Source organism: Phoca vitulina, unplaced genomic scaffold, assembly GCF_004348235.1.
Source record: "Phoca vitulina isolate PV1807 unplaced genomic scaffold, GSC_HSeal_1.0 scaffold173, whole genome shotgun sequence".
Taxonomy (NCBI): domain Eukaryota; kingdom Metazoa; phylum Chordata; class Mammalia; order Carnivora; family Phocidae; genus Phoca; species Phoca vitulina.
The window spans coordinates 1-107,242 of record NW_022589876.1 but is presented as its reverse complement, the minus strand read 5'-3'; the positions used below and the strand labels follow the sequence as shown (position 1 = coordinate 107,242).

General features: G+C 47.1%; 4 protein-coding genes and 1 non-coding gene across 8 annotated transcripts; 2 read left to right on the top strand and 3 right to left on the bottom strand.

Annotated features, from left to right (window-relative positions):
* The first annotated feature begins 878 nt into the window (after window positions 1-878).
* Window positions 879-5,843, top strand: LOC116629004 (40S ribosomal protein S4, X isoform). Of its 2 annotated transcripts, none has more exons than XM_032399295.1 (6): window positions 879-985; window positions 1,472-1,652; window positions 2,051-2,148; window positions 3,657-3,828; window positions 4,547-4,704; window positions 5,680-5,843. In XM_032399295.1, exons 1-6 carry the CDS (start codon window positions 959-961, stop codon window positions 5,779-5,781), a joined length of 738 nt encoding a protein of 245 aa, XP_032255186.1. In that variant the 5' UTR covers window positions 879-958; the 3' UTR covers window positions 5,782-5,843. The 2 variants fall into 2 exon arrangements, with proteins under 2 accessions (XP_032255186.1, XP_032255187.1); XM_032399296.1 differs by having other exon boundaries at window positions 908-985; window positions 1,537-1,652.
* Window positions 5,844-30,649: 24,806 nt separating this feature from the next.
* Window positions 30,650-50,846, top strand: LOC116629006 (DNA excision repair protein ERCC-6-like). The gene is made up of 2 exons (XM_032399298.1): window positions 30,650-30,735; window positions 46,254-50,846. Exons 1-2 carry the CDS (start codon window positions 30,668-30,670, stop codon window positions 49,924-49,926), a joined length of 3,741 nt encoding a protein of 1,246 aa, XP_032255189.1. The 5' UTR covers window positions 30,650-30,667; the 3' UTR covers window positions 49,927-50,846.
* Window positions 50,847-53,710: 2,864 nt separating this feature from the next.
* TRNAR-CCU lies at window positions 53,711-53,783 on the bottom strand. Its single transcript has one exon. It is a non-coding gene; the product is annotated as a tRNA-Arg (tRNA).
* Window positions 53,784-53,937: 154 nt separating this feature from the next.
* On the bottom strand, window positions 53,938-63,554 carry LOC116629008 (peptidyl-prolyl cis-trans isomerase NIMA-interacting 4). The gene is made up of 4 exons (XM_032399299.1): window positions 63,379-63,554; window positions 60,746-60,819; window positions 54,909-55,028; window positions 53,938-54,115 (listed from the first exon to the last, which is right to left on the bottom strand). The coding sequence occupies exons 1-4, from the start codon at window positions 63,419-63,421 to the stop codon at window positions 53,957-53,959; spliced, it is 396 nt and encodes a 131-aa protein (XP_032255190.1). The 5' UTR covers window positions 63,422-63,554; the 3' UTR covers window positions 53,938-53,956.
* A 25,743-nt stretch (window positions 63,555-89,297) lies between these two features.
* LOC116629005 (NHS-like protein 2) lies at window positions 89,298-106,443 on the bottom strand. 3 transcript variants are annotated; one of them, XR_004298690.1, is made up of 5 exons: window positions 105,384-106,443; window positions 101,835-104,162; window positions 100,026-100,158; window positions 97,919-99,199; window positions 89,298-90,309 (listed from the first exon to the last, which is right to left on the bottom strand). XR_004298690.1 is itself a non-coding variant. In XM_032399297.1 (4 exons), the coding sequence occupies exons 1-4, from the start codon at window positions 105,544-105,546 to the stop codon at window positions 98,875-98,877; spliced, it is 2,949 nt and encodes a 982-aa protein (XP_032255188.1). In that variant the 5' UTR covers window positions 105,547-106,443; the 3' UTR covers window positions 90,869-98,874. The 3 variants fall into 3 exon arrangements, 1 of the variants encoding a protein (XP_032255188.1); XR_004298689.1 differs by lacking the exon at window positions 89,298-90,309 and adding an exon at window positions 90,869-93,488; XM_032399297.1 differs by lacking the exon at window positions 89,298-90,309 and having other exon boundaries at window positions 90,869-99,199.
* Window positions 106,444-107,242: the final 799 nt, after the last annotated feature.

Sequence of the window (107,242 nt, the reverse complement as noted above, 5' to 3'; positions counted from 1 at the left end):
TCCAGGGCGAGGGCGAACGGCGGCCCCGGAGCAAGGGAGGGGGGGGGGAATCGGTGCTGCAGGCGGGAAGGCCTCGGTCTCTGGCCCGGCCACGCCCGGCCACGCGTCCCATGACCCGAAGGGGAACGGCTTCCTCCGGCCGGAGCGGCGGGCGGGCAGACGATGGGCCCCGGGGCGCGTGCGTGCCGTGTACGCTGGGCCAAGAAGCGTTCCCTTCGTCGCTGTCTTTTTTTTTTTTTTTTGATTTTGCATTTTGTTTGTTTGTTTGTTGGCACGGCCCGACTTGTAGTGTGGCCGGTAAGCATGTGTAGACAGCGTTAAAATGCTTCCGCATTTTAAAGTGAAAGCGGCTCTCAGCGTGTGGCTTTAGAGTACGAGGGAACAGCGCCTGGCACGTGGTTTTGCTGTGAGGGCAGGTGAATCTCGCAGCAGACACTTTGTAACGAGGTGGTGAAGTTGGGAGAAACTTTTCTATGTAACTGATTAACCAGTAGCCGCACAGATTGGGCTCTTGCCCGTTTCTGGTGCTGGCTCGTCCCGGTGCCCCAAGATCCAACCCCCGGCCATTTCGGCAGACTAGTTTCTTAGGGAAAAACCGCCTCGAGAAGCGGACACGCTTTTAAGCGGTAACTTTTTGAAAATACTTCGAACAGTCCTCGAAGACGGTAATTAGTGATCTCTGTCCAGTGGAGGGGGGTGGTTGTAGTCGTCGGAGCATATAGTATTTGTTAGATAACTGTATGCGTTTGTCACCGCCCCACACTTTTTAACGCTGTACACGTTTTGCTGGAGAGGAAACGGAGAGTCCGTTCTTTGAAGAAGTTGATAGAATTCCTAAGCTGTTCTTGAAACAACTTGTAACCGGTTTAACAGCAACGAAATCTAAAACCCTGAAATTCTCCTTCAGGCTCGTGGTCCCAAGAAGCATCTGAAGCGTGTAGCAGCTCCAAAGCATTGGATGCTGGATAAACTGACTGGTGTGTTTGTAAGTATCCTATTGTGAGCATACGTTATAAGTTGTAAGTACCTTACGGGACACGTTCAGGCGACCTATTTTATACTCGTTTATGTACCAGACATGCCTGATTGCTGTATCCATAAGTTACTTGGGCACAGGGCTATGGGAAGAGGGTTCTTGTCTTCCTCTGCTTTTGAAGGCCTTGTGCTACCTAGCTGCACCCCACCTCGCTCTTAACAGCTCTGTCTCGTTTATTCCACATACCGTATGGTACACTTAGATGGACTCCGAACTGAAATTTTCCTAACGCGCCTGGACCTCTGAAAGGGGAAAATGCTATAAAGCTTTCTGGTCTGGAATAGTTTTACAAGTTTTGACCACCTCTTGTTTACCCAGATTCGGGGGCTGATGGACAGTCTGGTGTCTAGTTAACGGATCTCAGGACGCAGGAAGTGGGCTTGCGTGAATTCCAACATTAGTTCAAGCTATTTTTTGTTTTAATCATCTTAACAGGCCCCTCGCCCATCTACTGGTCCCCATAAGCTGAGGGAATGTCTCCCTCTCATCATTTTCCTAAGGAACAGACTTAAGTATGCCCTAACAGGAGATGAAGTAAAGAAAATCTGTATGCAGCGTTTTATTAAGATTGATGGCAAGGTCCGAACTGATATAACCTACCCTGCTGGTTTTATGGGTAAGTGGTTAGTGGTGGGCATTCAGTGCTGGCTCCTTTGGGTTTTGTCTTCCTCTCCAAAATGGTGGTCCTATTGAATATTGGTGGGTTTTTTAATCAGTCGCAGAAGTAAAGCATGACCGTCCCCTTCAGTTTCTTTACTAACCTAGTATAGGGCTATAAATAATATGAATCATTTCTCAAAACCGAATTTCAATTCACTTTAAGTTTTACATGTCATAAAAACAGGGTTTTGAAACATTAAAAGATTAGCTAGCTGTCATAAGTCTTAGGAGCTCCTGTTGGTATTTGAAACGGGAAGCATAGGGTATTTTTTTTTTTCCCCCTGGTGGCGTGGTTGTTACTCAGCATGGGGTAGTGGGGCTGTATAGTGACCCTAGTTACTGTTTTGATGTCAGATGTCATCAGCATCGACAAGACCGGGGAGAATTTCCGTCTGATCTATGACACAAAGGGTCGCTTTGCGGTTCATCGGATTACACCTGAGGAGGCCAAGGTGAGTGTTCAAACAGGCTGGGTCTTCATTAGGGAAGTTACTTCGTTCTGAGAACCTGGAGTGAGTGGGCTGATGCATTGGAGCGAAGTCGGTAGGTTAAGATTAGTTAACAGTCTTATACCTGGAAATAGCCAGGTAACGGTTTGGTGGGGTTCTACTGTGTGTGCGATTTTATGTCATGTTATTAAAAGTCCTACTAATAGGGGCGTCTGGGTGGTTCAGTAGGTTAAGCGTCTGCCTTCGGCTCAGGTCATGATCCCCGGGGTCCTGGGATAAGGGCCGTGTCGGCGGGGAGTCTGCTTTTCCCTCCCTCCCTCCCCCCCTCCCTCTCTCTCTCTCTCTCTCTCTCTCTCTCTCTCTCTCTCACACACACACACACCCAAATAAATAAATAAATCTTAAAAAAAAAAAAAAAAAGTCCTAATAGTGGCATCACAGTTCGTTGCTGGATATCTAATAATTGATCCCCATTTGAAGTTAACACCTTGTTTTATGGCAGAAAAAAATTCTAGTTTAACAGTGGCTTGCAGGTTGTCTTTTAGAGGCAAGGAGAGTGGTTTCTAGGAACATTTATTAGTGCCTGAAGTATGGGTCCTTTAAGTATAAGGGACCAGTAAACCAGTACTAGTCCAATCTGATTGGCCCTTTGCCATGTCTCCATTTGTGGCTCTAGCTTTACTCTGGGGGAAGGGAAAGGTGTTAATGGAGGAGACTGGTCATCCTTGGGGCCTTTGTTTGAGATAGTTCCAAAAAAAAAAAAAAGATTACAGACATTGATTATTTAATCCAGTTTGTTGTAGTGGTTTTACACAAAAGTTTAAGGCCCCTTGAATTATTGGCTATAAATGAAGGTTAATTCAATTGGGTGATTCAGCTCCTAATTTCCTTAGCTGCCTTGTTATCAGCAGGCCGGAGGGCATGTCCAATGGCATCAAGGTGATTTGATTTACTTCGGGGAGGTCAGGGAGTGAAAGTCCAAGGTTGAAATGCTTTGTGTGAAATGTTTGTTGATTGGGGAACTGGTAATGCAATTGCAATTTGTGGGACAAAACTCAGTTGTGTGGTAGGAGCCGCTAAGAGGCACTTGGTAGGGGGCTGACGCGGGTAGGTTGGACGAATTCGGCGGACTTGTGAGGCTGAAACAGCCTCGGGAAAGAAGGGTGATCAGTCCACTTACTGATGGAGTCCCCTGTTGTGGGATTTGGAGGTTGTAAAGCCTTCAATCCCTTGGACTTGAACGTGGGGGGTGGGGGTGTGGTACCAGGAAAACCCCTAACAGGAAGACTACCCTGGAGAGGAACAGCATAAGAGAAATTGATGGAGGGTGGGAAGTAAAGTCAGGACGCCGTTCGGTAGTTTGGGAAACGAGCAGTTCCTATGTAGAGCTGTTGCCTTTAGCTAAGTGCGTTTTTAACGCAGTGACTTGTGGTTCCGAAGTTAACGGTTTCATACATTCTGGAGCGGGGTGCATGTGAGCTAAACTAAACGTGGCTAACTTGTGTTTCCAGTATAAGTTGTGCAAAGTGAGAAAGATATTTGTGGGGACAAAAGGAATCCCTCATCTGGTGACTCATGATGCTCGCACCATCCGCTACCCTGATCCCCTCATCAAGGTGAATGACACCATTCAGATTGATTTGGAGACTGGAAAGATTACTGATTTCATCAAGTTTGATACTGGTAAGCAGTCTCAGTGCTGCCTGGGCGTTCGCTTTGTTTCTGGGCACTTTCTTTAAAGTCCGAGCTGTTCTTTGCTTCTCTCTCTCTCTCTCTCTCTCTCTCTCTCTCTCTCTCCCTCTCGAATGTAATCAAGCATTAGGACTTGTACTGGGCCTGGGTACAGAGTTTGGTTTTGTCTTGAGCCCTCTTAAGTGATTCTGATGTGCACCTAATTAGCAACCAGAGCTAGAGGTCTTTTGATGTAGTAAGGGATCGGGAAGGGGGCAACTCAAGTGACATTTGAAGAAATGGGCAGGGAATGTGTAAAACTTACGTTGTGTCATTTCGGCATGGCTTTGTGAGGGTAGTAAGGAAGGGTTAGAGATGGGGATGTATTCTGAACGGGGGCTGGGAGGAGTGGCTTTGCGGAGGTGTGAGGGGTTGAACAGGTTTCTCTTGGGTGGAGGGTAGAAACAAACACCCAGGTGTAGTACAGTATGTTCATTTCCAGAGGCCCAAATGCTCAGAATATTCTGGGTGGGTCTTTAGGTGTGAGGGGGAGGGGTGGGGCAAATCCTAAGAGAGCCCTCAGCGTCCTTGCTTGGCTAACCTATCCATAGCAGTAAATTCAAATGGGAAAAATGACTGATCCGGTTTAGGCCTATGTCTTGTCATTCATCACGTCGGGTTGTGAGTTGCCATGGTGCCTGGCTCTGAGCAGATTGTTTCTTCTCCCTAGGTAATCTGTGTATGGTGACTGGGGGTGCCAACCTGGGAAGAATTGGTGTGATCACCAACAGAGAGAGACACCCTGGCTCGTTTGATGTGGTTCACGTGAAAGATGCCAATGGCAACAGCTTTGCCACCCGACTCTCCAACATTTTTGTTATTGGCAAAGTAAGTCTGGGTGTGCCTTCCCTAATCCAGGGAAACCCATGGGCGCAGGTACTGCTGGGAGCACGGCGTCCAGCTGGCTCTTCTGATCATAGTGTAAAGCCTCTTCTGAGATAGGGCTCACACACAGCGGGGCCAGGGCAAACCTGGGCTCCTGCAGTATCACAGAATCCCCAGGAGGGACCTGATCACCTTGCTTGGTGAAAAGTGCCAGTAATGGGGCGCCTGGGTGGCTCAGTTGGTTCAGCGACTGCCTTCGGCTCAGCTCATGATCCTGGAGTCCGGGATCGAGCCCCGCATCGGGCTCCCTGCTCGGCGGGGCGTCTGCTTCTCCCTCTGACCCTCCCCCCTCTCATGTGTGCTCTCTCATTCTCTCTCAAATAAATAAATAAAATCTTTTTTAAAAAAAAGAAAGAAAAGTGCCAGTAATGCAGTGAACATGCCTCATTTGGACTTAGGTTCTTCGATTTGCACCTGTGGGGTTGGGGGCGGGGCTAGTAGTCAGCCTTGGACGCTGCTTCCATAATTGCAGGTCATTAACTACGAAGGGTGTTACAGTTTGCATCTAATGTATGGGCAGCACGTTTAATAGGGTGACCCCGGCGGCCCAAGCAGTAAATATTTCTGCTAAACTGGCATCTAAATGTCTTAAGACTGGCTGGCTGTTGCTAAACGCGCTCAGGCCTCTTGTTTCTTTTTTTTTTTTTAAGATTTTATTTATTTATTTGAGAGAGAGCACATGGGGGGAGGGTCAGAGGGAGAAGCAGACCCCCTGCTGAGCAGGGAGCCCGATGCGGGACTCGATCCAGGGACTCCAGGATCATGAGCTGAGCCGAAGGCAGTCGCTTAACCAACTGAGCCACCCGGGTGCTCCAGGCCTCTTGTTTCTTTAAGGGAGATTATAGATGCTGCGTGTGCCAAGCTGCCAATGGGAGTTAGCTTGTGGTGGGTTGTAATGCTGCTCGTTTTCTCCCGCAGGGCAACAAACCGTGGATTTCTCTTCCCCGTGGAAAGGGTATCCGACTCACCATTGCTGAAGAGAGAGACAAGAGACTGGCAGCCAAACAGAGCAGCGGGTAAAATGGTCCCTGGGTGACGTGATTGGAAGACTTTGTACTTAATTAAAGGTCCTACGGCGCTATAAATTGTCTCTTTGGTGTTTGTTGTGGCCTGCGTTGGGGTTTTGTGTTCATTTACAGTTGCCTACTCTTTGACTTAGACCGTGAAAAGGAGGCCGACCCCTCGGGCAGGCTTAGGCGCTCTGTGATGTAGGGCTTCCTGTGTCTTTTTTTAGACTGGACTCTGGGTGGTGGGAGGGAGAACACACCAGACTTGACAAAGGAGGAGCAGCAGCTAACCCAGGAGCGGAGAGAGCCGGGCGGCCCAGAGTTTTGGCCAAGAACTCCTCTGTCCTATTGACTCTTCTTCACTTAAAGAGCAAAAATCCAGTGCCCTCCTTCCTCCGGTCTTCATTGCACTGGCTCATCTGTTTTTCCCATTCTTGCCCAGCTTGATCTCACCCAGAGTGGAAATCTCCGGCTGTGGACATGGTCATAAATGTCTGGGCTCTTGATAGTACAAAGCTGCGCACTTCCTCGGACTTAACTGTCTCCAGCTGCCACCGCCATGCGCACCTCCATTCCTCGGGGGACTGCAGAACAAAACTCTTGTAGAAAGGCAACTTGTTCCTGCTTCCTGGAGTGTGTAGGTTCATGTCAGGCTTGCCCACCAATCTTTTTTAAGATTAAATTTTAGGGAGGGGTGAGGGGCAGAGGGAGAGAAAGAATCACCAGCAGACCCTGCTGAGCATGGAGCCCAGTACCTGGCTCAATCTCATGACCCTGGGATCATGACACGCCAAAACCAAAGAGTCAGTTGCTCCACCAACTGAACCATCCAGGTGCCCCTTGCCCACCGATCTTAAGATTTATTTTATTAGAGGTGGGACAGGAGGAAGAATTCTCAAGCAGAGGCCCTGCTGAGCGCAGAGCCTGCCCTGGGGCTCTGTCCCAGGACCCTGAGATCATGAACCTGAGCCAAAATCAAGAGGCTTAACCAATTGAGCCACCCAGGTGCCCTGCCCACCAGTCTTCATGACTGTTTCACTTGCTACAAGGGTCAGCTCTCTTGTTCCTGTTCTCCTATAAGACATGTCTTCTCAAAACAAAAACCACCTTTAGCTCCTATAGCAGGGCTGATCAACCTTTATGCTATTGGTCCAGGTAACCTGTGGGTGGCTGTCCTGTGTATTGTGGGATGTTAGACTGCATCCCTGGCCTCTGACCACTACATGTGAGAGCGTGCCTTCCCGTTCTGCCCAGTTGTGATCCCAAAATGACTCCAGACGTAGCCAGATCCCTCTTGGGGAGCAAAATTGCCTTGTGTTAAGAACCAGTATCCTACAGGGGCGCATGGGTGGCTCAGTCATTAGACGTCTGCCTTCGGCTCAGGTCATGATCCCAGGGGCCAGGCTCCCTGCTCAGCGGGAAGCCTGCTTCTCCCTCTCCCACTCCCCTTGCTTGTGTTCCCTCTCACTGTGTCTCTATCAAATAAATAAAAAATTAAAAAAAAAAAAACCACTATCCTACAGATCCTTCTGTGTCTCACCACTTTTATTTAACATCCTGTTGCAGAGACCATTCAAGCTTACTAAATGATCCCACCATGACAAGTTTGGGGGTCAAAAACCGTTTTGGACATCTTTATCTGAGGCATGATGAGCCCGGGGAAGGTCACTTTGCATGTTTAACTGGGCACAGGGGATGGTCCTCCCTGGTGCCCAGGTCTGTGGTCCGACAGAGAAGGAGGCCTGCTGAACATGTGGCTTGCAGTGTCGTACCCCCCACCCCAACTCCCCGCCTTCGGGGGCTGGATCCTGGGCCTGGAGTCGGGAGCCACAGAGCGCTGATCTTGTCAATGGAGCAAGGCGCGAACTAAGCACTCAGCTAAAAGAGGGTTGGCCTAGGAGCCTCCCAAGTCAATTTGGCCCCACAAGGCTTCTCTGCCTTTCATACTGCAGACTCCAAAGCCCCACTGGCTGGGGCTTGAGAGCAGTAGAACCTGGGGCCTCCGGACCTCAGCTTAAGCAGGAGAAAGGGAATTTCTGCAAGGACAGGGTCCAACTAAAGCACGTCGGACAGGGATGTGAAAGTGGGCTTGCCAGACATGTTGCTTCATCGTGGTTCTCTTATCAAGAGTGGAGCTCAGCCAGATAGGCCGTTCTGATGAGCCAGGCCAGAAGTAATCTTAAGGTGCCCTTGAAAAATAGGCCAGTGCGACAGCAAAAGGCCCACGGGCAGGAGTCCCTAAATACTGGTGGATTCTCTCGCCGCGCCCCCCTCCTCGCTCAGCAGATGATGGAAATGACTCGAATTTTAGCTAAGGAACCAAAGCAAATGGGAATGGGAGGCCTCCCAGTTGGTTCTTTCCACACGTTAAGTGGTTTCCTAGCTGCCTCATCGGCCAGCCGTCCTGCACAACGGGGGACTTGGGGTGTTTGGTGGCAGTCTCCTTACATCACCAGGAATTTTTAAACGCTTTTTTTTTATGCTTCTACATACAAGTTCTTTTTTTTTTTTGCAGGTTTTTAATTCCAGTTAACATGAGTTACGAGAGTTATATTAGTTTCAGGTTATACAATATAGTGATTCAACAATTCCACACACCACATCTTTATCCATTCATCAATCGACGAACACTTGGGCTGCTTCCGTGTCTTGGCCATTGTAAATAATCCTGCTATAAGCCTAGGGCTGCATGTATCCCTTTGAATTAGTGTTTTTGTATTTTTTGGGTAAAGACCCAATAGTTCGATTGCTAGATTGTAGGGTAGTTCTATTTTTTTTAAAGATTTTATTTATTTATTTGACAGAGAGAGAGGGAACACAAGCAGGGGGAGTGGGAGAGGGAGAAGCAGACTCCCGGCTGAGCAGGGAGCCCGGTGCGGGGCTCGATCCCAGGACCCTGGGACCATGACCTGAGCTGAAGGCAGACATGCAACTGACCGAGCCACCCAGGTGCCCCAGGGTAGTTCTATTTTTAATTTTTTGAGGAACCTCCTTACTGTTTTCCAGAGTGGCTGCACCAGCTTGCATTCCCACCCACAGTGCACGAGGCTTCCTTTTTCATCACAGCCTCACCAACACCTGTTGTTTCCTGTGTTGTTGATTTTAGCCATTCTGACAGGTGTGAGGTGATAGCTCACTGTAGTTTTGATTTCTATTTCCGTGATGGTGAGCGATGGTGAGTGATGATGAACATCTTTTCATGTATCTATTGGCCATCTGGATGTCTTTGTGGAGAAATGTCTGTTCGTGTCTTCTGCCCATTTTTTAATCGGATTATTTGTTTTTTGGGTGTTGAGTTGTGTAAGTTCTTTATCCAAAATACTAGCCCTTTATTGGATATGTCATTTGCAAATATCTCCCTTTCCGTAGGTTGTCTTTTAGTTTCGCTGATTGTTTTCTTCACTGTGCTTAAGTAAACAACATTTTAAATGCATTTTGTTTTTTATTTGTTAAACTAACACAGGAATTTTTTTAGTAGCAACTAGCCCTAACGTGAGGAAGATTTCCATCCTCACAACAAGGTCGTATGGGTGTCGCCAAAGCAGCCTGCGTATCATCAGACTGAGCTACAGGCTTCCAAATAAAATGGCTGGTGTCTCTGTAGGGCTTTCTAAGACTTCCAGTTTGACTCATAAAATCTTAGAGCTGGAGGGAACCTTAGAGATCATTTCAACAGGGAGGCAGACAAATGGTTATTGAGATGAAACTGACTGAAGCAAACAGACCTTTACTGGGTTTGGCTTACTTCCCTTGTGCCTTCAGTGGGCTGGGCCTCATGTTCCAGTCAGAGAGCCCAATGCGGGGCTCGATCCCAGGACCCCGGGATCCTGACCTGAGCCAAAGGCAGACGCTTAACTGACTGAGCCACCCAGGCGCCCCAAAAGTCATCTTGATTTTTTGATATCCAAATCCCGTGTTCTTGCTGCTAAACCAGACGTTACAGAAAGAATGATATCCTCCCCAGTGCCTCCTGACCCACGCCAATCAATTCTATCCATAGTCTTCCCCATCTCAGCTTATGGCAAACTGTCTTATCAATTACTCAAGCCAAACACTTTGGACATGTCCTTAATTCATCTTTTCTCACATGCCACATGTAATTTTATTAGAAAATCCCGTTGGTTCTACCTTCAAAATATATCCAGAATCCGTACTTGGTGATATTTAGAAACTATTATTTTTTTAAAGATTTTATTTATTGGGGCGCCTGGGTGGCTCAGTCGTTAAGAGTCTGCCTTCGGCTCGGGTCATGATCCCAGGGTCCTGGGATCGAGCCCCGCATCGGGCTCCCTGCTCGGCGGGAAGCCTGCTTCTCCCTCTCCCACTCCCCCTGCTTGTGTTCCCTCTCTCGCTGTCTCTCTCTCTCTGTCAAATAAATAAATAAAATCTTTAAAAAAAAAAAGATTTTATTTATTTGACAGAGAGAGAGAGAGCGAGAGCAGGAACACAAGCAGGGGGAGGAGTGTTTGCCAATTTCAAGCTACCACTGTGATGTCACTGAACAGGGAGCTGGGGGGGGGAGATGCACAGTAGCACACGACTATATAGCATTTCCGCCACATATATACGACAGGCATAAATAAGCTCGCGGGCATAGAGATAATAGTAAAATGTAAAATAATTAGGAAGTAATGAGCGTTTAGTATTTATTACCTTTGCATTTAATATAATTTGCTTACTTCGAAGTTTATATAATAACATTTAAAAAGAGTTTTAATATTTATATTTTTTACATTTCTTTTTTTTAAGATTTTATTTATTTGACAGAGAGAGACACAGCGAGAGAGGGAACATGAGCAGGGGGAGTGGGAGAGGGAGAAGCAGGCCTCCCGCCGAGCAGGGAGCCCGACGCGGGGCTCGATCCCAGGACCTGGGATAGAGTACTTCTTGTACTATACTCACTCTTCCTCTTCTTCTTGAGATGACATGAGATGATAAAATGCCTGCGTGATGAGATGAAGTGAGGGGATTGACGTAAGCACCGTGACGTAGCGTTAAGCTCCTCTTGCCCTTCTGATGCTATGTCAGAAAGAGGACCATCTGCTTCTGGACCATGGTTGACCTTGGGTCACTGAAACCGCGGAAAGCAAAACTGCAGAGAGACTTACAAATACCGTATGATAGAGGCTCTCAAAAGGGAGCACGAGGTGCCCTGGGGGCCCATGGAAGAGCCATCTACAGTGGTTGGGGGGGCGCCGACTTCCTCTCCTTCCACCCAAGTCTCTCCACCACACACTGCAGCCCAGTTCCTAGAGCCCAGCTTGAATTCTGTCACTTCCTCTTCAAAACCTCTTGTTCGGGGCGCCTGGTTGGCTCAGTCGTTAAGCGTCTGCCTTCAGCTCAGGTCATGGTCCCAGGGTCCTGGGATCGAGCCCTGCATTGGGCTCCCTGCTCGGCGGGAAGCCTGCTTCTCCCTCTGCCCCTCCCCCTGCTTGTGCACGTGCTCTCTCTCAAATAAGCAATAAATAAAATCTTTTTTTAAAATTCAAAAAAAAAAAAAAAAAGCACTGCCTATACAATCAGGTCCAAATTCCCCGGGGGATCTTTGCAAGCCGTCCCCATTGTGGTCTTAAGCTGTTTTCTTGATAGAACAACACAGTATCTCCCAAATCCCAGGTCTCCAATCACCACCTCTTTCTTGGACCATCAGACCCTCATAGTCACCTGCCCGCTGGACATCTCCTCTTGGATGGTCCCCAAACCTCTCAAACTTAGCTTGTTTTTAGAACTCATCCTTTTTTTCTCCCTCCCACCCCCACAGTGCTTCTGTTTCTGTAGTCCCCGATTTTCTCGTAGGCCTTCAAATTTACATTGTTCCCATCTCTCTTCATATTCTTTGTTTTTTTCCTTAAGATTTATCTATTTACTTATTTATTTATTTACTTGGCACGAGCAGTGGGAGGGGCAGAGGGAGAGGGAGAGAGAGAATCTCAAGCGGACACTGCGTTGACCACGGAGCCCGACGTGGGGCTCCATGTCACGACTCTGACATCATGACCTGAGCTGACAAGAGTCGGACACCTAACCGACTGAGCCACCCAGGTGCCCCTCTCTTCATATCCTTTTGACCCTTTTTTCTTCCAGGAACTTTTTCCACTCTCAGCCATCCTTCAGGTCTCAGCTGAGAAGCTGCTTCCTCTGGGACACTTCTGGGAAGGTCAGGGGCCCTCAATACTCCGTTTCTCTGTTCTTCCCATCCTAAAATCTACCACAGTGTATTAAAATGGCCTATTTAGGGGCACCAGGCTGGCTCAGTTGGTGGAGCACGGGACTCTTGATCTCAGGATCGTGAGGTCAAGTCCCACATTGGGAATAGAGCTTACTTTAAAAAATGTGTCTATTTAATTGTCTGTCTCCCTCAAGAGCCTGTGAGGTCCATAAGGCTAATCTTGCTCCCCACCGTAATCCCCACTATCTAGCCCAGTTACTGGCATGTTGTGGGTGCTGAACAAATGAATGAATGAATGAATGGAGGAAGAGGTATATCCTGCAGTTCCCCAACAAACCCTCTCCTCCATCTGTCTTATTTCCTCACTGTTTCCCCAAGTACGCCTTGTACATTTTCACTTCCAAAAAAAAAAAAGAAGGAAGCCAAAGTTTTTGCTTGTGCTTAAGGGGACAAGGTCAGAAAATGTCACCTTCTGAAATTAGAACTAATAGAATCAACATTGAATAGATGAAAGCCGCCATCTGCAAAATAATCCACTTTAAGGGTTGGTTTGTAAGAGTGGTACTGATGAGACAAGGGTGCTTCTCGGGTCTCTCTGGTGACCAGCATGTTGCCACAGGCTGGAGGTCTGCCAAATATAAAGAAAGTGATAATGTCAATCAGTTGTAACCTGATTGTTAAAGATAATGCTGTATAAGCAGGAGGGCCCTTGTGTACATGGGATCTTGAAAAGACTTGAGCCAAAGAGCAACATATTTTCTGTGTGTGATCATCATGCAGCGCTACATGGGGTCTTTTACAGTTTACAAAGCACCTCCGTGGGTCACCTCAGTGAATCTCCGTGATGACCCCACCAGGTGGACCCTAGTCATCATTTTACAGATGACTAAAATGAAGTTCATTTCATTTGACCTTCATTTTTGAGGTGAGTCAACTTGCCCTTAACCTCCCCCCCACCCCCCCCCACACATTAATACACACACCTTCACTAGGCCCACAGAGCATGAGATGGTTATGAACCCAAGGAGAGAAATACCCCTAGGGCAGAGACAGAAAGTTCTTGCAGTGACCAGTTGGTTAAACCACCCGCTTTGGTTCATTCTGATTCTGTGCTCTCAGTTAGCAGCTTTTAGCTTTGAAGAGTTTTGGCTCAGGGCCTTGAGCCCCCTGAAGGGAGTGAGGGGGCCTCATGGGGGAGGATTGCAGCCAGGCTGGTCTCTTGTTCATTCAGCAAACATTTATTGGACGACTACTATATGCTCAAGAGTGCTAAGAGCATGAGATATAGTGGTGAATAAGACACAGAGCTCCTCACCAAGCTGATGGCCTAATTACAGGAGTGTGACAAACAAGTAAATACAGTAGTCCCACCCTATCTTTTTTTTTAGATTTTTATTTATTTGTCAGAGAGAGGGAGCACAAGCAGGGGGGAGCGGCAGACAGAGGGAGAGGGAGAAGCAGGATCCCCGCTGAACAGGGAGCCCGACATGGGGCTCGATTCCAGGACCCTGGGATCATGACCTGAGCTGAAGGCAGAAGCTTAACGACTGAGCCACCCAGGCGCCCCTATTCTCTCCTTATCTGCCGGGGATATGTTCCGAGACCCCCAGTGGATACCTGAAACCTAAGATAATACTGAGCCCTATATATACGATGTTTTCTCCTACATGCACCTATGATAACGTTTAATTCATAAAGAGACACAGGACAGCAGCTCTTTCTGCCCACGGGTCCTGTCCCCGTGCTTTAATAAAACCACCATTTTGCACCAAAATAAATAAATAAATAATAAATAAATAAATAAATAAAAATAAAGGGACACAGTAAGAGATTAACAACAATGAATAAATAGAACAATTATGACAAAATTCTGTGATAAATGTTATGTGAATGCGGTCTCTGTCTCCCGAAATATCTTCTTGTACTATACTCACTCTTCCTCTTCTTGAGATGATGTGAGATGATAAAATGCCTGCATGATGAGATGAAGTGAGGGGAATGACGTAAGCACTGTGACGTAGCATTAAGCTCCTCTTGCCCTTCTGATGCTATGTCAGAAAGAGGACCATCTGCTTCTGGACCATGGTTGACCTTGGGTCACTGAAACCGCGGAAAGCAAAACTGCAGAGAGACTTACAAATACGGTATGATAGAAGCTCTAAAAAGGGAGCACAGGGTGCCCTGGGGGCCCATGGAAGAGCCATCTACAGTGGTTGGGGGGGGGGTCTGAGCAGGTTGCCCAGAGAAATCAATGCCTGAACTGATACTGGAAGGGACTTAGCAATACAAAAAGAGGTTGGAGCAATGAGGATTGGGAGAGAAAAACTTAACAAGGAGACAGAGTGAGAAAACTGGGGCGGGGGGTGGGGGGAGTGTGTGACAACGAAAGGCAAGGGAAGAGAGGTGGGGGGGTCGTGAGAAGTGTGGCTGGAGAGATAATCATAAAGGCCAAATTAATATAATCATAATGTATAGTACAATTTAACAAGATCCATGATGTCATGAATCATGATTATTAATCATTAGTTGATTAAATCAATAATAATGTATATGGCTGGTACCGATGACTTTATACTTCTCTGATCTAACTAACAGTGAGTGATTAAAGCGCCTCGGTGTGGGGCACAGAGCTCAGCAGCCTCACCTACCATCCTACCGTGTAGGAACTGTTCTGTCCTACTGCGCAGGTGAGAGACTTGCGGGTCAGAGAGGTGAAGAGTGGACCAAAAGTCACACTGGCTGTTATGTGGCTGGTTTGGCATCAGGACTGAAGTTTAATACAAACTCCAGGGCCCATCCTGGAAAATGGCTTGCTTAATAGCACAGGGCTTCCTCAGAGCTGTATAGGAATTTTGACTTAATCCTAAGAGAAATAAAGAAATCAGAGGGCTTTGGGCAAGGAGGAAACACCCAGATTTTGTTTTAAAGAACTCGCCCTCGGGGGCACCTGGGTGGCTCAGTCGGTGAAGCGTCTGCCTTCGGCTCAGGTCATGATCTCAGGGTCCTGGGATCAATCCCCACATGGGGTTCCCCGCTCAGTGGGGAGTCTGCTTCTCCCTCTCCCTCTGCCCCTCCCCCTGCTAGTGCACGCTCGCGTTCTCTGTCTCAAATAAACAGATAAAATAAAAAAAAAAAAACCTCACCCTGGCTGTGGGGTGAAGGATGGATTGGAAGGGGGAGAATAGAGACAGGGAGGGCAGGGGGAAGGCTTTTGCCTTTTACTTCATCTCTCTGATGGTTGTGGCTTGGACTAGGGAGGAAGCGGTGGGGATGGAGAGAAGGGAGAAGATTCACGAGATAGGTAGGAGGTAACATTGACAGGCCCTGGTGCCTGATGGGATACGGGGAGTGAAGGCAAAGAAAACTTGAGGATGACTCCCGGGGTTCTGGCTTAAGCAGATGGATAAATGGTGGAGCCATTTCTCGAGAAGAAGAGAAAGGAACACGGAAGGAGGAAGAGGTTCTGAGGAAGAAGACACCCACTGAGTTCACACTGCAGGTGGAGCGCTAGGTCCCGAGAGACACTAAGCTGGAGAGATGGTTCTAGAGTTCAGAGAAGGGATCTGGACCAAGCGTCAGGATAAAGAAGGCGATTCCAGTTGTGGAGGGATGAGGTCTCCCGGGTGTGCAGGGTGAGAAAGGCAAGGGCAGATGGGCACCACCGTTTGCGGGAGGACGAGTGAAAAGGCTCCGTAAGGCACCGCAGAGGGTCTGATTGCTCTTCTGGGAGGAGAAAGCTGGTAAGCCTGAGACGGAGTTGGGACTTCAACTCTATGAATGGAAGGGACCTTTGGAAGGTATTGAGTTCAATCCTCTCACCTAGAGATGCCTCCCCAAAGAGGGGTACTGGGCAGCCCCATTGCCAATTTGGGCATCCATGTAATTTTCAGTGAGGATGAGGGCTTGGGGCTGCCTCTCTACCCAGGGCAGGGGCTCCTGAGAGCCAATACCACCCCCTCAGCCGATCCCCGTGCCCCTCACAGGGTTCGATCCAAGTTTGGAGAGACAGGTACAGCGTCGTGATTAAGCATAGGGCCTTTGCAGCAAGACTGCCTGTGTTCAAGACCTCTGCCAGCATTCGCCCGCTGTTTGACAGTGGGCAAATCAATTCACTGCCCTGGTTCTTACCTCTCCCATCTGCAAAAGGGGGTAATAATTATCCCAACCTCACAGGGTTTGTTTTGAGGATAAAATGAACTAGAACGTTCCCTGGCAGGTAGTAAACTCTATTGAATGTTAGCTGCTCTTGGCCAAGAAGAATGTGTCTGACCTATTACAGTTTCCAAATCCATATCCTCCGGGGCCCAATTGCTCAATAAACATGCTTAGGGCATTCAAAAGGCGGGAACAACAACACAAGTGGGGAGAGAATATGACAGTTGATATTTCAAAGGTCGCCATCAAAGTAGTCATCACCGGAAAAATCAGAGCTTGGTTGGACTTTCTTCCCCTTTTTACAGTTTGGTACAATTTTTACACTGAATCACCTAATGATAATTGGTAGCGTTAAGTGTGGAGTCGGGGGCGGGGGTCAATCGACTCTTTTCAGTACTTAAAGCCTCTGAGTCACCGTCTCAGATAATTCCATTAGAGCCTTTCATCAAGCCTGCAAAGGAGGTATCATTTATATCCTTCTTTGTGGAGGTGGAAAATAAGGCTCAGAGAGATCAAGAACAGACATGGAACTGGATGGGAACCCAGGCAGTTGCTGTCGGAGACTCCCGTTAAGAGGAGGGATTGGATGTCTCATGGTTCTGGGGGGGAGTTCTTTGGCATGGGCCTATTTGTCCCATGTAAGAGGAATTCGTGCTTTTGTGCAAGAAGTAAGTCCGTAAGGGGGCCCTAGTGGAGTGATTCAGGCCAGAAGGCAAAGAGAGCTCTTGAGGCCTTTTGGAAAACCCCCTCCTTGGGGGCCATATGTTCACAATCAGTGAGTATACGGCCAGAGTTGGGGGGGGGGTGCTGTCTTGGCTGGTGGCCAAGCCAGATGTTTGTTGTGTGACTCCTCAGAGCACGGAGCTCAGTCAACCCCTCGCCGTGCTGGGAATTTGTATGCCATAGTTAGGGCCAGCTTAGTCCCGTAACCGAGAAGGTTTCAAAGGTCCTCTGGGCCAAGGGTGGCCCAAGGCAGAACCAAGGAGGCGGGACGTTAGCCTCCCATCCCTTCACACCTCACTGTTAGGGCCCCCTTCTTTGCACGCGACTTTCTTTTCCTTAAACTCTCTCCATGCTGGAGTGCTCCCTGTCGTCCTGCAGCCTTTCCCACCCCAGGACTTCCACTAAGGCCTGCCTGGCCATTGGCTTCATTCCCCATGCCCCCAGCTTGTTGTGAAGAATGAGCTCCTTTGTCCCTCTATTTTTTAAAGTAAACTCTACCCGCAGCGTGGGGCTCGAACTCACGGTCCCGAGATCAAGTCAGAAGCTGTACCTACTGAGTCATCCAGGCGCCCCACCCCCTTCCCACCTAACAAAACCCCACTCCTTTACAATCCCTAATCTTGGCTCTGCTTCGAAGCTTCTCCAACTTCCTCAGAAAGGGAGGGACAAGGGGGCAAGTGCTCAGGGAGCACCTACTCTGAGCCAGTTGTGGAACCTGGGGTTTTATATCCCTCTCCTCATTAAATCTTCACAACAGCCCTGTAAGTTTCTGCAGGCGAGGGAACCTGGGTTCAGAGATGGCAAACAACTCGCCCAAGGCCACACAGCTGATAAGGGCAGGAGTGTAGCTCAGTCTAACTCTCTTTTTTTTTTAAGATTTTATTTATTAACAGAGAGAGAGACAGCGAGAGAGGGAACACAAGCAGGGGGAGTGGCAGGCTGAGGGAGAAGCAGGCTTCCTGCCGAGCAGGGAGCCCGATGTGGGACTCCATCCCAGGACCCTGGGATCATGACCTGAGCCGAAGGCAGACACTTAACGACTGAGCCACCCAGGCGCCCCTCAGTCTAACTCTTGAGTCCCTAGGCACTTGAACTCTCTCCAGTTCATACCACAGTGCCTGTCCCAAGACATGTTCCCTCTTGATCACCTCTGACTCCTCGCTTTTCACCCCACTGCATGTCCAGTCTGTCAGCAAATCCCATTCCTTGGCTCTACCTTCAAAATATAACCAGAATCCACTATTGCTCACCATCTCCCCAGGTGCCACCCTGGTCTAAGCTCCCATCATCTTTCACCTGGATTGCCTTAATACTAAGAGCCCCCAGCAGTGCTCCTGCCTCACCCCTGCCCCTCACCACCCTTCCCACACACGGTCTCTTCATTACTCAGAAGCCAGAGGGATCCTATGGAAACACATGTGCAAATCCTGTGTCTCCACCTCAAAACCCGGCAATGGCTCTCGTTTCGCTGGTACTATCCATCCTTACGTTGACCCACATGGCCCGCGTGTTCTGTCTCTGCCTCTTTCCTGGCGCTCTCTCCCTTGCTAACTCTGCTCCGGCTAGGCTGGACTCACTGCTGTTCCTCCAACACACCAGACATGCTCTTGCCTCAGTGCCTTTGTACCCACTGTTTCTTCTGCCTGGAATATTCTTGGAAATCGGCATGGCTTGCTGCCTCATTTCTTTCTCTCTCTCTTTTTTTGTTTGTTATTGTTTAAAGATTGTATTTATTTATTTGAGAGAGAGCACAAGCAGGGGGAGGGGCAGAGGGAGAGGGAGAAGCAGGCTCCCCACTGAGCAGGGAGCCCGACGCGGGGCTCGATCCCAGGCCCCTGAGATCAGGACCTGAGCCGAAGGCAGCCGCTCAACCCACTGAGCCACCCAGGTGCCCCTGCCTCACTTCTTTCAGGTCTTCATTCAAATGATACCTTCTCGGTGAGACTTTCTCCATCACCCCGTTTAAATTGGCAGCCCCCACCCCACCAACACTTCCTATTCCTATTCTCCTGTATTATTTTTCTCCCTTGCTGGCCCTTGTCATCAACTACAGCCACGGCTCTCACTCGGCTGTGATGGTTCATTTTATGTGTCAACCTGACTGGGCCACGGGGGTGGGGGGGCAGATATTTGGTTAACCATTATGTCTGGGTGTGGCTGCTGCGGTTTTTTTGCATGAGATTAACATTTGAATCTGAAGACGGAGAAAAGCAGATTGCCCTCCCCAATGTGGGTGGGCTTCCCCCCAGTCCATTGAAGGCCTGAATCCAGTACACGATTGAGTAAGCAAGAATTCTTTCGGCCTGACTGTCTTGGAGCTGGGACGGCATTCTCCTCCTGCCTTCGGACTCGGACTGAAACTTCCACCATTGGCTCTCCTGGGTCTCAGGCCTCTGGCCGTGGGCTGGAACTCTATATACCACTGGTTCCCCTGGGTCTCCAGCTCACCCACTGCATTATCTCGGACTACCCAGCCTCCAAAACTGCATGAAGTAATTCCTTATGGGAAATTTCTTTACGTATATATACACATCCTATCCGTTCTGTTTCTCTAGAGAACCCAGACAAATACACCAACTAACAGTATACTTTTATCATGTATTTTCAAAATATTTTATTTATTTATTTGACAGAGAGAGGGAGAGCACAAGCAGGGGGAACAGGAGAGGGAGAAGCAGACTCCCCGCCGAGCCCGGAGCCCAATCCCAGGACCCTGGGATAATGAGCAGACGCTCAAGCATCTGAGCCACCCAGGCGCCCCTACTTTTATCATATTTTTTTAAAAGTTGTTGTCTCTTTCCAGTCCCACGTAAACTTCATGAGGGCAGGAACTTTTGTCTGTTTTGTTCACTGCTGTAGCCTCAGCAAGATGCCTGGCATAGAGTAAGCACTTCATAAATATATATGTTCAATGGATGAAGGCCCTTATAATTGTACCCTGTTCGTGTATCTCGCTGCCTTTTTTTTTTTTTTTTCTTGGTCTCCCAGGAGTCTGTGAGCCACTCCACCACAAGAACTGGCCTTCGCATGCCCAATGCCAGGCTAAATGCCCACCACCAGAGTGCCCAATACCTACTGAATGCAATGCCCTGATAGGATCCATCCAGAAGACCGTTCAAGTTTCCAGATCCCCCCAGAACAGAGCCCTTTCTCAGTGCCGAATTCAGGAAGACCACCTCTCTTCTCCCCCTAGACCCCTCCCTCAAACCCCAGCCTTGGCAAGGCAGCCGCCGCCTGCCTGGTGCGCCCCCCCCCGACCCCGCCGCCTCCCTCCCTCGCTCGCCTCTTGCCTCCCTTCCCCCTCCAAGCCCCCCCTCGCCCGCCTGGGTACAGGCGATTCTCTGGGGGTGGTAATTATTGCGAGTAAATGGGAAGTTGTTTTGCACAGGGCTGTGTCTCATGCAGGTCGATTTGTATGCTTCCTGGGCACTTGTGACACTTCAGAGCAGCCATAGCAACGGCCCCGGCGCCGCCGGGCTCACTGACTGCAGGAGATGAGGCGGGGCAGATGAGGCGGGTGGCGGGCACGGCCCTCTCGGAGCCTCGGTTTCCCCGTTGGTCCCGGGGCCAGAGGAACCCGCCCCGAGGCCGTCGTGGGGGCGGGGGCGGGGGCGGGGCGGCGGAAAGGAGATCGCGGCCCGAACGGTTCGTACGACGACCCTTCGTGGGCGTGGCATTGTCTTCTTCCCCGCTCGTCCCCCGCCTTTGTTGCCGCTCCCCGCTCCTGCCCGCCTTGCCCCCGCCCTGACTCAGTGCCTGCCAGATTCCCCCGCCGCAGGAGCGGGGTCCCTGCTGGCCCGCCTTTATTCGGTGCAAAAATCACTGGCCCCGGAACACCTTTTAGCGACGAGGCCCACAGAGACGCCGCCAGCTCATCCCGTGGGGACCGAGCCGCTGATTAAATTGTATTCACTCTGCCTCTCGGTCATTCGGATGGGCTGGGACGAGGCCAGCTGGAATTAGTGACAAATTTGAAGCAGAGAATATTGACAAAAGAAGGCCGTTTTATTGCTTGCAATGACACACGATAATTCAAAGGAGGCTCCCCGGTGTTTCCAAGGAGAGCTTTGGTTAGACTTTGTTGCTAATTATTTGGATAGATGCCGACCCCAGGTACTTAAAATCAGTTTTGTTCCCTTCTTGGTGCTGAAAAACAGCCCCTCCTTCTCCGATGGCCTCCTCCCTCTTTAAATCTGAGACCAGGAGGAGGCTTTGAAAACAAGAAAGCCCTACTGAACGGTTCATTCCTTCCGAATATTTTTAAAGCACCTACTGGGCCTCAGAACTAAATGTGGGTATTGGAGATGGAGACATGGAGCTAATGTTCTGGAGGACGAAGAGACCATATGGAAGTAAACAGAGAAGGGAGATACTTCTCAATACTGGGAAGGGCTCTAAAGGATGAGGGAGGTGGGGTAGCTACTTTAGAGAGACCTTGGTATTCAGGAGAGGTCTCACAGGAGAGAAAGCTGAGATCTGGATGCTAAGATGGAGCCAGCCGCGCTAAGATTTTAGGGGAAAGTGTTCCCGGCAGAGGGAAGAGCACATGCAAAGCCCCTGTGGTGGAAATGGCCTTGGTTGTTTGAAGAAGAGAAAGAAAGCCCCCGTGGTTGAGCTGAAATGAACAAACAGGATGAGATTTGGACCCCTCGGGGCACTAGGGGCTTGCAGGCCCCGTAAGGAGTTTGGATGGTATTTTCAGTGCATTGTGAACTCATGAAAGGTCCTAAGCAAAGGAGTGATGTGATCTGGTTTCTATTTTTAAAAAAGATTATTGGCTGCAGTTTGAACAATGGATTAGATTACCCTAATAAGAAAAATGGACTGGGAGACAAGAATGGGAATAGGGAGGCCAATTAGGAAGTGACTGGTAAATGCCAGGTGGCTTAGGCTTGGGTGCTTGCAGTTGCGTGGGGAAAAGTGGAGAGATTCAGGATGTATTTTGGAGATAGAGCGTGAAGGGCTTGGCGATGGGTTGGGTGAGGGACAGAGAAGAGACAACGTTCCCAGTTTCTAGGTTTCGGACTTGAGCAACTGGGTGGATGGTGGTGCAATTTATAGGGATGGGATAGACTGGAGGAGCTCAGGTTTGAGGGTGGGTTGGGAACCCATACTTCTGGGTGTTTTCAGTATGGGATGTCAGGGAGGCCTTGCTACAGGAGTCTGGGGCTCAAGTGAGAGGTCTGGACCTAAGAGAGACATTCGGGAGTCCTTGATATTCAGGAAAGAGTTCTCGGGATTCTTGGTGACTTGTTCAAAGCTAACCCTATGCTAGAACAGATAACCGCCTCCCTCTCTACCTCCAAAATGATACCCTTGTTCTCCACTTGACCTGTCTCAGTGAAGACCTACTCTAAGGGGAAATGCAAAATAAAACTATGAGGTATGACTTTTTAATAAGCAGAAGGGCGAAGATCAAAAGGTTGGAAAACAGGAGTTAGCAAAGGTGTGGGGAAACAGGCATCCTCATACATTGCTGATGGGAATATAATTTCGCCCATCCCTATTAGCAATTTCTATCCAAATGAGAAAGACACATACACTTTGACCCCAACAATTCCACCTTTAGGAGATCATCCTACAGATATGCTCACACATATTCACAGGAATGCGTGTATCAGGACTATTTGTAATAGCCGCAGAATGGAAAAATATCCACCAAAAGGGGACTGGTCAAATAAATTAAAGTACACTCTTAGAATATATGTGGCTATTAAAACTAAGGAAGCTCTTGAATTTTTTTTAATTTTTTGAATTGAGATGAAGTTCACAGAATAGTACATTCACCATTTTAACCATTTTAAAGTGTGAAATTCAGTGTTTTTATGAATTGATATGAAACATCTTCTGAGACATATTGGCAAGTACCCACGCCCGCTCACCTGTTCACACCTGCCTACCTCTGCTGGTGATCCTAGGACGGACTCTTTCCGATGGGCACCTTTGAAACGTCTCCATGACACAGGAGGCCGAGAGAGTCTGTTGCTGGGGAAAGGTGGTGGTAATATTAATCGATGCTTCTCCGACCAGCTGCACATTAGTGTCACTTGGGGAGATTTAAAGAAGGTCCTTGCCCAGGCCCCACCTCTAGGGATTTTGATTTAATTAGTCAGAGGCGGGGCCTGGACATGGTATTTTAAAATTAAGGCAAAATGTACACACAGTAAAATGCATAGGTCTTAAGTGTACAGTTCAATGAATTGTGATAATTGTGGGCAGTGTGTATCCACCGCCCCAAGAGAAACATAGACCATTTCCACCGTCCCAGTCAATGCCCCCACCCCTGCCAGAGGAACCCACCATTTTTATTTCTACCACAGATTCATTTTGATTGTTCTCCCAACTTCATCTAAGTGGAATCGAGCAGTATGTGACATTTTGAGATCGGCTTCTTTCACGTAGCGTAACGCCTTTGAGATTCATCCAAATTGTTGCACTGATCAGTAGTAGTCCCTTCCATTGCTGAATGGTGTGCCCTTGTGTGGATGCACCAGCGTGTTTAGCCATTCACACATCCAGGGACATTTGGGTTGTCCCAGTCTTTCCGCAGGCACATGCACTCATTTCTCTTGGGGTGGAATGGCTGGATTTATGTTGAACTTGCTCGAAACTGTCAGTTTTCCAAAATTCTTGTACCAATTTGCACTCCCACCAGCAAAATATGAGAGGTACGGTTGTCCCACATCCTTGCTAACACTTTGTATTGTCTGTCTTTTTTTTCCTTTTTAAAGATTGTATTTATTTGACAGAGAGAGCGAGCACAAGCAGGGGGAGAGACAGAGGGAGAAGCAGACTCCCTGCTGAGCAGGGAGCCCGATGCGGGGCTCCATCCCACGATCCCGGGATCATGACCTGAGCCGAAGGCAGACGCTTAACTGGCTGAGCCACCGGGGCGCCCAGAGGGTCCCTATTTTTATGAGTCCCTAAATATGCCCTCTGGCAACTATGCCTGATGCTTGTGGTTCTTCAATCCTGTGAACATACATGGCCGTGGGGATTTGGGGACTGAGGGGTGCCTTGTCAGGCTTCCTCCAGTGGATCTGTCTGGCTTCTTGGATTGGTTCATTTATCTGAACTGAACCCTTACCCTCTGATGTGAGACTTAAGTCTTTCATTGCCTCCACCCTAAAATTTCCCATGTATGAAACTTGACCTTATTGCCTGACCCATTCCTACCACCTGGATAGGGTGTACGTTAAAGGGTTAAAGACATGTTTTCTCCTGGATGGAGCAAGCTATGTCCTAGGCATAGAAGGAGTGTGACTTTCTGTATCCCCTCCCAGCCATTGTCCTCAGGCTGCCTACCTGCTCACTGAAAGGGAGAATCATTTTCTAGTAGCCTTGGCAACCATTTACCAAGGGTCTGGGACTTGATGCCTGGCCCTGGTCTCTTTGAATCTGCTTCGTACTTGCTCTGTGACTTTGTGTAAAGCAGTTAACCCTTCTGAGCCTTGGTTCCTGTGACTGGTAAAGGAGAACAGTCATTTCTTGCTCGTGGTGGGCCTGGCACAAGTAGGTGTTCACAAAGCCATGAGTTCCCTCGAAAGGGGCGCTGGGAAGGCTTGGCTCTGGGAGCAGTGCAGCTGGGCTGTGAGAGGCGCTCTCTGCTTGGGGACTTGCCATGCCCTCACTGTGCCCTGGTGTTGTGTATCTGCCCCTTGCCTCCACACACAGTCTAGAGGGCCTAGACTGGTCAAGATCCCTCCTGCTGTGTCGTCCTCATCCTGCTCTTCTTGGCTAATTTGAACAGAGCATCCAACGAGGGCCCCTCGGCTCTTTAAGCTCAGAGCAGATGGCTGGGGAGCCAATTCTCTGGGACATACAGTTCCTGACTCAGATCTAGGCAGGGGGCCAAGGCCTTCGAAGGGCTGTAGAAAAATGTAACCCTCCATCCTCCCCTCCCGCTTGTAGATTTTATTGCCTGTCTTCTGTAGTGCCAAGGAGGAAGGGCAAAGGACCACGAAGGTTAAGATTAGGTGCCCCCAGGGGTCCCTTCTTGGGCTGACACCAGGGAGAAGCCTTGACTTTAGCTTTTAGGATAGGTGCCCATGCCGTGTAGGGAGCGTTTCTCAGCTGCTGCAGGAAGAAGTTGCGGGAGCTGAGGAGGAACTCATGGGAGCTTCCAGAAATGCTCTTCATGTGGGGAACAAGTGGGCACGGGGCATCTGGAGAATCCACCAACACTAGGCACTGGCTGGAGCCCATTCATTTCACAGCCAGTCATGGGTGGCTTTCTCCCAGCACGAGATTTGGGAAGAGACTAGAAAGGGAGTATCCCATTCCTGGGTGTAACTCAGATTGCTCTGTGCTATTTCTGAGTCCTTCCCGAGGTGGGTTTAAGAGGGAGTCAGGCACAGTGCTGGCCAGAAGTGTGGCTGGGATGGGCAGGTTTGGACCTCCCCACCTCCTTGGATGTATCACTCCTACCCACGGCCTCATTATAGCTCTCCAACATGGTGTCTATTGCTCTCCTTTGAGACTAGGAAATTGACAAATTCATCCATCCATCCATTCATCATCCATCCAAAAGTATTTACTTATTGGCTACTATATGTAGGTACTGGGCTAAGCTCTGTGAAGCTATAAAGTGAAAAAGACAGATCTGTCCTTCACAGAGCTCACACGATCATGGGCAGCCAGAGGTAACCAGGCAGCCACATTCCATGGACTACAACCAATGATGAATGAAGGCAGGGTGTATCACATTGTGTCCCAGAGGATAACTGTTGGGAAGGATTATGGAAGGTGCCTGGAAGAAGGGAGACTTGAGCTGAGAGCCAAGGAGTGAATAGGAGATAGTGAGACAAAAAGGAAGGGAAGAAAGTCCAGGCAGAGGAAACAGCACGCGAGGCAAGATTTAAGGGGAAGTGGTTCAGTTTGGGAAGAGTGGGGTGTGTGAGTGTGTGTGTGTGTGTGTGTGTGTGTGTATAGGGGCCATGGAGAAGTGAGTCATAAGGCAGGAGAAGCAGTCAGGGGCCAGATCAGGAAGGCCTTGAATGCCATGTTGAGGAGGCAGGACTTGATTTGGAGGGCAAGGAGGAGGCTTCAGAGGGTTTAGACAGGGCCATGACATGATCAGATCAGTGTCTTTGGAAGATCACTCTGGTTTCTGGGTGCAGAAACAGTGGGGAGCGAGCACAAGTAAAAGCAGGAAGAAAGTCAGGAAGCTTTTGCAGTGAGCCAGGTGAGAGATGACCCTGGCATAGACCAGAATGGTGGCAGGGTTGATGAAGGGAAGTGTTTGGGTTTGGGATATATTTTGGAGGTAGAGCCAACAGGACATATTAGTGAATTGGAAAGATGCCCCCCAGTTTCTGACTTGAACGACTGGGGGGGTTGGCAGTGCTGTTCACAGAAATGAGGGATGCTGAGGGAACAGGTCTCGGGGAGGGTGGGAGATGAGTTCAGTGCCATGTTGAGTTTGAGCTTCCGGGAAGAGACGTTCCTGTAGCCAGCTGGCCATCTAGGTCTGAGACTCAGGAGAAAGGATGAGGCTAGCGACAGAATTGTGAGGTTTGGGGAGTGGATGAGGTAGTCCAAGGGGAGCGTAGAAGGCCCTGGTTCGTGCAGCAGCACTTTCCTCTCAAATGATTCCCTACCCTTTGGTGCCTGCCTGCTTCAGCTCAAACCCAGGTTTAGAAGGCACTTACCAAAGACTGCACTTTAATGCAAAGATTCTGCGGATAATCCTAACTCTTGGCTCCCTCTTTCCCCTCGGTTCCTGTCATTTCCACAGCATGCTGGACTGGTTTGACCAGCTTCCATTAAGAATTTCTCCAGCCCAGGGGCCAGGCCAGCCGCCATTCTTAGGAAGCTCGGTTTCCGGCTCCCCCTGCTGGCGGAGCTGGAGATGACACACAGCTGGGCCACTGAGCCAGAGAGCACCCTCCCCTCACCTCAAAAGAGGGGACGAAGACCTCAGCCCCAGTACTCTTCTCCAACCCTCCCCCCCCCCCCGACTCCCACCCACTTTAGATCCCTTGCTAGAAATAGCAGGAGACAAGCCCAATTAGGGATCTGGGAATCACAAATTAAATTCTTCCTGTTTCCAAATTACTTTCTTCTTTTTTCTGCCCCAAACTCACTCTTGGTCTCCTTGCCCATGAAGATTTCATTTGGTTATTTATACCTATCTCCAAAAACACTCTCTTCCATTTTCAGTCCCCGTGAGCAGTATTTTGCTGACACCCAGTTTACCTCCCTCCTCCTCATATGCAGGAAAGCCATGATCTGTGCTGGAAAGAGAACTGGGCTGGGGGTCAGGGAACCTAGGTTGAGTCCTGTTTCTGCCACTGATTCAGGGTGTGACCTTGGACCAGTCACTTCCTTCTTTCCCAGGGGCAGTTCCCTCACCTGTGACATTGGACTGGACTCCAAAAAAACCCTTCCAACTCTAGTGTTCTAGGCTTTGCTCCCACCACCCCTAGCCTTTTCAGTTCTTCATGTGCATCAAACTCTCTCCTGCTCCAGGACCTTTGGTTGTGCTCTTCCCTCTGCCTGAAATGCTCTTCCCTTCCCTTTTTTCATTCCATCAACTCCTCCTTATCCTTCAGCTCTCAGCTCACGTTACTTCAGCAGAAAAACCTTCCCAGCCCCTTCAGACTGGGTCAGGTACCTCATCATATGCTCTCAGAATTCCCTGGAGCTCTCCTTCTGTGCCCTCATCATGGTTTGTAATTTTCCACATGCTTGCATAATTATTATTTCAAGGCCCACCCTCCAAATCCCCATCAAACTTCAAACTCTTTGATAGCAAGAACCTGTCTGTTTTGCTCACCACTGTATCCCAGCACCCAGATGCTTGCCCAGCCATCTTGTAAAGGCTCAATACGTATCTATTAAATAGATGAATAAGTACATGGATGAATGAACCCTTATCTTCACCTATCAGCTGCTTTCTACATCTAACTAGCATCATGTTTAAGAGCAAAGTGTCAAGGGGTGCCTGGGTGGCTCAGTCGGTTGGGCGTCTGACTCTGGGTTTTGGCTCAGGTCATGATCTCAGGGTCCTGAGATCGAGCCCAGTGTCGGGGCTCCGCACTGTGGGAGGAGTCTGCTTGTCCCTCTCCCTCTGTTCCTCCTCCTCTGCCCCTTCTCCTGCACTCTTGAGCACTCTCTCTCTCTCAAATAAATAAATAAATAAATAAATAAAATCTTTAAAAAAAAGGCGCAAAAAGTCAAAAGCCAGAGTGCCTGGGTTTGGAACCCAACTTTACCACCCACAAGCTGTGTACACTTGTATAAGTTATTCTATCTTACTGTGCCTCAGTTTCCTTGTCTATAAAGGGCAGATAATAATAGCATACACTACCGAACAAGGTTGTTGCAAGGCTGAAAAGACTTAGTATATGTAAACTGAGTAGAACAAGGCTTGGCACTGAAGTGCTATATTAGTAATAGCTATTGTTCTGATTCTGCCTCATCCATCTCTCCGTTTACCCATTCTGAACTCTCCCACAAGGCCTCATTATCTTATTTCCGGTCTTTGAGTGCGGGTGACTCAGTGTTATTTGCAGATTAGATAGCAAAGTTTTTTTTTTTAATTTTTATTATGGAAAATTTCAAACAGGCAGAGTAGAGAGAAGAGGATAATGAACCTCTGTAACAAGCTTCAACAATTATCAACATTTTGCCACTCTACGTTCATCTTTCCTCCTCTCATTTTTCTCCCTCCTGGAGTATTTTAATATAAACCCCAGATGTCATACAATTTTATCTGAAAATACTCCATTATGCTTCTCTAGCAGGTAAGGGCTTTTAAAAAAAATACAATACCATTATCACACTTAAACAAATAATAATTAGGGAAGGTTTTTTAAACTCCATCCCCTTGAGAGGAGCTGGGGGAATGGGAGCCCTCACTCTGGGGTAGATGTGAAATGAGGAACAGCCAAGAGAATTAATATAAGTTTAGTGCTTTGAACAGGGCCCGATATATAAATGGGACATAGTAGTAACTATTATTTCGATTCTCCTCCATTTTCTCCATTTATCCATTCTAAATCCTCCCCAACAGCTAGCTTACTTCAAGTCTGTGAATGTATGTGACCCTTTACAAAGGAGGACTAGGAGTCCAGGACGATGAGTTTCCTGGGTCATTGGCACCCTGCGGTGAGAGCTGGGACTCTGGAAGGCACTGAGAAGGGCCCAAAGGAAGTGACCGTGGGACTGAGGGAGAAGGAGAGAGGGCTGGAGGACTTAGTGGGTTTAAAGAAGGGGGAGTCCTCTGGCTGTGTGAAAATGGCACTGAGAAAAATCCAGTAGCCTAAGGGCAGGCAAGCCGGAAGGTTGGTCCTTTCTTCCTAGTATTCAGAGCCTTTGGAGATCACTGACAGCTGAGAAGCAGGGAGGCAGGAGCCTGGGTCCTGAGGGAGTTCCTTCTAGCTTTTCTCCACAGCCCACAGAAGGGCAGCTGCCTAAGATAGTAATCAGGGTTTTGCTTTGCTTCATTTTGAGTTCCCAGCCGTTCCAAGGATATATAAGTGATGATGGTGGACACTGAGCCAAAGGACAACTGGAGATAGCCTTCCCTGGATTGGCGATGAAGATTTTGGTGCTCCCATCACTTTTTTTCCTTTCTATGGAATTCTCCCCACCAGCCCTTCTTCTTATCACACTCATACTTTGGGTACTGAGCGCACCTACACACTCCACCTACCCCCATCCAAACTTGCCTCCAGGAAAAGAAGGGATTCAAACACTTCATCAAGGTAAACAAGCTCTTTCACAAACTGGCTTCCCACTACCTCATCAACTTCACTTCCCACTGCTGTCCTCTTCTTTCCAGCAATAGGCAGTGGACACAGTGAATGGGCATAGATTTTTGTCCATATAGACCTGGTATTGAATTCTGGCTCTGCCGTTTCCCAGCTCTGGAACCTTAGGCAAAGTCACTTTATGTCCCTGAGTCTCAGTTTTCATGTCTGAAAATGGGGAGAATAGTATACTAAAAGTCCTCTTAACAGAAGGCTTAAAGCCATATGAAAATATGACTTAAGGTCACGTGAACCAGAAAAATTAGAACCTTTTTAAACTAATGACCTATGAAATTTACAAAAAGCTTAAAATCCTCTGGACTTGGGGTGGGCATGACCGGGTCAGTAGGTGAGTTTTCAAATACTGAATGTTAACTAGTGCCCTGAAGAATCACAATGTCCGTGTTTTTATCAGCATAAGAACAAGGACAATTTTTGTTGGCCCACAACCCCCTATTTAGGATCCCCCAAGCAAGCCACTTAAACTCACTTAACGCGTTTCCTGCCCCAAGCTCTGAGCTCTGCGTTTGAAAATGATTGCATCCTAGTTGGAGCTTCTAAAGAAATGGTGACCATGCGTTACAGCACTACTAATTTCTTAGATGAGAGCTTTGGCTTGGCTCTTGTAGACCCTTCTTCAGTGTGAGTTTAAGTCACGGGGGCCATGGCTCCCAGGGTGTTTCAATTCAAAGCGTGCTCAGCGCCAGGCAAGGGAGAGCATGAAATGGAGGGTATTTGGGGGAGCAGGCTATGGAGAAGGTCTCTAAGGGCCACTAAAATGACTGAGGTCATATCAGGCATTTTCCTTCACTCACGAGGATAGCGTGCAGAAGCACGGTTTGGACCGGACTGAAAACGCGAGAGACAAGAGGAGACGAGCCCATCCCGCTCCCCTGGGGCTGCGGCCGCCTCTTAGGCGCAGGCGCGCGACCTTCGTGGGCGGGCTCAGGCTCTTCGCGGAGCGCGGCGCTGCGATTGGCCAGCCCAGAGGCCGACAGTTGGCCCTGCCTCGCCTCCAGGCGCACGGCGCATGCGCAGGGCGGGAGCGAGCGAAATTCAATCGCCGGCTGACTTCCCTGGTACGCAAGCTCGGGGTCATGGAGGCGTCGCGAGGGTCTGCGGAAGCCGCGGCCTTAAGCCCAGAGCAGGCCGCCCTTTACCAGAGGTATGTCTGGGCCTCCGGGCGGGTCGAGCTCGCAGACCCGGGCCGGGAGTGGGGGTGGGAAGCCCTCGGACCCTCCCAGCGGCCCAGACTGCTGCGGTGGAGCCTGGTGAGAGGCGCCCTCGCGTTCTCCGAGGAGGGCCTGGCAATCTGCTCGGATTTCTACATCGAAAGCCTGGGGAGCCTCCCGATGCCCCCCTTTTTTGGCCAAATAGCTCTCTTAAAAGCCAGAACTTCCACTGATCAAGCCTTTCTTGAGTCTTTACAGTACCAAACACCGGGCCTGGGGGTTACAGAGATGAGGAAAACATTGACCCTGCCCCCACCCCCAAATTGCTTATCACTAGGTCGTGGAAAGGGATAGGTAAACTAATAATCAGTCGCCATAATGTTTGATAAGTGCTGCAAGAGGTATAATGGGCAAGGACTAGTAAGGGGATAAAGGAGGAAATGGCCAACTACACGGGTCGTCTTCACAAGGGGAGGAGACCTTGTGTGGAAGAACCATATGGCTAAGGGTGGGGGGTAGGGTGATGTGCGAATGAGATTTAAACTCTTAAGTTGCGATAAAGTAGACACAAGGTCAAATTTACCGCCGTCACCATTCTTAAGCGTACCGTTCAGTGGTATTAGATACATTAGTACTGTTGTTAAGGCATCACCCGTCCATCTCCAGAACTCTTCATCTTGCAAAACTAAAACTGCCTGTTAACTCCTCACTCCCCGCTCCCCCGGCCCTGGTAAGCATCATTCTACTTTCTGTCCCCCGTGATTTTGACTCTAGGTACCTCCTACGAGTGGAATCATACAGTATTTGTCTTTTGGGGACTGGTTTATTTCACGTAGCATAATTTCATCAAGGTTCATCCATACTGTGTCATGTGACACGATTTCCTTCCTTTTTAGGACTGAATAATATTCCATTGTATGCACATGTCACATTTTGTTTATCCATTTGTCCGTGATGGACACTTGGGTTGCTTTCATCTCTTGACTATTGTGAACAGAGCTGCTTTGAACATGGGTTTGCAAATATCTCTTGGAGATCCTGCTTTCAATTCTTTTGGATATCTAGCCAGAAGTGGGATTGCTGGATCACATGGTAATTCTATGTTTAACTTTTCTAGGGTCTTTTATGGCAGCTGCACCATTTTATGTTCCCTCCTCCAGTGTCTACACTTGTTACATTCTGGTTTTGTTGTGGTTGTTGTTACTAGCCATTCTAATGATAATGAAGTGGTATCTCATTGGGATTTTTTTTTTTTTTTGCATTTCTCTAATGATTAGTGACGTTGAGCATCTTTTCATGCACCTTTTGGCCATTTGTATATCTTTGGAGAAATGTCCATTCAAGTCCTTTGCCCATTTTTTAGTCAGGTGGGTTGTTTTTTCTTCATATATTCTGGATATTAACTCGTATCAGATAGATGGTTTGCAGATATTTTCTCCCGTTTTGTAGGTTGCCTTTTCACTCTGTTGGTGGTGTCCTTTGATGCACAGAAGTTTTAAATTTTAATGTAGTACAAAGATATAAATTGGGGCAGTGAAATAGTTCTGTCTCCCTTTCAATAAAAGTATGCTTTTAGGCCGTTAAAAGCGAGAAGGTTTCCTTACAGAGGAGTCAAATCATATCTTTGGACCGTGTTACATGACTTGTTTAGAGAAGAGTTGGGGAAAACAGTGAGGCAGTGTGGTGTGGTAGCGTACGAGCTTTGGAGTTGGGCCATTTGGGGTTCAAATGATGGCTCTGTCACCTGCTAGCTGGGAAACCTCAAATGAGTCACTTGACTGTTCTGAGCCTCAATTTGGAAAAGGGGGAGAGTAAGGATTAAGCCCTTCAGCTCCCCCCCCTTTCCCTGAGCAAGCCTGTGCACTGATTTCCCCGACACCCCCTCTCACATGGGCACTTGCCTTTTCCTTGCTCTCACTCCCTCTTTCCTGACTGAGACCCCCCGGGCACCTCATAGTTCTCATCTTCTGCTCTCACGATCCCACTTTGCCCTCACAGCTTCCCTGTCTCTCATGACCCATCAACTCACAATCTCTCTTTTATTTCTCTTAATTTTTCTCCATCTCTCCTGTCCTCTTCCAAATCTGCCTGCGCTGAAAGCCCCTCACACAAAGCATCGCCTTCTCTTACCTTCTTCACTCCTCATTGTCCTCCTTGGCACACTCCTCTCACACAGTTTCTCTGCCTCTCTTCCTCCCTGTCTCCTCTCTCCCTTTGCTGTCCCTCTGTCCTCAGCTCTCTGCTCCTCCTGCCTAAGAGATGAAAGAAAACTTTGAAACTTGCTCTCACACACTCTCTGCGTACACGTTTCCTCTTTCACACACCATCTTCTGCCATACACAGTGACTCTGTCCCACACTCTCAGTGTCATGCTCTCCCTTGGAGATGCCCACCTGCCACCTCCTGTCTTGCCTTCCGTCCCCCTCTCCCCACTTCGGTCCTGTCTCTTCCTGTAACCCATTACCTCTCCCTCCGTGTCACCTACCTTTGTCACTCGCTGTCCCTCTCTGACACTCATATTCTCTCTTTTTTTAAATTTTTAATTGTTATGTTAATCACCATACATTACATCATTACTTTTTGATGTGGTGTTCCATGATCCATTGTTTGTGCATAACACCCAGTGCTCTATGCAGTACGTGCCCTCCTTAATACCCATCACCAGGCTAACCCATCCTCCCACCCCCTCCCCTCTAGAACCCTCAGTTTGTTTCTCAGAGTCCATCGTCTCTCATGGTTCGTCTCCCCCTCCGATTTCCCCCCTTTCATTCTTCCCCTCCTGCTGTCTTCTTCCTTTTTTTTTTTTCTTAACATATATTGCATTATTTGTTTCAGAGGTACAGGTCTGTGATTCAACAGTCTTGCACACTTCACAGCGCTCACCATAGCACATACCCTCCCCAGTGTCTATCACCCAGCCACCCCATCCCTCCCACACCCAACCACTCCAGCAACCCTCAGTTTGTTTGCTGAGATTAAGAATTCCTCATATCATTGAGATCATATGATACATGTCTCATATTCTCTTGCTCCCTCTCTCCCATTGTCTCTCTGTCACCCACCACATCTTTCTCTCTGTTGCCCCCTTCTCTCTCCTGTCACCTGTCTGTTGACACTGCCATCTACCTGCCCACATTGTTGTCCATTTTGTCTCAACCACTTACTCTTTCTGCATCCTCCCGTTGCCCCTTCTCCCTTTCTCTGTCACCCATGATCTCTATCACCCGCTCTCTATCTCTGTCTAATACCCATTCTGTTACCCCCTTCATCCCTGTCACCTACTTTCTGTCTCCCACTCTTTCATTCTCTCACCTACCTCTTTTGCTCTCTGTCACTGTATCACTCTGGGTCCAGTCAGGAGGTAGAAACCATACAGCATATGAAAACAGAAATTTCAGTATAAAGAATTATTAAACCGATATAAATGAGTGACTAGAAGAAATAAGGAAACTCCGCACGGTGTCCTTGGGCTAAGGGAGAGTGCCCAAGCTAGGACAGACGGGGAAGGGGACCCCCTCGCCAAGGCTGAGGTGCAGACCTCATGGGAGAGGTGCAGTACAGTACAGCCCCGCAGAGCTGCGTCCCCCAGGCCGGCGGGAAGCGAGCTTCTGGAGTGCAGGTGGCCCGCAGGTGTGAACGGGCAGCAGAGGCGGGCGCCCAGGGCGCAGGCAAGCTGCTGGGGGTGCTGGTGTCCGTGTGAGAGGGCTGCAAGCGGGATCTCACCAGGCCGGGTGGAGGTGTCAAGGTCGTCGAGGGCCTGCGTGTGCTGGGCGTGCGGTGGTCCTGGGCTACTGTGCTGTCCCCTGTCCGGCCGCAGCCAGCTGCTGTAGGAGAGCCCCTTGCTCCTGCAGTGTCCCTCAGGTGCCCTCTACTGCGAGCGAGGAACGTCGTGGTCACTATACGGGAGCAATGCCTACGGGCATTCTGTCCGTTATCACCGAACAGGTACTGAGGGGTGAATTTGGAACTGAGAGGCAATAAATGGTGACGGGTAGAGTCATGCGCCTTCTGTTTATCCCTGTCCCCCGCCCTCTGTCTTATGTTGCCCACCTTTTGTCTCTTGCTCGCTGTCTGTGTCACTCTCTCTCTCTCTCTCACCCATTTGTACTCTGTGTGGTCCACACTCTCTTGCTGTCACCCGTCTGCTGCTCTCTTTCTCAATTCTCTGTCACCCGCTTTCTTCTATCACTCTACTCAAACTGCTTTTGTCAAGGTCACTAATGATTTCATAAATCTAATGGTCACCTTGTAATCCTCATCTTCCTTGACTTACTAGCAGCATTTGATGGTGTTGATCACTTCTCCTTGAAAGGCTTGATTCATTTGGCTTCCAGGACCCCTCACTCTCCTGATTTTCTTTTTACCCTACTCTTGCTGCTTCTCAGATTCTGCTGATCCTCCTCATAGCCTCACTTTTTTTTGTCTAACGTAAAGTAAATTCTTGGGGCGCCTGGGTGGCTCAGTCAGTTAAGCGTCTGCCTTTAGCTCAGGTCAGGATCCTGGGGTCCTGGGATGGAGCCCCACATCGGGCTCCCTGCTCAGGGGGAGCCTGCTTCTCCCTCTCCCTCTGCCCCTCCTCCTGCTTGTGTTCTCTCACTCTCTGTCAAATAAATAAATAAGATCTTTAAAAAAGATACATTCTCAGACATCATGGCATTCCTTCCTTAAAATCCTGCAGTGCATCTCTAAAAAAGAACACATTTTTATGAAACCATTATAATGTATTGCCTAATAAAACAAGCTAATTCCTTGATAATAGCTAACACACAGACCATATTCACATTTTTCAGGTGGTCTTCAATCTTTTTATAATTGCTTTGTTTGAATTAGGATCCAAAGAAGGTCCACACACTGTGTTTAGTTATATTTCTTTGGTCTCTTAATCTAGAACAATCCCTCCCCACCCCCAACTTTTTTTTCTTTTTTTTAAATTCTTTTTTTTTAAAGATTCCATTTGCGAGAGAGAGAGTGAGTGAGCATGTGAGCGTGAGCACAAGCAGGGTTTGTGGCAGGCAGAGGGAGAAGCAGACTCCCCGCTGAGCAGGGAGCCTGACGCGGAACTCGATCCCAGGACCCTGGGATCATGACCTGAGCCAAAGGCGGGCGCTTAACCGACTGAGCCACCCAGGTGTCCCACCGACTTTTATTTCTATGCCAATGATTTGGATTAGTCTTATGACTTCCTTGTAGTGTCATTAGCTTGTTCTCCTATCTCCTGCAATTTAAATTTAAAGGCTTGATGGAATGGATAAAGCAATGTGCTATACACATACACACAAACACACAATAGAATATTATTCAGCAATAAAAAAGAATAAAATCTTGCCATTTGTGTGACCACATGGATGGACCTTGAGGGCATTAGGCTAAGTAAAATAAGTCAGACAGAAAGACAAATACCATATGATCTCACTTGTATGTGGAATCTTAAAAAAAAAAAAAAAAGACAAGCTCATAGATACAGAGAACAGATTAGTGATTGCCAGAGATGGAGGGCGGGAGGGTAGGCAAAATGGGGGAATGGAGTCAAAAGGTATAGATTTCCAGTTATAAAACAGATAAGTAATGGCTATGTAATGTATTGCATGGCTATATAGTTAACTATGTAACTGTGTTAATAATACTGTATTGCATATTTGAAAGTTGCTAAGAGAGTAAATCTTTTTTTTTTTTTTTTAAGATTTTATTTATTTATTTGACAAAGAGAGACACAGCGAGAGAGGGAGCACAAGCAGGGGGAGTGGGAGAGGGAGAAGCAGGCTTCCCACAGAGCAGGGAGCCCGATGCGGGGCTCGATCCCAGGACTCTGAGATCATGACCTGAGGCAAGGGCAGACGCTTAACGACTGAGCCACCCAGGTGCCCCGCTAAGAGAGTAAGTCTTAAAAGTTCTAATCACAAGAGAGCAAATTCTATAATTATCTATGTGACAGATTTAACTAGACTTATTGTGGTGATAATTTCACAATATATCCAAGTACTGAAGCATTATGTTTTACACCTGAAACTAATACAGTGTTGCATGTCAATTATACCCTACTACAAATTTTTAAAAAGTGTTCTGGAGCAAAAAAAAAAAAAAGAAGAGAGAGAGATTAAGGGTCAATATTTTTGGCATGAATATTTCAAAGGTGAGGCTGTGTACTTTTTACTGCATCATATCAGAAGCATATAATGTCTGAGATTCCTACTTTTAGTAATGTTAAGATTGGTCAGTGGGTTCAGGTGGTCACAGGCTGATCACTCCTTTGCAAAGCTGCATTTCCCCCCTTATGATGAATAAATACTCTGTTGGGGATACTTTGGCATCCTGTGGGTACTCCGTTCCCCATCAACTTTTCACCCATTGATAATCATTGCCCAAATCAGTTATTTCATTAGAGATTACAAAGTGGTGATTGTCTAACTTAACCATTATTTTTGTATTCATTAGCCGGAATTCTTCTGTAAATGTTTTTAATGCTGCAGTGTTGGAGTACCATGTTTTGTTGTTTTGTAATTATATTCCTTCCTTTGGTGATCTTATCCAGGTTCTTGGCTTTAAATTCCATCTTTATGCTGAGAATTTTTACATTTTTGTCTGTAGTCCTGACCTCTTCTGAACCGTAGACTCCCATATCCAACTGCTTACCTCACATCTCCACTTCATAGTAGACATAGCAAACTTGTCCAGAACCAAAGGACAAAGCCATATGTTCTTCTCAATAGGTGCAGAAAAAGCATTTGAGAAAATATAGCACCTGGTGCTATATTTGGGGGATGCCTGGGTGGCTCAGCCGGTTAAGCATCTTTCTTTGGCTCAGGTCATGATCCCAGGACCCTGGGATCAAGCCCTACGTTGGGCTCTCTACTCAGCAGGGAGTCTGCTTCTCCCTCTCCCTCTGCCCCTCCTGTCTGCTCGCATACACAGTCACTCTCCCCCCACCCCGTGTCTCTCAAATAAATAAAATCTTCTATTTATTTTTTTATTTTATAAATAAAATCTTTTTAAAAAAGAAAATATAGCACCCTTTAATAATAAAAACTCAACAAACTAGGAATACAAGATAACTTTGTCAGTCTGATCAAAGGTGTCTCCAGAAACTCGAAGCTAACATTATACTCAATGGTAAAAGACTGAAATAGCTTTCCATCCTTTTATCAGGAACAAGACAAGGATGTCTGCTCTCGCCATTTCTATTCAACATTATAATTCAACATTATAATAGATGTTCTAGCCAGGGCAAATAGGCAAGAAAAAGAAATAAAAGGCATGCAGATTGGAAAGAAAGAAAGAAAACTATATTCACAGATAACATGATCTTTTATATAGAAAGCCCTAATGAATCTACACACACAAAAAATAAGCTAATAAAAGAGGTCAGCAGATTTGCAAGGAATGAGATCAATATTCAAATTTGGTTGTATTTTGGCAAGTAACATTCTTCTAAAACTTTTGTTCTGAAATATATACATATATACACACACATATATATCTATATGGAAATGTATAAAACAAAAATTCAGTATAATGAATTATTATTGCAACCATCACCTAGGTAATGGTTTTTAGATTTTTATTTTCGTCTTAATGGAAGGTCTTGTCTACTTTCCCACCGAGGTGGCCTGAAGGTGAATTGAAGGCAAACTTGAGGATTCACGACTTCTTTCCAAACAACCCCAGGTTTGTTCAAGTTCTGGAATAAGTGCTTGCTTGAAGCCCCAGAGTTCTGCACTATAGTGCAGTGGTTAACCAGATAACCTGGGGCTGGCAGATTCGGGGCTGGAAGGACCAAAGGTCTGTACCTACTTGAAAAGAACATCCTATTGTTCCTGGAGCCTTTTCCATCTTTAGGTAGGCTATCTGAAAGGGCCAGTGAGGATGTGAGCCACCAGATGCTCTCCCAAATGATGAAACCATTTCCTGCTGAGGAGCATTGGCTGGTATAACCCATCTGGATGCCAAAGCACATCTGCTGTGCCAGAAAGAAAAAGATAATTTTGGTTTTGACATAATTATTAATTAGCTGTTTTTTCCGGAGTAATTAGCCAGCAAGTTCAGCTGTTTTCTGAGGGCATGTTGTTAACATGTAAGAGGATGCTGTCTTCCTGTTTATTCTGGCAGAAGCATATTTGCCCAGTTCAACCAAAATTTTCAGGTCTGTGTAACAGGAGGGGCACTAGATCCCTACCTGCCGTCACCCACTTTGAAGTCAGTCTTGCTCTCCCTGCCTGTTTGCAGTCTCTTTGTGACAGGATATAAAGGACCTGAAAGAGCACGACGGACCTTGGATCTCTTCAGGGCCATGTGGTTTGGTCCAGATCTCGTGTGTGGAATCCAAAGCCAGTGACACAGATAATGAATACTATAGAAAACCTTACACTGTTTTTAAGCGATTGGTCTTATAGGTGAAACAGAGTATGTAGGTGGACAGTGTTGTTTTTGTTTGTTCGTTTTAAGATTTTATTTATGCATTTTTTGCGAGAGAGAGAGAGCACTAGCAGGGGGAAGGGCAGAGGGAGGAGCAGACTCCCCGCCGAGCAGGGATCCCAGGACCCTGGGATCATGACTGAGTCGAAGGCAGACGCTCAACCGATTGAACCACCCAGGCGCCCTAGATGGTCAGTGTTAAGCCTCAAACCAAACCTTGTGTAGGTTCCTATCCAGAGAGCCATAGGCCTACTATTTTTTAGGAGGAAGCATTTGGAGAGGAGATCCAGCCAAAGCCAATGACACTTTTTCTAGCTGAGATAAACCAGAGGTCACAAACTGGCAGCCCATGAGCCATGTTCAGAGATAAGTTTTGTTTGTTTTGCCCAGTGTTTTTTTTTTTTTTTTAAGATTTTATTTATTTGAGAGAGAGAGAGAACACGAGTGGAGGGGGAGGGGCAGAGGGAGAGGGAGAAGCAGACTCCCTGCTGAGCAAGGAGCCCGACGTGGGACTTGATCCCAGGACCCTGGGATCATGACCTGAGGCGAAGGCAGACATTTAACTGACTGAGCCACCCAGGCACCCCGTGCCCAGTGTTTTTAAAACTTATGCATTGGTTACCATTTAAAAATCAGGAGAAATCCCACAAAAATCCAAGTTAGATAGGTTAGAAAAGAGCAACTTCAGTTGCTTTGCATGTGAAGCAAATAAAGTTTTATTGGGTCTGGATCTTTGCATTCAGTTCCGTATCCCATCATATTCCAGAAGAATATCATAGGGAATGTTCCAAAGGACCCTCCAGAACCTGGTGTTTGTCTCTATATAATCTTTCTGTATGTCCTTTAAAATGATCCTTAAAGGGAATTATGTTCTAGGCATGTAATTTCAGGTACAATCATTAAAATGTAAAGATTTTTGTTTTATTGTCCCTTGCTATGGAATGGAAATCTCTTTTCTGGGTTGACAGTTTTGCATCTGAACATCTTTAACATATTGGAACCTCACGTGTTAAGTGCCTTTTAAGTAGTTATTAAATTGGTAAATGAAAATAAAAACTGACCTTCTTCCATACTCTAGCACTGTTTTTCTCCTTGTTCTGTTTGAAAAGAGTTTCTTTCTCCGGAACTGGTTACTTTTCCCTTGTGCCTTTGGCTCCCAAGCAGGCCTGGCTTCTCCCCAGCCATGCCCAAGAAGAAGAGGGGAGTGATTGTGGGGGAAAAAAAAAATTAGATCCAATGAAGTGTTAAGTTCTCCAGATCATTAGGGATCCTGTGTGTTAGAGATGGACACATGATTGCATTAGTAGTAAAAAATGACATTTTTCCTTTCAAGCCCTGGAAAATGGAAGTGATTAGAGGTTGAGCGGCTAAATCAAACTGTATTACAGAAAACACTGTAGTCTTGTAAATAACCCGATATCCAGGGTGGTGCTATAATAGGCAGATTTCATTTCTCCCCCCGGTTCCATTATAGGGCAAGGTTACTGTCCTAGGTCTGGCTTCGTCGGTGGAGCAGACAGGGTAGAGGGGAGGAGCTGAGATGTCGTATTAGACCCACTAACTTGAGTGGAACAGGGACTGCGAAGCAGCTTGGCTGACGGGTTGGACGCAATCAGAAAGTGGTGGTGACCAAGGAATGCTATAAATTTGAGTTGCGGTTCAGGCGGAGGTTGACAAATATGGGAGGGAGTTCCAGGGGATGGGTAGGGCCTAACAAAATGGGTCTTAGGCTGGTGGTAAGAAGTCTAGGCAGACGGTTGTCATTTAAAAGGTTGGCGTATGATTTTGGGGGATCTGGCCCAGAGCTGGGGTTCGCCGGCAGCACTTTATTTTCTGGGGAGGAGGCCTGGCTGGAGTTAGAAGCCTAGGCCACACAGGGGTTCGGGATACTGGGTAGGTTACCAGTTGAGGGATTTGGAAACAACGTTTAGTAATAAAAACTAGTAATAAAATGGTAATAAAAAATGACGTATTTTCTCCTTCAAGCTCTGGACCATAGACCAAGCCAGAAGACCAGCTGACCACGTGAAGGCACCCGGGGGGGGGGGGGGGGGGGGGGGGGGGAAGGGCCAGGAGGAAAGGGAGAGTGGAGAATGAGCTCAGGGGATGGCACCAAGGTGGAGGAGTCCAGTGGTTGCTGCTACGCCCTCAGGTTCAAGAGCAGAGGGAATGTAGAGCCCAGCAGAGTTGGGGAGGTGGGCAGCTGACCTGCCACAGAAGGAATAGCAGAGTCTTGCAGCCAGCAGGCTCTTTCCTTCCTCCTTTCCTCCTCTTCATCTTTCATTCACTTGGCTTTCACTGAGTGCTCTAAGACCTGATCCCTGTCCCTGTTCTCAAGTTCAGGCAGATAACACCAACAGATGATTTTGGGGGGTTTTAAGTAAAGGTAATTTTATTTATTTTTAAATATTTATTTGTCAGAGAGAGAGAGCACACAAGCAGGGGGAGCGGCAGGCAGAGGGAGAGGGAGAAGCAGGCTTCCCGCTGAGCAGGGAGCCCAAAGCAGGGCTCGATCCCAGGACCCTGGCATCATGACCTGAGCCGAAGGCAGACCCTTAACCAACTGAGCCACCCAGGCGCCCCAAGTAAAGGTAATTTTAGAGTAGTTTTAGATTTGCGGAAATATTGCAGATACAGTGCAGAGGGTTCCCATATACCCCACACCTAGTTTCCCCTCTTGTTAACATCTCATATTAGTATGGTACAGTACTCACAGTCAGTGAACCAATACCAATACATGATTATTAACTAACTCCATCATTTATTTAGATTTCCCTAGTTTTATGTAAGTCCTTTTTCTGTTCCAGCATCCTAAGACACCACAGTACATTTAGTCATCTGTCTCTTTAGGTTCTTCTTGTCTGTGACAGATTCTTGGACTTTCTTTGTTTTTGATGACCTCGACAGTTTTGAGGAGTGTTGGTTAGGTATTTTCTAGAATGTTCCGCCAATTGGGATTTGTCATTGTTTGTCATGATTAGACTGGGCTTTTTGGTTTTGCGGGCAGAGACTGCAGAGATAAAGTGCCCTTCTCATGGAATTGTTATCAGGGGCACATACTGTTAACGTGATATATCATTGTTGATGTTGACTGCAATCACTGGGCTGAGGTACTGTTTGCCAGGTTTCCCTTCTTTAAAGTTACTTGTCGTGCCCCTTTCCCCCTCTCTCCGCTCCACCATGCCTTTCCACCATGCTTGTGTTCCCTCTCTTGCTGTGTCTCTCTGTCAAATAAATAAATAACAAATCTTAAAAAAAAAAAGATTTTATTTATTTATTTGTCAAGGAGAGAGAGAGCACAAGCAGAGGGAGTGGCAGAAGAAGAGAGAAGCAGGCTTCCCGCTGAGCAAGGAGCCTGATGCGGGGCTCAATCCCAGGACCCTGAGATCACGACCTGAGCTGAAGGCAGATGCTTAACCGACTGAGCCTCCCGGGTGTCCCCACACTGTGCTTTTTGGGGGGATGTTAGTATATGCACTCCACATTTAAGGAGTAGGAGTCATGCTCCATCTCCTTGAGGGCAGAGTAGCTACATAAATTATTTGAAATTCTTCTGCATGGGAGATTTGTCTCTTCTTTACTTCTTCACTCATTTATATCAGTATGGACTCATTTATTTTATACTTTGGGTTCTCATCCAGTACTGCTTTATTTCATTGCTCCGACTGTTCCAGCTGTGACCACTGGGAGCACTTTCATTTGGTTCCTGTGTCTCTTCGCCGTATTCACGTCACTGTGGGGGGTTGTTTGTTTGAGCAAGCACTTCCTCACTTTCTGACACTACAAGAAGCCCCAGGCTCCTCTGATGTACTTCCTGCCACAGTCCTAGAATCAGCCCAGGTTCTCTTACTGGAGAATGGTATTAGAAACCAAGATCTGGGAGCTAGTTATGCTTGTTGCACTGGGGTTTCCTTGCTTCTAGGCCCTCTCACCTGAGAGAGCAAGGAAATACGTGTGTATACTAATCTCCGTGTATAGACATGACTGTAAATATTCTATGTGTAACCATCTGTATCTGTGTTAAAACATGGGTTTATACTGATGTCTCCAATTCTGATCCATTAGCACATGGATCATTCTGTCTTCTCTTGCTTCTCCATTCTAACAGGTGAGAAACCTGGCTTCCACTATCCACCATTCATTTACTTAATTCTTCAATTCTTATTTATTTATTTATTTATTTGAGAGAGAGAGAGAGAGAGAGCGCATAAGTATGAGTGGGGTGGAGGGGCAGAGAGAGGGAGAAACAGACTCCCCTGCCCTCCCCCTCCCTCCCCTGTCCCCCCCAGCAGGGAGCCCGACGCGGGACTCGATCCCAGGACCCCGGGATCATGACCTGAGCCAAAGGCAGACACTTAACTGACTGAGCCCCCCAGGTGCCCCTGATTCTTCAATTCTATTATACATGCATTGCAACGTTAGAATTGTTAGCCCAAAGCCCATGCGAAACAACTTTGTCCACTAGAGTACAGTGTTCATGTTGTTTCTTTTGCTTTTAGTCTTACAGACTTCACTCATTCCCTAGGTTATTAGGTCAGCACCTTTTCCCTCTACCCTTTCAGTGAGGTTGTCTCATACATTTGCAATACAGATTGTTTTGTAATAATTTTAATACAGTGTGTTAAACGCAGGGATAGAGATGAACACATGAGGGGGTCCTGAGGTGAAACAGTTGATCCAGCTGGGGCGTAGAGTAGGGATGGAAGGCGTCGTAGGGGAACTGCAGGTGTCCCTCCATGTGTAACTTTGAGGAACTGACAAACTGATTTCCAAAGCAGCTGCACCATTTTACAGTCCCACCAACAGTGTTATGAGGGTTCCAATTTTCCCACATTGTTGCTAACTTGGTATTTTCTTGCTTTTTGATTCTAGTCATCCTAATGGGCATAAAGTGGGTATTTCATTGTGGTTTTGGTTTGCATTTCCCCGATGACTAATGATGTTGAGCATTATGTCATGTGCTTTTTAGCCATTTGTGGATCTTCTTTGGAGAAATGTCTATTCAGATCCTTTGTCCATTTTTAAATTGTGTTGTCTTTTTTTATTTTTTTATTTTATTTTTTTTAAAGTGCTGGGAAAATCAATCTAATTTAGATTGTATTTATTTATTTGAGAGAGAGAATGAGAGAGAGAGCACATGAAAGGGGGGAGGGTCAGAGGGAGAAGCAGACTCCCTGCTGAGCAGGGAGCCCGACGCGGAACTCGATCCTGGGACTCCAGGATCATGACCTGAGCTGAAGGCAGTCGCCCAACCAACTGAGCCACCCAGGTGCCCTGTGTTGTCTTTTTTTAAAGATTTATTTATTTTAGAGAGAGAGTGTGTGCATGAGATGGGGGAGGGGCAGAGGGAGAGGGAGAGAGAATCTCAAGCAGACTCCCTGCTGAGCCCATCACGGGGCTCAATCTCACAACCCTGAGATCATGACCTGAGCCAAAATCAAGAGTCAGATGCTTAACCCGACTGAGCCACCCAGATGCCCCTGTGTTGTCTTTTAATTATTGAGTTGTAATATCTCTTTATATGTTCTAGGTACAAGTTCTTTATCAGATACACAGTTTGCAAATATTTTCTCCCAGTCTTTGGGTTGTCTTTTCACTTTCTTGATGGTATCCTTTGAAACACAAGTTTTTCATTTGGTGAGGCCCAATTTATTTTTCCTTTGATTCCTTGTGTGTTTGGCAAAACCACTGCCAAATCCAAGGTTATGAAGATTTATGCCAATATTTTCTTCTAAGGGTTTTGTAGTTTTAGCTCTTAGGTTTAGTTCTTTGATCCATTTTGAATTAGTTTTTGTGTATGGTGTAAGGTAGGGGACCAATTTCATTCTTTTGCACATGATATTCAGTTGAAAAGACTCTTCTTTCCTCAGTGAATTATTTTGGTATCCTTTCAGGATCATCTGACCATAAACCACTGGAGAATTTTAAGCAGAGGAGTGACATGATTTCTTTTACGTTTTTTTTTTCTTTTACACTTTAAGACAGCATCACTGGCTACTGTATAGAGAAGGTACTGGAGGGGCCAAGAGTGGATGTAAGGAGACCAGTGAGTAGGAAGTTGCCATTACCCAGGCCAGAGGTGATGGTGACCTGAACCACAGTGGTGGTAGTGGAGATGGAGACACAGATTATACTTGGGAAATAAAGTTAGTAGGGTTTGGGGGTTGTCTGGCTGGGGGAGAGGGTGATTAAAAGAGGGGAGAAGCCAAAGATGACTCATGTGAATCGGAGTCGAGGATGATCTTCAGATTTCTAGCTTGTATGGCTAAGTTGATAGTAGTGTCATTTACTACCACATAAATGGAGACACATGTTTTTAGAGGGGAAATAATGAGTTTAATTTGGGATTAATTGAATTTGAGGTGCTTATGAGATGTTTTCAAGGGGAGACATCCAGAGGGCAGTTGGAATGTGGAGTCTGGGGGCAAGCCCTGGAATGGAGAGAGTGACTTCATGAGCACATTAGGTTGGGGTGGAAAGCCAGAGGAGAAAGTACAAGGAGTGAGAAGAAGGCCCAGGCCTATGGGAAGAATAGGAGCCCAAGGACACGGAAGAAATGGCCAGTGATGGGGGAGGAAACCAGGAGGAATCTAGAGGAATCCAGTGGAAGGAGGGAATTTTAAGGAGAGGGTGATCATTAGTGTCAAATGCATCCCAGAGGTCCAGAAAACTAAGGACTGAGAAGTGCCCATGTATCTTCCTATTTCCACAATCCCACGATATAGGCTGGTCGGTTGGTTTTACAAGAAAATATCACTCCATACTTCTTATGGGTGGCATTTTTTTAAAATACCATGGAACCAGTCACCTTTGCACGTACATTTCTCACAAGTGGTGCCTGAAGGTGTTGCTGGCAGTGTCTGGTGGGTATGTGTCTTCAGTGGTGCCAGCTTTCATTGGCATCTTCTGTGCTAATCTTTCCCATCCTGAATTGAGGATATTAAAAGCCCAACTGCAGTTTGTATTCCAAAATGGACCCTAAAGTGTTCTTAGATTGAATGTTCAATCTGTTTCCTTCCTCTCTGATCTCTCTCTCCCTATATATATCTATGTCTTTTTTACCCTTTTCTTTCTTTCTTTCTTTTTTTTTTTTTTTTAACAGATATGTGAAAGAGGCCAAAGAAGCAACTAAGAATGGGGATCTGGAAGAAGCGTTTAAACTTTTCAATTTGGCAAAGGACATTTTTCCCAATGAAAAGGTGATGAGCCGAATCCAAAAAATACAGGAAGCCTTGGAGGAGTTGGCAGAACATGGAGATGATGAATTCACAGATGTGTGCAACTCTGGCCTGCTGCTTTATCGAGACCTGCACAACCAACTATTTGAGCACCAGAAGGAAGGTGTCGCTTTCCTCTATAGCCTATATAGGGATGGAAGAAAAGGTGGCATCTTGGCAGATGATATGGGATTAGGGAAGACTGTTCAAATCATCGCTTTCCTTTCTGGTATGTTTGATGCTACACTTGTGAATCATGTGCTGCTGATCATGCCGACCAATCTCATTAGCACATGGACAAAAGAATTTGTTAAGTGGACCCCAGGAATGAGAGTCAAAACCTTTCATGGTCCGAGTAAGGATGAACGTACCAGGAACCTCAGTCGGATTCAGCAAAGGAATGGCGTCATCATCACCACATACCAAATGTTAATCAATAATTGGCAGCAACTTTCAAGCTTGAACGGCCAAGAGTTTGTGTGGGACTATGTCATCCTTGATGAAGCACATAAAATAAAAACCTCATCCACTAAGTCAGCAATATGTGCTCGCGCTGTCCCTGCCAGGAATCGCATCCTCCTCACAGGAACCCCGATCCAGAATAATTTACAAGAACTGTGGTCCCTGTTTGATTTTGCTTGTCAAGGGTCCCTGCTAGGAACCTTAAAAACTTTTAAGATGGAGTATGAAAATCCTATTACGAGAGCAAGAGAGAAGGATGCTACCCCGGGGGAAAAAGCCTTAGGATTTAAAATATCTGAAAACTTGATGGCAATCATAAAACCCTATTTTCTCAGGAGGACTAAAGAAGAGGTACAAAAGAAAAAGGCAAGCACCCCAGAGGTCAGACTTAGTGAAAAGAATCCAGATGTTGATGCCATTTGTGAAATGCCTTCCCTTTCCAGGAAAAATGACTTAATTATTTGGATACGTCTCATGCCTTTACAAGAAGAAATATACAGGAAATTCGTGTCTCTAGATCATATCAAGGAGTTGTTAATGGAGACACGCTCACCTCTGGCTGAGCTAGGTGTCTTAAAGAAGCTGTGTGATCATCCTAGGCTGCTGTCTGCACGGGCTTGTCATTTGTTAAACTTAGGGTCTGTAAAATTCTCTGTTCAAGGTAAAAATGAAGGGGAAGATTCCTCAGATGGGGACCATATTGATCAGATCACTGATGATACACTGATGGAAGAATCTGGAAAAATGATATTTCTGATAGAGCTGCTAAAGAGACTGCGAGATGAAGGGCATCAAACTCTGGTGTTTTCCCAGTCAAGACAAATTCTAAACATCATCGAACACCTCCTAAAGAATCAGCACTTTAAGATACTGCGAATTGATGGAACAGTTACTCATCTTGTGGAACGAGAAAAAAGAATTAACTTATTCCAGCAAAATAGAGAGTACTCTGTTTTTCTGCTTACCACTCAAGTAGGTGGTGTTGGCTTAACATTGACTGCAGCCACTAGAGTGGTCATTTTTGACCCTAGCTGGAATCCTGCGACTGATGCTCAAGCCGTGGATAGAGTTTACCGAATTGGCCAGAAGGAAAATGTTGTAGTTTATAGGCTGATTACTTGTGGGACTGTAGAGGAAAAAATATACAGAAGACAGGTTTTCAAGGACTCACTAATAAGACAAACTACGGGTGATAAGAAGAACCCTTTCCGATATTTTACGAAACAAGAATTAAGAGAGCTCTTTACAATTGAGGATTTTCAGCACTCTGCAACCCAGCTGCAGCTTCAGTCTTTGCATGCTGCCCAGAGGAGATCTGATAAAATACTAGATGAACATATTGCCTACCTGCACTCTTTGGGGATAGCTGGAATCTCAGACCATGACTTGATGTACACACATGATCTCTCTGTGAAAGAAGAGCTCGATGTGATCGAAGAATCCCACTATATTCAACAGAGGGTTCAGAAAGCTCAATTCCTTGTTGAATTAGAGTCTCAAAATACAGAGCTCTTAGTGGAAAGACAAAGAGCTGGAAATGAGGGGATCTGGCTGAGAGAACCCCGCTTTCCTTCTCAAACGAAGAAGAAATGCCCTGACCTGAATAAACCACAGCCTCGGCCCTCCCCACTTCTACCTACTTATCATACCCAGGAAGAAGAAATCAGTTCCCAAATGGCGAGTGTAATCATTGATGATCTGCCCGAAGAGAGTGAGAATCAAGACGTCTCCAATATAAAGATGAATGTTACCGTCTCACAAGACGGTAGTCACCCACCCGGAAGTACATCTGATGCCGATTCTGTAGCTACTTTACCTGAGGGGTGTGGGAGTGTAGATGAAATCTGGACCGACTGGTTGGGAATGGCCCTACAAAAAGAGGCATTGCGAGAGGGGCCCACGCAGGGGACACTGCAAGAGAACCCTCTGGGAGATTTTAACTATTTGCCTAGCAAAGCACTCAGAGCTGATCTTGGGCCGAATCCAGAGCAACCAAAGGATGATGAGATGTTACCTCACTGCAATCCCTGGCCCATTAGTCCCATGACCAGTGAAAATCAAAATACAGAATCGACTGCATTTGTAATTAAAATAGCCAATGACGACTTGTCAGCATCCCACAGTGCACTGCAGGATGCTCAAGCAAATGAGGCCAAGTCGGAGGAGGAACATTTAGCCTCCTCATCACAGTATGCCTGTGATTTCAATCTTTTCTTGGAAGACTCTGCAGACAATGGACAAAATCTTTCCAGGCAGTCTTTGCAGCACGTTGAGAATGAAAAGAGCTTGTGTGGTTCTACAGCTAATTCTCAGGCAGAGCTTGAGCGTGACAAGGCATGTCTCAGTGTGGATCTTTCGGAGACCAATGACGAGCCAGAAGAAGTAGTCGGGAATGTGAAAGGCAGAAGGAAAGCCAGAAGGATCGTTTCAGATGGTGAAGATGAAGACGATACTTTTAAAGATACTTCAAGCACAGATCCGCTCACCACCTCTCCCTTTCAGTTCTTACCTGTGAAACAGTTTGATGCTTCAACTCCCAAAAGTGACATCAGTCCGCCGGGAAGGTTCTTGTCACCGAACATCCCTGATAGTATAAATAAGTCCGCCAACCCTAGAAGATCCCTGGCTTCTAGGAGGTCTCTCATCAACATGGTTTTAGACCACGTGGAGGATATGGAGGAAAGACCTGACCAGAGCAGTGAAGCAGAGGTTGAGGCAGATGATCTGGAGGAAGGAGCAGAGGAGAGCGGTAGTGAAGCCTCAGAGAGCACAGATGAGCCTTCTGGCGGAACGCTGCCTTCAGAAAATGAGGCCGGCCGGTTAACTGGGCCTGGGGCTCCGGCTCTGGCTCCGGAGGCCCCTCCTGGGGACCCTGAGCCTTTGTCTGGCAGACAGTTGGTTGAGTATCCCCAGGAAGAGGCAGTGGAGGCTGTGACCGACTATGAGACTCTTGTAAGTCGTGGGAAGGAACTGAAAGAGCGTGGGCAAATACAGGAGGCCTTAAACTGCTTAGTGAAAGCGCTTGACATAAAGAGCGCCGACCCTGAAGTCATGCTCATGACTTTAAGTTTGTATAAGCAGCTTAATAAAACTTGAGACTCTAACCTGTGTGTTGGTTAAAAGTGAAACGCCGAGTGTGAATGCATTCATTCCTGTAATTGGGTTCTGCGGGAGCATGAAGCATTTAGGCTTGAGGTGAGAGAGCTCTCAGAAAGCAAGGGTTTGTTTTCAACTGTTTTGGACATTCGGCCTTTACCCCGTACTCCTTCCTACCCCCCTCCTCCATACATACATTCTGGTATTCTGAACACTAGGTTAATACTGCTTTCCTTGAATAGTCTTACCTTTTTCTTTTAGGCAAACTCTATACACTTAACTCTGTCATATCTAGGAAAGTTTCTGTAAAGTTATCTGGCTATCCTTATTTTTATTCTGGAAGTGATTCCTTCTTCTATCACCGTCCAGGTAAGAATAGTAAAGTTACTTTTCTCAAGGGTTTCCTTTTCCATTCACTTTCTTTTGCTGAGATGATACTAGCAAATGCATACAGAAGCTCCTGAGTTTAATTAAGCAGGAGCTTATTAGAATTCTAAATCTACGACTTGCTTATTCCCATGCTACTGTATGCCCTCAGCTTACTACGTACAGCAGAAGGCTGGGATCAGGTCCCTGGGGCTAGGCATTGTTATCGCTGGCACCCTACTCTGGAGTCCATTTGCCATTCTTCACTCACCACCAGCTGCGTTCTGACACAGGCTAGCACGTTGTCTTTGGGTGGCGGACTGAAAAGGAGTTTGGTTGCCCCTCAGAAACCTCAAGTGCAGTATAGCACTCTGTACTTGTGACAGGGAACTAGCATTTATGGAGTACCTACTGTGTCCTGGGTACTGGGTACTCTACATAGGTTTCTTGTTTAATCCTCACCATAGTCCTTTGAGGTTGACGGTGGCATTTACATTGTTTTAGTTGAGGGAACTATGACCTGCCCAAGATCACATAGTAAGGGGTGAAATGGATTTTTTTAAACCATGTGTTACCTAGTGAAACCTTATAATAATAAACTGTCTTTACTGCACTGAATGTACTGAGCCGTTTTTACTGACAACCCTTCGGACCCCAAATCTGTGGAGGTTTTCCAGACCAAACAGCCCTCCGGTTCTCCGCAGAGTCACTGGGTGTCCTACAGTTCAACTCAGTTCTGACACTACCTGGAGTTAGGATCAGACTCCCCAAGTTTAAGGGCTCACTCCTGTAAAACTGCCCTCGCTTTCGATGCCAGTTGCTGGTACTGGGTACCCCTGTCATCCACACTTCTGTCCAATGTGGCTACAAATTGAGGACTCCCATGACTGTACCTTCAGGTTCAGTAATGTGCTAGAACAGCACACAGAATTCAAGAAAATGTGTAATATATATAATTTAAATATATCAATTGGGGGAGCTTGGGTGGCTCAGTTGGTTAAGCGTCTGCCTTCGGCTCAGGTCATGATCCTGGGGTCCTGGGATCGAGTCCCGCATCGGGCTCCCTACGCAGGGAGCCTACTTCTCCTCCCTCTGCCATTCCCCCTCGCTGTGCTCTCTGGCTCTCTCTCTGTCAAATAAATAAAATCTTCAAATAAATAAATATATGAATTGTATATAAAACAGTTTAAAAACTAGTTAACCCTTGAACAATGTGGGGGCCGGGTACCAACTTCCCCACACAGTCGAAAATCTACATAAACTTTTGACTCCTCAAGAATAAATACTAATAGCCTACTGTTGACTGGAAGCCTTACTGATAACATAAACAGTTGATTAGCATATTTTTCATGTTATCTGTATTATATACTGTACTCCCACAATAAAATAAGCTAGAGAAAAAGTTAAGAAAGTCGTAAGGAAAATACGTTTATAGTACTATACTGTTTACCAAAAAAAAAAAATCTGTATAAGTGGACCCACAGTTCAAATCTGTGTTGTTCAAGGGTCAACTGTGTTTTGATTACTGTTTCAGTATAACTGGTATCCTTTGTAATCCTACGTATTTTACTTTATTCATTTATTTTTTTTAAAGATTTTACTTAATTATTTGACAGAGAGCAAGCAGGAGTGGCAGGCAGAGGGAGAGGGAGAGGGAGAAGCAGGCTTCCCGTTGAGCAGGGAGCCCGATGTGGGGCTTGACCCCAGGGCACTGGGATCATGACCTGAGCTGAAGGCAGACGCCTAACCGATGGAGCCCCTCAGGCGTCCCGAGAGACACAGTTTGGAATGGGGTTTTTAAAATAGTTTCATCCTATGCCTACTATTTTGAACATCTCTCAATATCATACTGATATATCTGTACTTAGGGACTGGGGCACCCGTTCATTAGTCTGCTCAGTGGGGAAAATCTCATGAAGGCATAACCTGCTGGAGATGCCCAGAAACTCCTCTAAAATAAGAAACTTACATGTCAAATGCAGCTGAGTGAGAAGACAGGGTGTTAAAAGAATCACTGTTAAGAATCACATGGTTGTATTGGCCAAGTTTTATTTAAAAACATTTTTTTTTTTAGGCAGGCTAGTGTGGAACCTGACGCAGGGCTTGAACTCAGGACCCTGAGATCAAGACCTGAGCTAAGATCAAGAGCCGGACGCTTAACCAACTGAGCCACCCAGGCACCCCTGGCAAAATTTTATTTTTGAAGCAGTCTAGTACTTAAAATATTCCTTGTCGAATAGGTCATAAATATGGCACTGTAAAATTTTAAAATGCAGATACACAGAACACTGGCTGCTTAGTCTAATACAAACAATTGGTAAAGGAACTGATTGCCTTTTTTCCTCCAAGAAAGGTTTATTTAAAAAGAGTTCATACTGATTTCACTCCTATGTGGAATTTAAGAAACACAGGGGAAGGGAAGGAAAAATAAAAACAGGGAGGCAAACCATAAGAGTCTTAACTACAGGAAACAAACTGAGGGTTGCTGGAGGGGAGGTGAGTGGGGGGATGGGATAACTGGTGATGGGCATTAAGGAAGGCACTTCATAGAATGAGCACTGGGTGTTGTATGCAACTGATGAGTCAGTCACTAAATTCTACCGCTGAGACTAATAATACACTATATGTTAACTAAATCGAATTTAAATAAAAAATTAAAAAAAAAGAGTTCATTAAAGAAGAGTTCAGGGGGCACCTGGGTGGCTCAGTCGGTTAAGTGTCTGCCTTTGGCTAAGGTCATGGTCCCAGGGTCCTGGGATCGAGCCCCATGTCGGGCTCCCAGCTCAGCAGGGAGCCTGCTTCTTCCTCTCCCCCCTGCTTATGTGTTCTCGCTCTCAAATGAACAAATAAAATCTTAAAAAAAATTAAACAAAAGAGTTCATGTTGAATGGCCATTATATAGTGTATGGTATTAAGACAATGGAGCTAATCACTGTCCTGGCAAATCCAAATTAGCTAACAAAACAAGTGTTGCCTAGGAACTTATTTTATGATTTTCATATTCTAATCCATCTATTTGATGTCCAACTCAATGTGTGAATAGTGTGAACTAGTATTTGGCTCCCCTGGAGATGGTTTTTATTTTTTATTTTATTTTTATTTTTTTTTAAAGATTTTATTTATTTATTTGAGAGAGACACAGTGAGAGAGGGAACACAAGCAGAGGGAGTGGGAGAGGGAGGAAGCAGGCTTCCCGCTGAGCAGGGAGCTTGACGCGGGACTCGATTCCAGGACCCTGAGATCATGACCTGAGCTGAAGGCAGACGCTTAACTACTGAGCCACCCAGGCGTCCCTGGAGATGGTTTTTAAATTAACTTATGGGATATACTGAGAATTAGAGAGAGTGGTTCTGGGAGGGAAGAGACTCAGGTTAAAAGGAATCTGCTTGACTCATTATTTTAATTATTAAGTACTCTATGCCCAATGTGGGGCTCGAACTCACGACCCTGAGATCAGGAGTCGCACGCTCTACCGACTGAGCCAGCCGGGCGCCCCTGCTTAACTTACCTGTGAGAACAGCTGCTACAGTGTACACCAACCTTTCTCCACTTCGTTTTGTGCCTACAAACCCATAACGACAGAGTTCATAACATACAGGATTACTCAACACCTTTTAAAGAAGTAAGCAGAACGTATAAAACATATTCAGTCTTTCATACAACTTTATTTTCTCCCTTCAACCATAATAATATGATATCCAAATTTTGTCTTAACCGGAGGGTCTGTAAACACAGGCTTATCCAGCCCACTCACAGGCAAGGCAAATGCTGCTTCCTGAAATGGTCCCACCATGGAACCTCTGGTCATCCAACCCAAGTCGCCCTGAAAAACCCAAAAGATACGCGATGTCAGGTAGCCCTGAAGAGGAAACAGTTCTACTGTAGCTTGGGAACTTCCCAACACAAATGCTCAGGTTCTTAGGTTCATTCAGCCGGACTGCAAAGAAGTGGGCTCACCAAGGACAGATGGGTGGAAGAGCTCCAACCCTGGACCGAACACATACACACTCACAATGTTGCCAGGTGTCTGTTAGCTGTGCCAGTTTGGTAACGCCTAGTTTTAGACACAGGTGACCTGTACGCAACTGTTTACAAGTTGGACATTTCTAAGATCTTTATGCAAGATATGGCTAAAATTAAGGGCAGAACGTAGAAATAATCCCTACTGCTTTGTGTCCTCCATGGGAAAGAGATCTTTTTTTTTTTTTAAAGATTTATTTATTTGACAGAGAGAGACACAGCGAGAGACGGAACACAAGCAGGGGGAGTGGGAGAGGGAGAAGCAGGCTTCCCGCCGAGCAGGGCGATCCCAGGACCCTGGGATCATGACCTGAGCCAAAGGCAGCCGCTTAACAACTGAGCCACCCAGGCGCCCCAGATCTTTTTTTTTTTAAGGATTTATTTATCTGAGAGAGAGAGAGAGAGCACAAGTAGGAGGGGCAGAGGGAGAGGGAGAATCTCAAGCAGACTTTGCACTGAGCATGGAGCCCAACACGGGACTCGATCCCAGGACCCCGAGATCATGACCTGAGCCGAAACCAAGAGTCGGACACTTCACCGACTGTACCACCCAGGAGCCCGGGGAGAGATCATTTTAAATGACAACAGCACCATACCCCTTGCCTGGCTTTATCTTCACTATACTGTGTGGCCACTTCATTGAATCTCATTCCAGACTTCAACTTTTCCATGGCTTCCATGATTTTCCCATGTTTTTCACACAGAATGTGTCTGACCTGCAAGGAAAAAGTATGGTCACATAGTATGTGGGAGAGCCAAATGATCCCCTTTTTCACAGCACTCATGTCTGGATTACTCCTTAGTGAAAACACACATTAGGTTCATGGCAGCAGAAAATCCTGGAAGGCTGCTCAGTTGGGCAATGGCCACAAACCCATTTCCCTTGTCAAGACACCATCTTGGAACGCTGACTGAGATGGCAAATGGGAATCGGGCTGGGGGAAGCTCCCATCTTTACCATATACTTCACTGGTTAACAGGAAGAGGAGACATAATGGTTGAAAGCTTGGGCCCTCGAGTCAAATCCCAGCTCTGCTGTATGATCGTAGGCATCTTCTTAAACCTCCAAGTGTTTTCCCATCTGTGCCCTGAGATAATAATAGTACCTACGTGTTCTCATAGGGTTGTGAAGACTAAGATAACGCAGTTAGTACTCAATAAAGGTTAGCCGTTACTTTATCAGAGTGGGGAAGATACTAAAAAACCCACTAGGAAATCCTTTTTTACCGCAAGAGGCCTCCTCACAATTCGGCACTTTGAAAAAGTATCGTATGTTGATTAAGAATACTCACCCCTACAGAAGTACTCAAATTTGACCTATGTTTACATAAAGCCATGTTGCTTTTTTTAAAAAACAAATCACTCTATCTTTAAAGATTTTATTTATTTATTTGACAGAGAAAGACACAGTGAGAGAGGGAACACAAGCAGTGGGAGTGAGAGAGGGAGAAGCAGGCCTCCCGCGGAGCATGGAGCCCGATGTGGGGCTCGATCCCAGGACCCTGGGATCATGACCTGAGCCGAAGGCAGACGCTTAACGACTGAGCCACCCAGGCGCCCCAAATCACTCTATCTTTAAAAATGATTTTGTCAAGGGAGCTGTTCTGCAGGATTCCCAATTTCTCATTCAACAATCCATGGTTTCCTATTGCAAATGACACACTGGGATGGGGGCCAAAGGTGTCTCCCTTATAAATGCAGAGACAAGCAAATCAAGGTTGGCCTCAGGGTTCGACTCCTAAAATTAGGGGCAAGGGGATTCTAGGCCCACAGGAATAACTTCCTGACTGGAGGAACTACACAGGAGATAGGAACACAGCAAAGGAAAGAATCTATCAAAAGGCAGGGCTCAGAGAGGCAGACTTTTATAGAATGTGTCCAGCGCTGTCCAGGGAAGACAGGGACAAACAGTCTGGACACTAGCGAGATACATGTTGGGAAACAAGGATGGTTCATCAGCCCTCAGCTTGGCCTAGCTACAACTGCTTCAAGAATGCCTCCCTCTTTAGGATTCCACACTCGCAAAGCAACCTTCTGGTTGGTTCAATTGCTGTGAAATGAATTACAGCATTTGTGATCACAGCAAGGGGATCCCACCGAACACTTTACAAATGAATCAACAAGTATTCTGGTCTGGACAGCCTGGCAGGTTAGACACGAGTCTGTAGTACCTGCAGGATCTGCAATGTGACTGACTGACCGGCAACTGGGGAGGACGGCATCTTCAAGAGGATCTGGGAGTGCTCAGTGTGGAGGTAGGAAGCTGACACCATGGGAGGTGAGGAGATGACTCAGGGAGGCTACACAGGATGAGGAGAAACGCAGGCTAAAGACATCCTTGGAGAATATGGACATTGAAGCCATAAGCAAAGAGAGACGCTCAATAAGCAGAGCACAAAGGAAAGGCCAGATGGGTAGGAGAGAAAGGCGTGTTAACAAAAACCAAGACAAAAGACAGTTTCTTTCTTTCTTTTCTTTCTGTCTCTTTCTTTCCTTCCTTCTTTCTTTCCTTTCTCTCCTTCCTTTTCTTTCCTTCCTCTCTTTCCTTCCTTCTTTCTTTCCCTCTTTCTTCCTTCCCTTTCTTTCTTTCTCTCTTTTTAAGATTTTATTTATTTATTTGAAAGAGAGAGAGAAAGAGAGCATGAGAGAGCACAAGCAGGGGGCAGTGGCAGGCAGAGGGGGAGGGAGAAGCAGGTTCCCTGCTGAACAAGGAGCCCAATGTGGGGCTCGATCCCAGGACCCCAGGATCCTGACCTGAGCCGAAGGCAGACACTTCCCTGACTGAGCCACCCAGACACCCTGCAAAAGAGTTTCAAGAAGGAAATGGTCAACAGGCTTAAATGTTGCAGAGTGATCAGGGAAGAAATACATCAATTTAGCACTGGGTGATCAATGACCTTAGCAAAAGCAGTTTCAGAAGAGCAGAAAGTGCAGAAGCCAGACTGTGGTGGGCAGACGAAGGAAGTAATGGGAGGTGGGGGAGGGGGGTACTCCCCCCAGCTGAGTCAGAAAAGGAGAAAGAGCTCTTAGAAGAAAAAGGTCCCAGACACGTATCTATTTTAAAGGTCCCTGGGCATAATCTCAGAACGAAGGGAAAGACGCAGTAAAGAGGGAAAGGCTGAAGACAGCAACGAAAGAGCGTGGAGCTAATGAAGGAGCCAGGCGTGGCACCGAGAGCACTGCTTGAAAAATTCGTTGGCCTTAGAAGACAGAGGAGGGAGGTGTGGGGGAAGAGAACTTTGTCGGCAGGGGGCTGGAAAGCCAGTGAGCTCCTGACGATAGGTCTGGTTTCCATTTCCGTGTGAAAATTTAGCAATATTTAAAAGCTAGTATTTGCTAGGTACTGTGCAAAGCACTTTCCATGCGTTCTCGAGTGAAATCCTCACACCAATCCTGTGAGACTGGATCAGTGTTTCTCAACCCTGGCAGCACATCAGAACCATCCTCAGTGCTGCTAAAAAAATCCATCAAGGTCCAGGCCCCACCACCTGGAGATGCTGAGGCACTTGGTCCGGGGTGGGACCCTGGGCATTGGTAGTTTTAGAAGCTGTCTATAGGAATCCGACGTACACCAGGGTTGAGAACCACTGGATGAAGTTATCTGCTGACTGACTAGAGCAGGGTGGTGGGTGGAGGCAGGTGAGTGGCAGAGGATTGCAGCACAGTGCTGAGGGCCTAGCTAAGGTTAGAGACCATGAATTAGTGGTCCCAATTCCCGAGGCCGTGTGACTCTCCATTCAGGGCCCAGCATCTCTGGGTTTAAACGTAAAGGAAGTAGACCACTGGACTGATCCCGAGTTGTAGTTTAGCAGGTGGATGCAGCAGATGACCAAAAGGAAAAAGAGGTGGGGCTCCCAGATGCAATGGTCAAGCTCTCTGATCTAATTTCCAGCTTACAGGACACACGGGGCTTGGACAACAGACACACAGCCTGGGAGAAGGTGGGGAGAACAGGTGGGCTCAAGGGCTTGAGGTCTGCATGCAGAGAAGAACAGAACAAGATCGGGGGAGGCGGGAAATGAAGGGGAAGGAGGGAAGCTATGGTCGGCAGGTGGATTTCAGAATCTGGACAGCTCCAGAGACACAGGGCAGGGTGTGGGCTCAGGAGTGGGGTTGAAAGCAGAAGGGCAGGATGTGGAAGGAGCATAGGCCCTGAAAGGCCGGAGTGTTCCAGGGTCCCCTCCCTGCTGGGACCTTTACAAACACTGGAAACGATCCAGATGTCCTCTGGCAGGTGAACAGTTAAACATTATATGGCACATCCATTCCATGGCACACTACTCAGCCATATAAAGGAACACACTACTGGTACATGAAACAACTTGAATGAGATCTCCAGAAAATTATGCTGACAGTGAAAAAGCCAGAAGGTTACATATTGCATCATTCCGTTCATGTAACATTCTTGAAATTATAAAATTACAGAAATGGAGAACAGTTTAGTTGCTGCCAGGGGTTAAGGATGGGGGGAACGTAGGGGAGGGACGTGGGCATGGCTATAAAAGGGCCACAACAGGGATCCTTGGGGTGATGGAAATGTTCTGTAGCTTTACTGTATCAATGTCAATCTCCTGGTTGTGCTATCCTTCTAGAGTCTGAGGTAGGATGTTACCATTGGGAAAACAGGGTAAAAGGTACATGTGTTTTTTTTACAACTGAGTGAGAGTCTAAAATTGCCTCAAAAGAAAAAGCTTAACAAGAGAATTTAGCTCTCATCAACTTTCCTACCTGATTACATGTCACTTCTTTCCACATACCTCATGCACAGCCTCACTGAACTTATTTTTTCCCAGAAAGGGGCAAGGGGCCTCTTTAAATTCATATGCAGTGGAGCAGTCTCGGGCTGGATGCTTGTAAAAGTCAGCACATAGGGTGAAAACTGCATGTGGCCAAAATTACCCTACAATATCCCTTATGAAGATGCCCTACCGGTCAGCCCTCATTAAACCCAACAGAGCCTGTCTCCCCAGCCGTGGCAACAATGACCACTTCTTCAGCTCAACAGCAGACGAAGTACTTGGTTGGTTTTTAGGAACCATGCTTCATGAAAACCTATCTTTGGATGCCAGAACCCCACTTCACATAATTGGATGCTCATACGAGAACAGCGGTCAGCTGTGGAAAAGCAGATTCATGTCCCCCATCTCACTGTCTCTCTGGTTCATGGAATAGGAAAGTGGGTAGAACGGCTCACACTGTATTTTCTCTCTTTTTTTGGCTGGATTTATAGGATGCAAATGCTCTACTGCACTCATTATGCAGCAATGAAATGGATTCCTGACCTAACTGCTCCAACTGCCAGGTGACAAGAGAAACCATCTCTTACCCCCCATTTTTTAAAATACCCAGAACTTTGTACACTGCTTGGCACAGGGACAGATGTCACTAAGTCCTTATTGAATGAATAGTCAAAGTACGGGATCCCATACCCTGACCGGAGCATGGAACTGCCTTGTTACGCAGCACGGAGCAGTACGGTTGTCCGCACACTGTATTTTCCCAGGGCAGACACTCCTCTGGGACGAGGTTAAGTACTTCAAGTAATTATTTGTGACTGTCTCCCACCCCAGTTTTCACGGTCAGGGCCCTGGCCTGTAGCCTACCAGTGGGGGAGCTATCTGAGGAGACCTGTGCCTTTGCCTGTTTATCTAAGCCCTTGGTTTTTTTTTTTTCCTTAAGGATTTTATTTATTTATTTGACAGAGAGAGAGCACAAGCAGGGGGATTGGGAGAGGGAGAAGCAGCCTCCCAGCTGAGCAGGGAGCCTGATGCAGGGCTCGATACCAGGACCCTGGGATCATGACCTGAGCCAAAGGCAGACGCTTAACCGACTGAGCCACCCAGGTGCCCCTAGGTCCTTGGTTTCATAAAATATCATTTCCTTCTGAGAAACAGGTCATTCACTTACTTATTTTCTTCATCCTTTGTATCGCTTCTTGAAATGTATGAAGTGTACCTTTCAAGAAACAATACAAGGGGCGCCTGGGTGGCTCAGTCATTAAGCGTCTGCCTTCGGCTCAGGTCATGATCCCAGGGTCCTGGGATCGAGCCCTGCATCGGGCTCCCTGCTCTGCGGGAAGCTTGCTTCTCCCTCTCCCACTCCCCCTGCTTGTGTTCCCTCTCTCGCTGTGTCTCTCTCTGTCAAATAAATAAATAAAATCTTTAAAAAAAATAAAAAAGAAACAATACAAAGTATGAAGAAATTCGGGATGTTTGAGAAAGCATTTGAGAAAACACTTAAAAGGAATTACCTTTCATATGTGAGACTGGTCCCTATTTTCCAATATTATGTTATCTTGATTTTACATCAATATTAGGCTAGCGTCTTAGAATGAGTTCAGCATACTGTCTTTTCCTTTCCTGGGTACCAGAATAACACATGTATATATGTTATTTATATTTAACATGAAAAACAAAAGGAACGAGTGACTCACCTTTACTGCATTGCCACCACCTTTGGGACCCTGAGCTTTCTTGTCAGAACTGTCACTCCCAGAGGATGCTCCCCCTTTAGAGAAGAGATCACAGGTACTCGTTTAAAATGCGTCTTGATACTTACACAAAAGGCCAACACAATGGGAGCTGATACTTCTGTCACAGCACCACGCTTCAAAAGAGCCCTCTGCCAGACACCTTAATACATGAGGCTAAATTCATCTGTGGCTCATCTCTCTTAAAACAAGAAATGTGTGCCTTACAGAAACCCTTTGTGGAAAAGGGACAGACGAATGAGTGTGCCGATGGATGAACAAGAGCGCCAAAAGCCTGGTCCAGATTCTCTGGACCCAATTTGAAATCCTGCCTTCTAAGAGCAAACCCCTGAGCTCTTGTAAGATGTCTAATAAGCACTGCGACTCTGTCTTTGAGTACTCACATTCCAGTAAGTCAAATCTCTGAGAATGTATTTTAAATAAAGATCAACTTTCCCACCACCTGTATTTGGCTAAAGAATACATTCGTGTCCAAATTCCTGGAGGCTCTGACATTGCCCCTTGAAACCTTCCTAAGAAACACTGTTGATATGCAGATTAACAACCACTGGTGGCATCTTACATTTTAGCATGATGTCATCTTACCACTATGTCAACTTCTGTGTTCACGGCAGCGTACTTACTGTTAGGGCCTGATGTTCGTAAGAACTATTGCTGGATTAAATGTTCAGTTCAATAAAGATTTCCTAAATAACTAGTAAGTTCCAGACACTGGGGATACAAAGATGAACAAGCCGTGGTACCTTCCTTCACGGAGCTCATAGTCTACTGGGGAAGACAGACATGTAAATAGATCATTTCAGGAGAATGACCTACGATCTACGGACAGAAGGCTGTGGAAGCACAGAGGGCCGTTTTAGCCACTCAGGGAAGGTTTCCTGGATGAGCAGAAGCTGACCAAATGAAGAAAGGACAAGGATGAGGAGACACTGCAGGGTGGTGGAACAATGTGTTATGTGTCGGAAACTATGGATGAAGCCAAATCTGAGGTGGGAGTGTTGTGAGATAAGCCCAGGGGAGGGGGCCGTTAGGGCATGAGGGCCTAGGAATCCCACTGAGGAACCTGGAATTTATCCTAGAAAAGGGAGCCACTGTAATGTTTTAATCAAGAGACTCCATGTTACCTGTCTGAGTATCTCCAATGCCTGGCACAGTATCTAGCACACAACAGTTGTTCAGTAAATGTCCAACTCAACTGACAACCCAAAACACTGATGACCAAATGCCTAAGAAAATATTACTGCCCAAGGAGTTTTATTACACCAAACTCTTAAGTGGGTTTGCTGTACGTTCACTCTCGAAGGACAATGCCTTCCAGTCACCTCATCCTCTCCCCTGCCAGATGCCGCCATCTGACTGCTACCTCACTCCCTTTGATTGAGGACTCTAGCGGCAGTTTCAGGATTCCTTTCCACCCTCACTCTCGCTGTCATCTCGGACAACCTCACCACCTATGCTGAGGAACCATCCAACAACCTAACTTCACACTTCCGGACCTCCCTCCTGAACGTCCATGCCTTCTACGCCAGGCCACCTGCTCCCGAGGGCACACGATGGAACCATGCCACCGAGAACGAACAGTTCAGTGCCGGACTACAACTTCATGTTCTTTTTAAAAGATGTCTCCTGTCTCACTCCCACAACACTGGCTCTTTGGCTTCACGGAAACCACTCCCCACTTCGGTACCTTTATCCTACTATGTTCTCCTAGACTATGATCCCGGACCCCATGCTTGATCATTTGTGTTCCCACTGGCACCCTTAATTACCTTGTTTTGCTATTCTATTATTGGCCAACACACCCTCAACCTTGGCTCAAGGCTCCACCCAGCTCTTTTCAGGCCTATATTGTGCCAGTTGCAAGTTACCAGGTAAATCATGACTGTGTAGATTGTGTCCTCTACAGATTCACGGACTTCCAACCTTAGGCTCTTAGCCTTGAGGGCCGATCCTTTTATTAGTGTTTTCTTCCCTTTCCCATCACCCCCAATGGCCACTCCAAACCTTTACCACTCTCAAGACCCCCACTCAGTCCCTGCCCCTCGGTCTTAAAAATTACCCTTACCTTCCACTTTACTAAGAAATTGAGGCCATTAATCATGATATCATACGAACCCCACCCCCCACTCCGGCCCCGATTTTTACAATCACACCCATCCTCGTCTCTTTCCCTATGACCTTAAGCATAACGCATCCCTTCTCCCATTCAAAGGTCAACTTCTCCACCTGTCCTGGACCCCATTTTCTCAAATCTCACTCCTCTGGACCCTTACCTCCCTAACTACTGAATCCTTCACGTCAGCCTCACTCTCAACTTTTCCCCATTCTGAAGAAACAAACAGAACGTTCTCTTCATCCTCTGTCCTCTCCTATCTACCATCTAATTTCCATGCTTTTTTCAATTAAGGCTTTCCAGAGAATTCCGCCCCGATTGTCTCCAACTTCTCACTTGCCGGGCAATCCTCTAGTCACCGGCCACCCGCTGCCCCCGTCCCGGACCCCGGGGGTCGCCGGTCTGCTCCCTCCCCTCGCTCCTCACCCGACCCCATTCTCTCTGGTTGCTCTGGCCGCTCTACCTTTCCCCCCTTTCCCGGAGCCACTTTTTCCCTTGGGCGGCATCTTCCGAACCTGCGGCAGACCCCTCAACGGCTTCGTTTGCCGCACAAAGCCCCGTTAGGCCCCACGGGCATGTCCAGAACACATGCCTGAAAACGGCATCGAAACGGACCGTTTTCGCTCCGGCCCTGGAAGCAGGCATATTCTGGGGCAGACCCGGTCCTTGGGCCCTCATACTAATGGAGCCGAAGATGGCTGACCAATAAGAAGTTTGGGTCTGTTCGGGGGCGGAGCCAAGGGTGGAGCAGGGGCGGGAAACCCCGCCTTTGCGTTCTTTTTTTTGTTTCTTCTGTCGCACGCCCTTATTTGCGCCAGCTCCCGTGCTTCCCCGCTTCCCGGCCCGGCTCCTGCACGCGTGCGTAGTGGATGGCGCGGCCCTCTGCAGTCCCTTGGCGCCGGCGGCTCTAGCCAATCCCGCGGGGCCTCCAGACAAAGGGAAGGGAGGAAGAGCCGCGGTGGCAGCGCCTTCCTCCCGCTGCCTCCTACGCACAGGCCCTGCCCTCCCTTGCGGTTTTTCATTTTAAAAAAATTTTATTCTGCGTTTGTAGCTGATTGGATTTAAAAGGTAGTTTTATTAAAAAAGGCTATCACCCCTCTGCCTCTTGCAGAACTCTGTCATGGAGAAAAACTGGAAGCAGGCTAAATGTCCCTCCGTAGGGTATTGCTTAAATAAATAATGTCTCAATCACACAAAAGGATATGCGCCATTTAAAATAATGAGTGGAAGGCTGTCTGTAGAGACACAGGATATGGCCTTCGGGAAGGTTGCAGACCAAGCTATAGAATATGGTACATTTTTTAGAAAAAGGGTGCATGTAAAAGACAGGAAGGCTGCCTAGCAAAGTGGTGCTAGTACAGGTGGTTGTGTATGTTTCTGTGAGTCTTCCCAAATTTCTATAATGGTGCAGCATAAAACAGTACTTAAAAGCATGGATTCTGGAGCCAGACTGCCTCACCTCCAATCCCTGCTCCACCATCTTGCTACTAGCTCTGTGACCTTGAGGAAATTACCTCATCCCTCTTTGGCTCAGTTTCATCATCTGTTAAATGGAGCCGATGATAAGAGTACCTACTTACAGGGTGTTAAGAGAATTAAACAAGCTCAAATTTGTAAAGCACATAAACCAATGACTAACTCATAGAATGTTAGCTGAAGATGAATGAGTTTTGAATTTGCGTCCCCACACTTTCTTCCCTTACCGGCAACCCCTCTCCTCCCAATTTGTATATAAGGTCGGAGCTTTTTCTTCGCTCCATAAGATGGCTATCCCTTGCCATCGTAAGCTACCCTGCTGGTAGTTGGCCACTACCAGCCAGAATGTACAGGGCTTCCAGGTCAGAGTTTAGTTTTTGGATACAGCCTTGCTGGACTTGGGATGCTTCGTGCCCAGACCAAAGGATCAGGCATTTTTGAGACTGTGCCCACCCCCAACTTGTCCGTAACAAGCAGCCCCCTCGTGTTGTACTGCTGTGGCATTTGGACACAACACATCCCGGGTACTCCTTGTTTTGAATTGGGAGTGATCAACTGTGGGAAACGCATCCAGTGCTGAGGGAATCATTGGTCCCCTGCTTCTGAGGTGGAGCCTGCCTGTGTACTGACTTTCCAAGTCCAGCTGAGAGGTGGGGGTTGGGGTTCGACAGTGACAGTGTGGCTTCACGTTCATCGGCTTATCCACAGCCAGGAGGCCCAGGAGGCACCTTTACTTCTGATTTCTCATAGGAACAGCCTTTCCTGTGACCACCGGCTATGGTATGAAGAGGGGGAATGAAACAGAGTTCAGCTCCCAGTGAAGAGCCAGCATTAAATGGCAGATGCATCTGACAAATGCTTAGTGCCTGGAACATTGTGAGAGCTCTATGTGTTCCAACAGATAACAGCAACAACAATAAGCAAGCCTGTGTAAGTGGCTGAACTTCCCCAAAGCAGTACCTAGAGGCCAATAGCTCAAAGGAGAAGAGGATGGGCAGAGGTCTGCTGGGGGCGGGGGGAGTGGGTTTCAAGGTCAACGCACTATAAGACAGTCAGATTCAAAATCATGTACAATCTCAACTATGCAGTATGCATCACAAAAAGATGGGGAAGGAAATATGATAAAATCTTAAGTGTTCCGGGTGCCCGGCTGGCTTAGTCAGTGGAGCACGCGACTATTGATCTCAGGCCTGTGGGTTCGAGCCCCAAGTTGGGTGTAGAGATTACTTTAAAAAATTAAGTCTTTAGAGGGAGACAAACCATAAGAGACTCTTAATCTTAGGAAACAAACTGAGGGTTGCTGGAGGGGAGGGGAGTGGGGGAATGGGGTAACTGGGTGATGGACATTGGGGAGTGTATGTGTTGTAATGAGCCCTGGGTATTATATAAGACTGATGAATCACAAACCTGTACCCCTGAAAAAAATAATACATTATATCGGGCGCCTGGGTGGCTCAGATGGTTAAGCGTCTGCCTTCGGCTCAGGTCATGATCCCGGGGTCCCGGGATCGAGTCCCGCATCGGGCTCCCTGCTAGGCGGGGAGCCTGCTTCTCCCTCTGCCTCTGCCTCTCTCTCTCTCTCTCTCTGACTCTCATGAATAAATAAATAAAAAAAAAAACATTTAAAAAAAATAATAATAATACATTATATGTTAATGAATTGAATTTAAACTTAAAAATTATTTAAAAAAATTAAGTCTTTAAAAAAATTCTTCAGGCGCCTGGGTGGTACAGTCAGTTAAGCATCCGACTCTTGGTTTCAGCTCAGGTCATGATCTCAGGGTGGTGGGATGGAGCCCCACATCAGGCTCCCCGCTCAGCATGGAGCCTGCTTGAGCTTCTCTGTCCCTATCCCTCTGCCCCTCCACCTCCCCCACTCTTGCGCACTCTCTCTCTCTCTCTCTCTAAAATAAACAAATCTTTTAAAAAATCTTTTTTTTTTTTTTTTTAAAGATTTTATTTATTTATTTATTAGAGAGCGAGCGAGAGAGGAACAGCATGAGAGAGGAGAGGGTCAGAGGGAGAAGCAGGCTCCCCGCCGAGCCGGGAGCCCGATGTGGGACTCGATCCCAGGACCCTGGGATCATGACCTGAGCCGAAGGCAGTCGCTTAACCAACTGAGCCACCCAGGCGCCCTAAAAAATCTTTTTTTTAAGATTTTATTTATTTATTTGACAGAGAGAGAGATAGCGAGAGCAGGACTACAAGCAGGGGGATTTGGAGACCGAGAAGCAGGCTTCCCGCTGAGCAGGGAGCCCGATGCGGGGCTCGATCCCGGGATCCCGGGATCACGACCTGAGCCGAAGGCAGACGCTTAACGACTGAGCCACCCAGGCGCCCCTTAAAAAAAATTCTTAAGTGTTTATTCTGGAATGTGAGTTGGTGCCTACCTTCCATTTTTTTTTTTTCTGTTTATGTTATATTCTGTTTATATCAATTGGCATGTATTTCTATTTTGTTCAAGAGAAAAAAAGAGCAATAAGCGTTATTTGTCAAACAAACACCAAAAAACGCTAGCTTCTCTACAGGGTTAAGTCTGCACCAGGCTGTGGAGGCCCACTGTGGAGGAGTCTGGAGCAGAGTGACAAATGAACTTAAGAGTGGGCAGGGGGGCAGAGGGGAGAAAACTTCAGCCTTGAAACCATGGTAACAACTGCGGGAGTGTGCACAGTGAGGCAGAGCCTGGAATGGCTGCCAGTTGTATTTTCTATTAATTATCTCCTCAGACTGATTCTTCCACGTATTTCTTAAACAAGGAAAATTAGGAAGGGAAGCTGACAGCCCTCTGCCTAGGACCGAAGTTCACAAACCTTGACCAAGACTCTCTGTCCTGCCCTACCTGCTCCACAACCAAGGGACTGTGGTTTCTTTTCCATTCGAGACCCCCACAGAGCTTACTCTGAAAGGGGGGCCTGAAGCAACAGAGCACAGAGATCTCGTCTATCCCATTCAGAGGTGGTCAATCCATGGGGAGCTCTGGGCCCCAGCTTCTGGGGACAAGGGTAGAAAAATGTCACCTTTGGAAACTGAAAGCAAGGAAAATCAGTACACGGTGGACGAGATCAGCCACCTGAAAAGTAGCCATCCATCGTGGCAAGTGGATGCAGGTATATTGCCAATGGGATGGATGTGTCTCCTGAACACAGTCGGTGGCCAAAGACCTTTCTAATCCTCTTCATGCCATTGTTAGCATGTCTGGCATGAGATAATGAAGCTTTGAACAACTGGTTTTTAAAAAGGGGCTTCAGGGGCGCCTGGGTGGCTCAGTCGGTTGAGCGTCCGATTCTGGATGTCGGCTCAGCTCATGATCTCAGGGTCGTGAGATCGAGCCCAGAGACGGGCTCTGTGCTGGCCGTGGAGCCTGCTTAGGATTCTCCCTCTCCCCCCTGCCCCTCCCCCCGCCCCGCTCACGCTCGCGTTCTCTCTCTCTAAAAAAGTAAAAAATAAAAATATAAAAGGGCTCCAGAGAAGAAGATCCCATCTGTGTTTGTCCAGCATCATCTAAGCAAGAGCCGCACTTGCTGGAGAACATTAATATTCCAGTATTGGTGAGGTGGATTGTTTTTCTGAGGCAGTGTTCATTTGAGACAGTGGAAAACAACCAGCACTTAGTGGCATACATAGCGTGAGCCAGGTGCTTTGCCTTTATTATCTCTTTCAGTTTTCACAACAGTCTTTTGTTTTAAGGTTTCATTTTTAAGTAGTCTCTACCCCCAACGTGGCGCTCAAACTCACAACCCCGAGATCAAGAGTCACACGCTCTACTGACTGAGCCAGCCGGGCGCCCCTGTTTTCACAACAGCCTTATTTGCCGAGAATCACCGTTGCCATGTGAGAGCTGAAGAAACAGGCTCAGAGGAGTTAAGAGATGTGTGCAAGGTTGCACATCTAGGCACTGTGGCAGGGTTGGGCTCTGAACTCAGATCTCTCTGACCTCCAAGCTGGTCACTCCTGCATGATGACACTGCCCTAGGCTTTGCCCTCCCCCACGTGAAGCCCAAGAACACCCGCTTCCCTGTGTTCTGAGTGCATGTTCAAGTCAGTTTCCCAGGCACCTGACGCCTTACAAGGGGGCACTCTGCCCAGGAGGTGCCAGGGCCAAGTTATGCCTCCGCCATACAGAAATCAATTCGCCTCTGGTTTATGCATCAGTGTGTAGGGTCTGAGTCGTCTGGAAGGTGATCACCTCTGCCTACTGGACCTCCCAAGCCCAGAAGCACAGAGGCAAGAAGAACATGGTGTGGGTGGGGGCCAGTGTGGGCAGAGTGTTGTAGCCAAGGCAGAGGGAGGGGGACAGTGGGGAAGAGGTCTTCTGTGTCCCCCCGCTCAGGAACATGTCTCCGTGTCTAAAGGATTCTGCCTTCTAAACAGCTCATCTCCCTACCCCTCATCATTGTACAGTGAACAATGAACACTCTACGGAGATTCACCAAGCATCTCTTGCCCTCGTCCCCCTGCCTCAGCATTTTGTTCATTCTCTGAACCATTGGAACAGCCTCCACGTGTGGTCTCTCAGCCGTCAGTCTCATCCCCTCTGAGCTATGCTCCCCAGTGTCTGGCAGAGAGCCTCAGAAACACAGATCTGACCTTCATTCCCTCAATTAAGACCCTTCAGTGGCTCCCTGCAGTCTAAGAGGCTCCTTAGCCTGGAGACCCAAGGGCCTTTATGCTGACACCTGCAGCCTCATCTCTTGCCCCACAGGGCTTTGACCATTTACAGGCCCTCAAATGTGTAGTGCTCTCTTAAGACTTCATGCCTTTGCACATGGTGTTCTGTCTGCCCGGAGCGCTCTTCCCCCATTTCTTATCTAGTTAACTTTTCTTTACCTTTCAGGGCCAAGCTCAGGTGTTACTTCCTCCTGGAAGCCTTCCCTGACTCTCTTCTCTACTTCGCCCAGGCTGAGTTTGCCACTTCCCTGCACTGCCAAAGCACCCTACGCTTATCTCCAGTATTTGTATGATTTTCAGTAAAAGTCCATGCCATATATGGACCAGTTTGTTTAACCATTCACTCGATGAAAAACATTTGGGTTGTTTCCATTTGGGGGCCATTATACATAAAGTGGCTATAAACATTTGTGTGCAGGTTTTTATTTTTTTATTTTTTATTTTATTTTATTTTTAAATTTAAATTCAATTAGCCAACATATAGTACATTTCAGATGTAGAGGTCAGTAAATCTTCAGTTGCATATAACCCCCAGAGCTCGTCACATAATGTGCCGTCCTTAACTCCTGTCACCCAGTTAACCCCATCCCCCCACCCACCTCCCCTCCAGCAAGCCTCAGTTTCTTTCCCATAGTTAAGATTCTCTCACGGTTTGTCTCCCTCTCTGATTTCTTTCCATTCATTTTCCCCTCCCTTCCCCTATGATCCTCTGTGCTGTTTCTTATATTTCTCATATGAATGAAAGCATATGATAATTGTCTTTCTCTGATTGAATTCTGTCGCTCAGCATAATACCCTCCAGTTCCATCCATGTCGATGTAAATGGTAAGTATTCATCCTTTCTGATGGCTGAGTAGTATTCCATTGTATATACATACACCATATCTTCTTTATCTATTCGTCTGTCGATGGACATCTGGGCTCTTTCCATAGTTTGGCTATTGTGGACATTGCTGCTATAAACATCGGGGTGCATGTGCCCCTTCGGATCACTACATTTGTATCTTTGGGGTAAATACCCAGTAGTGCAATTGCTGGGTCATAGGGTAGCTCTATTTTCAACTTCTTGAGGAACCTCCATACTGTTTTCCAGAGTGGCTGCACCAGCTTGCATTCCCACCAACAGTGTAGGAGGGTTCCCCTTTCTCTACATCCTCACCAACGTTTGTTGTTTCCTGACTTGTTAATTTTAGCCATTCTGACTGGTGTGAGGTGGTATCTCATCGTGGTTTTGATTTGTATTTCCCTGATGCCGAGTGATGTTGAGCACTTTTTCATGTGTCTCTTGGCCATTTGGATGTCTTCTTTGGAGAAATATCTATTCATGTCTTCTGCCCATTTCTTGACTGGATTATTTGGTTTTGGGGGGTTGAGTTTGATAAATTCTTTATAGATCTTGGATACTAGCCCTTTATCTCATATGTCATTTGCAAATATCTGCTCCCACTCCGTAGGTTGCCTTTTAGTTTTGTTAACTGTTTCCTTTGCTGTGCAGAAGATTTTATCTTGATGAAGATACAGGTTTTTAGGTGAATGCAAGTTTTCATTTCTTTAGGATAATTTCCAAGAGTATTATTGCTGAGATGTATGTCAAGCGTGTTGAGTTTTGAAAGAGACTGCCATACCCTTTTTTAGAGTGGCTGTACCATTTCACATTCCCACCGGCAACGTATGGGTGATCTTTCTCTGCCTACTCACCAGCATTTCGTGTTACCACAATGTTTTATTTTACCCATTTGGATAGGTGTGTACTGATATCTCATTGTGGCTTTAATGCACATTTCCCTGATGGCCAATGATGTTAAGCATCTTTTCATGTGTTAATTTGCTGTCTGTATATGCTCTTCAGTGAAACAAGTGTCATTTTTTCCCCCCAGTTTCTGATTGGATTTTTTTACTGTTGAGTTTCAGGAGCTCTTTATATATTCTAAATATGAGTACTTTGTCAGATGTGGTTTGCAAATATTTTCTCCCAGTCTCTGAGCTTATCTTTTCATCCTCTTTTGAGAGTTTTTATTTCCAGAGCAAAAGCCCTTAATGTTTTTTCTTTTATGGATTATTTATGTTATATCTCAGAACTTTTATCAAGCCTTAGATCGCAAATATTTTCTCCTATTTCATTTCCTTTTTTAAAAGATTTTATTGATTTATTTGTCAGAGAGAGCGAGAGAGTACAAGCAGGGGTAGTGGCAGAGGGAAAGGGAGAAGCAGACTCCCCGCTGAGCAGGGACCCGATGTGGGGATCGATCCCAGGACCCTGGGACCATGACCCGAGCCGAAGGCAGACGCTTAACCGACTGAGCCACCCAGGCATCCTATTTCATTTCTAGAAGTTATAGTTTTATGTTTTACACTGAAATCTATGATCCATTTGAGTTCATTTTTGTGCAAGTGTGAGGTTTAGATTGAAGTCCATTCTTTTTTTTTTTTTTTAGATTTTATTTATTTATTTATTTGAGAGAGAGAGAGAGAGAGACAGCATGAGAGGGGATAGGGTCAGAGGGAGAAGCAGGCTCCCCGCTAAACCGGGAGCCCGATGTGGGACTCGATCCCAGGTCTCCGGGATCATGACCTGAGCTGAAGGCAGTCGCTTAACCAACTGAGCCACCCAGGCGCCCTGAAGTCCATTCTTTTTTGCCTAAAGATGTCCCATTGCTCCAGCCTCATTTAGTGAAAAAGCTATCTTTCATTATATTGCTTTTGCACTTCTGTTAAAATCAGTTGGCTGGGGGCGCCTGGGTGGCTCAGTCGGTTAAGCGTCTGCCTTCGGCTCAGCGGGGAGTCTGCCTCTTCGTCTCCCTCTCCCTCTGCCTGCTGCTCTGCCTACTTGTGCTCTCTCTCTATCTCTGTCAAATAAATAAATAAAATCTTTAAACATATTTAAAAAAAAATCAGTTGGCTGTACTTGTGTAAGTGTGCTCTAGATTCTCTGTTCTATTCCATTGGTCTATGTGTCTATCCCTCTATAATATCACACATTATCATGCAGTCTTGATTAGTGTAGCTACATACTAAGTCTTAAAATTGGGTAGAGTGATTCCTCCCACTTTATTCTTTTTTTAAAAAGATTTTATTTATTTATTTTAGAGAGAGAGAGGGAGCACAAGCGGGGGGGGTGGGGAGCGGCAGGCAGAGGGAGAAGCAGGCTCTCCACTGAGCAAGGAGCCCAATGAGGGACTCGATCCCAGGATCCTGGGATCATGACCAAAGCCGAAGGCAGACGCTTAACCGACCGAGCCACCCAGGCGCCCCTAACATGTCCATTTCTGATATTTAGAAATGCAATTAAGTTTTTTCTTTTTCTTTTCTTTATTTATTGAGAGAGTGAGAGAGAGAGCACTTGAGCGTGGGGTGGGGAGGGGCAGAGGGAGAGGGAAAGATAATCTTATGCAGGCGCCACACCTAGCGTGGAGCCTGATGCAGGGCTCGATCTCATGACCCTGAAGTCATGACCTGAGCCAAAACCAAGAGTCGGACGTTTAATCGACTGAGCCACCCAGGCGCCCCTACAATTGAGTTTTCTATGTTGATCTGGTATACTGCAACCTTGCTGAACTCATTTATTCGTTCTAGGAGGTTGGAGTTTTTTGTTTGTTTTTGCTGTTTTTGTTATTTGTTTCATAGATTTCTTGTGGTTTTCTATATATCATCATGTACTTTTGGCTCCAGAATTCTCATTGTTCCTTTTTATAATTTTTTAAAATTATTTTAAAATTTTTGTTTCCTTATTGATATTCTTACTTTGTTCATACAAAATATTTCTGGTTTCCTTTAGTTCTTTGTTCATGGTTTTCCTTAAGCTCTTTGAGCATATTTAAGAGAGTTGTTTCAAAGTCTTTGTCTATTAAGTCCAGTGCTTGGATATCAGGCAGAATCTCTGTCAAATTATTTTTTCATTTGAGTGGGCCCTACTTTCCTATTTCTTTGTATGCCTGGTGCTTTTTGGTTGAAATTGGATGTTTGGATATTATAGTGTGGCAACTCTGGAAATCAGATTCTTGTCCTTTCTCAGGGTTTGCTGTTCTTGATTGTTGAAGACTGCAGTCATCCATTCATTGAGCCACTTTTGCGAACTATTTTTGCAGAGACTGTATTCCTTCTTGTGGGGTCCTTGAATTCTCTGTTCCTTTAGCTTATGTACAACTAGTATTTTTTTTTAAAGATTTTATTTATTCATTTGGGACACAGAGATACAGAGAGAGGGAGCATGAGCAGGGGGAGAGGCAGAGGGAGAGGGAGAAGCAGGCTTCCTGTGGAGCAGAGAGCCTGATGCAGGGCTTGATCCCAGGACCCCGGGATCGTGACCTGAGCTGAAGGCAGACGCTTAACCATATGAAGCACCCAGGAGCCCCTGTATTAGTTTTTTTAAATGTCAAATTATTACACATTTAGCACTTTAAAAACAGCAACACTTATGTATAATCTCACAGTTCTATAGGTCAGAAGGCTGGGTGGGCTTGACTGGATTCTCCACTTAGGGTCTCACAAGACTAAAAACCAAGCAGTCAGCTGGTCTGGGCTCTTATCTGGAACCTCTGGAAAAGAATCTGCTTCCCAACTCATTCAAGTGATTTCCTTGCACTTGTAGGACTGAGGTCCCTGTTTTCTTGTTGGCTGACAGCCTTGGGCCACTCTCAGTCTCTCGGGGCCACTTTTATCCCTGGACACTTGGTTCTCTCCATTTTCAAGTCAGTAATGGTGTGCTGAATCCTTCTCACATTTGGAATCTCTCTCAGTTCCTCCTCTACTACCAGCTAGAGAAAACGCTCTGCTTTTACGGTCTCAGTGATTAGATTGGACCCACCAGGATAATCTCTCTTTTGATTAATTCAAAGTCAACTGATTAGTATTCTTAATTACATCTCCCAAATGGTTTTTGTCATCAAACTTAACATAATCATGGGCACATTATCAGACCATCTTCACAGTTATTAGGATTAGGTCAGGAAGTCTCGGGAAGCCATTTTGTAATTCTGCCTTACACAATGTTATTATTTGATTGGATGCCAGACATTGTGAATTTTATGTTGTGTGTGCTAGATTTTTGTATTCCTTTAAGGATTTTTGAGCTTTATTCTGGGATGCAGTTAGTTACTTGGAAACAGTTTGATTCCTTTGAGGCTCATTTTATTTTTTTTTAAAGATTTTATTTATTTGACAGAGAGAGGGAGGGAGCACAAGCAGGGGGAGCTGCAGGCAGAGGGAGAAGCAGGCTAGCCGCAGAGCAGGGAGCCCGATGCGGGGCTCCATCCCAGGACCCTGGGATCATGACTTGAGCCAAAGACAGACACTTAACCATCTGAGCCACCCTATTTTATTTTATTTTATTTTTATTATTTTTAAAATTCTTATTTATTTATTTATTTTAAAGATTTTATTTATTCACTTGAGAGAGAGGCAGAGAGAGCACAAGCAGGGGGAGAGGCAGAGGGAGAGGGAGAAGCAGACTCCCGGCTGAGCAAGGAACCCAATGCTGGACTCGATCCCAGGACCTGGAGATCATGATCTGAGCCGAAGGAAGATGCTTAACTGACTGAGCCACCCAGGTGCCCTATTTTGTTTTTAAAGATTTTATTTATTTATTTATTTATTTATTTATTTATTTATTTATTTGAGAGAGAGGGAAAGAGAGACTGGGAGGGAAAAGGAGAGAGAATATAAACCAGACTCCACACTGAGCACAAAGCCTGTTGCAGGGCTTGATCCCAAGACTGCAAGATCATGACCTGAGCCGAAACCAAGAGTCAGATGTTCAAGCAACTGAGTCACCCAGGTGCCCCTGAGGCTCATTTTAAAGCTTTGTTAAATGAGGCTTAGAATAGACTTCAGTCTAGATCTCATTTGACCCCACTACTGAGACAATAGCCTTCTAAAGACTCTAATGAATTCCCCATAGTTAGGAGTTTTTCAGCTCTTATTTGGGAAGAACATGAACTGCTTATAGCCCTATGAGCTCCAGCAACTTTTTTAAAGATTTTATTTATTTATTTGAGAGAGAGAATGAGAGAGACAGCACAGAGGGAGAAGCAGACTCCCCGCTGAGTGGAGAGCCCAACGCGGGGCTCGATCCCAGGACCCTGGGATCATGACCTGAGCCAAAGGCAGACGCTTAATCGACTGAGCCACCCAGGTACCCAGAGCTCCAGCAGTTTTTGCCCCTGTTCCTTTCAGGCAGTTTCCTTCCAACTAATTGGTACTCATCTGAATACTTGAGGAAATAACTCTCTGCAGATCTCTGAGGTTCTCTCTCTCTGTGAAGTGCCCTCCTCTCTGGAATACCGTCCTGCTAACTCTAGCTGCTTCAGTCTTCCTGGACTTTCAGCCCCATTTACTCAACTCAGAAAGCCCACTGGGCTCTAATTGCGTTCCCCCTCCCAGCACCGTCACCTGGAGACTCTCACACAGTAGTAAGCCAGGGCAATTGTAGGGCTCACCTAGTTTGTTTCTGGTCTCTCAGGCATCACTGAGATTAGCTTTTTTTCATTTTCTGACATCCAGTGTCTTGAAAACCGTAATCCAAAGTTTCATATATTCTATTTTTGTTGTTGTTGTTATTTCAGACCGGAAGATAAATCTGGCCCCTGTTACTCCATCTTGGCCAGAAAGGGAAGTTCTGAGCTTCATACAGATGGAACCATGTAGTAGGCATTCCTCTGTATCTGACTTCTTTTGTGAGTAGTAGCAGCAGTTCGTTTCTTTTTAAATTGCTGGTGGTATTCCACCGTATGAATATTTTCTCTTTTTTTAATGGCTGCATAGAATTTCATTATATGGATGTATCATAATTTATCTAACTGGTTTCCTACTGATTGACACTTAGAGATTATTTCTGGTCTCTTGTTGTGACAAACAGTGCCGTGATGTACATCTTGAATGTACATTGTGCACAGATGTGAGATATCTTTAGCATTGATTCCCACACATGGAACAGTCAGGACAAAGGATTTTGAATTTCGAATTTTGCATAGTAATTGTCGAATTTTTTTCCGAAGGGGGAAGACCAGCCAGTGCTCCCATTGATCATGTCTAAGGGTACCTGTTTCTCTTCCAACTTGTTATTCTTAAAAGAGCTGCCTTGATCACTTAATTAGCTAATAGTATAACAAGATTTTCCTATAAAAGCTTTTCTCTGTATCCAGACCATAGGACCGCCTCAGGAAGGGAGGTTGCCATCTAGCAAGGGTATCTCATTACTTCAGAAATAAACCTCCTTTGGATTCCATCCAAGGCCTCTGGCCTGATACTAAATTGGCTTTATAGGGAACAGTGCCATGGCAAGGTTCCAATGTGGTAGTCTTTGCTTTACTGAAACGACATTTCTTAAGCAAAGTAAATTAATTACAGGCCTTCGGGGGGCTGGCTTATTTCCTCTGAGATTAGGATTACACCTAAAACGTTCCAAGATAGTAGTTGTTTTAGCAATCTTAGGCACCTTACTCCTTTGTAACCTCAACAAAATGCTTGCTCCAGAAAGGATATGAAGTTCACGTGGTCTAAGGGGTCATTGTAGTGTCTCAAAGTGTTGCCCCTTCTAACTTAATGAGGTGAAAGTATGCTCGGTCTGCTTTAAGAGGTTCGTATGAACCAGATAGTAATCCATGTTAATGGACTTAGAGCAGCACAGACAGTGATGTACGATGTATCTGTACATGCGAGTAAGTTTGTAGTGAGCATAGTAAGGGCAGCATTGGAGCCCAACTGTCTGGGTGTGAATCCCACTTTTGTCACCTACCAGCTGTGACATCACAGGCAAGCTACTTAACATCTCTGGACCTCCTCTGTAAAACAGGGTACTACTCGTATCTTCCTCACTGGGTGTTGGGGGGATTAAATAATGAATTTGAATAAAGCACTTAGGAACAATGCTCGACATATGGTACATGCTCAACAAACGTAAGCAACTATTATGTTCGCATGAGCCGGTATTTTTTCTTTTCTTTTCTTTTCTTTTTTCTTTCTTTTTTTTTTTTTGCAAAATGTATCAATTCACGTAATCAAAGCTCTATGAGATGACATCCTGGTGGATGGCTGGGTGTTTTACAGTGTAAAGGTGCCTTCTCCTAGCAAAACCTATGAAAATCCTTAGGAGCCCTTCCAGAAACAGAGAGAAGCAACAGTCACACACACAGAGTCATGTTTAACAACAATGAGCAAATGTCCATAAAGACAGTTTACACAGGAACTCAAAGAAATCACCTCCGTGGTGGAAACTCCACTGTAATCTTTTGTTCCAGATATTTGCCAGGCTTATTTACCTCAAGTAGGTACTTCAATGGGCTAATTGGAGGGGCAGGGGTAGGGATACAGCTGGAAGCTTGAGGGGACTGATTTGGAAGCACGAAAGCATAAACAAACAGGAGTCAAGGTTCAGGGATAGGGGCACCTGGGTGGCTCAGTCGGTTGAGCGTCTGCCTTCGGCTCAGGTCATGATCCCAGGGTCCTGGGATCGAGCCCCACATCGGGCTCCAGGCTCAGCGGGAAGCCTGCTTCTCCCTCTGCCTGCCACTTCCCCTGCTTCTGCTCTCCCTCTCTGTCAAATGAATAAATAAAATCTTTTAAAAAAAGTTTAGGGATAGACTGAAGAAGACTAGAAAGGACTAGAGGGGAAGTGGATTTTGAGTAAGGTTTGCAGATCCATCTCCCTTTAGATCATGTGCAACGTGAAAGCAGGGCCTCATATATACCATCTCTTTAGGCTGGAGATGATTCAGTAAATATTTGTTGATGGAACTGAATGTATTATGGAACCTGGACTGTATCGCCCGATGTAAGAACCAAGCGGCACTCGGAGATCTTGGAGGACAGGAGGTTTATTTAACACCGGCGGACTCAGAGGAGAGTGGTCTCCAAAGGTCTGAACCCCGAGCACAAAGGGGGCAATTTATACACCTCTACTTCCGCATACTTGGCACTTTTGGCGCATGCGTGAAGCGGGGCAGGGAGAAGAACCTGGAAGAGCCCCGGGGCAAGGACTGGGACTCTCTCGCTGGCTCGGTCGGCCATCTTAGGACACAGATTTTCCTTATCAAATGGAATTAGAATTAAACAGTCCAGGAATGGTGTCAAGGATTTCAAAACTAGCAAGAGCAAACAGGCAGAGTGGATTTCTATAGAGTGTCTGGGAATAGTATCCCTGAATGCAGCAGAGACAGATGGATGCACAGAATTGGCAAAACACCATTAGAAAAAAATAGGCAACAAAACATTGCAGACAAGTTGGAAAAGCTATCTCTAGACATATCTCAGCACTAGCAACGACCATCATTTTTGTTTATTCCCTGGTAGCGGTTGTGTTGTGGTTGTTGTCCATATGCATATTCCTTTTCATTCATTAATTTATTCAAGAAATATTTATTGGGCACATATGCCAGGCATGTTCTGTCCAAGGTTGTACATGCTTGCAATCATAAATTGCATACCATTTTGTAGCCTGCCCTTCCACTCGCTGTAGCATAAGCCAGCATTTCCCTGTGTTTTGCTGAGCACAAGCTGCCCCATGACAAACAGGTTCCATGGTCAAGAAGGCTTGGGAACAGTGCACGTAAGAGCCCTTCTCTTGGCAGTTCACAACTCAATTTTCTATCTTGGTTGCTCCTTCTCTATTGGCCGCCTACACATTGGAAAGCCCGAGGGCTCATCCTACGTCCTCTTCTCTTCTCTATTTACTTTTGCTCCTTAGGGAAACTCGTCCAGTTTCAAGGCTTTAAACCATTGATGTTCCAGGACTCCCAAATTTCTCCCCAGCCCTGAACTGCCCATCCACCTGGCGTCACCACTGGTATGTCCAATAGGCAACTTAGATTTCATATACATCAAGCATAACCACTCAGTCCTCTGTCCCTCCCAAACCCTCTCTTTCTCAAATCTTTACCGTCCCAATACATGACACCACCATCCATGCAACTGCAGAAACCGAAAACCTAGGAATCGTTCTGGATTCCTCCCTTTCACCTGTCACCCACTTTCAATTCACCAGCCAGTCCAGTTGGCTCAATATTCAAAATCTAACCCGAATCCTTCCACTTCTCCCCATCGCCGTGGTCGCCACCCTGGGTCAAGCCACTGTCCTCCCTGGCTGGCTTGCTGCAGCAGTCTGCTCATTGGTCAGTGGTCTCCTCGTTGGTCTCCTGCCTTCTTTCTTCTTCTTTTTTCTAAAGATTTTATTTACTTGAGAGAGAGAGAGCATAAGCAGGGGGAGTGGGAGAGGGAGAAGCAGGCTCCCCGTGGAGCAGGGAGCCCGACTCAGGGTTCGATCTCAGGACCCTGGGATCATGACCTGAGCCAAAGGCAGACGCTTAACCCACTGAGCCACCCAGGCGCCCCTTCCTTCTTACTTCAATCCGTTAGCCACAGAGCAGCCAGAATAATTTTTTAAAAATCAAAGCATGTCAGTGACCCTCCTAAAACCCTCCAATGGCTTTCCTTTGCTCTTAGAATAGAATCCAAACTCCTTACCATGGTCACTATGCTTCACTCCTTATCCCCCAGTCATGCTGTGGTTCTTTCTAGCTCTTGAAAACAGCAAACTCTCTCCCTCCTCGGGGTCTTTGAATTTGCTGTCCCCTGCCTGGAAGACTCTTCCTGCAGGCCCTTTGAGGTCTCAGTTCAAAAGTGACCTCAGAGGAACCTTCTGTAACCAATCAACCTATCTGCACTAGCCCCCCTCCCAGTTCCCATCTATCATGTCACCCTGTTAATTCTGCTGCAATCTGGGGTAATTTGGGGGTATTTATTTGCATTTTGCCTCAGCTGACTGGAGTATAAGCTTCATGAGGGCAGGGATCTCGTCTCTCTGGTTCATTGCTGTGTCCCCAACGCCTAAGTGTCTGACACACCTAGTAAATACTGGTTGAATGAGTGAAAGTGTAATGAAGGCTCTGAGAAGTCCAGGGGTAAAGAAAACTTTTACATCTGGTATTAAAAAAAAAAAACAAACTATTCGTAATGTCCTACGTGTTTGGGGGAAAATACTTCAGGAAATGCCAGTAGAGGTATTTTTTTCATGTTGCTGTGTAATAGAGTGAAAATTACAGAGGTTTATTATGCAGACAGATGTGTACTCAGATCTTGGTTCTGCCCCTCACAACTGTGTGATCTTTGGCAAGTCACCTCGCTTCTCTGAGCCTCGGTTTCTCCATGTTTAAATGGAAGTAACAGTAAAAGACTTTGGAGGTGATTGCGTTAAGCTAGATAAAGTGATGCACTTAATATATATAGTACCTGTCAAAAAGTATTACTCGGGGCACCTGGGTGGCTCAGTTGGTTAAGCGACTGCCTTCGGCTCAGGTCATGATCCTGGAGTCCCGGGATCGAGTCCCACATCAGGCTCCCTGCTCAGCGGGGAGTCTGCTTCTCCCTCTGACTCTCCTCCCTCTCATGCTCTCTGTCTCTCATTCTCTCTCTCTCAAATAAATAAATAAAAAAATCTTAAAAAAAAAAAAAAAGTATTACTCAATAAATTTTAGTTTCCTTCCTTCCCCATTATCATAATTATGAGTTTTACTTAGTGGCACTTAAAGTTGCTTTTCAATGGTTTACTTGTTGAAGGATACTTGAGTCACTTCCAGACTCATTCATACAGCCTTTTCCTTCCTTTGCATAATTTTCCTAGCATAGATTCCCAGAGGTGGGATTACTGAGTAAAATGGTATGATCATGTGAAGTTTCCTGGTGCATATTGCCAGATTTTATTTTAAAGGAATGGTATTTATTCATAGCGCGAGCAGCCAGTAAGCATGCATCGATTTGGTACTCTTTCAGCCAGACATATTGTAATTTCTTCTGCCTCCCCTCAATTTCAGCTACTATAATAGGCAAAAAATGGCCATTCAGGTTTTAAAATTTGGTATGTCTTTGCTCGTTAAGGAAGAGTAGACATGTCCCCCATATGTTTGCCTTCTAATAGTATTTATTCTCATCTATTTGTGCCTTTGCTCATTTTTTCTCTTGTGCAAGCATATTCCTACTATGGCTGCAAGGACACAGGCTGGTGGCTCTCAGCCTTGCTCTGATGTGCTCTGCAGAGCAGGGGCGGGTATGGGTTGGTGCTGTTGTTCACCCCCTTTGGAAATCTGGGACTGCTCCTTTCTTGGTTTGCTGCCTGCGGTCTTTTTCCTAGACTCCTTTTTTTTTTTTTTTTAGCCCTTCCCATAAATTTGGTGTAACACACCATTGTATCCTGGGTCTTTAAAAAAATGTTCTTAGTGTGAAATATGACATACGCACATGAAGAAAAGTGCTTCAAACAAATGTACAGCTTGGACACTTGTAAAAATAGTTACAAGTGCACACAAGTGTGACCACCGCCCGGGTCCAAAAATAGAACTTTGCCCATACCAGAGAATCCTCCCCTGTGTCTTCACCAATTCCAGTTGACCCTTCCACTTCCAAGGAGCCACTCCCTTAACATTTAGGACAACAATCTTCTTGCTTTTCTTTATCGTTTTATCATCTACCTTTGCATCCCGAAGGAAGAATTTAGTTTTGATGGCTTTTGCACTTTATATAAATGGAACCATCCTGTATGTGTTGCTATGCGTCGTGCTTCTTTTGCTCAACTTCATATTTCTATGCTCCCTACATGTTGTTGCAAGTGCTGTCGTTTAATTGCTTTTGCTGTATAGAATCCCACAGTTTGGGGGCGTCTGGGTGGCTCAGTCAGTTGAGCGTCAGACTCTTGATTTTGGCTCAGGTCATGATCTCAGGGTCGTGAGATCAAGCTCCGTGCTAGGCGTGGAGCCTGCTTAAGATTCTCTCTCTCCCTCTGCTGCCTCCCCCAGTTGCATGCGTGCCCCCCCTTCTCTCTAAAAAATAAAATAAAATAAAAAGAATCCCACAGTTGGCTCATTCTCCTCTTGATGGACTGTCCGCTTGTTTCCAGTTTGGGCTGCCATGTGCAATGTGCTATGAAGCTTCTATATCTCTTTTGGGAAAGATATACACATTTCTCTAGGTTATATAGCCAGGAGTGGAATTGCTTGGTACTGGGGAATGTGTATCTTCAACTTTAATAGAGAAACACAAACTGTTTTCCAAAGCAGTTGAAATCAATTTAGATGCCCACCAGCAGCATATCGGTTTCTGTTCCTTCATGTCTTCCTCGACTCTAGTTACTGGCAGACTTAAAAATATTTTGCCAGGGGCGCCTGGGTGGCTCAGTCGTTAAGCATCTGCCTTCAGCTCGGGTCATGGTCCCGGGGTCCTGGGATCGAGCCCCTCATTGGGCTCCCTGCTCGGCGGGAAGCCTGCTTCTCCCTCTCCCACTCCCCCTGCTTGTGTTCCCTCTCTCGCTGTCTCTCTCTCTCTGTCAAATAAATAAATAAAATCTTTAAAAAATATATATATATATATTTTGCCAGTCTGGTGGGTATGAAATGGTATGTCATTATGTGTGTGTGTGTGTTTTACAGCTTTGTTGAGGTATAATTGATGTACAACAAACTGCATGTATTTATTTATTTTTAAAGATTTTATTTATTTATTTGAGAGAGTGAGCAAGAGAGAGCATGAGCAGGGGGAGGGAGAGGGTGAGGGAGAAGCAGACTCTCTACTGAGCAGGGAGCCCGATGCAGGACTCGATCCTAGGACCCTGGGATCATGACCTGAGCTGAAGGCAGATGCTTAACGACTGAGCCACCCAGGCGCCCCAAACTGCACGTATTTAGAGTGACAATTTGATGAGTAAACATCTGTGAAACCAGAAATTGAGGTGATGAACATACCCATCACACCCAAAAGTTTCCCCCATCCCTTTGTAATCCATCCTCGTTCATTCCTCATGTCTCTGTTGATAGATGGGACTAAACATCATTCCATGTTTATTGGATATTTGGATTTCTTCTTTTATCATGAGCCCATATAGGTCTCTTGCCCATTGTTTTTATTGAGTTCTCTGTCTTTTTATTACTAATTTGTAGGAGTACTTTGTGGATTCCGAATACTAGTTCTGTGTTGGTTATATGCGTTGTGAATATCTTTTCCTTTTCTGTGGCTTGCCTTTTCACTCTCTAAATGGTTTCCTAGTTTTAAAGGAGCTGAATTTTATCACCTTTCCTTTATAGTTAGTGGTTTTGTGTCCTGTTTAAGAAAACCTTCTCTACTCTGAGGTCATGAGGATATTCTCCTATATAATCTTCCAAAAGCCTTACAGCTTTGCTGTTCATATTTAGGTTTTTATCTACCTGGAACTGATTTCTTAGTATGGTATGAGGCTCCTTTTTTATCATGTGAAATAAATGAACTAGGATGATAGGGTTCTCAACATTTATTGAGCCCCTCTGGCAACAAATTAAACAAATAAAGAGACACAAGAGAAATTTACGTGGTAGAATCTGCAAAGTGTATCAGATGTTGGAGAGAAGGAGACATCTGGGGAGATGCCCAGGCCTCTGGTTTGTGTAAATGAGTGGGTGGTAATACGATTCACTGAGGTAGGAAACAGGGAGAGGAGCAGTAGATGTGGATGATGTGACAGGGCAAGCTTGTAAAGGAAAAGGGGAGAAGGCCTGGGACACAGGCCTGAAGAGTCCAGTGCTTAGAGGAAGAGTGGAGGGAGAAGCAAAGGAAATTGTGAAGGAGCGGTCAGATAAGTGAGAAGGAAACCAGAAGAGTGTGGTGTCGAGGAGGTCAAAAGAAGAAGCTTTTGAAGAAGGAGGCAGCAGTCAACAGTACCAAGTGCTTCAAAGATACAAGATAAGGACTAAAAGCATCACTGGATTTTTTTTGACACAGAGATTTTTAGTGGTTCTCAGGAGAGCCAACCTAGTGCAGGGATGGAGGCAGACGTCAGATCAGAGAGAGTTGTGAGAGGCATGTGGTCAGTGTTGACAATTCTTTTATGCTGTTAGTCTTAGAGGAGAAGATGAGGCCTGGGACGGTAGCTGGAAAGTGATGTGAGGTCCAGGAAGAGTGATTTTTCAGATGGAGAGATGTGGATCTGTTTTTGTTCCAACCTGAAGGAGTTAAGAGAAAGGAATTCCGCCCCCAACCGGGACACCTTGTGGATCTCCACATTGCCTCCTTATTTCCAGAGAGAGTGACCCCTCCCCCAAGGAGGCTGCACCATCTCGGCTGGTGGCTTTGCTTCCTATTTCACTGAGAAATTAGAAGCAGCCAGAAGTGAACTTCCCCAGGCTCCTACATCCATAGCAGTCCATATACTTGCTTCTGTGCCCAAGTACTCTGCCTTCTGTCCTGTTTCTATGGAGGAAGTAAAAAGTCATCCAACACTTCCTCCCATGTTCAGGATATTATTCACTCTCACTTTTTTTTTTTTTTTTAATTTGAGAGAGAGAGAGCACAAGCAGGGGGAGGGGCAGACGGAGAGGGAGAAGCAGACTCCCCACTGAGCTAGGAGCCTGATGGGACTCCATCTCAGGACTCTGGGATCATGACCTGAACCGAAGGCAGATGCTTAACCAACTGAGCCACCCAGGCCCCCTCACTCTTACCTTTTCAAGGGCTTTTGCTTCATCAATATTTCTTTGCTCCCAGATGATTTCCATCTGTATACAAACGAGCACCCATCTCTCTCATCCTCAGAAACACTCTTTCCACTCAGTCTCCCCCACCAAATAATGCTCCTATTGCTTTGCTCTCCTTCACAGCAAAAACTCTCCAAAGGCTTGTCTGTCGTCATTCTTTCCACTCCCTCTCTTCCAGTTCTCTATCCAACTAGCTCCAACTGAGGTTCCATTTTGCTACTCTACCGAAACTGCTCTTCTCATCCATCCAACAAACCCAGTGGTTACATCTCAGTCCTCGTATTACTTGATCTCTCAGCAGCACCTGACACATTTGATCACTCCTTCCTTCTTGGAAAACCTTCCTTGTTTACTTTCATGATGCCACATTCTCTAGGTTTTCTCCTTCTGCTCTGTCTCAATTTTCTTTGCTAACCCCCTTTTCTACCTGGCTTCCAAGTTTTGGAGGGCCCTACGTCTCTGTCTCAATTCTCTCCTCTATCTACATTCTCTCCCTAGGTGAGCTTATTTGGCACCAAGGCATAAAATACACCTATATGCTTATGGCTCTCAGATTTATATATCTAGCTCTGACTTCTCTCCTTAGCTCCAGGTATAACCTGTAACCTACTTGAGATTTCCATTTCTGTAACTAATAAGAATCTCAAACTTAATGTGTTCAAACACAACTTCATTCCCCTCAGTTCAAAAGTCACCTGACAGAGGCCTTCCTGGACCACCATATTCAAAATAGTTCTCCCCTATTACTTTCTATCATAACATTTGACTGTATTTCCTTAATAATCTAAAACGATTTTGTTGGTTTGTTTACTAACATGTTGTCTGCTCCCTCATGCTGGAATGACTTTCAGAAGAAAGTCAGGAACCTTGACTGTTTTGCTCACCATTACAGTCCGAGCTCCTAGCACGCTGCCTGTCATATGGTGGGTGCATATTTGTTGAATAAATGTTCATTGAAAAGGAGAAGTTGGAGAGAGAGGGGGGATAAGGAAGAATGCACATAAAAGATGGGTTTGTGGATTTGCTGTTAGGACGGTAACCATCCTGTCTGATGGTTTCTATTTCCTCTGGGAAGTCATCTGCTGGAGAAGTAGCAGGGAGGAGGGGCTAGTGGAGGGTTTTGAGTCTGAAGAGAGTGGAGGTTTGAAGTTGCGATGAATAAGAAAGAGAGCTGATTGTGGAACCAGAGAAGGATTTTTCTGAGTAGAGCTGAAGGCCCCTTTTCGGTAGGAGAACACCACTTTGCATGACTGCGTGTGGTCTTCTCCAGCAGCCTGGACATTGGAACAGAGAATGTGGACAGTTGGATTGATCCAGGTGGGGTTGTGTCTAGAAGACGGGAGGAAGGACAATGGAACTAAAGTAGTTGAGGATGTTTGCATGAGAGTGATCAAAACGCTAATTGGTGAAGAAGTTAAAATAGAGAGAAGGGCTGAGAGATAAGGGAACAGTAGGCTGAGCTCCGCGAAAGCAGGGATTATGTTTGTCCTATTCAAAGCTGTATCCCCAGTACTTAATGCCTTGTTTGTGGTAGATGCCTACTGAATAAATGAATTCAGTTATTAGAGGTCTCAATGAAATCAAACAGTGTAATGGGATAACTGAATGAGAGAGAGTTGGAAAGATGTGAGGTTGCGGGAGATTAAAGTTAAGATGTCAGTGAAATGGCAATTTTGTTTGTTTTTTTAAAAAAAGATTTTATTTATTTATTTATTTGAGAGGGAGAGAGAGAGAGAGCACACATGAGCAGGGGGAGGGAGAAGCAGACTCCCCGCTGAGCAAGGAGCCAGATGCAGGCTCGATCCCAGGACCCTGGGATCATGACCTGAGCCGAAGGCAGACGTTTAACCCACTGAGCCACCCAGGCGTCCCATGAAATGGCAATTTTGGAGGATAACGAGGTCCATTTGTGACCCTGAGAGTGGGTGATTGGAGCAGAAAAGGAGGTCATCAGAGATGAGTAGGCCAAAGAAACGAGAAGCCAGGGATTTGCAATGGGTCTCCTACCTGAATATTCACATGGTCCCAGATTTTGGCAAGTCTAGGAATGGGATGACAGACTGTGTGAAGGGGAGTGACTGAGAGGTTCAGGAATTATGGTCTGAAAGGCGCCGCGGGGAGTAAGGAAGGGACCCACTCCACCTCCAGATGCAGAAGTAGTTGTGGGGGGGACAACGGGGAAGGGGGACGACAGGGAAGGATCTCTGAGGAGAAGCCTACAGGAGAAATGCAGTTCTCAAGAGAGAGCCAGTCCTCAGTTAAGGAAGGTATTGTGGGGGGCCTTCTGGGTTGTAGGGCTATTGATCCCTAAAACCTAATTGGGGTTCCAGTGGGCACAGTTGAAAAGGACGGGAGGGAGGGGAGCAGTGGAAAGTTGAGTAGCAGAGCAGAAGCTTAGAGCAATGTGAAGGAAGTACTGAGAGAAAAGAGATGACCAGGGGCGCCTGGGTGGCTCAGTTGTTTAGGCGTCTGCCTTCGGCTCAGGTCTTGATCCTGAAGTCCCGGGAGCGAGCCCCACAATCGGACTCCCTGCTCAGCGGTGTGTCTGCTTCTCCCTTAGCTCCTCCCCCTCACTGGAGCAGGGGTATGAAGGCCTGCCTTTGGCCCAGGGCGGGACAACTCTGATGGGTCCGTGTGATGCCAGAGGTTGCCGAGGCTCTTTGGCGCCTGCATTGCTGCCCCTTTCCCCTTCTACTGAAGCCTATTTCCTTTCCTCTCTCCCACAGATGTCGATCCCTAGGGTGTTCCCTAATAAACATCCTGCTCACCAAACTCCACCCCAGAGTGCTTCCTGGGGGGGACCCCAACCCACAACTACACCTTGATGCAAAGTTCACAGGCTCAAATGCCTTCAGGGACGTACCAAGCAGTATAAATGAACGAAGCTGGTTGGGTTTACTGCAACAGGGAGTGGTGGGGGACTAGGTAAACTGGAGAAATTGTGTCCCACCTAAATTTTTAAAAATTGAAAAACAGGGAGGGGCACCTGGGTGGCCCAGTCGGTTAAGCATGTGACTCTTGGTTGAGGCTCAGGTCATGATCTCGGGGTGGTGGGATCGAGCCCCACGTGGGGCTCTGCACTCAGCGGGGAGTCTGCTAGAGATTCTCTCTCTCCCTCTGCCCCTCCCCCCACTCGTGTGCACACTTGCTGTCTCTCTCAATAAAATAAAATCTTTTTTAAAAAATTGAAAAAGAAATCGTGTACTCCAGACAGTGTGTGTGAGCTCAATCCAGCCTGCAGTCTTCCTATTTATGACCTGTGCTATATTATTTTTTTTATTTTTTCAAGATTTTATTTGTTTGTTTGTTTATTTATTTATTTATTTATTTAAGTGGGCTCCACACTGGGCATGGCCTGAACTCATGACCCTGAGCTCAAGACCTGAGCTGGGATCAAGAGTCAGACGCTTAACCAACTGAGCCAACCAGGCGCCCCAAGATTTTATTTTATTTTGAAGCAATCTCTACACCCAACGTGGGGCTCGAACTTACAGCCTCAAGATGCAGAGTCGCATTCTCTAGTGACTGAGCCAGCCAGGTGTCCGTATGACCTGTGCTTTAAAAGTGGGTTCTCTTCTTGGTCAATTAATATACCATACCCTGCCTTTGACATGTCTTTGGTGAGTTTGGTCAGTGTGGGTTAGTCCCTAAAAAGCTTCCCCAATTCAAGGTCTGGTAGCACAAGGGGGCCCTGACCCTGCCAGGATGACTACTAGACTCAGAACCACAGGGTCCCACTGAGGTACTGCTTGCCACAAGGCCCACCTCCAGCCAGCCTGTCTCTGGCCTTTATCTTCAATCCTAACATCTACCATTTTCTGAGAGTTGCCTTGGCCCCTCTCCCTTCCCTTGTGAGCCTTCTAGGTTGTTTCCAGCTCTGTTGTGTCTTTTTGGAAGAACAGCCTGGTATTGTCAGGGGACGTGAGCTAACGTAAGGCCTGGGGAGACAAGGATGTCGGCTGCAAGGGCCTCAGCTTTACATGCTTGGGCCAGTGGGGAACAGAGAACAAAGCTCCTTTCGGATGCGAGTTGACCCTGAAATATAGCTGTCCCTACCTGCATGGTGGGAGCACACCCTTTTTTGAGGGATGGAAGTGATCTGGGCCACATCTGGTGTTTTTTTGTTTTTTTTTTTTTTTGCCCCCAGCCCAGACTCACTCTGGTCTGCCCTGCTGGATGGCTTCATTGAGCCAGAGAACAAAGAGGGAGTGCATGCCCTGAGCACGGTTGCTATGGCAACCTCCTCCTCTCCGGAGCCTGGCAACGGGCTGCCCACTTCACCAGAGCCCCGCCTCGTCTGCGGCCCCTTGGTGCTGCCATAAGCAGTCGCATCTGAATCCCTGAGACGAAGTCCTTGAACACGAATTACCTGCCTGGGTAGCTTAGGTTTACCGCTGGGGGGGCCAGGTGCCTGCAAGACACCATGTCCTGCATTATGGGCTTTGGGCTCTCAGGGGTTTGTGAGAATCAGCCCCTCTGTGTGTGGGCCCCACACTTGTGTGGTCGGTGACACAGGCTCGCGACCTGGGCTTAGTGTCTGAATAAAGGCATCACTGCTACAATGAAAACCAGAGGGTGAAACGGAAAATGATTTTTAACAGAAACAATTTATTCTGAGAAGACACAAACAGCTCTAGCTTTATAAAGAATACACTTCAATTGCTGGTAGCAAGCCAGTATGGAATGCTGAAAGAAAGAAAGAAAGAAAGAAAGAAAGAAAGAAAGAAAGAAAGAAAGAAAGAAGAAAGAAAAAGAAAGAAAGAAAGAAAGAAAGAAAGAAAGAAAGAAAGAAAGAAAGAAAGAAAGAAAGAAAGAAAAGACAAAGAAAACCCTTTGTCATATCACCCCACAGAGGGCTTCCTTCCATTTTGTGTTAGAATTCTAAAAAGGATTGGGATGATGGTCTCTCCTAGTTTCTGCTGCTTCTTGAAATTTTTATTCAGGGACACTGTCTCATCACTGGGGGAATGGCTTTATCTCCGCCTTCCAGTTTAGGATACTGGTCTGTAAATTCCTGTCTCCCTTATTTTTCTTTAGCGCGTTGTTGGCACTTCGTAAGCCCTGCACGCTAACGTAAGAAAAGTCTGTCTGCTGACTTATGCACAGTAGGACTAGGCAACCCTCCTTCCTCGTTTTGCTTTTGGCAAGTGTAGCCCTTTCGCTGTCTTAGAGTTCAAGGCATAAGCCTGGTTGCCTTCCTCAGTCTGGCAATCTTCTTCTTTTTGATTTTTTTTATTATGATGTTCTGTTAGGCCCCATACATTCCATCATTAGTTTTTGATGCAGTGTTCCGCGATCCATTATTCGCGTACAACACCCAGTGCTCCGTGCAGTCTGGCAATCTTACACCAAAGGCAGAAAGAAACTGTTTCATGGATGTTTTCACATAGGGAGATCCTGAAAGGTACTCACGCCTCTGACTTTTTAAAATTTAGTTTTCAGTAACTGGGCAGATCCCTGGGCTCAAATGACAGGAAGCAAGCCGAAAGGTCCTAGGAGGCAATTTGCTTCGATAGGAAAAACTGCAGCCTCAGAAGTATGTCTGAGTGACCGAGTTCATATCGAATTAAAGTCCTAGCGCTCTGTACGTCAGCCTGTCCACAGTTGTCACAGAGGAGTTTCTTCAAATGGCTTCTTGAGAGAAGCCAGCACAAACCAGCCGAAAGAAGGTTTCAAAAGACAAGAAAAAAGGAAATGCCTCAGGAGCCACACACCATCCCCTTCTCCTTGACCAGACGTAGACCTGGACCAGAGAACTGATGAGAACACTGGACGGAGTGAGTGCGTGGGTGTGTGTGTGTGTGAGAGAGAGAGAGAGAGAGAGAGAGACATTAGTCAATGGGGGCCTTCACAGTCCCGGGGGAGAAACCATGCTCACACGCTCAGGCACCCGCCCTCGTCAGTCATGCCCCTCAGTGCTTCTATGAGCAAATGTGAAAATGCGAATCTGAGCTTTAGACTCCCAGGTGGCATGAGAAGTAGAGATGGGAGTGAGATGGAGAGAGTTGTGAGGAAACTTTAGGGAATCTTCTTCTTCTTCTTTTTTAAAGTAAGGTCTAGGCCCGATGAGGGGCTTGAACTCACAACCCCAAGATCAAAAGTCAGATGCTCTATGGACTGAGCCAGCCAGGTGCCCCTAGGGAATTCTTTTAAAGGTTCAGAAAGCAGGGACACCCGGGTGGCTCAGTGGGTTAAGCGGCTGCCTTCGGCTCAGGTCATGATCTCAGGGTCCTGGGATCGAGTCCCACGTCGGGCTCCTTGCTCAGCGGGGAGCCTGCTTCTCCCTCTCCCTCTGCCGCTTCCCCTGCTTGTGCTTGCTCTCTGTCTCTCTCTCCCTCTCTCTCTGGCAAATAAATAAATAAAATCTTTAAAAAAAAAAGGTTCAGGAAACAGGAGGCGGTGGTGTGCCGCATGCTTGCTGGGTGTGGTGCTGCATGGGGCATCCCAAGGAGTCCGTCCTGGGGCCTGGGGGCCCAAGAGGCAGGGGGTTTAGGCACGTAAACACTGTGGGCACAGAATACTTTCTATACCTTGTTGGTTTTCTTGCTGGGAATAAGTCTAGAACAGATCCAAATGGCATTATAGAGAATGGACACATGGATATTCTGGGTTTTAAAACCAACCATGGGAACCAAGAGGTCTGGTGATTTTCCTAGGAAATTGTAGACTGGACTGGAACCTCATGGCCTGGGCCACCAGACTTTCCAGAGACAGCCTTAAACTCACAATGACAATATGGGGCAGGGCAGGCCAGATGATCCAGGGCAGGGGTGCCCAGCCACAGTTTGGGAGACCAGTGATGGGACAAAAGAAATAAGAAAAGTCAGAAATCCGTTCTTCCCTGCCAGTTTACCCTAAACTCGAGGAAGAAGAGGCACATTAGATGACCAAGACAGGAGGTCTGGAAAAGTGAATGAAGGTTTCTACACCAAGGTAGTCAGTGAGAGAGAGACAGAGGGACAGAGAGACAGGGAGAAAGAGAGAAAGAAAGACCATGATGAAGAGCACCCCATTAAAGAGTCATGGGTTGACATATGCAGCCCTTTTCCACCCACTTCTGTGCAGACTGGTGTGACAGCGTAGTAAGTAGGTGGGAGGGTAGCGAGCCCCATCATCCAGCATACAATTTAGTTATCACATGGGGCCAGTCACAGAAATGCCTGTCCCAGAAGATTGTCCGGACCAGGGGTCAGTAAACTATGACAAGCAGGTCAAATCCAGCTTGGGGCTTTCTATGGCCCAAGAGCTAAGAATGGTATCTACATTTTTAAAGTGTGGTAAAACAAAGAAGAAAAGAAACAACGACAAAGAAGAATATGCTACAGAGACCACGTGTGGACGCCAAAACCTAAAGTACTTACTCTCTGGCCCTTTGCCAAAAAAGCGTGTCAACCCCCCGGGTCAAGATCCCACCAATCTCTGAGCATTCCTGAAAATGGAAACCAGAGGAGGTCCAGTAGAAACAAGGGAACGATGGAAATAACTGGAAATACCACTCCATGTGACTAGCATGGCCCTAAAGGGACACTGACTGCAGTTCCACAGAATAGTAAGGTATGCATGAACCATGGAAGGAAGCCCAAGAATAGCTAAAGAGAGAGTCACACTAGGCAAAGAATGTTCCAGAAAAGAGAATGCATGCAGAGCTCAGTACTGATTAGGGAATTCTGTAATTTTCTGGTAAGATGGAGATAGAGTTTGAGCCCAGGAATTGACATAACATCAAGTTAGGTGAAGTTTCTAGAACACAACTAAGGATCTCATGAGCATCTAACAGTCTGAAAATATCTCATAAAGTTTCAGAAGGGAAGGATAAAGTAGATTCTAGGAAAGCCTATACTGGTTTGCCCTACTTTAAATAAATACCAATTACAAAAGTTCACACTAAAAAGAAGTAGAGATATTAGGGGACATTGGATTTTTTGTTTTTCAAAAGAAGTCGCCAGAAGATTCCCCCACATAGGACGCTTCTCTACCAGAAAGTAGAATTTGATCTACAAAAATTCATTTTTCAAACATCTCTTAGGAAAAACAAAGTAGGGAACATATACTGAATTTGGAGGGGAAATGAATGTTTCTAAATTGAAAATGAGATTTGTCTTCAGATTCAACTAAAGAAATCTTGAGCATTTTCCCTTAAAGCATAGCTAATTAGTTCACTGAAATACCCGGGAAATTCATGTGTCGTAAAAGTAGAAGCCAGCCGTGGGTCCTCTCTAAATGCAGTGCTTTAAATGAAAACACACTGGGCCCAGAGGCAGGAGACCTGGGATTGAGGCCAGACCCTCCTACTGTGTACATGACCTCGTTTAAGTTATTTGACCTTTCTGGACCTCATGTGTGAAATGAGAGGTTGGTCCCTTTCAGTTCTAACATTCCGTGACTACAGATAAATATAGAAATAAGAGAAATACAACAACGTAGAAATAAGAAATATTCCCCAGAGTAAGCTTTGGAGTCGGTAGAAAAGAGTAGCAATGAAATATAATAAAAAGAATAAAATTTTAACTACTAGCCAGAGTTAATATATCTCATTTAAAAATTAATGAAAAGATTTGTCATTTACAGTTGATTGGGAGAAGTCAGGACATACAGACTGATATTTCATCACCATCATACATACAGAGGAAGAAATGAATTCAGTGTGACTTATACAATGAGCACAATGCTGCGTCCGCATGCATAACATCTTATAAAATTGGACATAAAAAAAAAAGCTGAACACCACATAAGGAATAAGTTCCTATAAAGCTTGGCATTAAAGAGAAGCTGAGAGGGGTTAACTGGCTGTTCCAGTTCAGATTTTGTTGGTGGATTTGTTGATATCAAATTTCACTATGTAGGCAAAATCTTAAAATCGGAGCCCTCGTCGAAAGCAGCCACCACGGTGAAGATAGGTATTTAAGGGTTGGCAATACCAAACAAACAGAATACTTCTTCCTTTTTCCTATTCGTGAATTACAAAAAAAAAAAAAAAAAAAAATTTAAACCTCTAAGCAGGTCAGATGTCCTGGCTAAGTCAAATCAAGGGTTTTGCAGGTTAAGCAAGTACGTTGATTCAATCTGATCGTTTCTTAACACCAGACAAATGTATACCTGACCAACACGAAAATATACATCACTTGGCCAGACACTGATCACTCTAAGGACAGAAGAAACGACGGGAAAAGCTGGAACCATTTGGATAGTCGTGGCTATAGTGATTCAGGGGCTTGACGAAGTAACGTCGCTGGAATACACACACACACACACATACATACATACATACATACATACATATCCCAGGGCTGCGGCTGCTGCTGCTGGTTCCGAGATTACACTCTGAGAACCACTGGCCTCGATTTTGGGCTTTGCTGAACAAACATATATACGTATTTCACACAACCCATTACTTATGCAAAAGTATTTTTGTTACACTTATTAAAAGCGCCTCAAATATTTGTCGCTAACCATTTACTACTGTATCCCTATATAAGTCTGTTTCAGAATATTCTAGAACTTTATTTCATGTCATTGTTTAAATTACAATTCTTGCTGCCCTTTGACGGAGGCAGCTGTTTGTACCTCTTTCCCACTCTCCTGTCCTCTTAAATCCCTAATATCTTCATGACTTAAAGCTGAAACACAAGCAAAGGCTTCGGAGGGACTGGGTGCTCTGGCAGAGATCTGGTCTCTCTCACACCAAGCGAAAGTGATAGCACAAAACATAAATAAGTGTAGGGGAAGCAGAGGCTTGTGGTCAGTAAAGCTGTACCTCCGGGAAATTTAATAATCACCACCAACACCAGGCGACCGACATCGATCAGACATTGATTGGAGTTTCACCTTTCACGAACAGGATGCAGTCTCACAAACCCTAACGCCTTGTGTTCTTTTACTAAAATGATTAGTATGACTTCCATTCGTGTAAAAACGTCACTGTACAATAGCGAGGATCTCGGCCTTTCGGGAGCCATTTCCGAGAGTCTCTTGGTAGATGTGGTCCCTTGGTCCCTTGTCCAAGAGGACAGCACTGGGGATCAGGACTATGTAGCCAACCACCGGCAATGTGATAAAATAATTCCAGGAGACTACAGCATTTTCTGTCTTCTGGAGTTAGCTGTCAGGGAATTTGGCCATTCCGTGGTGAAAAATACACTTCGGCAACTAATCAGTGCCTAACATTCTACAAGTAGAACTTCAATTCCTTTGGCTTAAGGCTTTTCCCCTGTTACAATGCAAGTGACCCTCAAAAAAGGTAGCATTAAGCCTTACAATGTCCAAGTAAAGGACTTCATCTCTTTCCTGAGAGCATGTTTTTCTGAGTGAGGAGAACAAACGAAGAGGCACTCAGGAGGGTTGGTTCTGGGAATCAAGGTCTGGGGAACATGGAGCAGAAAGAGGAGAGAGAGGGTCCCAGTGGCAGGCCTCCAACTTATCCACGATCTTGCTGAAGGGCTGCCCCTGTCTGCATCCCTACCGAAATGGGGGCTGACTTGCCAGTCGGAGCAGGTTACTTGGAAATCAACCATGTCTTCTGATCATATTGAAGGCTCTCTGATGTATAGGCATACAAAGGTTGAGAGCAGTGGAAAAAGAGATGGTAATAAGATATCTGGGGCAACGGCAGATAGGGAGTTATTGGAGGAACCACACTTGCGCTCGGGAAGAAGATAAACTGATATTTATAGAGTGCAAAGAGCAGGGCTGGCCCGAGGGTAAGGCACGGCGCGGCCCCGAGAGCGGGCGCCTCATTCACCTCACTCTGGTCCTGGCCCTGGCAGATCCGATTACAGTGAAAGCTTTCTACTGTGTTTACACACTTGGTGAAGATGGAAGGCTACTCCTCTGGTGAGGAACAGAGCCCTGGCCATGAACTCGTCTTTTTTTAGGGGATGATTTGTTCGTGAGGAAGAGGGCAGGTGCATGGACACATCTGCTCAGACAGACAGGTACAGTGGGATCATGAGCTGATCCGTGTCATCTAGAGAGTTAATTAAGATGGATGTCCGGTGAAATGGGCATTGTCAGCCTTGTAGAATCTCCTCCATCTTTGCACACTCGAAGTAATGCCCTCGGACCAACTGGTCGACTTGTGGTCATTAGGCTAAGGTGAACTATTTCGCTGCCTGTGGTCCCGCCTCCTGAAAGGGTATGCGATAGGCTAGGGATGCAGGTCATGGGAGTTGGGGCTGAGGGACAAGTTGGGGCCCGGTGGGAGGCCCAGGAGAGAGATGAGGCAGGCAAAGGAGGGGAGGCACCAACGAGGCTTCCTGTTGTACCAAGAATGGCTTGCTCTCTCCCCTCAACATTTGAACCACAAATACGTAATCAACACCCACCTAGAGCAAAGCACTCTTAGCTACTCATTAACCAATCCTGGGGATGACTCTCTTTACTCGTGACTAGACTGAGGTCAGCCTAGCAGAGCCACCTGCTGCTACTGGCTGGAATCAGAGCAAACCAGAAGGATGGAAACAACTTGAAATGGAAGCTGACCTCCTGGGGCCAACTTCATTTCACTTGAACCCCTTCTGATTTCCACCTTCAAAACCTGTTATCATTATTATCTGCACAAGTAACAGAGGCAGCAGGAGGTTCTCTGAAAGCCTGCCTGGAGGGGCTTGCAGCCTGTCTTCTCTAGCCTTAGCAAGTAGGGGTACAAGGCAGCAAACACCGTGCTGTGTGCCTCGGTGGGAGAGAGAGCTGGTGTTATGATAATCACAGGGGTGAGAGATGTTGAGTGTTAAGAGCAGGAAAGATGTTTGGTCTTACGGTCCTCAATGACTAACAAATTCTACAGTCTGGCTGTTTGTTTGGGATTAGGTCCCCTGCTGCAAAATATTAAAGGAACATTTCTAGTCCTCGGTGTTCCCTCTGGCCATACAATCACTGCCCCAAATCCTCTTGTGCTAATGAGAAACACCACCGGGAATTTCAGGGCCATAATAATGATGCAGAAGACGTTATAAAAATCCCAGGTATACAGACTACCATAGAGGAAAGCAAGACTCAAGGAAACGTTAAAACATAAAGGTGTCCGGTCATTCAGCTTTAGAACCTTTTGGGAAAACCACCAGAGATAGCAAGGCGAGCGGAGAGGCGAAACCCACTAGAAGTAGCAAACGAGAAGCTTCCAGAAAAATCAGCAAAAGTAACAAATCCTATACTATGTGAGTCTCGTATTCGGCTTCAGAGTTGAGCTGTTCAAAGTGCTTCCCCAGGAGAAGGCCCTGGAAGCCTTTCACTTTTGTTAGGCCAAAGCACAAACACCCCTTCACTTCCCTACGGAGGAAAATATTTCTGTCTTTTGGAATGCTGAGGCTGGGGCAGACGAGTGTGGCATTCGTATGTAAATTCAGGCCAGGAATGAGTCTATTTGATGTCAGGCAAACCCCCTGAAATTCGATCAGGGCCTTCGAACCAAATAGTTGGGATGCTTTCGAAAGCAACTGGGTTCTCGCGGCTTATTACTTTAAGTGGCCTCTGCCTAAACCAGGGGCAAGTGCGGATCGCGCAGAAGTTGGTGAGGCCGGCCTGTACTCAGAAGTCCGGAATTCAGAACTGTACCAACCCAGGGCCTAGGCTGAAGGCTTCTAAGCGGCTTCCGAGTCTCCTCAGCTCTCAGGGTAGCTTTTCAGCTGCTCTGCCTGCTAGAGTGTGGGCCCTGGAGCTAAGAGCTTGCTTCTCATTGGTGAGCAAGGCGGCCTATCAAAATCAAGAACTGCTTGTCTCTGGGGCAGTTTTTGCAGCCTCCAGGAGGTTGGCCAATGAATCCGTTGGTGGGGGGATGGCAGTGGTGAAGGAGGAAGGGGTCCAGGAAGCAGGCTACAATTTCCTTTGACTTTTCTTTTCCCTTCTTGGGAACGTGGACAATTAACCCTCCATGACTGGTCAGCCAGTTTTTGTTCAATGCGTCGTCTGTTTTTTCCCCCCAACCTCCCAGCGACCAGACATACGAAAATCAAATGAATCACTGCTCTTGACCTGTTTAGAAAATTGAACTGACAAGAATAGTTAGTGCCTGTAAGCTTGTGTGTTTGTGGGAGGGGGGTCACGGGGATTGTTCTGGGGCTCTGTCAGCACCCTATTTTCCCCAGACCATCCACTCCCCCACAGCATAGTTAACTGAAAGTTGGTCACAAGGTGGAACCTAAATGGCCAAAAAAAAAAAAAAAAAAAAATTAGCCCTTTGTGTGTGTGTGTGTGTGTGTGTGTGTGTGTGTGTGTATGTTATGGGCCACAGCAACTTGCAAGGCAGGCTTTTAGGTTTTGGATATATCCTTTTTTAGTCCATACATTCTCGGTTTGGGAACAGAATAAGACCTCCTTTAACCCAAACAAAAGCAACCACAAACCACAATCTAAACTGAATGGAGGTGGACAAGTTACACTTACTTTCTCTCCTCCTTGAGCCTTTGATGATGCTGTTCCTTCAGCTAATTACTTCCTGTAATGAAGGTTATATGCAAATGAAACGAGGGTTCTTAGAATGCAGCCTGAGCTGGGCACCGATCCTAGCTCTCATTGTGGACAGACCCTTGGAGAATGTCACGGCGCACGCGCGCGTGCGAGTTGCCTCGGCTAGATCTGAGAGAACGCATGGCTGCCTCGTTTGCTGGCTGAACTTGGTTCATCCAAAGCAACCCAGTCCTGACTTTTCCTAGCTAAAGGGGGAGGGGGGGGTCTACATGTTTATCGGAACTCATCACCCTGTTCTCCGCGTAGACAATCCAACTGAAAAAGGCATGAATTTCAAGACAGAGTCACATTCATATTTTGCATGACAAAAGCCAGCCAATCAACCCCATGCTGAAATAAGTGTACACCCGCAAGCCTCTCTGAGGGGGGCTTCGGAGAGCAAGACTGTGGTTTGAAGAGGCCTCAGAGTCTTTCTGCTTCTCTACACAGGGCCATCAAGGCCTTGCCCGGAAAGTGAATAATCGGAAAACCCCCAGTCTCGGCAGCCCCAGTCGGCCCCCACACTGTGCCCCTCGGTGACAGGAGTCAGGGACGGAGCAGCCCGGTCAGTGACCGAAAAGACAGCACAGGTGCCCTTGCGCCTGAGAATTTCTCCTCAGGGCACAGCACTGGGGGGAAAGAAGGAGAAAATCTGTAGTCAGTAATGGCAAGATCGTTACACGTATGACAATGCGAAATGTCCGAAGGTGATTAAAGTGCCTGATGATTTCAGTTCTAGGTCGAGTGGCCTCTCTCCTGCTGTCCAGGGGGTGAATGAATGGAAAGGACAAGTAGGCTCTTCTGTTATTTCCACGACTCCTTTTTCAAACCCTTTCTCTTCCCCTTCGTCTACTCAAGTCTGGTGACTAAACCCTGTTTGCTGAACCCGGGCCTTAGGTACTGGGGTTATCGGTGGTTTCGTAGTCTTTTGAAAATTGTGCAATAATTCTCCGAGCCAGTGGGTTAGTGGTCTTCAGCAGTTCGGCTGCCGAGGGGCGGGACTTTGGAGTCGCCTTGCTTCCCCTCTTCTGTAGCAAGGCCTTGAAGTCATCGTTTCTGCCAGCATCTAGATTGGCACCGCCGCTTGACCCGGGAGGGGTAGCTGACTCACCGACCGGAGAATCAGCTGGGTTCTTTACTGGCGAATGCGAGCTTGGTCTGCCGCCGCCGGCAAAGGCCTCCCCAGGCTCTTTCCAGCCAAGCAGCTTTCTTTTGGACCTAAATAAGAGAAAGTTTGCTCTGAGTGAATTCAACGCGGCAGACATTTTCCTAATGCTTCATATAACTTCCTGAAGGCCAGTGACATGACCTGGGAGCCTCACGGAGCAGCCTTGCGAGCAGTTGCGCTGACCAGCGCGCGCTCTCTCTCTCTCTCTCTCTCTCTCACTAGCTGCTAAGTCCTCAGAGTCCCCTGTTTGGCTCCCTGCCTGTACCCTCCTTTCAATACCCACAGCTGGAGGGCCTGCAGGCTCGACCATGCCCTGGTTCTGGGACCCAGGAAGAATTTAAGGAGTCAAGGCTTGTAGCTCGGTGACTCGGATTCAAGAGAGCCCGAGGGAACGGGCCCTCCCGCAGCCCTGACAACTGGGCTCTTTCTAGTTTTTCTCACCACCAAGCCCCTGCTCTGTGCCCCTGTCCAAGAACGGGGGTCCCCGTCCGGTCCCCCTTTGCCTACGTTCCTGCTCTGACACCCGGCTCGGTGCCCCACCGCGCTTCTTGCTGAGATGGGTTTGGTACAAGGAATGCTGTGAAGGGTTAAATGTCTCTGTCTGTAGACAGAGCTGCAGAGAGCAGATGGAGCCACAATAGGCCTGCGGTTGCTAGGAGACGAGGGGCCTCTCACTCGGCACCTGGTCCTCCCTTCCCGGCCCCTCCTCCACGTCACCCAAAGATGTCAGCGAACTGCATCTGCGAGGCCTGGCACTGCCGTTCCCATGTGTGGGTATCTGCACTTAGTCTCCAGCTTCAGTGCTCATGGCTGCTTAGAGGGCTCAAAAGGGAAGGCATTAAGGAGACGTTAGGAATTAAGAAAATGGGTCTAGACCTGTGTATCACAGTAAACAAATCTTCCGTTGTGCGAGAAGCCACAAACACGTCCTCATCGTCTTCGGCGATCCATTCGGCTGTTTTATCGCTGATTACACTTTTTTCTTCAGTGCTTGGTTCTGCAGAGCTCCCTAGGCGTAAGAACCAGAAGGAATTAAATACTTGGCCCACAGGAGTTAGGACAAAGCACATTCTCACCCGTGTACCTCATTTGATGTTCAAAGCAAGTCTGAAAGGACTGCTGGGCAGAGACCCTTAATGTCTCCGTTTTGCAGAGGAACACGATGTTCAGAAGATTCATGTTTTGGCCAAGGTGGCCTGAGTGGTGAAAATCAGCATGGGTCCTTATTTTCTCATGCCTTTTCCATTACAACAGGTTGCCAGAGCATTTTCTTGCTTTGAATGCATCATTTTTAAAAATCAAAAAAGCTGAGAGTAATCTAAAGCAATGACTCAACCAGTAGGTGGGAGCAGGACCTATCTGAATCTCAGAGGGAGCCTGTGGAGTTTGACAAAGCATATTCTAAAATTACCTGTGGGCTTTGATTTGTTTGCCTGTTCTAGTCCCTATGATTTAACTTCTGTTGAAAGTCCAAATCAGCTTAAGGAAGGTCATAAGATGTTGTTTTTTTGTTTTGTTTTGTTTTGTTTTAAGATTTTACTTATTTATCTGAGAGAGGAAGAGAGAGAGAGCGCATGGGGTGAGGGAGGAGCTGAGGGGGAGGGAGGGGGACAAGCAGACTCACAGACTCTGCACTGAGCAAGGAGCCCGACGATGCGATGTGGGGCTTGACCCCAGGACCCCAACATCTCAGGATCATGACCTGAACAGAAACCGTGATGGAGCCACCCAGGTGCCCCAGGGAGGTGATAAGAATTTGATGTTTGGTGTTAAGGGTTCAAAAAAAGGATGAGAAACACGGATGGATGTGGAGGACAATCTATTAAGTGAAATAGGCGGTCCACAAAAGACCAGTGCGGTGTGATTCCACTTACACGAGCTCCCTAGAGAGAGGCAAATTCATAGAGACAGAAAGTAGAAGAGTGGTTGCCAGCGGCTAGGGGGAGGGAACGGTGGTGAGTTATTGTTTAATGGGTACAGACTTCAGTGTTGCAAGATGAAGAGCGCTCTGGAGATGGTAAATTTCACGTTAGGTGCATTTGACCGCAATGGAAACAAGAAAGGGGCATGAAAAAAAAAAAAAAGACCCCCAAAAAGGACGAGAAACATTATCTAGCCTAGTCTTATTGTCCTGGGAAGAGCCAGCCTCAAAGAATCCCAGCAAGTGAGCGCCCTTTCCTCTAGAAAGCACTAAGAAAGGGTGCCGCTGGAAACCTATGCTATTGTTTCAGAAGCCTGCGAGCGGGCCGTCGCACGGGAACTCAGCCTGGGAGGGTACTGAGTCCCGTGCGTGAAACTAAATTCAGCGTGGCTAGAGAAAAGTGCTGTCCAATGAGGCAGAGAGAGAGTTCCTAGGGCGGGGGATGCGTGCCTGACTAGGCAGATGGGCTCCTAAGGTCCTAGGGTGCTAAGACCTAGTTTGATTTTATTCTCTCAGTCCTTGGGGGTTCCAGGGTGGACCGGCCCAAAGTGGGCCTTGGAGATCCATCCCTGCCTGGGTCGCTCCTGATCCCAAGGGCAGCGAGGCCTCTTTGGAAGAACCCCAACCCTCAAGAGATGCCTCCTACTGACCCGGCTGTCCTGGACTCAGGATCATTATTGGGGGGCATCTGCTTCCGTCTCTGGCACTCTATGCTCACCGTCATCTTTCCTGGGATTGAAAGGAAAAGCCAGCAGTTTACTAACCTAGAGGACTTGCCTCCCTTTCACCCTCGGCCTGCAGTGGTGAAGTCGTCCTCGTACCAGGGGACTGCGGGTGGTCACTGGTGGGGGGACCCTTGGCTTCTTCCTGCAGGGTGATGATGGGGCTGAGAGGCAGCCTCGGTTCGGCCCCGTACGCCTCCATGTGAGCCGTGGGTGAGGTGAGAGGCAGGTACAGCACGCTGGGCTTTTTGGGGACGGGAGGTGGGATCTTGCCTTTCTTCCTCTCCGCTTCCTCCTGGCTCTGGAGGCTGATTCTTTCAGGCAGGGCTCTCGCCTTGGGGCCCCCGTCCTCCGTGGTGCCCTGGGGAGGTTGCTGTGTTCCTGAGAAGAAAGCACCAGAGGAACTGGCAAAAGGTGTGAAAGCGAGAGACGAGGGCGCTGGCGGCTCCCCGGGGCTTCTGCCCTCGGGGAAGCTGGAGGGCTTTGGTTTCCGCACCACCGTGTAGATGTCTTGAGGGAGTGGCCGCGTGTGTTGCATTGAGCTCTTGGGGGTCATAGCCAAGGTCGGCGAGGTGAGTGTGTACTCCTCGGGGACCGATGGTGGCTTGTGGACCAAGCTCGGAGGCCTTCGGGCCACGGGGGGCTTCTCGGCTATGGGGGGTTTCGTCTTTCTCTCTGGCAAGGTGAAGACTTCCGCTCCTGTGTCCTCAGCATAGTCCGGGCTCTCGATGTCATCTTCCGGCTCAGACTTGCTGACTGACCTCAGGCGCACGGAACGGAGGTCGGACTGAGTGACCATGGGCATGACGGGCTGGTTGGGGCTCGTTTTCTGGGCCAGCTTGGCCCCAAAATTTGTATCTGAGTGATGTCGGCTCACCTTGGTTTTGGTCCGGATGGAGATACTCATCCCGGACAGATCCAGGTTGGCTGAAGAGGTCAACGGCAGGTCAAACGACAGCCGAGACTTGGAAAGTTTCTCCATCGGTGAGGTCGGAGGCAGCGACGACTTCCTCTCGGGTACCACCGGACGCACCCGGACGCCGCCACTCAGAGGGGGCAGGTGGCCCAGGGTCAAGGACATGGAGACGGTGGGCGTTGGTGTCTCCGACTGGCTGGAGTATCCACTGGAGGGTGACATCAGCCCGGTGGGCCTTCCTGGGGAGGATACTTCCCTGGCCTCCACCTCGATGGAGAGTTGGGAAGGTGTCGTGGCTCTGGACGTGGAAGGGGAGGCGAGAGACTCTGAGCTGCCCTGAACTTGGGTGCACTCGATGACCGTGGTGCCGGTGGCAGTGCTGGAGCTGGACAAGGACTGGTAGGTGTCGCCGGACTTCCAGTCAGCCAGATACCAGTGCTGGGAGAGTTGTGTACCTTCCGGATCTTTGACGGTTGGCACAGCTGGGTGACCCTGAGCATCGGGGTGGGATGAGGGACGTCCTTGGTGTTCCAAGGAGAGGCAGAGGCTCCTGGGCCTCTGGTCCTTGGGCAGCGCTGACCCACCTTCCGGCGAGAGGGCTGGCTCATCTTTGACCAGCGAGACACTGCGCATGGGTGGGGACGGCTTCTTTTTGGCCTTCCGGAGCGAGATACTCTTGGATCTCTGCCTCCTGTGCTGGGCCTCCTGTTGGGCGCTAAGGGAGGCGATGTTGTCGGCACTGTTACTGCCCTCAGAACTCGTACTGGCGTAAGGCAGGGCGCAGGCCTCACTGGCCTTCTGTTCCTCCTTGTAGTCCACATCCGCGGCACCCGAGTCCGTGGGCACAGACAGAGACCGCTCCCGGAACCTGCTGGACCCCCCTGGGCCTGTCTCCAGCCTTGAGGTACCACTGGTGAGGAGGCCGATCTTGGAGGGTCGCTCTGATGCTTGCCTTCGTTGAGTAGGGTGCTCAGAGTAGCCAGCTGACCCACTGCATCCTGCAGGGTTATCACGAGTGACAAGGAGGGTAGCGGCCTCCTTAGGAACTAGAGGCGGCAGCGCGTGCAGAGGGACCCAAGCGTTGCCCGAGGAAGGATCTCTTCCGTTTTCACCCACTCGATTGCTCTGGTTGGCGGCACTTGGAGTCATGTAGGTAAAAGTATCTCCCTTCCAGGAAGCAGAGAATGTCGATTCTGTCGGCCCGTTGCAAGAACTGGGGACGCTGTACACCATTCCTATGCTCTCCATGCCCGGGGGTTTGGTGACACCGCGCACTTGGAGCGGTTCCTCCGGGTCACTAGAAGGGCTCCTCAGTCCTGGGGAGGTGAGATTTGGGAACTGAACTTCCTGACCAACTGCCACTCTTCCATGCACACCTTCTGGGGCCGAATGACTGGGCCTGATGTCCGAGGTGGCGGTGCGGGCCACGCTGCCGGCCGGCCTGTTGCCGTGACCTGGGGAAGGTAAACACAGAGAGTTAGTGCTGCCGCCAGGGATCCCCCTTGAGGTCCTCGTCTCGAGACAGGTGCACCAAAGTTTTGCCAAGAAGCATCTGCCAACAGCTTGGTCAGGATTCCTTGGTTCTTCCTCTCCCGAGATGAGGATGCTGGGGAAGTTGGGTCCTTGCCCATCACCACATGGTGAGTCACGGGGTGCCTTGCCCTTGAATTGTCCAGGAGGCTGCCAAAGCCTTGCCGGCTTTAATTATTCCTTTTAGAGCTCAAGTGGCGTGTGGGGCTACCTGGATTTTTTTTTTTCCCCCCCGAGCTTTCAGCCCAGGCTCACGAACGATCCCAGACCTCAGTGCTCCTCCTCTCCTGAGACGAGAGCGGGGGCTGTGGACCTGCCAAAGGACAGCGCCGTGGGACTTCCAGCCCCGGCAATGAATCTGGAGGATGCCACGGGCGGCAAGTTCAGAGCCTGGTTGCGTTTCTGGCACCTGGCCCTTTTTAGCTTTGCCACACGCGAGGGACTTGGGATGACCCACAGATGTGGGGAAACAATTCCGATGTCCAAAATCCCCAAAGGTTTTCTCATCCACAACAATCCTTACTGTCACATTATTGCTGCTACGACTATAATAAATTTATAAGAGCAACCACCATTCGTTGAACACCCACTATGCACCGGGCGCATGGTAGGCCCATTACATGTAACAGCTCTAATCCGCACAACTCCGCCAGCTTGGTGTTGTTATCCCCAATTTACAGATGAAGGCGCTGAGGCTCAGAGAGGTGATGCAAACTGGCCAAGGCCTCATGGTTTTAGTAAGTGGAGAGGCCGGGACTCGCATCCACATCTCTCTGGTCTGCGCCCTTTGGCTGGCCTCCATTTAGTAGCAGTAATGGTTCTGTTAGGATGGTGCTTTTCATGATGATTCCTGCCTTGATCTATATGCCTAAATCTGACACATACGGCTATATTCCATGTAGAATGGGAAACAATAACATAATGAATTTATTAGCCTGGGAAACCTGCTTTCCATATTCAGTTGACGCTCTTGACAAAGGGCCCTTGGTTATCCTTAATTACCACATGGGTTTTTTTTTTTTAGGACATCCAAAGCCCCCCCCCACGCACACGCACATGCACGCACTCTGAATTATTCCTGGGGGGCAGGGCTGGTAGAAGTGAACAAGGGGAAGGGTCTGGGGCATCAGCTGTGGTGGGGTCACCTTGGTCTCGCTGGGAAAAGTTAGAGAATCCAATAATGGTCCGCCTCCGCCTCAGGGTGGATTTGGGGTTCACGGCTGTCTCTGTGTTAAACAACGAGTGTCGCAAACTTGCGTGTTTATCAAACTGTTGCCCTGTAGCCAAAATAAAGACACTTGGGTGCATCCTGGTTTCTGTTTACAGCACAGTGGAAATCAGTCTGAGGTGCACAGAGGGGATGATGGCAGTAGCGATGAGCATGAACAGAGTCCAGGCAAGTGGCCCTTCTTCCTCATCCCTCCCAATTTGGCCCCGGGCACCCGCAGCCCCAAGACATACATGTGGGCTTTCACAGGTCGCACCCTGGGTCACCTGCGAGTCCTAGGTGGCCGAGAGCCAGGGCTTTCAACCCTGGCTGCATATCAAATCCAACTGAGCAGCTTTTGAAACCCTAGTATCTGAACCCCATCAAGGACACTGAAATCTTGGGCTGTAGGACCCCGATAGAAACATTTTTCTTGAATTCCCCGGATGACTGATCATTCAGATGTGCAGCCCGGGGTGAGAACCACTGGAGTAGAGAGACAGGTTGAGACTAGATGTTGCTTGATTGTAATCGTTTCTCAAAGAAAGCCTTTGTATGGGCCAGTAAGGACAGGGCCTCCAAGAAGCTGCCCCACTGGCCCCCCACCATCCAGGAAGCAGCCTGCTAGTCTGTCCTCCAGTCACCTGATCACATTTTATCAACGTTCACCCCTGTGTAGTGATTGAGATCTATTTCTCTCGAAACCCTGGGTCAGTCTTTGCTCCAGGGGAATTGCTGGGGCAGGGGTGGGGTGAGGCACGCTGTTCCCCGCGCTGTCTCTCATTCCGCAGCGACAGCGGGCTCACCAGACCCTCCCCTCTCGGCCCCGTGGCTGCATATGTAACCCACTGCCCACCCTGCCCCCAGCAAGGGGCTCTGCGGGCAAAACTCAGGGCCAGGCTCACTGAGAGTAAGGTGGAAGTTTAAAGACAAAGCGCCCGCCTTCACTTGGCGAGTCTCTTCCCGGCCCTCATTCCTCCTGGTGCATCTCCCTAGGCTCTGAGCTCTGCCTCTGATTTGCCGAGGGGATGCGGGTGGCGCCGAATGCCCCCATATTCAGGGAGCGCTACCACACGTGGCCAGACCTGCCCTCATGGCCTTCAGCAACTTTTTCTCCAGCATACCACTGGCCAGTGCTGGCTCCCAGGGGGCCCCTGGTCCCTTTAAGTTAGGAGGGCTTCATTTCATCAGGTCGCTGGCCCTATCTCCTTCTGAAATGACGGACCCTCCTCCTCTTCCACGTACAGCTGGTGGAGTGTGGAGCATGAGTTAATAACGGGCATGGTCTAGGGTGCCCTGTGCTCCCAAATCACAGCCAGCCGAGCCGCATTTGCCTTGGTCTCTTTCTATTACTTCCCTTCTCAAACACTTGCCGCACAAGGTGAAGAAGCCCACCTCTCTAGCAGACCGAGTTTCTACTGCGAGTGCCACGAGGCCCCAGCTCTGTGTCCCTGGTGGGATCCTCCCTCTGACCACCAACACTACAAACCTCACACTTCGACTCCGACTCCTATCTGGGTGCTACCAAGCTGGCTTCTGGCACAAGAAGTTCTCTCTCCCCAAACGAAACCTAGCTCACAAACTTTAAGTTCCCACGGACGTTCCGAAGAGCCCACACATTCACAGAGTCCTAGCGTTTTCCGTTAAGAGGAATTTGTTTGCTCTCAAAGGGGCTCGGTTAGCGTGGCAGTGCCAGGAGAGAGTGAAGAAAGAGCAGTGAGAGCCCCCTCGCCTGCATGCCTCCATTCCTCCCCCCCCGCCCCCCCCCCCCCCCCCCCCCCCCCCCCCGCCGCCCCC

Excerpts from the sequence above, each read along its gene's own strand:
- LOC116629004 (XM_032399295.1), top strand. The coding sequence starts at position 959 with ATGCTGGATAAACTGACTGGTGTGTTT. Across the intron at positions 3,829-4,546 it reads TTTCATCAAGTTTGATACTG|GTAATCTGTGTATGGTGACT; the intron begins GTAAGCAGTCTC and ends TCTTCTCCCTAG. Across the intron at positions 4,705-5,679 it reads ACATTTTTGTTATTGGCAAA|GGCAACAAACCGTGGATTTC; the intron begins GTAAGTCTGGGT and ends TTTCTCCCGCAG.
- LOC116629008 (XM_032399299.1), bottom strand. The coding sequence starts at position 63,421 with ATGCCGCCCAAGGGAAAAAGTGGCTCCGGGAAAGGGGGGAAAG. Across the intron at positions 60,820-63,378 it reads CTCCGGGAAAGGGGGGAAAG|GGGGAGCATCCTCTGGGAGT; the intron begins GTAGAGCGGCCA and ends TCTTCTCTAAAG. Across the intron at positions 55,029-60,745 it reads GTGGTGGCAATGCAGTAAAG|GTCAGACACATTCTGTGTGA; the intron begins GTGAGTCACTCG and ends TTTTCCTTGCAG.
- LOC116629006 (XM_032399298.1), top strand. The coding sequence starts at position 30,668 with ATGGAGGCGTCGCGAGGGTCTGCGGAAGCCGCGGCCTTAAGCCCAGAG. Across the intron at positions 30,736-46,253 it reads CAGGCCGCCCTTTACCAGAG|ATATGTGAAAGAGGCCAAAG; the intron begins GTATGTCTGGGC and ends TTTTTTTAACAG.
- LOC116629005 (XM_032399297.1), bottom strand. The coding sequence starts at position 105,546 with ATGCACCCAAGTGTCTTTATTTTGGCTACAGGGCAACAGTTTGATAAA. Across the intron at positions 104,163-105,383 it reads CTTTTCCCAGCGAGACCAAG|GTCACGGCAACAGGCCGGCC; the intron begins GTGACCCCACCA and ends TACCTTCCCCAG. Across the intron at positions 99,200-100,025 it reads TTGTTTACTGTGATACACAG|GTCCAAAAGAAAGCTGCTTG; the intron begins GTCTAGACCCAT and ends TCTCTTATTTAG.